Genomic DNA, 123,002 nt, shown 5'->3' on the forward strand with positions numbered 1-123,002 from the left:
AACTTTTTTTTTCTTTGTCTTGGGCACCCTTATTGACCCCTCTGCAACTTCTTCTCAAACACATGCTTGTGCCTACATGATCTAAAACATTGTTTGAGACCTCATCAATCAAAGTGCTTGTGTACTCAGATGTTTCCTCATCTGTCTTTGGATTTGGAAGCATTCTTGAACGATGAGTGACACGTCTTATTTCTCCACAGCTGTATACATGAGCGAATGGGAGCGCAGCAAACCGAAGCCCCTGCAACCTGCGGAGGAAGAGTCAGCGGAAGCTGCACCAGCAGAACCTAAAGTCCTGGAAGAGGACAAAGCAGGAGAGACAAGTGAAGGGACATCGAGCCACCAACCTCCCGCTTCGGCCGGCGTGACCTACGAGCTGTGCGCAGGATTGGTGGACAAACCCGACCTCTCTCTGGAAGAGATTGCCAGGCAGGAAGTGCTAGAAGAGTGTGGCTATGATGTACCAGTCACCAAGCTGAGAAAGATCACGTCATACAGGTGAGAACCCATATTAAAGAAGTCACATTTCTGATCTTATGGTAAGTTCATAAGAGTAATTCACACATAAAGTTATCGGCCCACATGATGCAGAGTCAATCTATTAGCATGTTGTAGCTGGTGGCATTGCATTAAGAAATGTAATCAAATTAGATTTCAGTAGGTTATTTCTTGTAAATTGTGTCAGATGTAATGTATTTTAGTGATGTCAGTGAGTATAAAACACTTGACAGCTTTTGCTAATAATGGATGTGGGAAAGTTGTTCTGGAAATATAGCAGCTTTCAAGTGTGAAAGTGGCTAATAATAACACAAGCAGTCTCATCAGTGATACACTGATAATGAAACAAATCATGAGGTTTATACAGGGTTATTTATTTTGTTTATTAGATTTATTAGTCTCTCTGGAATGCTTGATTCTGATTGGTAAATCAGCTTTCTGCAATTAGATATTTTTGTAGTGTCCCCTTTCATTATCGCAAAATAAACCCCTTCAGGACTTTATATTTATCATATTAAGAAGAAACTATATATTTATTTATACTGTATATACTACTGCTGTTACCATGTTATTTTTAATTTTTTTTAAAGAAATTAAAACTTTTCTTCCGCAAGGATGCATTAATACTGATCAGTCAGAAAGTGACAATAAATATATTTATATCTTAAAAATGTATTTCAAATAAATGCTGTTCTTTTGAATTTACAATTCATGAAATATTCTTGAAAAAAAAATCAATGTTTTCAACATTGACATTTTTTTTTTTTTAAATGTTTCTTGAGCAGCAAATCAGCATATCAGAGTATTTTTGAAGGATTATGTGACACTCAAGACTGAAGTAATGCCTGCTAAAAATCCAGCTTTGTCATAAGAGGAATAAAATACATTTGGTGAGCAAAAGAGACTTCTTTCAAAAGCATAAAAAATTGTACTCACCCCAAATTTTGGAACAGTAGATTAGAGAGTGTGTGTGTGAGAAAGTAATGTATAAATATCTGGTAAAATGTACTCTGTCATGGCTGACATACATTTTTTTTCTCAACTGATTTCTCTCTCCCTATTTAATATTTAACCTTCATCTCCATCATTACCAGCCCTAAACCCCTAGAGTAAAGAACCTCAGATAAAGTATTCAGGAGTTAAATGTGTGCCGATCTCATCTGTAAAAGAAGAAACAGTGCTGCATTATGCTCTTATCAGTCTTCATTGATGAGGCCGTCATAAACCCCTGCTGCCTCACACCTGCCAGAGTCACACACCTGTCTGTCTGTGTGTGTGTGAGCCTGCAACATTTGCCTGGTGCTGTTTGTTGTGACCTGTGCCTCAGAAATCTCTGATTGGCTAAAATACCACAAGTGTCGCAAAGGATCCTCCTCTCAAATGCATACTGGGCAAACACAGACAAGGTCAGACGCACCTGCCGACTGCACCATCATAAACACCTGTGGACCTCACGATGCATCTGCTGCTTTCATGGGCTAGGTAGGGACATGAAGGAATGCTGAGAGGATGACCTACTTATGTTTGATTGCGTTAAACAATGAAATTGTCTGTTTTTTTTCCTTTTCCACATTAACTAATTAGAAGTAAGAGGGAATAGGAAATGTTGTAGAGAAGAGGATGAGGAAATTACACATTGTCCATATGGGCATTTACACTAACCACTAGACCACAGCACCAGACTGCTTTATCAATATGTCAACTTGGTTAAAGCAGCCAAAATGAACTTTCTCTCTCCTTCTTCCTGACATTCATTATCATTTAATTCAATTCTTAACCTCACAGACTCTTGTAGTCACCAAGGCTGCATTTATTTGGTCAAAAATATGTTAAACACAGTAATGATGTGAAATATTATTACAGTTTATAAATGTTTTCTATTTTAAAATGCTATTTATTCCTGGCAAGGCTGAATTTTCAGCAGTCATTACTTCTAATATGCTGATTTAATGTTCAAGAAGCTTTTCTTACTATGAATTTGGAAAACATTGAGCTCTATAAGGTTTTAGTAGAAATGTGTAAGCACTGTGGCTCTATCAAAACATTGCATATGTCATTATTTTTGCTTTTTGGTGAGGCTCACAGAACTTAAAGGGGTCATGAACTTTTTAATTTTGTGCTGTTCTCATAATTCCATTTATATAATGTTATAAGATTTTTACATAAAAAACATCATCATTTATAAATAATAGGCTATTTTCTGTCCTGATTTTGACCCCCCCTCTTAAGAACATTCTGTTTGAATTGGCGTGGTGTATTGTAGACTCAGAAGTAAACGCCCACTGCTGTGTTTTAAAAATGCATAAATACTCGGTGCATATCAAACGATCTCTAATTACAGACAAAGCAATGGTGATAACGTAATGAAAACGCTTCGAAATATATATACTCGCACTTGTTTGGTGCGATATTGTCGTGTCCAATATAGTCAGCACAGCATTGTGTTTTAGTTTCAATCATTCTGAAAATCTTGCATTGAATTGTGCCTTGTTTGTAAACGAATCCACTATAAAATGAAGTGAGCAAAGGACGAAGTTCTTACTGATGCGGTCTGGATCTTCATTAAAAATAAAATTCATCCAATCTTTCCTAACATTGAGATCAGAAGGAAGGCAATGCAAAGACTGTTTTTCCACAACTTGGCACTGCATAGAATTCTGTTGTCTTCAGAGCCATCTTTATCGTTTGGTTTGCCTCTCTCCATTTACCTACTACATGCGCGCATTGGTGGGTGGGGCTAAACAAGCAGTGGAGGCGGTGCTTATCCACACTATTACATCATAGAGTGGTACATTCCATAAACTGTCGTTTTGGCAGACTGACTTTAATATAAGCTGTTAGATTAACAAGAAAGTTTTGAGTTGTGAATCGTACAGGATGTTTTTATAACTCGATGACCTCCTATTTGTCAAAAGAGCAAGATAATTTTTATTTCTCAGTTCATGACCCCTTTAAGCCAAGGTATTTTGGGTAGTACTGAAGGAACTCTGCTTTGAGTTTACAATTTGCAAAATTAGTGTCAGTATAATAGAGCTACACTAACATTTGTAGTGCTAAACTTTCTCTTAAAGAGAGGAGGATTCCATCTTCTGTGTTGAAAACATGATGAAACCAGAATTGTCCATAGATTTAATAGAAATACTGTAAAAGTACTGTACCATGTCTTCTGGCCCCTTTAGAGCTCCAGGAGGGTTTCAGAATAGTTAATTTGTCATATCTTGTCTCTGTTCTTCATGAGTGGGTGTCAGCATAGACCCCATTCTTCATTGGTGACAGACACAGTGGAGTCCTGCAGATTCTCTTAAGTCGTCCATGAAATGTAGAGTCATGTTTTGCAGTGCACCCATTGTGGTTAGTTTAAACTCATCCTAGAAACTGATTGCTGGGGCTTGTTCCATTTTTATCTCCTCAGGCCATCATACATCACTTCGATGGTGCACAGGCATCACGGCCTTGTAATTTTCTTCCATATTTCATGAGCTCATTTCAAAAAATCTGTTTCAGTCTACAAAATACTAGGAAAAGAAGAGACTTTTGGAAGCTTCCCATCTCTGTAATGCTCTGGGGTGTCAGGGAGATCACCATGGTGACGTCTCCATGACACAGTCTCAGGTGAGGTAACGCCTCAGTCACAGTGGCGCTTACCAGATGCTGCTGTGTTGTTGTCCATTAAGGTGTGAGAGGTCTTTCTCCATGCCTTCAGGTCTTCACAGTAGACCTCTATGTCTAGCCATTTCACAATATAGCCAGGGAGCTACTTGAGTGGTGTATATTTCCTCATTTGTAAATCCCTGATGTTTTTTTTTTTGTTTTAATCATGAGTTAATGGATGGGAGTTTTTTCCAACATTAAGTGCTTTTAATGGCAGTCAGTACTTTGACTGACCATCTGGATAACACCCCTGGGCAGCTAGTTTCTAGGTTGGTAATAAACATGCAAGTACAATACACTTCCTATCGAACTGAATGGGAAAGACAGAAATTTGTGGTTTGCTAAGATTACATTTCAATAACATTTCAAATCAGGAATACAATTTGACAACAACGGTACAGTATTTCACTTTTTTTTAGCAAAACTTTATTCTGCTTCGCTGAAATTATGAGCTGTTTGTCAAGGTTGCATTTCAAGTCAGAAAACAAGCTAATAACAGCATATTTAGCATTAGCAAACATTTAGCAAAAATGTGGCTTCTTTAGCTTAAATCATTAAGCTATTTAGTTGCATTTCAATACAAGTCAGGAATGCACTCTAACATCAACTGTATTTGACATTTAATATTTAACAAAAATTTAACATCTGTAGCTTAAATCATGCTAAAATGTGCTAAGCTATTTGTCAAGGTTACATTTTAAAGTCAGGAATAAAGTCTGACTGCACTTATATTTAGCATTAACATCCCTGCTGAAAAAAGCAGCTAAAACCAGCCTAAGATGGTTGGCTGGTCTTAGCTGGTTTAAGATGGAAGTAGCTGGTTTAAGCTGGTCTCTCAGCCTGGCCAAGCTTGTTTTAGCTTTTTGGCTAGTCTCAGCCTCAGACATCATACTCCTATGGACCGTTGAAAATCTGATGCATATGGCATCATGCTCTTATGATGTATATGGCATCATGCTCCTTATATGATATCATGCTCCTATGGACCGTTGAAAATCTGATGCATATAGCACATAAAAAATGGAAACACCTCCGGAGTCGAAGTCGTCATTGGATTGGTTTAATTCTACAGTATTTCCGGTAGACGTGTGTGTTGCATTTGTTAAAGTTCCGCCTGGAAACTAAGATGCCGTGATGCCAAACCCCCTCATGGATGAAAAAAATCTGTCATGTTTACAACTCTAATGATGAACACTTATGATGCAGCACAAAACGAAATGCGATTGGTTGCTTTACCTGTCAGTCAAATGGCCTCTTGGGTGGTCCAAGGCCATTCAAAGCGTCCAATGTTCCCAGAACTTCTGCCGTCACTCTGACGGTCTGGCGGCGCAAAACTACTGGTTGGCCAGCTGGTCTCCCAGCCTGGCCAGCTAAAGAAATGGTCAAAACCGCTCTAAAACCAGCCTGCTTACCAGCTATGACCAGGCTGGATGACCAGCTAAAACCAGCCAAACAGATTAGGCTGGTTTTTAGCAACAATTTGGATTCTTTAGCTCAAATCATGTTAAAAATGTACTACACTGTTTGTCAAAGTTGCAGTTCAGTAACATTCAAAATCAGAAATAAAATCTAACTGTTGTATTTAGCAGTAGCATTTATTTTACTCAAATGTTGCTTCTTTAGCTTAATCTTGCATAACATTCATAGTTCATAGCTGTATTGTCTTTTGAAGGCAAACTGAGGCATCTCAAGGTTTCAGTGTTCTCGTGTTGCTCCTTTTGGCTTGTCATTATTGAGTGTCCTGAGTCTCTTGTGCTTTCCTCCCCCACAGGTCAGGAGTCGGAGTGACCGGATCGAAGCAGACCATGTTCTACGTTGAGGTGTCTGATGAGAATTGCATTGGAGAGGGAGGAGGTAAACCCCAAGAGGGGGAATTGATCGAGGTGGTCAAAGTTCCCCTTCATGAAGCCATGACCTTCGCCTTCGATGAGAGCATCCCGAAAACGATGGGCGTTATTTTCAGCTTCATCTGGTTCCACAGCAACATGTCACCGAAGTACAAGATCTCCACCAATGTGTAACATAACGGTTCTAAGCCATCGAGAAATACAAGTCATTGCATACATTTTTATATATAGTAATCAAAATGGTCACTAACTGTTAATTATTTTGCTATTTCTTACACTTTTATCTGTTTGTTGTGGTTCTAGCTATTGTCTTATTTCAGACTGAAGCCACACTTGTGTGCCATCCGCTGAAAAGGTTCATTGTGAGTTTGTTTTGTGTAACTGAATGCTTTATTTTTAACATGCCAGGAATTTCAGCCAGCCATTTGAAATCACACCACAGCCCTTAAAGACTTTGTAATGGTGATCTATTCCACTCTAATTTGGGAGGGTAAGATCTGAAAAGACCGTGTTGATACCATCAGAGAGAGAATCACAGACCCGGATCAATCGTGATTGAAGCTGTACTTTGTGCTCAGAAAGTGAGACATCTAGCCATATTCCCACCAATTTTGCAGTCAAGCCGTTTAGTAGAATGACATTCATTTTTAAATATAAATAAGCAAGTAAATATTCACAATAATTTATGTGAATTATGTGACCAACACACAGGCAGCTACACAAAAGAGATAACTTGAGAGCCACTTCTTATAAAACAATCATTGACAAAGAAAAACAATTACGCTCTTGCATATATCTCAGGTCCAAAGCTGACTTTAGGACATTCAGGGTTAGTGATGATGCTGAAAAACACTGAGATGTTTTTTTATCACCGCTTAAATTTAAGTTGATATTCTGAGTGTGTGTTTTGCACAGAATTTGTTTATGAAATATCTACTACAATAACCTAAAGTGAGTACAGTGCTAGTGCTACAGGTTTAAAGCTGCTTTGTCATAATCATCATATGTATAACACTGTTCTGAATTCTTTCAGAACTTATGAAACAGAATATATGAGGGTGCATGAGCTTGCCTACTGAAGTTAAAAAATTAAATTAGAAATGAATATGTTCAAATACCATATAGTGTCAGAAGACCGGTACCTCCTAAAGTCACAGCAACAAAACAGTGACTTTTTGAATACGATACTTGAAAATCATTTGTTGCAGTTTACTGTATGAATATATAGAGTGATGACTATAAATGCTTGAATATAATCAATATGCCCTCGATTTTCTCCATGATACCTCCAAGATTTGAGAGGCTGCTTGCAAGGTGAGCTGAAGCTTTCTGAATCAGATTTTCGCTCTGGTGTAGTTCAGTTCAGATTGTCTTATGCACAAAGCATTCACTAGTTTAATTTCAATCGATCAATTAATCAGTCGATCATTTTTCCTATATCTCGTTGGCCTAATTATTTTGTGAATGATATTGAAGTGCACAAACATTTGTTAATACTATCTTTGTACTTGTCATCATGACAACGATCACTACAGTGTTGAATAATATTGTCAGCTGATTGGATCTTACTGTAAAGCATTTTCCTTTGTCCTATCACTGTACTCTGTACTGTAGTCTATATTCTATTGAGTGTTATAACTTTATCAATACATACAGTCAGTGTGCAAATTTACAAATTACCATGTTCATATAATCAGTCAAAACAAGTTTGGAAAAAGACAAACAAGGTTTGGTTTGGTCCGCAATAGGAGTGTTTTTAACTTCAAGCGCTCCTTTTAAAGTATGCAAATGAGACATTTAAGAATTATGCATTTGCTTTGGAAGCATTATTTCATATCACAATGCCTCATATCATTTTCTTAATTTCTTCTTATAAAAAAAACTTTGAACTTGTTTGAGTGTTTTGTACGTTTATCTCAGGATAGGGCTTGATTTCTTTTAAAAATTAATAAATTGTTGATTTATTGTCATGTCAACAGTGGCGTTATTAATGCTTGATTTTCAGATTCAGTATTTCAAGCGAGGTGTTCACTACATTTCTTCTTTTGAATCTCACAATATTTGTTTACTGATTGTTTTCATTTATGGCACCTCAAACGAATATATATATATTTCAAATACGTAATAAATATATATATATATATATATATATATATATATATATATATATATACAATTAAGTATCTTTTGACATTTGAAAATATATATATATATTTCGAAAATGAAATATTGCATGTGCACTCTGTATTACATTGATCTGCATTCGGTTTAAATGAATAAAAAGGTTGCTGCCTTAGGTCACGGAGTTTCTGTTTGTGTCAGTTTCAGTCGCTATCCATGCAAAATTATTATACAAATGCAAAATTGTAAAGTGGTGTAATGACTGATAAACAATATACCTTGCATTATATTTGCTCAATGAAATCCAGAACTTGTTTCTTACTAATTTTGGAGTGCCGATTCCAAAAGTAGTGCATGTTTTGCTCTACCACATCACACTTTTCCACAAAATATGTGCATTTTGAAGCATTTTTGTATTAAGTCATCAGCAAATCTGCCACAAAAACATAATTCCTAGGTTACAACTATTTGTTCAGTTCTCAGCCAATTTTCACGTGTATGAGTGATTTTGAAGACGTTATTTTAAACCTAATCCTGATTTCAAGGTTAGAATTATGGCCATCAACAAAACTTTGCATCATCAAATTAGGTAATATTAAGCCTTTGTTGCAAATAACATTTTTTTTTTTTGTATTCAAATGGTGAGATCCACTCCACTTGCCCTCATGTCACTCTCCTTTCTTCGGTCCCCCACATTACCACACCTTTTGGTTGCAATCTGGCTTTCATGTGCCAAACGAGATGTGATGTTTTCGTTCAAGCAGAGGGACAATTCGTCAAGTCCTCCTCATCCAGAACTCTCTAGGGGTCAGATAGAGCTCTTGGTTATGTAGAGCTTCGAGAAGAGTTGAGTTGTCAAGGTAATGTTTGTTTTAGTCTCTGCTCTTTTTATGCACATTGGTAATCATTAGACAGCCTTACTGACGGATGTCCGGGGCGAGGGATTGTGGAGGAGGGACAGGTGGTTGGGTGAGGGGGTCACAAATAATAGCATTAAGTAACTGAGTGCAACTACCACGACTTTACTATAGCAACCGCACGCTTCACAACAAGACACACAATGAGTGTGATCTGTGGGGCAAGAGAGAGGAGAAGACATGGCAAGGGCACTTAAGCATGTTTTCTATGCTTCTTGATTTACTGATAGCTTTGTTCAGATGACCCAGAAAGAGCTTGTGCACTGTACGCAGACTGAATACATTATCAATACAAAACAATTGTTCATTTGTCAGGCCCTAAACCCTTTTATTTGGCTTTTCTTGTTGTGCGTTTAATGTGATGAACTGGCAACCGCTCTAGAGCTTGTTAATAGAACTGAATGGTGGGGGCGGGGCAAATTTACATGAAGATTTTGCCTAGCTTGTTTCTTTCAGTGCATTTTTATCATTAATCCTGTGATGACTGACATGAAATATTACATATTTTAATTTGTTTGAAATTGTACAGTTTTTGGTCATTTTAGACAAAATATTAATTATTTTTTAAAAATGTAAAAAGGTTTCATGTGTGTTTTTGTTGACTATCATGTTTGACATATTGGTCTTTTATGGCATATAACAAAAAATAAAAGCCCCCAAATAAGCAAAAATATACAGTTTGATTCAGTAGCTGATATTTACAGTATTTGGTCAAAAGGGTGCAATTCTGAAATTCTGTAGCTTGTAATATCAATGAGATATTTATAACAGCATTGCAAACTATTTACATAAAAGCATATCAATTTAAATAAATAAATAAAAGCAGTTACTGTCACTCTATATCTCCCATGTGTCTTAGTATGGTCATTAAATGATTGAGAGACATAAGTAAATTCTCAAGAGCCTGATGTATCATGTTTGATACATTTTAACATGGCATTTTAACATTTTCTTTTTTTTTTTACTTACTGACATTTTTTCCCTTGAATATATAATCAAGTAAATTGCTTCAGTCCAGTTAGTGATTATCTTGAAATGTGAACCACAACCTGAAGGTGGACATTTTTATAACCTAAAAGCCCTTTTACTTGCTAAATTTTATTTTTAATAAATAAAAAAACAATCAGATGACACAAGGCATGTAGAATATTGCATACAACAGGTTTTTCATAATAGGTAATAATAGATAATTTAGTGACCTTAGAACTCTACATGATAGAGTATATGATATAATATGGTATATGATATATTTGATTATCATTCAAATATGATATAATGAAGCAGTGATTGAGATCACATGACCATTCAGTTTATCTAAGTGACCCTCTTAATATCAGAAACTGTCCATCAAACAATAATTAAACATGGTTATCTACATCTAGAGTATTTGTACCAATCATTCTTATTAAATTCCATGACTCATATTTCCTTCACTGAAGTCTCTTTTTCCCTTTTGAAGTATGTGATTACTTTGTTGGCTAAACATGACACCGAACAAGACATTTCATTCCCAGATGAACTAGGCATCTTGTTTTTTTTTTAAATATCTAATAATCATTTCCATACTTTGCAGTGGTTTTGACTGCTGTGTCTATGCAAGATGGTTTTAAAGACTAGTTTGCCTCACTCTCATATTGTATTACTGTATTTCTTCAAAATATTTTATTTTGTGTTCTGCAGAAGAAGAAAAAAAGATTCAGGTTTGGAACAACATGAGGGTGAATAAATGATGACAGAATTGACATTTTTGTCTAAATTATCCCTTTAACACCAGTATGGATTCTGAATATTCCAGATGTTGTCTTTGTGAAGCCTGGCATTGGTTTGATTTGCAGAGGGAGGCTCACTTTACAATCAAAATGATGTGTGGGAGGCATGTTTTGCACTGCTTTATGTTTTGTGCCGACTTCATTTTCTCTGCATATTCTTATCAAGCACAAAATATAATTGTGACTTTATACCTCAATTTATGCAATTATGTGACTTCTTTTTCCCATAATTGTTACTTTATTTCACAGTGTGACTCAAACTTTATTTCACAGTTACAGTACTTTTTAATCTACTGTGAGGCAGAAACAGGTTTCAGAATCCTGTGTTGTGAGCAAATGTCACTAACGGTTATCTTGAGGCTGCCAATTTCTTCAGTCAGTTATGCATTTTATAGTTTCACATAATTTGCATACATAATTTTGACTCTAGTCCACCTGAGCTTCCAGTAAAAGCATATGGAAATCTGGAGAGAAGCTCACTTATTTATATCGGGAAAGTGTGGGTTTTGTTTTCCATTGCAACCGGTCACATTTCCTAAAACCTTTCTATTATTCCATTTCTTAACTTACGGGCTGACTTGTAAGGAGTTGTTCACTCTCATTGTTATTCTTCACTGTCAGCGCTTTCATAAATCATCTACATGGAGGAAAATCAATGGATCAAAACAATGTTCTTGATGAGGAGGCGAGGTCAACATTTCAGCTCATGTTGAGCGGCAGCTTCTAAATTTCATGCAGGTTCCGATGTTTCCCTCCGCTGAAGGAAAGGCCTCTTCCATTTCCCTGAAGTCCTGATCTGTCATCACTCCCCCATCCTGCTCCGCACACCAAAAGCAGCTGATAAGATTCACTATAGATAATACAAGCTTAATGCATTAATGGTGCTGCTGAATGTTTATATGAACTTGCCCCATCTTGATGTCAACCGCTGGCTCCCTCTAATGTGCCGACTTTTCTTCTAGCAGTAGCTTACGGCAGGTAGGAGGGTGATTAATTAAGGCCTGTTGTTTTCTGTTTTAGGCTTTAAATGTGGAACGATAGCCCACATTATTACTTTTATGCAAGCCACAAATAGGCCTATGTCATATATTAACTTCCAGCCAGCTGAGTTGATTTGCAGAGCTGACATGATCTTTAGCTGCCTAATGTACCACTCATGTATCCCCTTTGAAAGCCACCATGGAACATTTATTGTGGGTAAGTATGTAAACTGAAACATTTCTAACATTTGGTGCGAATCTAGCAATCAATTTCAGTTCTGATACATTATCACTTTTGACAAGACATTATGTACCCATTTTTGCTCTCCTCAAAAAAAAAAAAAAAAAAAAAAAACATGCTATAGCAAACTTGTAAACCGCCTTCTTCAAAGTATGCTTTATTAATAACAAACATCACACAACAATTTCAAGAACAATTACAGGAAAATACCAATAAAAAAATTCCTTGGGCTGTTTGTTGTTTATAAATCAAATGGATTTTAGAAGGAGTCTAATTAATTTTTATTATAGGGTAAAGATGGAATACAACGTGAAAACGTATTCAGCATATATAATCTAAAATTTGATAACACTCCAGGGGTTTATTTTTGAAAATAGTGTGCATTGCGTCAGGTAGCCCCGCCCACACTGAAATCTCGTTGGACCGATTATCATCAAACATGGACGGGGTCATGTTGATTGATTATAGATGTTTAGAATGGGATTTTCTGTGACAAAATCTTAAAGATACAAAATTAATACTATTAATAGGCTACTATTAAAATCACTGCTAAATACATTGCGAAAATACAAGGTATGTGTTTTAATGTTTAACTTTAACGGTCTTGTTGTGAGTTTGAGAAAGCGCCAAACAGAGTGGAACTGTTCTGATTGGTTGTGTTATTGTGATTGATTGCGTCGCGCCACGCCCCATTCTCAAATTCGGCCAGGTGTCATTTTATCCTACTCGTCAGATTGTCCTACCAGGGCTTACTGTGCATGCGCACATCAATATTGCGTCCTTTTTCTCACGCTGAACAACAATAATTACTGTATTTGCATTAGCCTACTGTAAGGGGTAGGTTTAGGGTTGAGGTAGGCGTAGACAGTAATAAAACACAATCTAATAGGTAGAAAAATTAATTTATTGTTGGTTTCCAGCCGTAGCTGTATCCCTTCTAGCCATAACCCTGAACAACGCATAATTACTGTATTTGCATTGCTGTAAGGATAGGTTTAGGGTTGGGGTAAGTGTGATGGAAAAACTGTGGCCTATAATTTGACAGGCAGCATTTTTCGTTGTCGAATTGTACTACCTGTTTTAATGGGAGGTAGCAAAATCTGACAGGGTAGCAGCACAAATCGACAGAACTGCTTGCCGCTGGAGTCTCTTTGCGTTGCTCCTGTTAAGGAACATGCACGCTGTGATGATTGTAATGATTTTGTTTACATATATTATTGACTTAATGTGAATTTTATGCCATCAGCTCAGCATTTATTTATTTTTGCTTAATAGTTGCATAAAATGTCAATAAATGAGAGTAATGTTTCAATAAGGCTAATTGTATAGACGTGGATGCACAGATGACTCTAAAGCCAAGCTAAGCTGGCAGAACCAATACTTGTAATAAGTGCACATGAGACTGCAGGTGTCAACAAGGGATTGTCCTCCCTTCCTGTTATTTCCTCCCAAGTCTAACCACTCAAACATAGCCTGTGGCATGAAATCTTTAGGTATTCTTTTTATAGTTATAGTCACAACTTACCATCTGTCTGTGTCTAAAGAATTATTATCTAACCATATAATCATAGTATTTTGCAAATGTGCATCAAAAGCGCTCTTTTAATTCTTTAGCAGGCCTCTTTTGCATTTGAGCCTTTGGAATAATAATCATATTATCATAATAATAATTTCATGGCATCATCATGCTTTGACTGCTATGAAGTCTATGAAGTTATTTTTTCCAAAATTGTGCTGCTGAGACTGGTCCTGGTTTCCAGTAATTCCTGCTTTCACTTTCATTCTGCTTCCAGTGCCTCAGGGCAGGGCACTCAGAATCTGACATGTAAGTGATCATTTGTTTCCTCTTTCAAGCTACACCAGCTTCTGAGCATCTCATGATCAGCATGTGGGTTTGTGTTACAGATAAGGGCTTCTTTTTCCACCGCCCTTGGCTATGGATCACCCACACTGACGTGCTTGTGTACAGATCTTCCTTAAGTATTTTGAGTTTGCTCCACACTGTAAGCGAAGCTCCTTGGGGTGTATCTCATTGAAATGGATTCTGTGAGTTCCTGGATTGAGGTACAGTACATAACAGATGTTATCACTGCAGACCTGAAGGCTGAGTTTCTTGGAAGAGGTGGATTTTATGAATCGTGACTTGACTTCAATCCACCTACAACCTCAAAATTCTATAGTACAACCAGCGCTGCGTGAAAAACTTGTTGCCAGGGAACGAGATGGTAACAGGTCATGGAACACCCCCTCAGGGTTTTGTTCAATGAGATGCAAGTCTTCCTGTCGGTCTGTTTTGCTTCTTAGAGCATTCGCTAACCTTCAGTGTATCTTCTTAAGGGCTGTGGTAGTATTCTTTATTAACTGAACATCAGTTATTGCATTTTCCAAGCACATTTTTACTAATTTTGGCTTTATCAATGTACATCACGTCAATGGCATAATGCACATCTATTAACTTGTTCATCAATATGTTAAAAATGAAATGATGAGTGATGAGCATGTTTTTAATTTCTGAATTAAAATTGATTTTAATATTTTTCGGGGGCATAGAGTAAAAAATATCAGGGTAACACAACTGTCCTGACATTATATTGAAGCCTTATTTCCTTAAAAAAAAAAAAGTAAAGGTAAGAAAAAAAAATGTTGAGGAAAAAAAAAATAAATGTTTTACTGCTTATCAAAATTATATAACATTTCTGAACCAAAAATGTATGTATATACATTTATTTTTATATATATATATATATATATACATATATATATATATGTATATAAAATCACATAAAACTAATTATTGCAGTCACACTTTATTTTAAGGTTCAATTCTCGCTATTAAAAAAACAGTAATGACTAATAGTTAATAGTTAGGCTAGTAAGATAGTTGTTAGTTTAGGCATTAGGGATGTAGAATACGGTCATGCAGAATATGTGCTTTACAAGTATTAATAAACAGCTGATATCTTAATAATAGGCATGCTAATAAGCAACTAGTTAATAGTGAAGATTGGACCCTAACTAAATAGTTACCATTATTGCTTTATGGTTACACAACATGACACTGTCAAAGCCTTTTTTTCTTGAAAATGTTATAAAAGCTTTATATGGTATAAAACCATATGAAACCAACATGAATGCAAAAAGACATTTCAAATAACTTTTTAAACGTTTTGTCCTTTTTTATCATGAATACCCACACTGGCTCAAAATACTTGAAAAAACTAAGTATGTAAGCCTGTTTCTTGAAAAAAGTAAAATAAATAAATAATAGGATTCTTTTTCTTAGAATCCTGAGTTTATATCTCATAATTCTAGTATTATATCTCACAATTCTGCCTTTTTTTCCTATGAATTGTGAGATGAAAAGTTGCAATTGCTCTTTTTATTATTATTCCATGTGGAGCAAACAAGCTTCTGCAGTAAAGAGTGTGTTAGTTAGGGTAATGTAATGTTTGTAGGTAATGAGAAACCCTAGCATACACCACACAAGCCATCACAACATGAGGTTTCCACTGTCACTAGTGATGATGAAATAGTAATGAGCTCCTCTTACGCGTCATAGCTCCCAAATTCGTCCTGAGTTTTGCTGAGCACTTTCATATGTAACCCGACACATGGACCTCTTACAGCTCGCCCATTGTGCTTTAGCGTGAGAGGCCATCTGTGCAGCTGGCTATGGGTGCCTACTCCCTTTCTCAGAACACTCCCAGGTGTGACCAGCTCTTTGAAGAGCAGCGAGCATTGTGCCCACCTCTGGAGTTATGACTGGCAAACAAAGAGCAGGAGGACACACAATATGATTCCAACGCACTGTCCATCTGTATGCTAATGAGAAATGGTGTGCACACAGGGGCAGTGAAAGAGGATATGACTCCCCACTCTGTGTCCTGAGAGCCTTTTGGCTTGGAAATGGTGGTCACCAAACATGGCATGGTCAACAGGTGTCGAATTTTTGCTTCATTGTTGAAGCAGATCCCTGTGGAGGAATCTCATGGATGACGGCATCAGTAGTTTCCTTCATTTTTTATTAAATAATAATAATAAAATGTAAACAAATAAATGCTGTTCTTTCTATTCAATAAAATCATTAAAACAGTGCAGCTCAACTGTTTTCAGCCTTTATAATAATGATAAGCAAGTCAGCATATTAGAATGATTTCTGAAGGATCGTATGACACTGAAGAGTGGAGTAATAGAAGAAGAATTTTCCATCACAGGAATAAATAAATAGTTTAAAATATGAGTAAAAATATTTGATTAATAAATTAATTGACTAAATTCTGTAGCCTCAAAAGCATAAAATTTTCATTGTGTCATCATTTTGTAACTCAGCTACAGACATGTCCTGGTCATTGTTTGTGGAGGGGTCACTTCACTGATTGGGGTGACAGGAATGATGCATGTTTTGACTCGGAGTGAGACAGAGAACCGGCTGTGAGAACACAAGGTCCTCTCTGCTTATCATAGACATTGTAGATATTTATGAGGCTTCGCTGACTACACTTCCCTGCTGCTCTGTCTCCTACAAAGTCGGCTTCTTTCTGTCTTTCTCTCCCTTTCTGTGTGATAGGCAAGAAAGGAGTTCAGATTCCACTGTGTACTCTCAGACTCGGTGAACCCTCTTTGAACCAGTGGACGGATGTGGGGCTTGGAATGGAGCAGAATAAAAACAAGCAAACAGGGGAGTCACCATTCCGACTCTGCTGTATAGGATATCCTGGATGAGTGCATGTCGCTGCTGTTTTGGGGCAGCCAAAGCATGTAGAGTTCGATATGCTCTGCTCTCATGAGATTCAGAAGCCAGTGTGTGATGTCATAAACAGGACGGACATCCTTGACATTTCTTGTCCAAATATAACCATTCCACATATGGAAAAAAATTCCCTTCTCAAGTGGAGGTTGATACTGCTTTTTAGTACATAAGACTGAAACGACCCTGAAAAGATTAAGGCATGAGCTCCAGATGTGATTATAATAGCATAAATCTATTGTTTAGTATGCATACATAGCACAGCTGAAATATAGTAGATAAAAAATGAATAGAGGCAAGTCGAAAATATGAGTTGGGAATGAGATATTCAAAATACTTGAAAATGGGTGATGTGGGTAATAAACAGATATGTGTCCCCCTTGAATTAATTTGACAACAAAAGAATCCTCTGTGCAGATGTATTGTCTTTAATGACACAAATAGCATAGGAATGACCCTGCCCTCTGCCCTCTTCAGAGACCCACATGAAACGAGGGTAAAGAGTCTCTTGATTACACAAAACTCATCAACATTCTCAAGTGGGCTCTAATTATATATTGCTAGCATAATTTATCAGTTGCTGCTGGTCCTCACTAAACATATCCAGGGTGAATGCGAATTTGTTTTGAAACAAATGTGCAGCTACATTATGCACATTATTATGTACAAAATACATTAGAAGATTACTAATGTAAATTATGTATTTTGCTCTGTCTATTATTTGAGTACATTTTCAAAATACAAACTTATATGTAAATTTTTCTAGACGAATAAAATCTATCTATCTATCTATCTATCTATCTATCTATCTATCTATCTATCTATCTATCTATCTATCTATCTATCTATCTATCTATCTATAACCCGATTCCGGAAATGTTGGGACGTTTTTTTTTTTACTTAATATAATGAAAACTAAAAGAATTTCAAATCACACGAGCCCATATTTTATACATAGAGAACATAACAAATGTTTAAACTGAGAAATTTTACAATTTTATGCACAAAATGAGCTAATTTCAAATTTGATGCCTGCTACAGGTCTCAAAATAGTTGGGACGAGGGCATGTTTACAATGGTGTAGCATCTCCTCTTCTTTTCAAAACAGTTTGAAGACGTCAGGGCATTGAGGTTATGAGTTTCTGGAGTTTTGGTGTTGGAATTTGGTCCCATTTTTGCCTGATATAGGTTGTCTTTGACATATTTTTCGTTTAACAATACACAAAATGTTCTCTATAGGTGAAAGATCTGGACTGTAGGCAGACCAATTCAACACTCGGACTCTTCTACTACAAAGCCATGCTGTTGAAATAGCTGCAGTATGTGGTTTTGCATTGTCCTGCTGAAATACACAAGGTCATCCCTGAAATAGACATCATCTGAAGGGGAACATATTTTGCTCTAAAACTTTTATATACCTTTCAGCATTCATAGTGCCTTCCAAAACATACCGTATGCACTTATGCACTCCCATACCATCAGAGATGCTGGCTTTTGAACTGAACACTGATGACACGCTGGGAGGTCTCCCTCCTCTTTAGCCCAGAGGACACAGCGTCTGTGATTTCCAACAAGAATGTTAAATTTGGACTCATCTGACCATACTTTTCCACTTTGAAACAGTCCATTTTAAATGAGCCTTGGCCAACAGGACACGATGGCGCTTCTGGACCATGTTCACTTATGGCTTCCTTTTTGCATGATAGAGCTTTAGTTGGCATCTGCAGATGGCACGGCGGATTGTGTTTACCGACAGTGGTTTCTGGAAGTATTCCTGGGCCCATTTAGTTATGTCAATGACAGAATCATGCCAATGAGTGATGCAATGCCATCTGAGGGCCCAAAGACTATGGGCATCCAACAAAGGTCTTCTGCCTTTACCCTTACAAACAGATTTCTCCAGTTTCTCTTAATATTTTGATGATGTTATGCACTGTAGATGATGAGATTTGCAAAGCCTTTACAATTTGACGCTTTTCTAAATTTCTTGCTTTTTCAGCCCTTTGTTGCCCCCGTGCCAACTTTTTTAAGACCTGCAGCAGACATCAAATTTGAAATGAGCTTATTTAGTGGATAAAACTGTAAAATTTCTCCGTTTAAACATTTGTTATGTTCTCTATGTTCTATTGTGAATAAAATATTGGCTCATGTGATTTGAAAGTCTTTTAGTTTTCATTTTATTCAAATAAATAAATAAAAAAACGTCCCAATTCGGGTTGTATCTATCTATAGTGAAGTGTGGCCAAGTATGGTTACCCATACTCAGAATTTGTGCTCTGCATTTAACCCATCCAAAGTGCACACACACACACAGCAGTGAACACACACACACACACACACCGTGAACACACACCCAGAGCAGTGAGCAGCCATTTATGCTGTGGCGCCCGGGGAGCAGTTGGGGTCCGGTGCCTCGCTCAAGAGCACCTCAGTCGTGGTATTGAAGGTGGAGAGAGCGCTGTACATTCACTCCCTCCACCTACAATTCCTGCCGGACCTGTAGTATTGTAGTATTTGTATTGCAGATTGCAGTGAATCTGAGTTCTCTTTCCTTGTTACAGAGTGTCAAGGTTGATTGGGCTTATTGTATAAGGTCTAATTGTAAAGATTATTGAGCAGAGCAATCTGCACCTGCTCTGAAGGAGCGAATCAGTCGGGGGGTGTCAGTTCATTCTCAAGGGCAGACACGAGAAGCTTACACACTGCAACTTGTCATTACAGACAGCCCATTGTTCTGGATAACCTATTTGTTCAATCATCATGAGACATTTCTGAAGCATTGTTTTTGAATTAAACCTAATTTCAATTTGAGCACTGAACAGTGCATTAAATTCCCACTGCCTAATATGTACGTTTACATTTTTTACTAGGTTGTGTTTTACATACTTGTTACACAAGCACACATTGACTGAAGATGAGCTCTATCTGTCCTAAGATGTATCCCTTGTTTAGGTTAAAGTGCTAGAGGAAGTAATGTTTCCTTGGAGATAAGAAGACTAAGCAGGGATCAGTGATCAGGGTGTGGGAAGTCGCAGCTCTGTCAGGTGTCGGATGCCCTCATGTTATGCACCATTGCAAATATGCACATCACTTTTACCATGCAAGAGGTGACAGAGTGCTTGACAGGGATTTGACCCTTGAAAGGAAATATTTTTTTTACAATTGACCTTATACAATTCCCATCAATACATGTGATATATTTTTCTCAGTCAACATTATGATTCAGATGATGAATGTTAGTTACCAATAGCAAATGAGAAAAGTACTTTAAAACACATAACAAGGAGTCATTCAAGTTATGTAATGTGACATACTTCACTAGTTGTCTATGAGGATGAGGATTTGGTGTCCAACGGCTTACTAGGAGAATCGTTTTTTGAACGTGAAGAGTGAGATTCCATTGAGAACAACTGATGCCATTTCCTCATTCTTCTGTTTGTTCTTTTAAAGCTAAAGGAGGATAAGTAGTTTATTTCAGATTTTTTAAAGCCACATATAATATGTATTTTGTCCCTTGATACCTTTCTGCTGTAATGCCTCATTGAAACCCTTCTCTGAAAAAATACATTTTTGACACATTTGTTATTATGGACATTGGCTAAAAATTTTTTTAAACTCATTGACCATTGACTGACAGCCTCATGCAGGGTGTCACACCTCCACGGATGAAATTAATTAATGTCAGGGCAGGCAAGATTAGCCTTTTGCATGAAATTATATGTGAGTCATGCTTTGTAAGGTTTATGTTCAGATGAAAGTAAATTGCCTCAGATTATTGACCAGGTATGAACAAGGTGAAGCAAAAAATAGACGCAAAACCTGTACTTATTTTTTCCCACTTTTTTGTCTAAAGGTAAAGCAAATATAAAAATAGGGGTATAACCTGTACTGTTTTCCCTTAAATGTCAAGCAAAATGAAAGGCATAATCTGTTCTTTTTTCTCTTTTCCTTAACAGTAAAGTAAAAATTAGAGGCATAACCTGTACTTTTTATTTTACTTAAAGTATCAAAGTATTTGTTTGCCTATATATAAAATTGCAAATGCAATCAAATTCAAATGTACACATAATACTGGTCTCTGGACCTCTACCATTTACGAAATTCTCATGAAGCAATTATAATTCAGTTACTAAGTATCCTGCATTTACTTTACACATTTATATGGGAAAATACAAAATGACAAAAATTAACATTGTGTTTCTCTTAATCAGATCACGTAAATATTCTGCTATTCATCCCTATATTTTGACACATGATATTTGAATGGTTGACATTTTTTTTGCCTTACTTCATCAGTCCAATATATGTTAACAAAAGATGTTTTTAACCTCAAACTAAGACAAAAACTGGAGGGCATATCAAAAATATGTTATGAAGAGCATTTGTGAAAAAAGATAGTAACTTCTGTGTGACTTGATACGAAGATCCCAGTGTCTAGCGGCAATAAATCTGTGTGATTTTCCTATCAATAATTTCTCACCTTTGGGAAATCTACTTATATCACATTTAATTTCCTGTGCTTGCTTTACAGTAATATGGTAAGCCTATCGCTATGGAAACAAGCTTCAGTAATAAGGTCATGCATCAAATATAGGGATAAAAATTGAGCACAGCAATTCAAAAAGCAAATGGATCCCATTGATTTATAAGTTGTCAGCAAGTACAAATGTTGCTATTTGATGCCCTGTTTTTTTTGTTGTTTGTTTGTTTTGTTTCTGCATGGCTGAATGATGCTGTCACTTTAACATATGGTTTTGTCAGAATCGCAACAAGGGATTCATTATTTTCTGATATCCCAGCCGCAGCTGCCTTTTAGGAGGAAATGAGCAACTAACAATTGCGAAAGCCATTAAAGTGGGTCAAGGCCATGATTGGAGATAAAAGGGAATCAATGCACTGGCCATAGGTTTATATGCGAGGCCTCAAAGGAAAAGCCATGAAATATGGATGAGGGAGGCCACCAAAACACGCCTACCAGCACCAGCATCTCTGTCCGGCAGTCCAGCACTCCCCCTTCCCCCATCATCTCCACCACAAATCTGCTATTACCCACCCATACCTTCTTCCTCTTCCTCCATCCTCCCCCAGTGTTTAAGTAATCGTTGCATTTATTTACAGCATGCCTAGTGATACGGCAATTGCCAGGTGAGAGGGTGTTGGGTGGCGTAAGAAAACCAGAGCCTGTTAGGCCACACTGCCTGTCTGCGTTACTTCATGTGCTCACAAAAGCATGCAGCCTGCCTCTTAATACAAATCAGGATCAGAAATATTTAAAAGTGATGGAGAAGCTCAGTACTGCTCATTTGTATAACACCTTTATTTGACACACACAATTCAGGCCTCTCAGCCTTTATTAACAAGCTGAAGATATAAATCTGGTGTGATAAATAAGGGAGACATGCAAAATGTGGAGTGTTGAGGTATTATCCAGGACCAGCTGGTCTAGCTGGTCTGTCAGCCTGGCCAAGCTGGTGTTCAGCTGGTTGGCAAGGTGCCCAAAACTCCTCTAAAAACAGCCCACAAACCAGCTTAGGCTGATTTAAGATGTTTTTAGGCTTGGATTTAAAAGTAATAGTTTGTCCAAAAATGTAGTTTTTCTTCATCAGAACAGATTTGGAGAAATAGCATTACTTGTTCACCAATGGATTCTCTGGAGTGAATGGGTGCCGTCAGAATGAAAGCTGATAAAAACATCACAATAATCCACAAGTGATCCACATGACTCCAGTCCATCACACATCTTGTGACGTGAAAATCTGCATGAAGAAACAAATCCATTATTAAACATTTAAACTTTAAATCGTTCCTTCTGGCCATAAACCATAATAGTCCTTCCTCCTGTGATAAAGCAGTTTGGGCCCCCATTCTGATGGCACCCATTCATGGCAGAGGATCCTTTGGTGAGCAGGAAATGCAATGCTAAATTTCTCCAAATTTGTTCATATGAAGAAACAATCTTATCTATGTCTTGGGTGACCCGAGGCTGAGGGTCAGCAATCATTTTTGGGTGGACTATTCCTTTAAGATGTTGTATTCTTTTTTCTTTCCAGGATTGAAGATTGAGAACCACTGCCTTAGGCACTAAGGTAACTATAGCTATAGATTATACCGTTTTTTCGTTTCTGTAAATAGTTTAAATATAAAGGCTTTTCGATGTCTTCTGTCTACTTGGGGTCTCTCTTTTCAGGTTAACGCACATATACAGTAGAGGGCGCTCTCACCTGTGTCAAATCACACTAGCAGGCTGAGCACGCATCAGGACATGGAACTGCAGGGAGGATATACGGGACTACTTTACTCGGATTTGTGCTTTTCAATTGTGAATTTCAATAAGATTTTAAAGCACTTCATTGACTTGACTGTTTTACATATAATATTGCCAAAGCATCAGTACACACAATAATAGGCTACCAAATAAATAAAATAAAGTGCCAGTAATGTTGATAAAAATTATAATCACAATATAAAATGAATTAAAATCAAACACTAAGTTAATTTAGTACATGCCAATTTAAATGTTAGAATATACCACAGTATTTAAACGAATATGGTTGATGGCTAGATACATTTCCAGCCAACGGGATCATGTTTGAGTGCTTAAAATGCAAAATCTGTTACATTTGCTGTGTGATTGTCGCTGAATGTATTTAGTAATCATTCAAATAATATACAAATTCTGTTACAAAAATGCCAGAATTCTTGATGGAAAGAGACCACGCGTTTTATTGCTCGTTGTGAAACAGGGATAGACAGTAAGTTTTTTGACAATGCTCCGCCCTCGAGTGGCGGTTGGCTAAAAGAATCAGCAGGGGGGTTTGTGATTGGTTTAGCCAGCTGTCAATCACGCGAGATCTCCTCAGGCGTGTGGTAGCTGTGAACACATAATTTTGCCGTGAAGTGATCAGATCGAGGGAGAGATCAGCCCAGACATCACCGCGCAAACATACCACGCTTGTGAATCTTTGCATGTCAGGAGTGGAGGATCCTGTCGCCGGTCAACGGCCGTTTTCCATCTTGTATTCATAACGCATAAATCAGCGGCATGTGGAATTGTATCAGGATTAGGAATTGGCTCCCAATCGCGTGCCTGCTGTTAACGATATGGACGAAGGTGAGAGCGCTGATTGTTTCTAGTATTGCAGATCGATTTAATTGCCATAGCAGTGATCAGCAGGCAAAAGTTGATGGGTGTGGGCTGACGATTTTAATTAATTTTGCTCTAAGTAATCGACATTTGAATTACGCAGCCACATGTGCTCATGCATTTGGAAATGTCAGGAGATTGTAATAAATGATAACTTGCACCCCGTCAATTAAAATAGCTGTTTCCAGCCTCTGTACAGGTTCGCAAAATTATAGACCGATTCTCTGGAGACTTCAACGCACAAGCGCACGCAACACATTCCCTCAAATAATATTAGGCTACCTCCGTTTTGCAAACCCGATCTGCATTTCAATAATAAGCAACCAGTATTATGGCTACTCTGTTTATTTATTTTTTATGCAAATGTTATTTTTAGGTGTCCCAGTCCTCTGGCTATTTTGAGCTGCAGCTGATTGCTGTAGAAAATGTAAACGGCGAGTTGTTGGACGGGCAATGTTGCGACGGCACGCGCAACTCTCAAGACCAGCGCTGCGTACGGGACGAGTGCGATACTTACTTTAAAGTGTGTCTGAAGGAGTACCAGTCTGAAGTCACCACCACTGGGCCGTGCACCTTTGGCTCTGGATCTACTGACGTTCTCGGTGGAAATATTTTTTCTTTTAAGACTGCAAAGAACAACCCCAGCAAAACGAGCGATGTGGGAAAGATCCTCATTCCCTTTCACTTCGCCTGGCCGGTAAGTGCGCGTCTCTGCATGAGCTATAATAATAATAAAGCGCCGCTGTGAGCTGCCACTGCTCGGAAGTTGAGTGCACTATATTGTTACTGTGATGACAGGGTCTCTTTTTTTTTTTTTTTTTTTAATCATGGGCGTGTGAGGCTGCTGTGTCCTAACGATTTATGTGTCGAAAAAGGTTATAATGGCTAAGAATTGTTATCGAAGTACATTCACTTTGCTGTGCGTGTTTGAAACTGGCTGCTATAAAGTGCATTTAAGGTGACACACATTTCTTAAAGAGATAGTTCACTTATAAATCTAAATTCTGTCTTGTGGTCACCCTCATCGTGTTGCTTCAAACCTGTATGATTTATTCGCTTTCCTTGGAGCACAAAAGAGATGTTGAACGGAATGACAGTCACCATTCACTTGTAGTGTAAGTTAACGGGGACTGTCATTCTGCTAACGTAAGAAAGTCAGATTTGAAACAACATATCACGCGTATCTGGTTGTCTCTCATTTTTGGGCATCACAGGCGCGAGAATAAAGCTGACTAGGTTCTGACTTCTCCGTTGGCTTCGAGTGAAGCGAATCTTTCTCAGAGCTTCTAGTGTAGGCTACTTGATATTAAAATACGACGCGCAATCCAGCGGCAGCTGCATTTCCCATAATTGTGGTGTTATAATGTTTACAAAAATGTACCACGGCAACCAAAGTTTCAGCTAAAACTCCGTAGTTACTGCTCTAATTGTTAGGAGAAACATTGAGTGTTGTTTTAAGTAAAACGCGTTTCAACGTAGTTTCCTATCAAACTTTGATATTCCCAAATTACTATTTTTTTGCTTCAAATTACTTGAAACTATTATTAAAATAATCACAGATCCAGATGTGAAATAATACTTTTTTTTACTTCATTAAAAAAATTAAAATAAGTTTTAATCGGTAAAACTGACAACGTAGCCTAACAAATGCTCAACAACAAATAGCCAACACCTGTACAGCGTTAACAAATTATTTTAGAATAACCTTGAAACAATGAGAAGCTTCTAGATTTTTTTTTTTTTTTTTGATCAGTTTGTATATTTTGTCATTGGTGGCTAATATTGCACTTTTATATTAGTTGGTACACAATAACTAGTAACTGTGGAATTTTAGTGGAAATATAGTTGCCATGGCAATTTGTTGTAAGGGTAGCCTTGTACTACTTGCATCTCCCTTGTGTTGATATGTGAAAAACTTATCAAGTGTCTCTCCAGACACACAGGCACATTACTGATGCTGATATCAAGTAGCAAATCGCTGCAATGTTTTATGCAGTTCGGTGTCACACCCGCAAACAACAACAGCAACAACAACAAAAAAAGAGATGTCGTGTAGTATTGACTGTCAGCTTTGGACGGCAGCCCAGTTAGGCACACAGTCACCTGGCAGACCCCTAAACTAACCCCCACCCCACCCAACACACAAACACTCAACCGTTTAAGTTAATGTGTAACATGCTATCAAACTGACCCTTTCGGGCCGCCTTTGATGCTACACCTGCTTCTCTTCTGACCACCGCTTGAAATTTCACCTAGATATGTCCCTGTATAACTCTGATCACATGATGTGTGGTTGTAGATCCGTGTCTGAAAGCCTGTGATTGAGTATGAATTTCAAATGATGTGTGTTTGCAGTTTCTTAGTGTCTCATGGATGCTAATGAAATTGCCAGAGGAATGTGTTCTTGAGTGCCTGTGCATCCGGACATCTGTTTGATGTGCTCGGTGTAACCTCGTCTAGAGTGCATTGTATAAAGATATCTAGCGCCTCACCCAGAGGCTTGGAGATTGAGTCCGCCACCTGTCGGAGGTGCAGATTGTTTTCTTTTAGCCTATCTCTGGTTTGTTTGTCAAGATTTCAGAGATTGGTTTTGGTGAAGCTGTTGCCATGATAGTTTGCTTATTGGTATCATTACAGATTTCCCGATTTGATTTGATAAAAGCTTTGAATTTAATTTGATTCCTTTTGCTACTGCATGTGGAAATCTAGTACATTTTAAATGGCATTTCTTTCAATGTTTTGTGATAACAACGTGGGAATATATGCTTTTTAATATTTTCAGTCTTTATTCTTGTGTAAAATTATGAAATTACACTTAGACTTCTCTGAAAGAGTAAAATTAGTCTTTTCGAATGAGCCATTACAATGATCCACTCAAGAGTCATTTGTTTATGAATTTGGCTACACTAGTTGCATTCTTTGTTTTGATTCACTAAAAAGAACTAGTTCATGAGTCATTTTGTGAATCAGACAACACTGTTCACGTTGTGTATTATTGCATGCAGCCTTTGAGGAATGTGTTTTTGCTATTTTTTTGTTGTTGTTGTTTTTTGTCATATCAAATAAAATTTGGACTGCAAACTAGAGTAAAATATGGCTTTTTTTGCTTTTTATTTAGATTCAGTAATAGAAATGCAGGAAACACTTGCATGGAGTTAAAGATTGATCTTTTGTTTTTAAGAAGTGCATATCAAGATTGAAATGCACTATGTGCTACATAGGTCCACTGAGTTGATTTTATCGGTTAGGGTGTATTCACACCAGGAAAGTCCGCTAGTTTAATTGATTTGGTCCAGACCAAATACATTGCTGAAATTTTTTTATTTTTTTGGTGTGGTTCACTTTCACACTGCCCTTTTTGCAAGTGAACCAGAAATTGTAAGCAAAACCACACATGTGCTAAGGACATCCATTCATTGGTTCGTCCATTCAGCCATACCAGAGTTCGTTTGGAACTGGACTGAGACCACCTCTTCTGCTGGGACTCTGTACAGTTGTTTGGTCCACACCTGAGTGCGATTGCTGTATTCACACCTGCCTGAAATATCCGCACCAAGGGGGGAAACGAACTTGAGTCCGATTCAATCGAACCTTAACAAGACTTAGTATTATTGTTTCATTGGTTTTTTTTAATGCAGACTTTGAGCCAGTAGGTTAGTTCCTCATCTGTTAGTTCTAGTCCCTTGCAGTTGTGTAACATAGAGTTGAGTTACAGTGTTAGTGGATGTATAACTCCAGCGTAAGAGATCGAGAGACGTTAAAGAGCCTCTCTGGTGGCACAGTGAATGTTGTGAATGCAGCTGTATCCGTCCGTCAGAGTGGAGGACCACTACGCCTCAAGGCTAAACGGCAGCGTCAGCCACACCTGATTGGGAGCTTGCTTGCTGGGCAGTTGCTAGGAGACTGTTACATGGGCCTTTAGTAAACAATTAGCTGTTGCCCTCCGAGTTCCCTTCCCCCTTAACTGGTCTTTCAGCGAAGCCACTCATTCTCGTCTCACCTGGGAAAGAAGTGCTAGAGCCTCACAACTGATTACACTATTGACTGTGTAATTAGCCAGTCACAGCTGGCTGTGTCTCCGGTCAACAAAAAGCAGTAATTGTCCAGTTCAGCATCAGAGCAGGTGGCTGTTGATTGGGACTGATTATAGATCGCTGCTCCCCCAAGGCTTCAAAATGTCCAAGTAAGCAGGGTCCATCTTTTGTTTTTGTCTTTTATGGGGGTTGACTGGAAGCCATGGTAAAGTCATGGGTGGGACAGTGTCACATTTTGTTCAAAAATAAATAGACCAAATGGAAAAACACATTTTTAAAAGTTACTATCGTAAAACTTGACACAGCGTGTTAAAAAAAAAAAAAAAAAGTTTGTGGCAGGAGTCTTTAAAAAAACAGCACGAAAAGCTACGCAATAACCAAAGACATCTGTCTGATTGTGTATGGATGTTGAAGTGACACTTTAAAAACTTTAAATTTAGACATACAACTTTTACAAGAGACTTTTATAGTTACAAACTATCTAACAGCTAGCTATTAGCATGCTAATTAACACATCACTTTTAAAAATCTAGAAAGGCAACACTTTGCAATAAGGTTCTGTATGATAACTTAAGTGCGATCGCTAACATGAACAATTAACAAAACATTAATCTAATTAATACATTTTCTATAAATGGATACATTTTTAACATTCCTTAAAGTATATTTATAAATTAACATTAACCTAGATTTATAAATGCTGCTAAAACAGTTGTTCATCTTTAGTTTGTGATTCCTAATGCATTAACCATATTGTGTTACCAAAACGCTAGCTCCTCACTACTAGAGTAGTCAGTTATCGGATGTGACTAGTTGGCCTGTGACACAACTCTAGATCAGATAAACGAGTCAAGGCAGAGTAGCTTTCGTTTTAACTGGCTGCACCATTCGCAGTCATCTGCAGTGGTTTGAGATGTTACAGGAAGAGCCCGTATTGATTCCTGTCTCTCCATGGAGACCCGCTGTGGTGAATCACCAGGAAGTTTAAGATCATGAAGACATTCTCTCTTTCCCTTCCTGACCTTGAAATAGCTTTTTGTTCTGCCACCACAATAAACATTTTCTTTCTTGTGACCTGGGGCAGAGCACGGCTTTTTGTACCCATGTCTTCCCATTAAATGAAGGGAAAGGCTGCATTTTCCCTCTCCTGAATGCAGCAGTCATGGTAGAGGTATTTTTAGCAGCAGAGAGACCGGACCAATTAAGAGGCGATGTGCCTGAGGTCACTTTATGAAGCAACCTTTTATGATACAATGTGGGTTGAGAGAGGTTGTCTTCGTTTATGTTGCATTTTGTAAACACGGACAGTTTTCCCACCTAGTTTTGACCACATTTAATTGTAAAATAGCTATTTTACAGGGGGACGAGGATTTCGGAATAATGATATAAAGAGAGACCGTTTAGACTCTCCGTGAAGCGTATGAGCCAGGCACTTCCTACTCCATCACTCCCACGTGATGGACTCTTTAAACTCATGAAAACAGTCTATTTAGAAGGGCCTCTGCCAAAATGCTGTTAATCGATTAATGACTAAAATGCTTGAATTGAAAACCCACTTCTTGGTAACATGATTGCTGTGGTAGGGTTCTGACAAGTTTAAATGGATAGTTCACCTAAAAATGTAAATTCTGTCATTAATTACTCACCCTCCTGTCGTTCCAAACCTGTTAGTCCTTTGTTCATCTTTGGAATACAAATTGATGAAAACCGAGAGCTTTCTGATCCTGTTCAAGGCCCAGAAATGTAGTAAGGACATTGTTAAAATGGTCCATTTGACAGCATGCGTGTCACGGTACTCTCGTGAACACATGTCGAAGACTTACACGGAAGAGAAGAAATTGTTGATTCGAGTCTTTTTTTTTTTTTATTTTTTTTTTTCTTTGCACACAAAGTATTCTCATAGCTTCATAACATTACGGTTGAACCTCTGATGACACATGGAATATTTTAACAATGTCCTTACTACGTTTCTGGACCTTGATCGTATTGGGATCCTTGCTGTCTATGGAAGGGTCAGAGAGCTCTCGGAATTCATCAAAAATATCTTAATTTGTGTTCCGAAGATGAACGAAGGTCTTACAGGTTTGGAACGACATGAAGGTAAGTAATTAATGACAGAATTTTTAATTTTTAGGTGAACTATCTTTTTAAGGCCTGTATACACCAACTACGATAACTATAACCACAAAGTTTTAACAATCCTTCTAATTCTATAAGAACAGAAAAGTCCACACCACAGCTAATATGGTAATGCAAAGTCATAAAAATCACTTTTTTCCAGGCGATAAACTATAAAACATCAATAGCCAATCAGAATCCACTTGACTTCAAAGAGCTCAAGAATTTAAAATGGCAACAACTGCAGCTTGTGCTTATAATACACAAAATTTTATCATCACGATATATATCCTTATAGTTATTTTTCTTGGTGTGAATGAGCCTCTAGGCCTGGCATCAGGGAGAGCTGAAGAAAAAGCACTCTTCTTTTGTGTGGTACTTCAGCTGAGTATGTAAGAAAGCATGAAAGAATGCTTTTAGAGTATGTTGAGATCTTGAGTGTCGCCCTCATGAAGAGTGCAAGATAAACAGGTTCCCAACAGAAGAGCTTCCATTAGGTTGAATGTACCGAGCCACCAGTGGTGGACATCATTGTATTAGGCAGTGCAATTATAATGGACTTTCTGTCTCCCCGAGAAGGGTCATAGAAAACATGGAGTCCTTTCAGAAGTGCGAGTTAGCGAGCTTAACCCTGACGTCCCATCCCAATAACACTGGAAGCTAGTCTGTGTGTGTGTGTGTGAGAGAGAGAGAGAGAGAGAGAGAATCGTTTCTATTGTTAGCCCCTGGTGCTCAACTAATTGTTTTCAACTACCCATGATGCTCTACCTCCCTGGTACTAAGTTTCTCCTTTGCTTCAGCCCAGTTCACAAATGACAGTATGAATGATGATTGATTGTTTTTTTCTTTCCAGCTGTATTAATATGCTCAGGGGGAGCCTGATTGTTTTTGCTGTGTTGGTATACATGGATGTGGCGTGTGTGACTGTCTGACTAATGCATGTGCATCTTCCTGTGTGAGCTAGTAGGCTAATGAATTGTGAGCAGGTGTGCTGCAGTGATTAAAGTGCATTACCGCGCAGCAAGTTTAATTCCCGCTTGACCTCTGACCTTGTTCAAAATTATAATGATTGTAATGGAGTTGTAGCCCATGTGGCCATAACAGTACACTGTTAGCTTGCTATACTGTAACTAGGGCATTTCAGTGAGAAGTGAAGCTGCTTAGCAATGGCTCTGCCATTTTAACTAGATGCTGAAACCGGAGTAATCATCAGTACTGTAACTGGACAAGACCGACAGGGAGACAACTGGCTTGTCAGATGGTTTGATGATGAGCTAGCAGTGTAGGGTGTCAAATGGCCGCCTCACTGTAGTAACCGAGGGGCTGCACTGCTTGCCAAACGGGAGGTTGCCTATGAGCAGTTTATGGAATATTGTCATTCCATATTGGGGTTATAACACCAGTGTAGGAGCAGCTATCAGGTAGAAGAGTTTCACAGATGTGGTTGATGTGTTCACGTAATTTTTTTTGGAAGCCTACTTTAGATTTGTATGGCCAGAATAATGTGTAATACACGGTTTGGAAGGATTTAGAGCTGTGAGAATTGATCCAGGCCGACGTCTTTGGGAGATCTGTGAGCTGTGCCCACTGGGATATGGCAGCTTCCAACCTCACAGCCTGTTTCTGTTGCTGCCAAGCAGCCATGCTAGTCTCAGTTTCTACAAATGCTGCAGTTAAACCTTCTCTGAAATTGAGAAGATCTGAACGATCAATGTGTGTTCTGGTGATTGATTTGTAATTAGGCTTTTTTCATTACTATACTGAACTACAGGGGTTTTCAACCTTTTAGGACATGCGCCCCCCCCCAAGTTTGTCTAATTTCACTGAGATAACAACATGCCAATCCATGGTTGGATTTCTGACATGACTAACCGTAAATCATTTTACACCATTCTCACTGTCGCCTAACAGCGGGAGTCAGATTGCCCCCTAGCGGATGGCTGAAGATTTGAAAGCTCGTATTCATAAATCTTCAAGGCAATGTCTCTGAATTAGTTGATGCTCGCGCCCCCCTTGACAGGTGCTGGCACCCCCCTGGGGGGGCGCGCCCCACAGGTTGAAAACCCCTGCTGTACTATATTATACTGTACCTAAAATGAATATGTATTTTTATACTGTTTTTGGTGTCAAAGTATACAAGTACATTGTAATTCCAATGCTTAAGTCTTCTTATCCATAGTCTTAGGGCAAACATTATCAGGTTACATAATAGGCTTGATTTGGATAACATCAAAAAATTATTTTTCAAATATGATTATATAGATACTGTATCATAATTTGACTGATATTTAACTTGATTTTGTCCATGAAATGAGTGACTACATGGTGGGCATTGTATTGTACCTTTTAAACGGCTTGTTATTTGGACTTTTTTTTTTATCTACAAAACTTTGTCATATCAAGTCACCTTTTTATATATATATATATATATATATATATATATATATATATATATATATATATATATATATATATATATATATTTTTTTGTCAAAGCAACTGCACAATATCAAAAAAGGAAAATAGTGTGTCAATGTAAAATGAAAAGATTAAAAAAAGATTTTCAGTTAAAGGCATTTCGTTATTGAATTCAGTGATGTCATCATCCAGCTCAGTTCAGTTTAAATAGTGTCTTTGCAATCAGGTCGACGATATCGCTGGAAATGAAGTGTCCCCAACTAAGCAAGCCAGAGGCGACAGCGGCAAGGAACCAAAACTCCCTCGGTGACAGAATGGAGAAAAAAAACCTTGGGAGAAACCAGGCTCAGTCGTTTGGCCAGTTCTCCTCTGGCCAAACGAACCAGCAGTTCAATTCCAACTGCAGCAAAGTCAGATTGTAAGGGATCAACTGGTTCCAGTGGTCTTTCCCGATGGCTGACTAAGTGGCGGGGTCCTCACTGGGGATCTGTCTCTGGCGCTCATCTCGGTGTCCTGGTCTCCGCTGACGTTCAGGGCTGTAGAGGTCGTCCCTGGGTGCTGATCCACCATCTGATCTGGATACGCACTGGATCTGGTGACTGCAGTGACCATCTGGGCTGGATACGGACTGGATCGGGTGGCTACGGTGACTGGGGATATGTCCCTGGGCCTCATCCATCAAAATTTTCGATACCGATACCTTGAGTTCGATACCGGTTCCTGAACGATACTTTTTTCGATACCAGTTTTATGAAATCAGTTTTAATAAGATTACATCATCTCAAAAAACTATTTTTTAATGTTGATATTTATACAGACTCAAAGCCTCATCTCCAGAGCCACTGCACAAAGGAACAAAATATATCCAACACAATAAATAAATAAATAAATAATTTTAATAAAGTTCAAATTGTTTTCAGTTTACACATCTGTTAGGCTACGTTTACATTGGTGCGTGTTCATTAATTTTAAAACACATAGCTCAGACAGAATCATCATTTCTAGGTTGTTAAAGACTTCAAGAAATTTGAAATCTTCATCCACTTTCATAAGTGGGTGTTTTATTTTCTTTCACCATATGTTTTATTGTTATTAAATTCTGGTGTAGTATGCCTAATTATTTGAATGCATAAAAACAACTTAGTTTATTTAAATTTATTCTTAAAATAGCCTTATGAAATGTTTTATTTTTCCTCAGAAATTCTGTGTTCTGTATCTGGTTTTCAAATGAAGACCTAAAACATTAATTTAATTTCTTTTTTTTTTTTTATCTTTTTTTATCAGACGCTGAAATCACCGCGAGCGTCACGCGAGCTTCAGTCTGTGTATAATAAACAAACCGCGCGATATAGAGAGCAGACTGCTCCGTGCGCTTTCGAAACGCTCTCATGGAGGTCAAACACTGATCAATCTGCGCGTCTCCGTTTCTAGTCAAACACACCTAGTGCTGCAGGATTATTGGCTCACTGACGGTGATGAGATTAACCCCTTAGGTATTGAAATTTGGTACCGAACGACAAGACGTTTTTCGATACTCGGTGGTATCGAGGCAATTCGGTCGGTGCCTAAAAAGTATCGAACTCGATACCCAGCCCTACCCAGCGCCGATCCACCATCTGATCCGGACACGGACTGAGAAACAGAATAGAAACCGACAAATATCAGCTTAGATGCCATTCTTCTTATGATGTAACGAGTACATCATGTGTTATGGGGAGTGTTCCTGGTTCTGGTTGATCTAATTAATGCAGCCTAACAATCCTTTAACGGATTTAAATAATAGAAGTGTATTAGTGTGTTATGTGTAAACCAGGTTAAAGAAATGTGTCTTTTAATCTAGATTTAAACTGACAGAGTGTGTTTGCCTCCCGAACAGTATTAGGTAGATTGTTCTAGAGTTTGGACGCTAAATAGGAAAAGGATCTGCCGCCCGCAGTCGATTTTGATATTCTAGGTATTATCAAATGGCCAGAGTTTTGAGAACGCAGCAGACGTGGAGGACTATATTGTGATTAGAGCTCGCTCAAGTACTGAGGAGCTAAACCATTCAGGGCTTTATTTTTATTTTATTTTTTTTTTACGTTGAGAGCATAGGCCGCAATTTAGATATCTTTTTGAGATGGAAAAACACAGTTTTACAGATGCTAGAAACATGTCTTTCAAATGAAAGATTGCTATCAAACAGCACACCTAGATTCCTAACTGATGACGAAGAATTAACAGAGCAGCCGTCAAGTGTTAGTGTTCTAGGTTATTACATGTGGGGTTTTTAGGTCTGATAATTAACACCCCTGTTTTTTTCAGAATTTAGCAGTAAGAAGTTACTCGTCATCCAGTTTTTTTTTTATATCGACTATGCATTCCGTTAGTTTCTCAATTTGGTGAGAGCGAGATAAACTATACATGTGACATGAAGTGCAAACAACAATAGCAGGAGAAGACGTCATTACTCACCGTAACTGATGAATGATACCAACTTAACTTACCACTTATCACTGTTGTTTGATGAACTCGTGAAAAACGGAGCGAGAGAGAAATGAAATGGAGCGAGAAAACTGCCGTCCCTTCCTGCTTAATTAGCACCCAGAGGGGAGGAGTTTGTTGTATTGTCATTGCTAATGATCTTGTTGGCATAGCAGCGGAATATTAAATGGGCCGTGTGTGTACACACTCACCCAGAGCGTGCCCTTCGTTGGCCAAGTCTGTAGCAATAAGCACCACGCAAGCATAATTCTGCATCTCGCTTGGTGTTCCTACCTTTCAGACTCACCGGACTCTCGTCTGACTCGCTTTATTGATAATGGTGTCTCATGGGTATGCAAGGTTAACTAGACGCATTGTAGTCGATGATGGTGCTTTATTATTGTGTCTGTAGGAGCTTAACCCCCGTGTGGGAGTTTGCTGAAAGAGGGGAGGTTACCGAGCACAGAATATCATTTACTGGCTTCAGGGCCCAGAGTGCACATCGGGCTGCATCTTCCTGTCCTCCCAGGGCCATAATGCTGCTTAAACAAAGCTATTGTTGGCTTTTGTGCTCTGTAAGCCTGGCGGAAAATGACAATTGACTGATTCGAAACGAGTCGTGTCATATGGATTTGTTGTGTGGAGAGGTCACTGCTGCAGTGGATTTCTGGAATGGAATAGCCATGGATTGCTCATCCAAGGTTGGGTGGTTGATGAGGATGGATGGGAAAGACCTTTCATATTGGCCTCTAGAAGAGGGTCTAACAAAGCCACCTAGAAATCCCTTTTCAGCTAAACCGTTTCGGTTGGGCTGAAGGAAGGGTTTTCGACGAGGGTGGGAAAGACTTTCCACATTGTTCTCAGAATGAGAAACCATCAAAGCCACCCAGAATCCCTCTTGAGCTACAGGTTGGGTTAGGGTGTTCCTCCAGGTTCTTTCCTAGCAATTTTTGCCAGCCATTTTCTTTGATCCTGTCCCCTCCCCACCCAGCTCTCCTGTCATTACCCAGATCCAAAGAGCTGTTTCCTTTGGTTTAATTAGACTGCAAACTCAATGTTGTTTTTCCTTCAGAGAGTTGTTGTGGCTGGTCTTGTGAGAAAGCTGGATACTTGGGACAAAAAAATAGGGTTTTAGGTTTAGAATTTAAGATGGATGAGTTGATCGATATAGGGTTGACAGACAAGGAGAGGGGGCGAGAGAAAGAGCACAAATGTAACGACCTGGTCACCCCCTGTTGGCAGTGTGGCCGAGACCCCTGTGTATTGGTGATGGAGTAGGGGACTCCTTTCTCTTGTGAGTGATTGATTACAGAGCTGTCTTTTCAAGCTCCTCTTCCCACCACTGAGGGCGTGATGTGGACCCTGGGAGGTGACTGGACCTCTCTGACACCCCCAATCACTCCCCGACCAAGTCTAGACTTGTTTGACACGAACATGACCTTGTCATGCTGGGGTGGGTGACAGCCATCATCACATCGCTCATTGCCTGTTCTAGAAGGCCGGTGAGAACAAAGTGCCCTCATTTGTGATCAGATCTGTGCTGCAGGACCCTGGGGAGGAACACAGAGTCTGAATTTGCACCTGTTTGTTTGTCTTGATGAATTGATCTGTGCTGATTTCACTGTACATCCTAAAGGGGATGGGTGTTCTTGTTCTCTAATGTGCTGAATTTATCAAAGGGGTTTGGCTTTTTGATTTATGTCCACCAGTTTTCATATGCCATTGCTGAACACATTGTTTTAGAGTTTCGGCTTTAATGTCCTGCTTCTTCAATTGTATAATTTTACAATTGTTAAATTGTTGTAAATTGTATAGATGAACACAGAAATTATTGATAAAAGAACGAAATATCCATTCTGTTTGGTTTTCTCTAAATACATTACATATAAAACTAAAGATCATATTTAACAGGGTTTAGATTAACTCTGAATGAGCGTTAGATGATGCAATGATGATTTGAGTGCAAAAATATGGAAAACGAACATGCACAATTTAACTCACAGTATTTATAATATTGCTCGATATGGTGATATACTGTACATCACTAATCAATATTCTATTTGCTCATCTGCAGTTCAAAACTGCATACATTCGTTGCCTTATTGCTTAACAGGGATTAAATATTTTGACTGAAAATTGATTTCAGCATCATGTTGAGCTAATTCAATATAACAAACTGGAATGAGGATTTTCTTATTGCATCACAAAATCTTGAGGACATGCTCTGCTCCAAAACTACCCATGAGTTTTGGGAAACAGTCTCATCTTGTTCCAGGCTGACGATATAAAAAAAAAAGCCTTTCAGTGTCCTTTAATTGGCCTGGTGGTGTCTTACATTTTGTGGTAATTGATGGTTGCGGTCAGTGTTGTCCACTGCCTCTTCACCCTCAGTTTGGCCCAAATCTCTGTGTCAGTCAACAGTTCAGATAAAAAGATGGGATTGACATCCCAGATTAATGGAGATTATATGATGTGGTCACTTGCCATGGAATGAATAAATTACCTTGAGGACAATCAGTCAAAGTCTGGCACAAAACATGTGCAACTGGTGCTTAGACTTTGAGTGACAGGTTTAGTGTGTGTGTGTATGTGTGTGGATTTGTGTGTGTATGTGTGAGAACATATACTTGAAGATAGTGTATTAAACATAGTAAAATGTTGGTTTCAAAAATGACTAGGCATAGGTAGCCAGTTTCAGATTTACCTGACCTTGATCGCTTGCATTTCTCAAGAGGTGTTTACATAAGACAAGCATGCAAAAACAGATCCCAGCTTTTAAAAGCTTTTGGACTGTTGTTTCAACTGTTATGATGTGACGCTCAAAAAAAAAAAAAAGAGTGTGGGACAAAATGACATCCATCTAAATGTTTAAAAGCTTCTCAATCTAACAGCTAAAGCTAATTGCCACAAAAATCTCTGAACTAACAAAGTAGTTATCCATAGGTTATATATTTGGTTGTTGAACCGCTCTGACCCTAGTAATGTGTTGGTCTGCAGTAGGGTTGGGAATCGTTTGAATTTTATCAATTACGATTCTGCATATCGATTCCGATTCTTTTCGATTTACAGTTTTGATTACAGTGTGTTTAAATAATGATATAAAACATTTATCCTGTGTCTCTTTTTTTGCAAACCATTTAGTTGCAGCTCAATACCATGAACAAAAATCAGCAGGCTACACTCTAAAAAATGCTGGGTTAAAAACAATCCAACTTGATTTATTTGGCAACCCAGCGCTGGGTAAATATTGGATAGAACACATGCTGGATTATTTTGACCCAGCTGGTTGGGTTAAATGTTTTTACCCACCATGCTGGGTTGTTTAATTTGTTCAAAAATTATTATATTGCTGACTTAAAATGGGCTGGAAATTAAAAATTACACACACAATTACTATAGGCAACAGCAATAATCAAAAGATGAACATTTGTTATTTTATTTGGGTGAATACAGCGTAGTGTACAATATTGCATACATTCGTTTAATAAGCATTTTAGAAATAAAAAAGGCATATAGAAGTAGTATTTAAATTTAAGTGTATTCAACTGTTCTCTGTAATCGCTTTTTACCGAAATAGTGCTAATTCTCATGCCGGTATGTCGCCGAAATCCGAGACGGTGAAGGGCTGCTGTTCGGAGGAGAACTTCGAACTTTAGACTGCAGCCTCGCATTTCACTCGTAGCTGAGAAATGGCGTGACTGGCTCCAAAACCTGCCCAAAAACAAACAGTACTGAAATTAGATAACCTATTTTAACATCAAATTAAATTACTCTCAGTATTATAAAGAATAAAATCCATTTATGTTATGCAAGGCAAAGGTGTTTCCAGCATGAAACGACTGCAGCTGACTGACATCTCGTCCTTATGTTGCGTAAAATATCATTTACACCACATTAAAGACTTTATAAATAAAATAAAATGTATACAAACCTTTATTTCCCCGAAAGAGTGCACCAAATCGGCATTGGCGCTGAGAACCGCTTAAAAAGCCCATGCTCTCAGCTGTGTTGTTGAGAAGTTTCACCGGAGACAAGCTCAACCCAGCGGTTGGGTAGAAAAAAATAACCCAGCGTTAAAATGACCCAATGAACTGATCCAACAAGCTGAACCCAGCGTTTGGGTTAAAAAAAAAATGACCCAGCACCTGGGTAACAAATATTAAAAAATAACCTATGTAATAAAATGACTCCACAGGCTGAACCCAGCATTTGGGTTAAACAAATAACCCAACATTTTTTAGAGTGTACATAAAAAGTGGACTCTTTAAGAGCTGTTTGTGTGCAAAAAAGAACTGCATGATTCTGGATAAATTGAGCGTTTTTCCCAATGAAAGTTGTGGTTCTCTCATGATTCTGAAAAAAAACATTAGACAACTAAAAAAAATCACATGTAATTTATGAATGAATGATTCAATGACTCCACTCAAGATTTACTTGTTTCATTACTGGATGAATCAGCTTTCTTGAATTAATCTCTTGTATGATTCAAAACAAATACATTTTTAACAGACCCTTTTCGCCACCTACTGGCATAATCGACACATCTTCATTTGAAGTGTCAAATTACTTTTAAAAGGTGATTTACTCTATTTGAATCGCTACCGTCCACATCAGAGTATATATCTGAACTATAAACATTTATCTCAGTACTTCTGTAATTTGAATGTTTGTAATATAGAAGTAATACTACTGTGCGGTTGAAAAGACTGAAGCTGTTTCATTCATATACATGACAATCCTAGGCTGCAAAGTGGGTGGGGATGATATCTTCCTGCAAGGTCAGACAAGGGAAGTTTGTCTCTCTCTGCAGTTCCTTTTCCAAAAGCAGATGAGGAAATGAAGCACTCGTTTTCTCACGAGGTCACAGAGGAACGGAGACCTATTTTTGATTTTTTTTTTTTTTGCGGTTTCTGTGTTGATTTCTTTTGAACTCCTTCAGTGTCGCATGTCAGACCCATTTTTCTTTGTAGGGTATTGACATGGTGCTGAAGGCTTCACTACTTTAGATAAGGCGTGTGAAAGCTTTCAGACTGCCTCGCACTCCCTGTCAGCTGGACTTCACTTGTTTGTGACTGCCGGTGGAAAACACTTTGCCGCCTTAGCAAGAAGATCCCGACATCATCCTGTCATGTGATAATAGTTTGGTTAAGGTTAACATTGTTTAATCTAATAATCATATGGATTGCGCTGATTAGGGTCTTGTATGCGAATGCGTCAGAGCGTTGCAGCCGATTGCGTGTATGCGCCGCTGCCAATTGAAACTGCGGTGTGGGAGCCTTTTGAAGCTGATGAGAAGCCTGATGAAAGGTCTCCAGGGTCATTCTTAGCCTCTCTCACTTCAGCCCCCTCTAATTTCAGCCCTGCCCCTCTTTAAACTGCCCCATCCACTGACTGTGGGAACTTGCACCTGTGGCTCCTTCCACCCCACACACACACACACTTAGGGTGTTTGCAGGCTTAACGTCCCAACATGAGTGTATTCGATCGCCTGAAGGTTTGCTTGTGATGCATACCCTCCTAAGTACGTCCGAGCCAGGCAGACCGTGTTAGCTTGTTCACAGCCCACTATAAATATCCTTGCTATCAGCAAAAGTAGTCCACGATAAGGAGGGAAGAATTACTTGCAACATACATCTCCAAGGGAGTTTGTTTGGGTGCGTTTGTGTCGCCGTTGCATGTTGGGCCACTTCTAGGGGTCGGAGGGTGTGTGTGTGTGGCCGGAGGAATGTTCTCTGAGTGTCACGAGACTCAGGTTGATGGTGTCTTGCAGTGATGGGTTTTAGATGGAGGTCTTTGTTCATTGGTCACCTCCCCCACTAGTCTTTATCCGCATCTAGCCCTTTGGGCAGCTGTCACATAATCCAGCTAATCAGAGACCGAGTATGTGGGAACAGGACAGTCCCCATGCTACCGTGTCTCTCTCCCGCGCACACACCCTGACATTTTGACCTTTCTCCTCGGGTGCGCGCATGCCATGCTCCGCTACGCATGACCACATGTGCGCGGCCAACCGGATCAATCCAGCATATTAATTTACTGATGGAGCTTTGGACCAAATCCACATGTACAGATAAGCGTGTGCACACAAACACACGCATTCCGCATACACGCAGATGCTCGCTACCACGAGACCCCACTAATACGCTCTCTCACAGTGGCCGCCCCCCCGTGTTGGGGGATGGGAGGAGAGGTCAGAAACCCTGCACCATGTCGTGGGATGATCCACGTTCATGTCAAATAATCCATCTTTTTAAGACGCATCTGTTGTACGTCTGCATGGATATGTGGCCCTCCCACTCCAACCCATCCAGACAGACCTGGTGCTTTCGCTAATCCCTGACTGCATCCACCAGACCAGCCCACAGCCCCCAACCTCTCCAACCATGCCGTCTGACTCCGCCCCTCTCACTCCACCTCTGGAGGTGTGTGTGTGTGTGTGTGTGTGTGTAAATTGAACAGGTCAACTAGCTCGGTGTGTTTACATGCACTTTAAAGGTTTGATTTCAGTCGAACCAATGCAGTAATCAGTCTTTTTAAAATTATATAAATATGTTAGTCTGGTTAAGGTGTTCTGTTTTTTGTGAAGTAAGAGTAACAGACCTAGATGTTGTATTTATAGCATGAATACATTTGGCCTAATATTGGACTACTAGACCTATTTCAATATTTCAGTAGTTGGTGTTTTTTAACAACTTTGATGTTTAACGTGAGCATACAGCCAGCACTCATTTTTACAATGCATTCTGGAAATTTATTTTGAGCATATGTATACTGCGATGACATTTGACAGTGACTCGCTAAAGGGCCGTTCACACCAAAGATAATAACTAATGAAAGCTACAGTAATCATTCTAACTTTAGGAGACTTGGGGAAGTCCACACCATATCTATAACAAAAAACAGGTAACACTTTAGTATAGGGACTAGGGGTCAACCAATTATCGGCGCCGATATTAAGCATTTTTATGATTATCAGTATCGGTCATTTTCAAAACCGATGTGCCGATAAAATAATTTAATATTTGGCTCTGATGCAGCCTGTCTGAACTCACCACTCTGTGGCCTAGAGCAGTCTCCGCCCACCGTGCATCTGATTTGTTGGGAGTCATGAGTCCAACCAATCAACGTGGAAGACTAATGGCACTCACACCGAAAGCCCTAACTGGAGCTGCTTCAGTGATCACGCATCAGTTGTCTCTGAAAGGTAGCAGCAGACTTTGCTCAAGTTGCAATAAATCACAATCCACTACACTGAAGTTGCAAAACACCTCAATGTTATCCATTTATGGTTTCCGTGATGGGATAAACGCGGACGGAATCACGGAATCCAGTCGTCATAAATGGAATTTACTGTATAAGCCGGAGTCACGGAATTTGTCAAAGTTTGGATGAATTAAACAAAAGTAGGTTAGTACACTTAAATTGACTTGCGCTATGGACTAGTATTTGTAAACATTAAGCCGCAAAAAGACTCTTTAAATATGATTTCTGCATGTCTCTGTATATGTGAATGGCACAGACAGGCGGTTTTGATTTACCACACACACATACACACACACTGAAGTGCGCGACGCTCACTGTGTTTTCAGCATTTGCCTTCTCACTAAATGAGGACATAAATACACGAACAACATCCGCAGAACTGCTCTGAAAGTTAATTCATGAGCATTTGACCGTTTCATTTGAGTAAAATGATCGTCATATCATATACATATAGGCTACAGAAAATTAAGAGGTCCTCATGGCAACCCATCAAAATAAAAGTTTGGTTTATCTACTAATACTACTACAATTATTACAACTTTTGTTTAAAAGAATAATCACACAATACGCTATTTCTAATTTTAGTAGTAAACCCATTTGTTTGCCAAAAATAGTTTAACTCATTTGATTAAAAGATAAATGAAATTAATGTTTTATGCCTTCATTTGCACTGCACTGTACATTAAAACTAATGGAAATTACTGTCACATAGGCCAAGATTAAGATACTGTCACATAGGCAAAGATTAGGATGACAGAAATTGTGACATTTCAATAGGAACCAAGTGTGCCTATAATAGTCTATTAGTGTTATAGTTTCATTAAAATAGTTGCGGTCTTCTTCGCAACTTCTACAATGGAGCTATGAAGACAATTAAATTATTTACACTTATTATATTGTGCTTTTTAAGTTAATCAATTGATGTGCATTAGATGATGAACTGAATAGTCACCTCTTCTGGGTTATGATTTAGTCATCAGAAAAGAATTAAGAATTATGAGAGGTTATGCTATTACACATACATTTCTAACATGTAAATTTTTGAAGCCAAATACTTACATTTCCCCAAGCTGTTTAGCTGTAGTACAGTATTCATTGGCTTAATCATGAAGCAGACTCTCAGACTTTTAACTCTCTATTTATATTACCCTTATTGTAGATGGATGCATAGAGGAAGACGAGTTAGAAGTGCAACCAACACCAGGGAAGGCAGTTTTTGTCAGAGCCATTGTTATTCTTAATTTTGACATTCATTTTCATTTTTACACCCGCATATATATATGTATATATATGTATATATGTGTGTTCAAAATATTGGTTAACAGTCTACTTATGTAATAATCGGCACTAGCATCGACCCTGAAAAACACATCACATAACACATATAAACCCCTAATAGGGACCAATTCTCACTATTAACTAGTTGCTTATTAATATACCTATTATCAGCATATTGGCTTTTTATTAGTACATATAAAGCACATATTCTGCTTGACCATATTCTAAGTCCTTAATCCTACCCAATACCTAAACTTAACAACTGTCTTACAACTATTAATAAGCATCTGAAATCTGAGTTTATTAAGGCAAAAGTTGTAGTTATTGGTGAGAATTGGACATTAAAATAAAGTCTGAGCCAAAAGCAATAATTTTTCCAGTTAATGAACATTAAAAACAATGACAGCCAATCAGAATCCACCTGACTTTACAGAGCTTGATCAAATGACTACTGCAGTGTGTGCTTTATAATCAACACAATTTTATCATGTTTTTGTGTGGAGGCTAATATAGTTATTTTTATGGTTATTTGTCTTAGTGTGAAGAAGCATTAACACTTTCCACTAGCACACAGAAATGCATTTTAATTTAAAATCACAAACACTTTTCAGTCTGTACTCTCACAACTAAAAGTTTATGCCTGGTGATGTAAATCTAGCGGTTAGCACATGCAGTTAACACGTGCCTTTTTTTCTCCCCATAATTGGAGAGAGAAAAGATGTCTTTTCGGGAGGATTGGTGAAGTTATATAAAGTGCTAAAAGTGGTGTCATGTACCTGTCTAGTGTCAGGAGTAAGAAGATGGTGTGAATAAGCTCGTCTGTAAAGGACGAGTCATTTTCCTCATTTGAAGATGCCCTGCTTCAGTGGCCTGTTTTTGATTCCATGAAAGTTGATAATTTGATCTCTTCAGGTAGGGATTATGAGCAACATTTTAGTAGATGGACTCTCAGATATCAGACGAGCATCGAGAATGTTTCCAGATTTATTTTGAACATTCAAGGTGTGGCTGAAAATCCCTCCCTCCGTCCAGCTCATGTGTAACGTAACTCAACTCTTATAAATGCTGCCCGCTGTCATGAGAGAGGACTGTAATGGAGCCTTAGCATCGCTATCATTTCATTAGTGCTGTTCGCTAAGACAAACATCACTATTTCTGTTGCTCATACTTGAGGTTAGGGATTTGAATAAACCTCTTACGCTCTGCTCTGTATTACATTTACATTTAACATTTAGCAGACACTTTTAATCCAAAGCGCATTAAAACTGCATAAATTGTCTGGCACAATTTCTGGCACCTCAGGTTTTGTTTAGAGGAGGTGTGCTATTACTTTCTTGGTTTTTTGTTTTGTTTTCCACCTGAAAGATGATGAAACGGGTAATTTATATTTGGAAGATGGAATATATATATCTGTTTTTTGTTGTGTTTTCTTCAATAGCATTTTAATATTTCTTCTCACAATGACATTCTCTCTCTTTCTCCCTCAGCGATCCTACACACTCATCCTGGAAGCCTGGGACTGGGATAACTCCACTCAGAACAGTGAGTATTCCTCTTTTAACAGCTATATGATTTACTGCCACAGGCTGCTGTAGCCTTTCTGGTTTGGGTTTGATGCTCATAATGGCTGTTGAGCGTTGTTAGTCTATAGTTTTGTGCTTTAGAGAGTGACTTTGCATGTGGGGATACTTGAGGATGAGATGAAAGCATTAAAGCTGCCCCGCTGACGTGCTGTAACTTTAGCGTGGGGGAATTCGTTGGGGCGTGTCAGGGTTTTATTGGGCATGCATGGGGTTATTTAATGATTTTGTTGTGGGCATTGTGTAAAAGTTGTCCGTTTTCATGTAGGTACTGATATAGAGGGTTGGAGGTATGCATTGAGTTTGATATTTCTAACCGCACTAAGCAGGGACTCATCATTTTTGACAGAATTATTGAGATGATATGTTGCTTACCCAAGAATCATTACCTGAGCTTCCAAAAGCATTCCAGATCTGGGAACCTCACACAAATGTGTGGTTTAAGGCTCAAACGAGCACAGTCTTGTGTCTTCCACACCTTCTTCAGTAGTGCACACAATTCCACCAAGATTTCCCAATGAACCTGAGCATCTGAAGGCCTTTATGGATTGTAGCTGCTGGGTGAAATGTCCTGAGGATCTTGAATATGGAGTCATACTCATAAATTACAGATATGAGTTATTGCCACATAGTCAGCGAGTATGAAAATGTTGAATTGTTTGTATTACTGTGGTTTGTAAGACAGATTTGTTGATCATAAGCAAGCAGAACTGTAATTATTTTTAGTTCCTTCAGGCCCAAATGTGTTAAATGCATTCATATTTTTTTCATACTTGAGTGAAAATCTCAACTGAATATGAGCTCTTGGGCTGTAATCCCCTAACCCTGGTTCTTGGGGGGGCTTCCATCGTGTAAGGATCTTAGGGAAACAACATTGGCACCATAATTCCACAGCTGTATCCTGTTTTCTGCTGCCGCCTTTGTCTGGCTTGAGGAATTGTCGGTAGGAAAGGGTCAGGCGGAGGAATTTGATGTATGCAAAAGAAAGGTGAACGCTGGTAAAACGGGGGGACAGAGGGGGAGCCTGGCTTTGATTTGTGGATGTGATCTGTAGAATCACTGTATATCCTAGCGTCTGTAAAACTCCAAATGCAAACACACGCTGTCTGCTTGAAGTCATTACGTCCTGTTTTTCGTTTTCATCTTTGCATGCATTTCTGCCCCAAACAGTGGTCCAAAGGATGCTTGTTTGACTCACTGCAGTGAATCAAGCACCTTGTAGGCTTCTTCTCCATGGAGTTTGCTCATTAGGAGTATGTTGAGCGTGACTTTAGAGAAACACAATGCAGGTGTCTGGTTTTGTTTAATCAGTGTTTGAGCTATACTGACCACCAGACTGACTAAATTAGTTTTTTGGTAAAACTTTATTTTGATGGTCCCTTTTGACCATTCTGTTGACAAGAAGTAACTTTGCACCTACATGTCAACTAACTTTCATTAGAGTATTAGTAGACTCTCTGATTAATATCTGCTAAATCTTTGTGATGGTCTCCCAGCAGACATTCTACTGACTATAAGTAACTTTGTAAGTACATGTCAACTTATTCTAACCCTACCAGTCTACTAACACTGAGTTAGTAGACAAGTAGGTGCAACATTATTTAGTCAACAGAATGTGTTAAAGGGACCATAAAAATAAAGTGAAAACTGTTCATTTGTTTTGTTTGGTTTTCTGTTTTTTTATAATTATTTATTTTTTGTTATATGATAGTCACATAAAAACTTGGAAGCTTGCTTGCACCATTTTCTATTTAATGCTATTCAATTGTAAGTATAAATTTCAATCCTTAAAGGTGCACTAAGCGATTTTTGCCAAACGATGTTGATATTTGAAAGCACCAAAACAAACACGCCCATAGCCCAACAGGACCTTGCCCTTATTTTGATATCTCCGCTTCACACATACGTACACAACCCTGGCATAACGACGATCGCGGAAACAAGCAAAGATAACTCACAAGCATATTTACACAAAAGCCAACACATAAGTTGTGTGAAACAATGCAAAATCAACGTTACTCCCCTATCAAAAAGAAACAACGCAATCTCGGCGTCCAATTCAAGCCCTTCCCGCTCCTTGAGTTCTCTCCACCACTGGAAAGCTGCTCCGATATTTACGCGGGTCCTACCTCTTGCCTGATCGTAACCCTTCTTTTTAATGTTTTGTTCCTCTGATATTTTCCTATTTTTTTATGTTCCAGTTCTCTCTATCTATAGTCGATCTGCTAATATCTGTCCTGTACACTCAAATTGAGCGCTGTATCATTACAAGACACGCCCCCTAACTGCTGATTGGCTGCAAGTGTTTTGGGACATGGTCCGACACTGCGGTCAAAAGTGCTTTTCAAAAATTGCTTGGTGCACCTTTAACTATAAAAGCCCATCATAAAGATACACATTATTGCTTTAAAGCTAATCTGTGGCTTGATTTCTACCACCCCAAATGTTATAGTAATTGTTTACAACAGCAGTGTCAGCGAAGAGTTTGTGAAGAAAACTGAGAAATCAAGATAAATATCACTAGAGCACAGTCAGAATGTAATTTTATTAAATTATTGAAAACATTTGTAAAATTATTATTTATTTAGGATACAAAAAATGAGTTTAAAAATGACTCGAAGTTTTCACCAGACCATCTGTAAGCTCTAGTGACCATTGATTAGAAATGCTTGAAATTGACGAGCTCCCTTTGATGATCTGGAGCACTCTCAATGACTTGGCAGAGCTCTGTTTGAGACAGTGGCTTCATTTATCACACGAGCCCATAGTACAGAGGCGTGCCAGACATTAATGATCTTGTCATAGAGAGAGAACGCTGCCAAGGTCTGTCTGATGTGACTATCTGCAGTCTGTACTCACGCAAGGCTTGGCAACAAAAGCGCCAGTACATCCTCCTCTCTCCAATGCTGATTGATACTACTTGTTTAGTATGCAGTGTGAATGCTCAGAGCTGCCGCACCTCTTTTCTTAAACCGGACACGTCCCCATGCCTCCTTGTCTGTCTGTCAGAAACCCAAGGGCAAAAAATGTCTCTCACTCTTTCGCTGGGGCGAATAAAGTTTGGCCTGCCCAATCCGTCACGTCATCTTGGGATTGAACTGACAGAATTAGCCGACATGCATTTTTTTTTTTTATAGATGCTTTAAATAATTTTGTTACATCTGTCAGAATGGCTCGTATATGTACGTGTGCGTGGTAGGGCCATGCAGGCCGCAGGAAAAGTCCTGTAGCATTGTTTACTCTGCAGGAAGGGCTCTGGACTGCCCAGTGTTTAGACATTGGGCAGAACAGGCCGACAAGAGCTCGCTCCATTGTTCTTTATCTGGAAGCACCAGGGCTATTTCTGTTTTTGTTGCTTAATTCGGTCGACATTGTCAGGGGACGGAGAGGAAGGTATGTGTATGTGCAGCCCGCATGTGTGTTTGCAAGAGGAGAAAGACGCGGACGTGCTTTGCACTTCGGGACAGAGGAAATCGCAGGCCCCCCGTTTCCACCGTGATTGTTCGCCGTCTCCGATCCCACTGCGATAAAGATTGCTTTCTTTGCAGAGAGGCTAGGAAAGCTTGGGAAAATGGAGGTCTTAATGTGAACGCTAACCGCTCTCACTGTCATGTTGAGGTTCCGTGTCCTGGTGGATAGTGTGCTTGATTAAGACTAGGGTGGGATCCAGGTCCTTCAAGGACAGCTAGGGCTAAAAGCTGAACGTGTTCGGCTATGGAGACCAGTAGCTTCCTCTGCCTGCTGCTCTTGCCCAGATCTCCCTAGTAACAGCAGTCAAACTCGCACCCCTCCCTCTGGCCAGACATCAATGTTTTTATTAGAAGAACTAGATTTTGACTAGAACTCACTAGAAAGGCAAACGGTGCTTGCTTGTGCAAGTCACTGCTATGATGCTAAGGTGTTCAGAGTGATTTTAGGGTATTTCAGTGCTGTTGCTAGGGTGTTCTGGATGGTTGCTTGATGGTTACTGGTCTAACCCTTAGTCTGTGTAATATTCTTGTCTTTTTTGCCCATTTTATTGCCTGCTTACTGAAGATCATAAGTCTGGTCAATTATAAAAACAATACCACACCTCTCCTCACTCCTGATTTGAGGTATCATCATGTCCATTACAAATTTCACACTTAAGTTAACTATGAGCTGTAATAATTACTTGATTTCGGATGGTTAACCGAGAGCTGATTGAAAAGCCTTTGTTTTGTCAATGGTGTCATTCATGTGTGAGTGTCTTTGTTGTGCAGTGATTTTGTCTGAATGGATTTGTGCGGCAGGAAGTTGGCAAGGACAGGATAGTCACTAGCGAGTTTATAGCTTTAAATCAGGGTATGTCCTGTCTCTTGTCTTACAGCTGATCTACGCACCCATTTGTTATCACATTGTTTTGGTTGTGTAACTGTGTTTTAGCTCCGTCTTAGACATGTGAATTAATGGAGTGAGTAAGTTGCATTTTAGAAACTTTATTTCTTAATTTTTGACAAATGACACACTAAATCAATCACAGATTAAATATCAAACCTAGAATCTAATTAAATAGTTACTAGTTGGACTACAAGTTGACCATCTCTTATAAACATTTTGTTTCAAAATATAGTTTTTCATTTACACCATTAACAAAGTGCAAGATTTGTGTCTACTTCTCTTTTTTTTTTTTTTTTTTTTTCAGCCGACGAGGAGAATTTGATCGAGCGACACACTCGCGCCAGCATGGTGACTCCCGGAGACCACTGGCAGTCCATCCGGTACCCCGGCAACACGGCCCACATTGAGTACCGCATCCGGGTCAGATGTGATGAGAACTACTATGGGAGTAAGTGCAACAAACAGTGCCGGCCAAGAGACGACTACTTTGGCCATTACCGCTGCGATCCATCAGGGAATATTGTATGTCTAGACGGCTGGATGGGAGAGGACTGCCGGACAGGTGAGTGATGTTGACTATCTGTATTTTGTACTTGCCATTGCAGTTTAATGTTATAACTGAAAAATATATCTTTTAATGTTTTTATCTTTACCTTTTATTTTTTTACCTTTATTTACCTTTATATTTATTCCAGTTTTAGTCATTTTAATATTTGAGTACTTTTAGTAGTTATTTCAGTTCAGTTGAAACGACAGTATTTCTAAGTTTTAAGTTTAAGTTTATCTAATATAAAAATTTTATTTTATGCCAGTTTTATTTCAGAAAAACAAAAACAATTATAGTTGTCTTAGTTAACAATACTGCGCTAAAATCGTTTTTTTTTTTCATGTGAATTTAGGCATCATAGCATTATACAGAATGAAAAAATGAGATTAATTTTGAGATTACATTTAATGGTTTAATGGTAATGATTTATCTGGCGTCTTCAATATCTAGCTAAGTGTTATTAGCCACGTTGCCCTTCATGAAGGATGAACTAGGGCTGGCTAATGTCTTGAAGCGTATAAAAAGAAACCCTGTTAAATCTTGCCCTTTACCACCCTGTAAAGAGACCTGCTGCTATCAGTGTTTTCACAGGCCTGTGATATTTGCTCCTTTGCCTAGAGGTGAGATTGTTTTGTTAACGACACCTCTGCAGTCCTGGAGTCACACTTTCCATTAGCTCAATTAATCTGAGTGATGCTGGGGTTTTTGATGTCTTTACCTGACCACTGCAGGCAACCTAAACACCTCTGGTTTGATGCTGTGAGTGCGTATGTGTGTATATACCCCACTAAAGAAAAGCAGTAAATCACCAGCCACCATCCTAATGAGCAAGGGTACGAGTAGGTGGGCGTAACAGGGGTGGAAAGGGGCAAGTGTATATGTGTGTTCGGGCCATAAAGTTGTCTTCTGTCACAGCGAGCATGATGAATTTATCTTGTCGCTCTTGTAAGGCAACACAAACAAACAAGACTGACCTCTCCTCCCTCCCTCCCTCTCTCCCTCCCTCCCTCTCTCCCTCTCCTCTCCTCTCTCAGCAATCTGCAAGCAGGGCTGTAATCTGATTCACGGAGGTTGTACTGTGCCTGGAGAATGCACGTAAGTGTCTGAGCATCATTTCATGCTCGGTTGGCCGGGCTAATCTGGCTCCTTAATTTCAGCAGAGCCATATGTGCTCATGCTGATAAGGTCTTTTCATTTGTTTACCTTTCCATTAATTAATTAGTGCACTGAAGCCATTGTTTGTGCAAGCTGTTTTTGTTTGATATGCTCTTTTGATCACGCTATACTTTCTCTGGAGTGCTTAAGTTGTGATCGATTATCATTTGATGGGATGAAAAGCATTAAGGCATAACAATTACTGTTGCTCATACTTTAAGGGTTAGTTCACATAAAAATTAAAATTCTGTCATCAATTGCTCACCCTCATGTCGCCTTAAACCCATAAGACTTTTAATGATGTTCAAACCAGTGTGTTGTTCTTGAGTGTCACACAACTGCGGTTGAGCACGCTGTACATGTGTTGATTGATGTTTATGTATGAATAAAAGTCTAAATTAAATTTGTTCATGATATAAAGCAATCGAGTCTCTTCGGAAATTGATGAACAAAAGTCTTATGGGTTCAAAAGGGTGAGTAATTAATGAAACTGTAATTTTGGGGGAAATATCTCTATCCTAGCAGTGTGTAATTCCTGTTACACTAAGCAATCCAATGTATAGTTTTCCTCTGGCAGATGATAGAAGTGGCAAAAAATGGACTGAAGGGGAGTCCTGAATCATATCTAGGGTTCTTTGGATAAATCATCCCAAAACACTGTGCAGTCATATAGCAATGCTGTTAAAAACTTTCTGAAGACTTTAACCTCTCGTAACACTCTAGCCACTCACATGGCGTGTTTTGCAAAGGCTCTAAGTTTTCTTTATAAACTGTTAAAATCTAGTTTGAATTGGAATTTTGGAAAGTTGCCCAAAGCAGTGACCCAACATACCTTTTGGACATTATCATCATATGATAATTATGTCAAATGGTGGTAATTTTGCTCTTACTGTCACAGGAAATTCTGATGCTTCCTGTGTTTGAGCACAGCGTGAAATCCACCACACCATCCCACATCGCGTTCTCCTCTCTGTCTTTTCCTGTAGCTTAGCACTGCCTTCTTCCCTTGCCACAGGAAAAGCTCTTAGTGTTTGGCATGAGGAAAGCTTTTTGCTCATGCCACCTACAACCTCACTGTGTCTAAGGGCAGGGAATGAGTAGATCCAGAGGTGTCTAAACCAGGAAGTCACTCTAGACGATGATGGCATACTGGAATCTTTTAACAACAAATCATTCAGACACCTGCATTGTAAAAACATGCTTGAGGACATCATGTACCCAAGTTTCTCAATGGCTTGGAAGAAAGAGTTTCTGGAACCGTGGCTAGGAAGCAGAGGCCAATATGTTATTTCAGAGTTTAAATATTTGGGAAGTTCTGAGTATTTGGGAAGCCTCACTCCTCTGCAGGATGTGGTGACTCGCTTCCCTGCCGTCACTAACTTGATAGTCCTTGGAAGGAAGGAGGTGGAGACTAGAGGACTGAGGTTTCCACAGAAAATTAACCAGTAGATGTATTATTGGGCTGCAAAAAGTGTTGGTACGTTTTTGCCAAAAGTGTATCATATCAGTCTAGTCGACTTGTTTTATTTTTTGGATTTGTTTCGTTTGGGTTGTTGTTTTTCATATATCTTAAGAATTAAAAGTAAATGTAAAGGTCTAGCTTAATTCCTAGTTTACCACAAAAAAAGAAATTTACTCATTGAAGATTGTTTCAAACGTTTTCGTCTACACAGTTAAAGCCCAATATGTTTGGATCAGCATTTTTGCATAAACTACCCCTTTAAGTGCAATAATACTTTGTGGAGCCTTTACAAACCCATGCTGGGAATCAAATGTGAAAACAAAATGAAACACAAATGCACTTGTGAGTTAAGTTTAAGGTAGTAAAGGACATGTCCTGACACATTAAGTAAATGCAATGCAACTTTCTCCAAGTTAGTGAGCAAGCTTATGTTTGGCTTTCATACAATACTAGTAAGGTTGTTACTGGGCAGCGCGAGGCTGTGTGCGCTCTGGTGTAAGTAATCCAGCCTCTGGCCTGCCCCTTGGGCACAGATCTGGGGGGCTATTTCAGAGACCTCATTGGAGATGTTAAAAGTGGATTTGGATCAAGGCCTCCATGCAGAGAATGTGCCAGGTGTGTATGCAGTGGCCAAATCCACTTCTCCCACCTCCTCGAAGAGCACATTTGCCTTATTTAGTTAGTAAACACCATTGCTTTTCACCTTAAATGCTCTTGGAGTTGTGAGCTGGGCATTGTTGTCCTAATTTTTATTTTATTTTTTATGCATTGATATCACCTTTAGATAAATGGAGAAAAAAAATGTAAATGTGAAATGTAAGTGCATGTAATACTAGAATATTAAACTGATAAAAGAAGTATAATTATACTTTAATTTGATAACATTTAGTGTCATTAACAACAAGCAATACATTTATAGAATTTATAAATCTTGTAGTATTAATTTCTACATGTTAATGTTAATAATATTAATATTATTTTAATGTTAAATATTAACATTTTTGATATTCAAACTTGTGTATTGTTACATGTATTTTACAGCATTTATTAATGTTAATTACTAAATTATTATTATCCACTTTTAATTCATTTTAGTTTAGCATGTTAATTTAATTGAATGTGAATATTTAAAATGCATTATTATTTAACGTAGAAATTAACACTACCCAAGATTAATAAATGCTGTAAACGTTGTGTTAATTGTTAGTTCATGATACCTATTGCATTAACTGATGCTTAACTTTTGTAAAGTGTTACCCTTGTTTTTTTTAGGTATCATGAAAATATATGAACTTTAATATAAAAATAAACATGTTATTACTGGGCATACCATGCGAATCTCATGGTAAATTAATAAGATAATCATGCATTGCTGTAGTATTACCATGGTACCACCACAGTACTTATTTGTAAGGCTAGTAAGTGTTAGGTCTTTGCCGTTTCTCTCTCCAAGACAGTGAGGTCGAGATATGCAGACAATGTCTCTCCACTCGGCAGCTGGAGTTAGGCCATACCTCTTCTGCAGGAGAGCTGTCTTAAAATAGCCTGCTCAGAAATGACAAGACAGCTGGGTGAGGGGTGTGGTGGTGGATGGAGAGAGTGCACCACTGGCCTTGGAATAGCGGAGTGCTGCTATAAACCAATGATTAGTTAACCCCTCTCCAGCATTTCCCTCTGCACCCCCAGGCTGCGACCAAACCGCCCGAGGGGGGAGTGCGTGTCTGCGCGGTCATGAAAGTGTTCTTAACCTTTGTCACCCGGAATGTTGCCTTGTCTGAGATTAGGTGTCTGTGCAGCTGTATGTTTGTTCCTGTCTGTCATTAAGATGTCATGGTGGTTCGGTCCAAGTGTTTAACAACCTAATGTTGTTTTCAGGTGCAACTACGGCTGGCAGGGCCAGTTCTGTGATGAGTGTCTGCCATACCCCGGCTGCGTGCATGGGACCTGTGACATGCCCTGGCAGTGCACTTGCGAGAAGAACTGGGGTGGCCTCCTCTGCGATAAAGGTAAGGGTCTGAAACACGCTGATACTGAAGGTTTGACCTAGTTAGTTTTCGAAAAATCAAGGTCAACCTGGAATTGACCCATGAAATGGTCAGCAGTAGATCAGAATGAATACGTTAAGCCTGTGAACATCCAGCCACGGAGGTGCCAGGGCAGCAAATTCATATCAGGGTGTTAAATAGAATTACAGCATCTTACACTGAGCTGGTTTGTTGGCTGCAATGTTAGCACAGGCTGTGCATCATGTGACAACACACGCACAAACACACACTCTGGATATTGTGGTTGTGATTGGAGTGGCGCTCGGATATCTGATCTGTTGGTCAGCATGCGTCCTGGAAGGTGGTTAGGAATGAGAAGCAGCTGAGAGGTGCCTACAGTTCTCTTTATTTATTTACCAGCTTTTATGTGCACGGCCTCGCCTTACAAGGCCTGCTGGGAACCCAGCAATAGTTTCTGCCAACTGTTTTCATTTTAAAGAACAAATATTTGCAGGCTTAAAAAAAATCAGAATATAGTGTTAGTATTGCTTTCCCCATGGCCTTAAGTACCCCAGTTCATTATTTTATGTGTCTTTACAGATCTGAACTACTGTGGCACGCACCATCCATGTGTCAACGGCGGGACCTGCACGAACTCTGAGCCAGATGAACATAACTGTGCCTGTCCCGAAGGGTACTCGGGCAAGAACTGTGAAATAGGTAAGAGATGGATGGAGGACTCCGTAAATAAAAGATAATGGAACAGTTAATTATGTGATGTTGTACCGATGGATGGAGGAATAGAAAAACATAGATAACTGGAAAGATTGCTAAATAGATTTGATGATTAAATTTGATGGCTGGATTGATTGATTGATTTATGGATGGATTGATGAATAGAAAAATTATGGATATATGGAGGAATGAATAGAAAAAAATGATGGATGATGGATGGATGGGTGTATGAAAAGAAAAAAATATGGATGGATGTTGGGTTGAATGGGTGGTGTTGGGGTGGATGGATGGATTGATTGATTGATAAATGGAAGAATGGATATACCGATAAATGGGTGGATGAATTAATGTTGGGATTGATTGATGGATAGATGGATAATAAAAAGATAAATAGCTGGAAAGAAGGATGGATGGATGGATGTAAGAAATGTTAGATGGCCTGATAAATGGATCAACTAATGGATAATTGAATGCGAGGATTAATGGATGGATTGATAAATTGATAATTAGATGGAAAATTCTATGGATGGATGAATAGAGCAAAAAAAGTCAGGACATTTTATCAGTGTCTTTTCTGTCTGTATTTATGATGCATTGTTGTGTTTTGCAGCTGAACATGCATGTGTTTCCAACCCCTGTGCAAACGGAGGCACGTGTCATGAAGTCTCGAGCGGGTTTGAGTGCCAGTGTCCACCTGGCTGGGAGGGCCCCACTTGTGCTAAAGGTGGGTAAACCTTCCGTGCACCTTCCCGTCTGTCTTTTTCCGGGCTCAATCTGTTCTGTCTGGAGACCTAGTTACAGACCTAGACTAGAGCACAGACACCCGTCCCCTCCCCAACATGTGTCCAGATGCTGTTGCCAGTGTGCTGCTTGGCTGCTTGTCATGCTGGGATGTGTCAGGTATATGGCAGGGGAAGCCGGTCTTGGATCTTGGCAGCACAGCGGGGTCCCATCGCATGGCGAGCATAGCTTGAGCTCGTATGGGTCCCGGGTTAGAGTCTGGTGATACCCATCACCGAGACAGGGGGGATTTGCATAATCTGTCTTCACTTTGAACCAGCATTTGGCTTCACAAATTGAGAACGCAGTGTGTCATAGGCCGCCCTTCCTTCTCCACCCTTCCCGTTCTACAAAGCATTCCACTTAAATGCCACAGAGCTCCTATTTGATCGGTTGCAAATGTGTTTCTCATCTCCAGTATGCCCAGTGTTTTAATTTTTGGTATTTCTCACACTCTTCATCACTCCCTACACATCCTACCTCCTCGGTCTCATCCACCACACATATGGGGCTGTGTTTCCATCGTCATAGCAACAGCAGGGTCCCCTGCTGGAATTTGGACATTCGCCCCCCCACCATTTCGCCCATAAAGGTTTTTCCCCCCACCTCTTCCCTCTTCACTTGCCTGTCTGACCCTTTTACACACCCCGCTCCACCCCATTCACCACAATATATGTATAAGACTAAAGCGAGAAGAAAGGAGGGAGGAATTTCTCTTGGTTTTTGTTTCCTCCTATTTTATTCCAAATTTCAAATGGCTGCTGCTCAGTTCTTTGTGCCCGTATTAAAACTGTAATGATTTGTGCCTTAATAGCAGCTAATCTTGCGACCTGGATTATTTTAAACTCTAATCGTGTTACTGGCTTGCATAAAGAAAAGCCTTTGCTCTTTCTGATGAACACACACTCTCTCATCTATCTATCTATCTATCTATCTATCTATCTATCTATCTATCTATCTATCTATCTATCTATCTATCTATCTATCTATCTATCTATCTATCTATCTATCTATCTATCTATCTATCTATCTATCTATCTATCTATCTATCTATCTATCTATCTATCTATAATTGTTTTTAATGATGCAAAGATAAACACAGCTTCACATTACGTAAAGGAACAAGTTATTAAAAACAATGTAATGTGAAAATATGACTGGATATGTGTGAAGCCATTATGAAACATCCCTATACTTGCACTCGTGTGACTGTACATCATTTGAATTGTTTATTATTGCACCAGATTGGGACCTACCTTGCCGACACAGGAAGCAATTCATCATCTAAATTGTTCACATGTATTGTTTTCGGAGTGCATGCTTTATGATGGATTTTCATTTAAATTCTGGGAATATGCTGCAAAATATAAACAAAGCAGATATGTTGACGTTTCCACTGCACTGTATACATCATAATGGCTTGTATCATTTTTAATCAATGCAACTGATTATTTCTCTAGTATGTGCATCTGCAGTGTGTTTGTGTGTGTGTGTGTGGTGTGTGTGTGGTGGGCGGTGAATAGCCTGCACACACATGCTGGGTGTAAAATTGGCCAGTTTGAATGTTTATATGCATGAAACTGAAAACATCCCATAATATGTAACGCCTCTAATAGCTTTTTTTATGCAAACTGCCTCTCAGCATGTTATTTTAAAGCACAATTTCAGGTGTGTTTTTCATATCTGCAGAACGAAACATGATTTTGTGTTGATGTTGCAGACATAGATGAATGTGCCTCCAGCCCGTGTGCACAAGGTGGAACATGTATCGACCTGGAAAATGGCTTTGAGTGCGTCTGCCCTCCTCAGTGGTTTGGGAAGACCTGTCAAATCGGTAAGATTGAGATCCTACTGTATTGCAGTCATGTTTTGAACTGTAACATTTGAGTTTTTAATATACACACTGTTCATTGGACCATCCACTCATACCATATTTTTCATTTTTGCATTGCCATTTGTTGAAAAATATGATCCATTATGCATCCGGATAGTTGAATATGGTGCATTAGATTTAAATTGCATGCATTTGACATGCCTGCATGTGTTTTAGGCAAAGCAAGAGTTGAAACAAGTGATTTGATTTGATTAGACTGCATGAAGAACTTGTAATGGTGGCAACTGGCAACCTGATCCTTGTTGACTGTAAGACAGCCATATATGCATATGTAACAAGGAGGGCCAGCCTTAGACCTGGATCTAAGACTAGATCAGATAGCATTGCAGGCGCCACGGGAGTTTCCATCATCCTTTTGCTCACAATAGTGTGCAGCCCTCGTCAGGGGAAGTGATGAATGTGAAAGGAAGTGGATTGTGACCTGTAAACAAGTGTGGGGTGGGAACAGGAGTTGGGCAGCTCATCTTACGCTTCGAACCTTAGCCTCCAGCTTGGGTTTCACTCACAAGAGCCAGGCCTGAGCATGATGGAGAGTCGTGTTTCCTGGAGGACAGGTGTGCAGGGGAGCAGAGTACACCTCACTAGGGGCCTGATGAATAATTAAACACCTAATAAGCACTAGTTTTTTTTTTTTTCATGGCAAAGTCAAAAGAGTCATAGCCCCCTGAACTGGCTGGTCACCTTCTGTAGGCTAATAGAGGAGAGATGAGCAGAAGGAGGGCTGATTACGAGTGGACCCTTTGTTTACGATGCAAAAAATCAGTTTTTTTTTTCTTTTCAGTAAAAAACATTTTAGAAAATTATTTTTTTAATATATATATATATATAAATGTTATTTTCAGAATATTCTCCAAAGCATGCATACTTTTAGAGGTTTGGGGTCAGTAAGAGTTTTTATAGGGGTTCTTTTAAATTGGTCAAAAGTATTTTTTTATGCAAACTGTCTCTCAGCTTGTTATTTTAAAGCACAATTTCAGATGTGTACAAAATATTTATATTTTAAATAAACGCTGTTCTTTTGAACTTTCTATTTATTATAGAAGCTGTAAAAAATGTATCTTAGTTTGAAAATCAATGTATTCAACATAGATAAGAAATGTTTCTTGAGCAAATTAGAATGATTTCTGAAGGATCGTGAGAAGGTTGAGCCATCTTAAAAGTTTAAGGAATTTTTTCAACTTTTTGTTGTATAAACTAAAAACAAGAAGTTGAGAACTCAAAAATCTGCTGAAGCTGGGTTGCCTTAAACTTTTAAATTTGCCCAATTTCTTTTTTTTTTTTTTTTTTTTTTTACAGTGTAGAACAAGACAAATATACTGGTGAAGGTTGTGTTTTTTTTTTTTGCTGTGTAATGGTCATTGATCAGGAAGTCAAGCAAACTGGCATCATTGGGACTGTTAGAGTTTCAAGCCAGCAGTGTTTTCAATGGGCTTAATGGTGGTGGGGTTACACGAGATCTCAGATTTCTCTGCCCCTCTCCTGCTACTCTACACTTTCCATCTCCTTCCCTTCAATCTCCCAATCTACCAATTGTCTACAAAATCTCCCAACTCTTTCTTTCCCTCACTTTCACAGATGCAAATGAATGTATGGGGAAGCCTTGTGTAAATGCTCACACTTGCAAAAACATGATTGGTGGATATCACTGTGACTGCTTTCAAGGATGGGCCGGACAGAACTGTGACATCAGTCAGTATCTCCTCATGCTCCTCTCCTCTCCTTTCCTCCGTTTTTAACAGCATACACTATAGTGGCACTCAGGGTTTCCAATTTGAACACTTGATATCCTGCGGGGCTCTACACACTGTATATTTTGTCTTTGGCTTCACCTGCTGTTGCATGCTGGGTTATTGGTTGTACCTCACGTCTGTGCTGATTGTACTAACATTTCCATCTTCAGTGCACTCAACAAGCTCATCTAATTTGAGTTAATTGCACGTCTTCAGCTGCCCCTAACTGCTGTCCTGATTTCCCCCACTTAGCCATTGATTAATTGCTTCATTTACTTTGCCCATGACTTCAGATCTCAATGGCTGCCATGGACAGTGCCAGAATGGAGCAACATGCAAGGTATAGCCTTTACAATGCTTGGTTTACTATAGTGTATCAATTAATTGTGTTATTTATATTAAATGTAATTTTAATTGTGTCTGTGCAGGATCTGGTTCATGAAGGTTACCACTGTCAGTGTCCTCCAGGTTTTGTGGGTTTGCACTGTGAAGTCTCAAGGAACAAATGTGCCAGTGGTCCTTGTCAAAATGGCGGCCGCTGCCATGTCATTCTGGACAGCTTTGTTTGTGAATGCCCGCCAAACTATGCAGGGATGCTCTGTGAGGTGAGAATCTTTACTGTTTGTAGTGTTAAAGATATTGCTATAGTGCTTTTTTTTTGTCAGAATAGTTCAGTGTGATGGTTTGGCGTTTTTTTTTGTGCCCAGATGTTTTTTGTTTTGCTTTGTTGTTTTATCCCCAGATGTGTTTAATTTTGTTTTGTTTTATTTTAGTTTTTTTTTTTAGGTTTTTTGTTTTGTTTTGTGGTGCACAGATGTTTTCATTTTTGTTTTGTTTTATGCCCAGATGTTTTTTAATTTTGCTTTGTTTTATGCCCAGATGTTTTTTAATTTTGCTTTGTTTTATGCCCAGATGTTTTTATTGCATGGTTTGTTTTGTTGTGTTGTGTTGTTTTGTTTTTTGTTTAGTTTTGCTTTTTGTTTGTGCTCTGATGTAGTTATTTTGTCTTTGCCTTTTTATTTTACAAATAGTAGGTAAAGCACACAGGAAATGACAGTGATTCAGGTTGTCAGAATGCATCTGTTGGTTTATAAACATTTAATGGAAACAATGGGACTCAGTCTTGATTAGTTGATGACATTCAGTATTACAGATGGTCACTTCTCCATTCATGCTTTGCTCACAATCTCATTCGGCACGGCTAAATTGATCGGCACCCTTGCTGTTGCATGTATGCATGTTTAGAGCCTTGGTGTAAGGCAGATCAAGCCTGCTATTCTGCCACAGGTGCACCAGGGTAACTAGAGTAGGGTTTGGGTGGAGGCCTGAAGTATTTTTTCTTCATGTGGCCATTATTACTGGTCTGGAGCCAGTTTAAGTCTAGTGGCAAGCTAAAGATGGACTTCCATAGAGGTGCTGGAAGCTGGTCCTGAGCCAGTCTCATCTTACTGTGCAGACTAAAAATACGTTGTAGTGAATGAGGCAACTCCTCTCTTGCCCTCCTGGCCGCCTGCCCACAATCAGCCCGGGAAAGAGAAGGCCTTGATTTTCACGTTGTATTCATGCCTGGCGTGCCATGAGCTCACATTAAACCATACCGTCTGCAGTCTCTTGGAGAAGTCAGACTATACTAGGGAAGCTTTTGATCTGGTAGAGCTGTTTTCAGTGCAGGTGCACATGAGGCTACATATAAAGCTTTGGTCCAGTATTGACATCTAGCATGTTTTGATATGGGATCAGATCTGTTTAATTGAACTAAATCAACTTATTGACTAAATGTAAGTCATTACAATAAATCTGTGAAGGACTACTTCTAGATGCAGTGAAATTCTCAAACAACTATATAAAACCTTCTAAGATCTGTTTACTTCTGATAATAAGCTTCAGATTAATATTTTAAATTATATGTTGACCAGTTTTGACTACCAACATACAACATCCAACTTTGTTTTTGTTTTTTTCTTCGGATCCGGTACAGATGGCTGATTATCTCTTACATGTGTCTGTTCTAGCAGTTTAATGTATCTTGATACAGTCTGGTTTGCATCACTGACTGTGAATAAGTGCTGTGTGCAGGCGTTCGGCTTCAAGTATATACAATGTATATCCCTAATAAAATCAATTTAGCAGTCTTGGAGTTTGGGCGAAGAGCGTTATAGTACGAACTAACACCTTACATGGCAGCTGGTATGATGTGTAAGTTAGAGAAGTTGTTTACATTCCAACAAGGGTTCATCTCCCCAGAAATGCATTTGTGAGAAAAATGGGAAGTTGGAATATTGAGGGGGTTATAGCTGCAGAAACCTACATTAATCAGTAAACATGATTGGAACAGGTGTTTGTGGTGAGTTGTTGTTTTAATAATTTATTTAAAAAAAAAAACATTCAAACGTTTTGGGTTGGTAGGATTATGTTTTTGAAAGAAGTATCTTATGCTAACCAAGGCAGCATTTATTTGATCAAAAAAAAAAAGTAAAACAATAATATTGTGAAGTGTTAATTTAAAATAACTTTTTATTTTAAGTGTTCACTAAAAAAAAATTATATTGTATTTGGCTGTCAATTTAACACATTAATTTAGAAAAATTTATTATATAAAAAATTAATGCATAATAATACCCTTGACCCATAGAGAATTTGACACGGCATCCTAAAAATGTGGCATCCATGGCAAGAGACGTGATGCAATGGGTAAAGATGTCCGTCTGCTTGTGTCCTAGACCATAGTTAACAAATAGCGCATGTGAACAGAACATGTGAACGTGTCGTGTCCTAAGTCTACCTCAGACAGATTGGTAAACTCAGTTGCAAAATGATAGATTGCTGTGGACTGAAGTGGTCAGAAAAACTTCTTCTAAAACCACTTTTGTGTATAGTATAATATAATATGTGTGTTTTAATAGTTTTGTTATGCATAGTAATAATTATTGATTTAATACTTTTATAATTAAGCTTATATTAAATAATTACATGGCATATTTGAAAATTCATTGGACATAACAGGACCATTTAAAAAGAGATATATAATTAAATATAATATAATAATCATATAATATTTTATATATATATGTATGTATATATGTATATATATGTATATATGTATATATGTATATGTGTGTATATGTATGTGTGTGTGTGTGTATATATATATATATATATATATATATGTGTATGTTATATAATTATGTAAAGTTTATTTAATCTGTTAACATATTAAAAGAACATAGTAAGAGTCACGAGCTTCTGTCTGAATTAGAAATTAATTTCTAAGAATATTTACCAGAACAAGGCCAAGTCGAGGTAGAAGAACTAGATGTGCAAAAGTGTTCCTCGTCCCAGTTGAATATGCTCTGTAAGAGAGGAAGGATGTCTAAATTTAGCTGCACAGTTTGTTTTGATTGGTCTCTTGTGTGAGTATAATGGTGCTGTCTCCTTTAGCTGTAGGCTTATGGGAGCCTTCCACAACTTACCTGACTGTTTATCACTATAGTTTAAGAAGACTGGTCTAACTCAAGCTCCCGGTCTCATTTGAAGGTGGAGAGTCTGTTTCACTCAAACCCTTGTGAACCGAACCCCTGTCAGAACAAGGCTTCGTGCTACAGCCTGCCGGGTGACTTCTACTGCGCCTGTCCTGAAGACTACGAGGGCAAGACCTGTGAAAACCGCAAGGACCACTGCAAGACAACCCCTTGCCAAGGTACTGCCCTTCCTGTTCTGCTGCCAACCGAGATGCAATAGCCAAAGATGACCTGCTTTTGTACCACCTTAACAGCCATCTGGTCTTATTCCTGCTTGTCTTATTTTCTTATTCCCAGTGATTGACAGCTGTACGATTGCTGTGGCGAGTAACAACTCAGATGGGGTTGTGAGACACATCAACTCTAATGTGTGTGGTCCTCGTGGCCGCTGTATCAGCCAGCCGGGCGGCAACTTCACCTGCGCCTGCGAGCTTGGCTTTACAGGAACCTATTGCCACGAGAGTGAGTGATCCTTACTGTTGTACCATTTTTCCTTTATCATATTCTTGTGACGCCTATTCATCCTTGTTTGTTTGCTTGCTTTTCAATTAATTTTGTTTATCCTTGCATAATAGATGGATAATTGACATGACCGCAGATTCTTGTGCTGTACAACTATTTTGAGCCAAACCTTTCTAATTCTTTACAACTAGCATCCTCACTCAAAATTAAAAAAAATTAAGACAAATTTTAAAATAAATAACACTTGTTTTATTAGTAGTCATAATTACTGATTTAACAATTTTATAAATAAATAGTTAGTTGCATAGTATATTTGAAAATGTATTTGTCATAATTGCCCATAAAGCCAATTAAGCTGAACATTATATATATATATATATATATATATATATATATATATATATATATATATATATATATATATATATATATATATATATATATATATATATATATATATATATATATATATATATATATATATATATATATATATATATATATATATATATATATATATATATATATATATATATATATATATATATATATAAAAATCCAAATGGACGCAATAGCATCTCTACAAAGTTCACATGATCAGTCTGATTTGTGTGGTTTTTGAACCCCATTGTCTATGTACATTTTGTTCTAAAATCTTGATGTTCATGGAAATTTTTTATATCGACTATCCAGATGTAAACGACTGCGTGAGCAATCCGTGTCGAAATGGAGGCACCTGCATCGACGGGATCACTTCTTTCCAATGCTTCTGTCCGGATGGCTGGGAGGGTGACCTCTGCGACCTCAGTGAGTGTCTGTCTTCATCATCTTGATCCTCTTTTACATTTAGTATCATACCTTTTTCACTTGTGTTTCTGCACTCAGATGTGAACGAGTGCAGTCGGAGCCCCTGTAAGAATGGTGGCCACTGTGTGGACCTGGTCAATGACTTCTACTGTGAATGTGCCAATGGCTGGAAAGGAAAGACCTGTCATTCACGTGAGTTACCTCTCCTTGTTTTATGTCAAAGTACTTCCTCTTTTCCTATTATGTAGTTTAACTGCATAAGTCAACTGACTGGTAATATTTTAAATCGTTGTTTGTGTCTTTAGGTGAAAGTCAATGTGATGCCACCACATGCAGTAATGGGGGGACCTGCTATGACCATGTAGACACTTTCCGCTGTGCCTGCCCTCCTGGATGGGGAGGAAGTACATGCAACACAGGTGAGTAGACCTCTGTGAAAGTTCCGTTTTCATACTTTATTCACAGTCAGGTTTCAAAGACATTTTGAATAAAAAAACATAAGCTCAAACTATCACTTACATGAAGCATTACAAATTATATAAACAAATCGGTCCCTCTCAGTGAGTTTTGCAATCCTGCATTCTCAACGCTCATTATACATGCTGTATAGTCAGGTTTATATTGTATTGTGGTTGCTGATTTAATTTATATAAATGGTCCTTCATTCGGTAACATTTCATTTTAAGGTGTCCTAGTTACACGTTACATGTACTCACTTATATAATAACAATGTATGCATAATTATATGCAAGTAACCCTAACCCTAAACCGAACCCTAATCCTAACCCTAACCACATAGTAAGTACATGTATTTAATAAATATTACTCAATATTTAAATGTATAATTATACTGTAACAAGGACACCTTAAAATAAAGTGTAACTCATTCATTGTTATTTCATTATTTTTAGATGTATATATTTATATTATTATTGCTTCTTAATTTGGTTCAGAGATTGAAACCATTTAAAAAATTTTTTGAAAAAATTAAACTTTTTTTTTTTTTAAATACCTATACAGAAAATGAATCCAAAATATTTTTCCAAATAATTAAATTGCACATACATTTATAAATAGTATGCATACATAAAATGCATATATTAAGTGTGTGTGTATATGCATAAATATCAGTTCCTAAACACTTTTCTAATAAACATCTAATATAATTAGTAATATACTTATTTTCCGTTTTATATTATACCATGGTTGCTCTTTTGATTTAACACAATGTACATAAAAGTACACAGTCTGTCGTCTATCTTTTGTCTTTTTTGCTTCAAAACAAATATTGCTATTCATTTTGGAGCTGGTTCATTTGATTCAAGGCTTAAAACTGTTATTAAGAATGTAATTTTAGTTGAAAATGAAAATTGTTTTTGATTTAGTAACATTCTGACATTTTCTTCAGACCCCTTAGCATGGCCCTTGGAAGACCCTAATTTGTCATAGACTAGTCTACAGAATCATTTGCCCACTTACTGTAACTTTTCCATTTCATCTTTCTACTTCAGCAAAGAACAGCACTTGCGCATCCAGCCCCTGCCTGAATGGAGGAACATGCGTGGGTGGTGGTGACACGTTCACCTGCATCTGTAAAGATGGCTGGGAGGGGCCCATCTGCGCTCAGAGTGAGTGAATTCCACCATTCACAATTTAGCTGCCAGTGCATGTCTGCATACCACTGAAAGCAAGCATCAAGATCCACAAAAGTTTTATATTACATCCGATCGATGCGCAAATCTCTCGCATTGACGCCCTCTTCCTCTCTTTTGATTCCTTGCAGACATCAACGACTGCAACCCTCACCCCTGGTAAGAAAACCTGTGTGGCTCCTCAGTTGTCCTCCTTATTTACTCTATTCTGCCCCGGGACGCTGGTAGATCTGTTGTGCCCTCTGTTTGGGGCGACCCTCCCCTTCCCTGTTCAACATAGACAGCTAGGAATAACCCTTCTAATGTGGCTTTCTGCCCTATTCCACCCTGTTGTTCCTGCCCCGCTAACCCCCATTATCTGTGAGCGGATGCACCGAGGGGAGGGGTTTGAGGGGGACGCTGGTTGTAAAGACTGGAGAAGATGTCCCTAAATCACCCCTAAATCCGACAGCTCAGGAGACCCTGGGCTGGTTTTAATGGGGACCACAATAGAGCCGATGGCCCTAAAAGAGCACCCCCAGCGGTGAGGGGAGGAGGGGACGGACAGGCTCTTTTTTTCTCCCAGCCTGCTCTGTCCTCCTGCCTTTCTTCATCGCTGACCTGGGAGCAAGGGATTTGGGAGGTGGGGCGGGAGTAGGGGGTGGGGATCCCAGCAAGGAGCCACTGTGGGGATTTGCATCTGAAAGGTGCCGGTATCCCGCATCCCTCTTCGTCCATTTCTCTTTCACTCTTCTCGTCCCTTTTTCCTGCCTTTCCACTTCTATGCATGAATATTTGAAGTATTATGTCAATCACTGGGGCGAAGGTGTCTCTTTGGCCTGATAACCTCATTGTCCTCGCGTCTCCTTGCAGCTACAATGGAGGAATCTGCGTGGACGGGGTGAACTGGTTCCGCTGTGAATGCGCCCCTGGATTCGCTGGGCCTGACTGTCGTATCAGTGAGTATCTCGGGGAGAAAGGAATAGGGATGTATAGAAAGAGGGTGTTGGTGGATTACCGAGCATCCCGTGGCCTTTGACCTCCTCGGGGGTCAAAGGTTAGCCATGGCTCACAAATAGACAGAGGAAATAAATTATTCAACCAATGGAAAAATTCCTCTCCTTGTGTCTCTTGTGGCCATTGATGGATCTGACTTACTTTTTAAGGATTCCATGCATTTCCCCGGCTTCATTTTCTGAGGTGCAGCCATGGGAACACCATCAATCCTGACACTTTATGTATTGATTTCAAATCACAGTTTTAGCTTTCCTGACCATTTGGCATTTCTGCCCTGGGCTGTAGGCGTATTGATATGAATGCATGTTCTCTTTGCTTCACCAGACATTGATGAGTGCCAGTCATTACCCTGCGCATACGGTGCCACCTGTGTGGATGAGATCAATGGCTTCCGATGTGTCTGCCCACTCGGTCGCACCGGACCTCAATGCCAAGAGTGTAAGAGTTATTGTTTAATCATTAAAACAGTCAATCTCTTTTTATCTCTCAGTTTGCTGATATTGAGAAATGGAACATAAAGACCCCATAAAGTCATGTGCTTTACTTGATGAGAGCCTCGAAAGTAGCCTGAACGGTTTATTTACTTCACAGTCATGAACATTATTTCTGCATGTTAGTCAGAAGCAGGTGAGACATTCTCTCTAGTGCAGGATAAGTCATAAATATTTTTTGTATGTTTCCTGGAAAATAAACACTGTACATTTTAAATGCATATACTACTGTTCAAAAGTTCAGAGTTGGTAAGATTTTTCAAATGTTTTAAAAAGTCTTTTATGCTCACAAGTGCTGCACTTATTTGATAAAAAATACAGTAAAATATTTCTACAAATATAAAACAACTGTTTTCTATTTTAATATATTTTAAAATGTCATGTATTTTTGTGATGGCAAAGCTGAATTTTCAGCAGCCATTACTTCAATGTCACATGATCCTTCAGAAATCATAATAATATGGTGATTTGCCACACTAGAATATAGAAGAGCTAAAAGCTAATAGATGTGGATCTAAAGCCAATAAACAAGGAATATGGTTCCTAAAGAGTGAATGACATGAAAGGCAGACGGCATCGTTCGTAGGACCATTGACCTGGCATCATGTGACTTAAATCATTCCAGACAGGAAAGGGATCTGCTCCTAAATTAGAATTGGCCCCAGTCTTACGGTGTTTGTGTTTGTGTTGTGGTGCAGTCATTGGCATTGGGAAGACGTGTCACTATGCTGGACTTCAGTTCCCACATGGCAGCCACTGGGAGGAAGAATGCAACACTTGTCAATGTGTCAACGGCAAAGTGGAGTGCACCAAGGTAAATGTCTGAAGAAAAAATGTCAAAAACAAGTCTTTATTTTTCTCTTTTTATTTATAGAAATAAATGAATGCGTTTATGACACTTTCTCAGGTGGTGTGTGGCCGGCGGCCGTGCCTGTTGCCAGGAACACCAGGGCGAGAGCTTCACTCCTGTCCAGGAGGTCGTGAATGCCTGGAGCACAACTTCCTGACGTGCCTCTCTCCCCCTTGCCACCAGTGGGGGTTTTGTTCAAGCCCTGATGCCGCACCAACCATTCAAACTAAATGTGAGCCCAACTCAGTCTATCTGGACAAGAGCTGTGCTCGCATCACCCTTATATTCAACAGGGACAAATTACCCACAGTAAGTATTCACCTATAAGTTGGTGTTTTGTTTCATTACACAAAAACCCTGTGGTGGTACCATGGTACAGTGATGGTCTATAAGATGGCATTAAAAAATATGGTATTACAAGCTACCATGTCCTGAAAACATGGTAATAACACTTTGTTATCGCCATTGTCTGCATCCAATTCATGAGACACACTACAGACTACAGGCATGCAATAAATTGATTGAAAATGACGCGTTTATCAAAGAATTCTGAAAAGACACAGCAGTTTTTCCACAAAAGTATTTAGCAACACAACTGTTTCAACATTGATGATAATGTTTCTTGAGCACCAAGTCAGCATATTAGAATGATTTCTAAAGGATCAAGTGACACTGAAGACTGGAGTAATGATGCTGAAAATTCAGCTTTGTCATCAAATGAAAAAATGACATTAATATTTTATATTACAGTTTTTACTGTAGACTTGATCCAATAAATACATCCTTGGTGAGCATAAGAAAAGTTCAAAAACTTACAGACTTCTAATTTTGAAGGATATTGTGTCCAGAAAATCATGGTATTACCAGGGTAACATGATCACAAAGACATGGCAGTAACATTACTTTAATATTACCATAGCCTTATCTCAAGAAATGTTGATATATTTCTGAAAATATCATAATACCATTGTACTTTGGTATTGTAGTTGTCCAAAATATGTCTAAAAATTCCATAAAATATGATAGTACCAGGGTACCATGTCCACAAAGCAATGGTGTTAGTGTGGTACTTTCCAGTAATCTGTCTATGTCCAGATAAATGTATATTGCCAAGCCACAATGTCCAAAAAAACATGGTAGTGTTACAGGATATGGTACCGTACCTTTTTGATCCTTTTCCTAACGTAATTACATTATGATCCACAATAGTGTGTTTTTCTGAAATATTCCTCTAAGTACGCACTATGCCTTCTAGGGAACGACAGTGGAGAACGTCTGCTCAGAGCTGAGGTATATGCCTTCCACGCGGAGCCTGGCGAAAGATCACACTCTCTTGGTTCTTTGTGACCTCTCCTACAAAAACCAGGATGCAGTAGAGGTGGCCATCGTAAGTACATTTTAAAGACCCTAAGGAGGGCTTTCTGTGCTTGCATGTTTTATATTCATGAGTCCTTTGCACGCCTGTACCCTTCACACAGCAGAGTTGTGTGGGCCCCTAAGATCTATTCTCAGTGGAATAGAAAGTCAAAGCCATGGGGGTCCTGGATTCTCATCGCACAGATCTGTTAATGGATGCAAATTTTATTTCCTCACCGAGTCGAGCGCAGTTTCTCAAAATGCCCAAACGCCCAGAGCAATGCCAACCGGCCACCTCTTCAAACCAGCCCATTGTGTTGTAATGAGATTCAGTTGACTGACCAGCATCGGGCCGTACTGCATTGCAGCATTCCCTCCACCCACATGGAGAGCGCTGGAACTGGGCTTCAGCGCATCTCACACAGCCTTAGGATATACGCTTTTGTCTTTAGACAATGAAATGTTGCACAACCAAATAATCTTGAAGTAATCCTTGAAATAACATAAAAAGACATACTTGGGTAATGATATGAAAATTAATATCTTTGTGCTGCCAGGTGTAATATGAAGCCGCTTTTACTGCGTTCAATGAAACATTTTGCCTTGCGGAAGTAACTTTCAAATAGTGGTTACCTACAAATGCATCCTTTATCCTCGATCAGATTACACTAAATCCGTGCACTGTTGTAACAAGTCACTAACTGAAGGCCCGTGTTTAACTGGCCTGACTCATTAAAATGGAACCTGTAGGCAGGAACTTTGAACAGCTGCAGGTTTTTGCATGTTGAAAACCGAATAGAGTTGAAATGGAGTCTACTGCTATTTGGATAAAGACTGCTCTTGTTTTAGTTATTTTAGTGAGCGTATTGTCATAGATTGATTAGATTGAAGTCTCTTTTTGTTCTCGTATCAAAATGTTAGTTTTTGGGGTCTGTAGCACAATACTTGTACGATGTAAACAAATTTGAAACATTCGAGTTGTGGCGTGGTTTAACCATCCATTGCCCACTGGTTCCTCCACAACCAAATATTTTGGTTTACAAGACATAAACTTGGATGTAGAAGATCAACAAATAAAGGATAGTTAAGTGTCATCGCAGCAGTAAATAATTATACATTGTTCCTTTTGTAGGTGGTTTTTACTTGTAATCTTTGGAATGCAATCTAATATATTTTTAATCCCCGCTATTTCTCCTGCAGTCGTTCCAGCAGGACGAGCAGCCTAACCACAGTCAGATCCAGGAGGCAGCTAGTACCATAGTCAGCATGCTGTCAAAGCGGCACAACAGCACTGTCATGCTTGCCGTCATCGAGGTCAAAGTGGAGATGCCAGTCATGTCCCAGCCAGTGGGTGAGTAGAGCAGGGGCCAACTGGCCTCAAAGCTAATGCCTTCATCCCCCGACCGAGTATCAATTCCCCGTCTCCTCCAATTAGTGCATCTTAAATGTCTTTGTGAATCACAGGAGGAAGGGTAGGATCCAGCAGTTGTGGACAGGAGGCCATAAACCGGTGACATATACAGTGCCCTCCATAAGTATTGGAACAGTAAAGACAAAATTGCTCTGTTGGCTGTGGAGTCAAGACATTTACAAATATGATTAAAAGATGAATATGAGACAAAACTACAGAAAGTCACATTTTATTATTGGGTGATTCAACACATAGATGTTTTACCAGCTAAGACGTTCAGCACTTTTAGAGTTTCATCCCTCTATCTGATGTGAGCATAAGTATTGGAACAGTTTCCTCACAGGTCTTTCTTAGTGATCAGCTGTGTCCTGTTGCATTAATTCTTCAGATATTAAAAGCAGGGAATGTATCGTATCAGTTATATCCATTACTTCTGTATTCTGAATCGTGCATTCGATGATGACACACACAAACCAGGATGAAGATGAGGAAGCTGACTTTGAGAGAAAAGCAAGCAATTTGGATGCTCAAAGAAAAGAGGAAGTCAGTTAGAGCTATAGCAAAATGATCCCAAGCATACAGCCTCATCTGTAAAGCATGGAGGAGGTGGTGTCATGGCATGGGCATGCATGGCTGCCTCTGGAACAGCCCCTCTCAACTTTACTGATGACTTGATGTATGATGACAGTAGCAGAATGAATTTGGAATGGTGCAAAACCTTCTTGCCTACCAATATTCAAGAAAATGCCACCAGATTCATTGGGAAGTGCTTCATATTGCATCAGGACAATGACCCAAAACACCCTGCCAGTTCAGTCAAGGAATTTATAAGGGCAAAGAAATGGGAAGTCTTAGATTGCCCAAGTCAATCTCCAGATTTAAATTTGATTGAACATGAATTTCACGAGATGAAGAGGAGGGTTAAAGGCAGAAACTCCCCAAAACAAGCAACAACTGGAATTGGCTGCATTAAAGGCTTCTGTGTATTTCAAAGGATGAGAGCAAGAGTCTGGTGATGTCTATGTGTCACAGACTCACTGCTGTGATTGTGCGCAAGAGATCTGCAACTACATACTAGCTTTTAATCTTTTATATCTGCCTTATGTTCAACTGTCCCAATACTTATGCTCACATCAATGAGTGGGATGAACTCTAAAAGTGCTGTTCTTTTTATTTGGTAAAACATGCATGTGTTGAAACGGCTAATAATAAAATGTGATATTCTGTAGTTTTGTCTCATATTCATCTTAATTCATTTTAATCATATTTGGAAATGTCTTGACTCCACAGCCAACAGAGCAATTTTGTCTTTACTGTTCCAATACTTATGGAGGGAACTGTAACTCCTCCACAGTCATCAGTCACGCCACAGCGATACATTAACAAGAATGATGGGACGAACTTAATGATTTTTGTGGTTAAGACAATTATAAATGTGTTTTAAAAACATTAAATTTTTATATATATATAATATATATATAATATATAATTTTTATTTTTTTTATTTTTTTTTAAACCTATAGGAATTAAAGCAAAATATGTTGCTCTTTTTCTGCCTCATTTTGGTTCTGTAATGTCATTGTCAATATTAAAAAATATACTATTTCGTCCAATAAAAAAGAAATCTAAAATAAGTCTTATCAATAGTTAATGAATGTTTAAGTGGCTTCTGATCTTAAAAATAATTTCTAATTTAATTTATATAATTATTTTAGTGTTTATTTTATTCATTATTGTAAATACAAAATGATGTGTTTTATTATATTATTTTATTTTGCTTCAAATAACATTGAAAAATGTATTTGTCTACAACTAAATATCTAATGCTGGCCCATGGAAGTATCTATTTTTATTTAATTTTTTTCCTTTTTATTCGAAACATTCCCAAACGCATTAACTATATCATGAAATATCTCGATTGTCATCTTTATAGATTATGATGGTCAGAGTAGCCTAATAATGTGGTCTATTAACTATGCAGATATGGGTGTCATGCCATAACATTTTTTAATACGACTGAATTTATTTTTAATGTGAATATTAAAAACGTTGTAAGTTAGGCTACTTATCAGAATCAGAATGAGCTTTATTGGCCAAGTATGTTTACACATACGAGGAATTTGTTATAGTGACAGAAGCTCCACAGTGCAACAGAACAGGACATGGATAATAAAATAATAATATACAAATATCCAAATAGGCAATGTACAAAACAGCAAAAACACAATATATAATATAGACAATTATGTGTGTACAGGTCTGATATGTGCAATTTTGAAATGAAAAAAATAAAAATAAGCAAGTGTGGTGAATAAATAATGTATAACAGAGTTGTGCGTTCCGCGTTTTGTCAAGTGTTCAGGAGATGGATTGCCTGAGGGAAGAAACTGTTCCGGTGTCTGGTCGTTCTGGTGCTCAGAGCTCTGTAGCGTCGACCAGACGGTAACTGTTCAAAGAGGGAGTGTGCTGGATGTGAGGGGTCCAGAGTGAATTTGCCAGCCCTTTTGCTCACTCTGGATGAGTAAAGTTCTTGAAGAGTGGGGAGGGTTGTACCAATGATTCGCTCAGCAGTCCGAACTACCCTCCGTAGTCTTCTGAGGTCAGATTTGGTAGCTGAGTTGAACCAGACAGTTATTGAGGTGCAGAGGATGGATTCAATGATGGCAGAGTAGAACTGTTTCAGCAGCTCCTGTGGCTGGTTGAACTTCCTCAGCTGGCGAAGGAAGTACAACTTCTGCTGGGCCTTTTTGACAATAGAGTCAATGTGATTGTCCCACTTCAGGTCCTGAGAGATGGTGGTGCCCAGGAATCTGAATGACTCCACTGCAGTCACAGTGCTGTTCATGATGGTGAGTCGGAGGAGTGCAGGGGGGTTTCTCCTGAAGTCCACAATCATCTCCACAGTTTTGAGCGTGTTAAGCTCCAGGTTGTTAAGACTGCACCATACAACCAGCTCCTTAACCTCCTGTCTGTAAGTAGACTCGTCACCATCCTGAATGAGTGAAGTGACATTCAGCCAAGTATGGTGACCCATACTCTGAATTCGTGCTCTGCATTTAACCCATCCAACGTGCACACACACAGCAGTGAACACACACACACCGTGAACATACACCCGGAGCAGTGGGCAGCCAGTTGGGGGTTCGGTGCCTTGCTCAAGGGCACCTCAGTCGTGGTATTGAGGGTGGAGAGAGCGCTGGACATTCACTCCCCCCACCTACAATCCCTGCCGGCCCGAGTCTCGAACCCGCAACCTTTGGATTACGAGTCCGACTCTCTAACCATTAGGCCACGACTTCCCACGAGGCCGATCAGTGTGGTGTCATCTGCTAACTTCAGGAGCTTGACAGAGGGGTCTTTAGATGTGCAGTCGTTGGTGTACAGGGAGAAGAGCAGTGGGGAGAGAATGCAGCCCTGAGGAGCTCCAGCTCCTTTGCACAGCTCTTCACTAGTTGCTGCCTGTCTGTCAGACAATCCACTGATCCACTGACAGACAAAGGTGGGGAGGGAGAGCTGTGTCAGTTTATTCTGAAGGGTGTCAATGATAATGGTGTTAAAAGCGGAGCTGAAGTCCACAAACAGGATCCTCACATAAGTCCCTGGTCTGTCCAGATGCTGCAGGATGAAGTGCAGTCCCATATTGACTGCATCATCCACAGACCTGTTTGCTCTGTAGGCAAACTGCAGGGGGTCCAGTGATGTCCTTCAGATAAGCCAAAACCAGTCTTTAAAATGATTTCATGGCCACAGACGTTAGAGCCATAGGTCTATAGTCATTAAGTCCAGTAATTTTGGGTTTCTTTGGGACGGGGGTGATGGTGGAGCATTTTCAGCATGAGGGGACTTTGCACAGCTCCAGTGATCTGTTGAAGATCTGTGTGAAGATGGGGGCCAGCTGATCAGCACAGGTTTTTAGTTAGGCTGGTGACACCGTCTGGGCCTGGTGCGTTCCTCCTCTTGTTCTTTCTGAAGACCTGGCGCACCGCGTCTGACCTGGCGCACCTCATTTTCGCTGATCTGAATTGTAGGTGTGGGGGAGAGGGGGATTGCTGCAGGTATGAATGGTTGTGTGTAGAGGTGTACAGAGCGGGTGTGGGGTGATTTTTTTTTTTTTTTTTTTTTTCCTCAAACCTGCAATAAAACTCATTCAGGTCGTCTGCTAGTTGTTGATTCTCCAGAGTACTGGGGGATGGTGTCTTGTGACTGGTGATATCTTTCATACCTTTCCACACAGAAGCAGAATCACTGGAAGAGAATTTGTTCCTTAGCTTGTCAGAATAATTCCTCTTTGCCACTCTGATCTCCTTTTCCAGTGTGTATTTGGCCTGTTTGTACATGACTTTATCCCCCTTTCTGTAAGCATCTTCTTTGGCTTGACGGAGCTGTCTGAGTTTTGCAGTGAACCATGGTTTGTCATTGTTATAGGTTAAATGGGTCCTGGAAGGAATGCACATATCCTCACAGAAACTGATATATGAAGTTACAGTCTCTGTGAGCTCATCCAGATCGGTGGCAGCAGCTTCAAAAACAGTCCAATCAGTGAGAGAGAAACAGGCTTGTAAATCCCGCTCTGTTTCATTAGTCCATCTTTTAACAGTTCTTAATACAGATTTTGCAGATTTAAGTTTCTGCCTGTAGGTCGGAATAAGATGAACCAAACAGTGATCAGAGAGTCCTAAAGCTGCTCGTGGGACAGAATGATATACGTCCTTTATTGTTGTGTAACAGTGATCCAATATATTACTGTCTCTGGTGGGACATGTGATGTGCTGTCTGTATTTTGGCAGTTTGCAGGAGAGATTTGCTTTAGTAAAGTCCCCAAGAATGATTAAAACAGAGTCCGGGTGTTTTTGTTCTGTGTCTGTGATTTTGATCAGCGAGTTTCTGTAAAGCTGAGCTCACGTGCGCTTGCGGTGGAATGTAGACACTCACGAGAATGAACGAGCAGAACTCCTGCGGCGAATAGAACGGCTTGCAGTTAATGAAGAGCGTTTCTAGATCTGAACATCTTCTTTAACACAGTTACATCTGTACACCACCTCTCCTTGACGTAAAAGCACGTCCCGCCACTGCGCGATTTCCCCGTTGATTCTGCATCCCGATCTGCTCTGATCAGCAGGAAGTTAGCCAGATGTAGCACGCTGTCCGGTATGTCGCCATTCAGCCAGGTTTCCGTGAAACACAGAGCAGCAGAGTTAGAAAAATCCTTGTTTGTCCGAGAGAGCAGAAGGAGTTCATCAGTTTTGTTGGGTAGAAAGCGGAGATTCGCCAGATGGATGCTATGCAATGGCATTCGAAATCCGCACTGACAAAGCTTCACAAGTGCTCCAGCTCGCTTCCCCCATCTACACGTTCTGAAGCGTTTGACAAGAGCTACAGCTCCGCCAACTACAATGTCCAGCAAAACATCCGAATAGTCAAAATCCGGTAAAACATTTTGTGGTGTGTTCTGCCGAATGTTCAGCAGGTCATCCCTGGTAAAACTGATCGTATTTGAGTAACAAAAGACTGGAAAAACAAACAAAAATAGTACAAACACTGAAGAGCCAAGCACAGTAGCTGCCATCTGCGGCGCCATCTTAGATATTATCGTATCATAACACTTTCATTGAAAGTGAACAAAGAACATTTACATTATCAAAGAACATTTTCACTGACAGTCTAGAGTTCAAGCACTCTCAAAAACTCCCCTTAAAATCACTGAAGCTGTTTACACTGTGAAATTAATCTTACTTACAGATTCATACATACTTCTGCATGAGAGAATTCGCCAGGGTATTCAGTCAGCGAGCCAGTGAAGAAAACACCAGCATTTTAGCGATGACTCATCTGAACACCTCTGATTGGCCATTGTGTTCATAAGCTCAACGGAATCGTTTGGGATTGGTTATAATGCACCGCTAAACAAACGCATCTGTCTCTGGCTCAGCGCCAGCCAGCGAAAGCAGATTTGAATTTAGAAGCTGATGATATGACGCGCTGAACGATTTAATAACGCTGGTGTGATTGTATCAAATATAGCAAATATTATTTGGCTGGTTTTTTTGTCTTTTTGAAGCTGCATTCAAAATCCACTTGGCTCAAAAATTTGAGGGGGCACGTGCACTTTGAATGGGCATGACGCCTCTGTATTTTGTCTAATTAATAAAAACTTGTTAGTAGCTAATTAGTGACTGAAGTGATTTTTGATCTTAATTATAAAGTTATATAAATTGTATAAATAATTTTTTGTTTTAGAGCGTTTATTGCTATTTGAATTAAGCCCAATTTATACTTCTGCGTCGGACCTATGGCTTAGCCGCTGTGTCGGTTTTCAATTATACTTCTGCGTCGACATGCAGTACACATGCTGGTGTAACCCACAACCACGGCAAAAGCCGAAGTAGTGGTGTGGCTCGTCGGAGAAGCATTATAGCTGTGATGGCAGCAAAGAAATATCAAATCATTACGTTAAATCATAATTTAAAATTACAAAAAGGGGACAACAACGGAACAGGAGATGGCATTCTTTCAATCTCCACAAGGACGTGTACCACGGCAGATCAACATTGTCTGTCGCGGACAACTACTGTATAATGCTATGTACTATAATAAATAAGACACTTGTTCTTTGCTTTGTTTTATTTTAAATAAGAAGGTGTAACATTGAACTATATTACAGTGCTCATAAACACACACAAAACTCAAGTACATACGGAGGGAGGGGTTCTAGCAGACCAATCACAGCGCTTGCGGTCTGCATAGAATTGACGCGCTGTTTTAGAATTGACGCACGTCAGGTACGGTGTAGGTTACAGTGTAGGCCTGTGCGTCTCTACATAGGCTACGCCGTAGGTTCGACGCAAAAGTATAAATTGGTCATTAGACAATGTTTACATATTTATTAATTGTGCTGTTAAATGATTAATCGCACCCAAAATAAAAGTTTTTGTTACACACACATATTTTGAAAATATTTACATGTATATATTTATATTCATATAATTTATATAATAAATATATTTACTATATAAACGTAATTGTTTTAAAATGTATACATGCATGTGTTTGTATTTATATATACATAATAAATATACACTACACACATTATGTAAACAAAATCTTTTATTTTGGATGTGATTTAATCGTTTGACAGCACTAATATTTATGTCATATATACGCACCATTTTATGTTATTAATATATACACACTATTTTGTCTTGAATAATATAAAAAAAAATTGGTGGAATGAGCGTCCACAATTAAATATCAAATGTTGGCCAATCAAAATATCCACTAATGAGCTTTACTGATAAATTGACTTACATTGGGCAATAACCAATATAGTTTTTATGTCGTACATCCCTACTTTTTGTTCATTATTTTTGGCTGACTTGATTCTCTTTCCATACAGACTACCTGGTGCCCGTGTTGTGTGTCATCCTGTGCGTACTCTGGGTCTTCTGCGTCATTGTCTGCGTGTGGTGGACCCGTAAGCGGCGAAAAGAGCGCGAGAGGCGGGAGCGGGTGCCCATGGAGGAAAGTGTCAACAACCAGTGGGAACCGCTGAGGCCCGTGACGCGGCCACAGCACAAGGACAACCGAGACGTGCAGTACGAACGCACCAAGCTCATGGGCTCCCCGGATCGGACCTGCACAAGCGGGGAGGACGACGAGGAGATGGAGGAGGAAGGGCTGGAGCTGGTGGAAGAGGGGGGCAAGCGTCCCATCCAAAAGTACTCTAAACCTGCAACGCGGACCAAGAACGGGCTGATCTGCACCACGCGGAGCAGCGGCAGCAGCAGCAGCAGCCCTTCCCTCAAAGCACCCCACTGGACAGGCTTCAGCCCAAAGGACAACAACTGTAAAAATGTCAATAACGCCACCACCGGCCAAGAGCACAAAGAACACTGCGTATGAGCTCCGACGAGCAGGACAAGGAGACCGAGGCCATCTCAGAAAGACAGACTGTTGTTCCCCCATGTGTTATATTTTTATTTTTGATTTCTTTTGAGGCTGATAAAGTGGCAAATTTTTTCGTTCTTTTTTTATGTACAGAGGAAGCAAATTGTATTTCTTTAAAAAGCCTTGAGAAGCCTTGCTTTGTTTTCAGAGAAAAAAAAACTGCTGGATTAGGAGCAGGACTAAGGAACTCGTGAGAGAAACCGTATAAAGACTTTTACGTTGTTGTTTACAAATGGTTGTGCTTTTGATTTAGCTTCGAGTGGCCCAATTTCGGTGCAGACCACGTGCGGGGGGTGGGGGATGCTGGCTTCGAGGATCCCCCTTCAACTGTTCATCTGTTCTCCTTCCACGCCTGCCTTACCGAGCTCGTCGTCCATGAGGAGGGCTACAGTGCCTATAAAGTGGCCTTGTTTTTCTGTCCTTTCTGTCGTCTTGGCTGAACGCTCTTTAAAAAACGGATTGCAGTATTTTGAGTCGGTCGCAAGTGCCTTCGGACAAGCCCCTCGGTTTCAGGGTCTCCTGACCTGATAGATCACAACAAAGAGAGGCTGGTCTTAAGAGCAGCTCCCATATCACCATCAAGGTATTCAACAAAGACAAGAGATTTGTAAATATCTGTATATAATAAAGGACTCGCTGTGTATATTTGAATTTAGTAACTTAAGTCACTTTTTTTTATTATTATTATTATTATTATTACTATTATGATTTAAATATGATTATTGTTTTTTCTTTTTTTTACACCATTCCTTTTATTTATGCCAGTTGATATGGCAGGTTTTGTAAGATGTATACAGCGTCCCACAGTCAGAACAAAAATATAATCAGAGATCATCCTATTATGTTGTTGGTTTTGTTTTCACTAGACACATATACAATCGTGTGCTGTATTGTGGCGTGTGTTCACCTCCTTAAAGACCCCATTCCCTTTCCACACCTGTCCTTTCTTGCTGATCATAAAACCATGTTGCTTGTTTCTTGTAAAGATGCTGATATGTCAAAAAGATGTTTTCTCCTCCTTTTTTGTTTGTTTGTTTGGTTGGAACAAAACTTCATGAAGGGAACAATTATGTTGTACAGCATTTGTAGTCGAGGTACCAGCTCAAAGAAATGGATTACCTCAGAAATGGCTGGCTATGATTTGATTTCTTTCATCATGATGTTAAATCTAAGATTTAGTTTTTTGCTTTTGGGAAGATGAGAAACTTTCAAACGGTTCCTGAACAATTGGTTCAGTCAAATGCAAGTAAACAAGTATAAATAAGCAAGTTAAGCTCAATGTCCGTTATGGAAGGGAAGCGGGGTGGAGCTGGAGGAGAGTTTTTTTTTTTTTTTTTTTTTTTGCTTTGTTTTTAAACTGTAATTTTTAATTTTTTTTGTACAGAAGAATTGCTCTGAAAAAAAGTTATTTGGTTCATTTAGTGGAATTTATGTTTGTTCTTAGAAATAAATCAAACTATTTATTAAAGCATTTTATAACAATGTGCTCAAGAAAACCGCTGTCTGTTGGTATTTAGTACTAAAGGCGCTGGCCTGAGTTTGTGGTAAGTCTTTTCATCATATCGTATTACCGATACAACAAAATAATCCCCCTTCCTCTGGTAAAGGTGAGGACAACTCTGGATCGATACAGGAACTTGTGCTTCCAGTCGAGATGCTACTGACAGGAAGCAGCCAATGGTAACTGGTCTCCTGTTCTCGGCTGACTGCTGGCTGGCCAATGGACAGCGGGTTTCTCATGGCTTCATCTGGTGTGAATGTTTTATGAGGATGCTTATGATGATGCAGTGAGTTTGTTATGGTTTTGTTCCATAAGTAACAGGCACTAATGGGACAGAGGCCTGGAGTCGTGTTTCACATCACTCACAATATACCGTAGTGTTGGGTTTATGTGTCTCTGATGGTGTAATTGAACTGGGCTTGTAGAGGTACAGTGCTTTGAGAGATAAGGCAAACCCGATGAAGAAGAGGAGACCAGTGATGTTGGGAGCCAAAACTAATGATGGTTTGGTAAATGGCCATAAATGAAATAAACTAGCAACCTTGTTGCATCTCTTCTTAGATATTCTATGAAAAGGATTGCATCAACAGTGCTCTCATATGCCATAAACCTCTAGCATTTTTGTGTGAATGTTATGCCAGAAGAGAAAAAAACAGTGCAAAATCTCAATTTCTCAAATCTCAGGTCACTTGACCTGATTATGTAAAGTTTTACTGCTGTTTTTAATATATGATACATTAAAACATTTCTTGTGATCATTACATGTGATTTCTTTGATCACAATTATGTGAATTTTAAATTATTTAACCCATTTGAATTGACTATATATATATATATATATAGCATTTTTCTTAATTTCATTTTGATATGTATATGATATATTTTAACTGCTAATAAATTTATAGTTACCTCATATGTTCATTCTGTTAGCCTTTTGTAATTGATATCTACCAATTGATTGCAAAAATAAAACCGCACTGTAAATGCAAACAACAAATTGAAAAAGAAAGAACATTTACAGATTTTACAGTACGGTCAAACTCATTAAGAATTTAAATCTTAAGAAATATGTCCTTGTTAACGATACATTTGCAGTGCAAAAAAAAGAAATGAAAAGCAAGTTCATTAGCATTGTTACTTCCAGGAAAAAGAATAAAAAATATGTAATTAATATTTTATTAAAGGAGATAGATATCAATTTAAATTCTACCAAAGGCAGTGATTGCATTGATACAATAAAATAAGCAATACATTACGTTTCTTCCTCAAAAAGTTGGAAATATCAGCAAAAGTATACATTTGGGAGCCAGTATATATTATGCAGAATCCTAAGATGTACTGATCATATTTCGTTAGAAGTGCAGTATTTTTCAGGGAGTAACTATGCTAGTAGTAGCCCCTTAACTACAAAAGCCAATTCCCTAATGACATCATACTCCAGGAAGTAACACCACTTTGGACAGAAAACAGCATAAACACAAGTATTAGCAGTGAATCTGTCTTATGTTTTGTGTTGGAACATTCAATCCTGTTACAATTTGCAGAAAACTCTATGATAATATCAACATTTTGAAACATGTTTAAAATATAAAAACTAGCTTCAGTTCAAGCTCCTCACTAAAGCTAATCCTCAATAACCCCACCCCCTCAAAAAAGTTAGCGTTAACTGTTGCCCCAGTTAACTAGCTTTTTATTATTATTTCTATCCTCATCGGAATTCTGACTACTGTTAATGTACACAACAAAGTTACAGCATTCAAAGGGTACTGTATGACAGGAATGAGACGAATTAATAGTCACACGGATTTCCTTAAAGTCTTTATTATGCATGCGCTTCAAATATTATGCATGAGCTTTATTTGTACGTATCTTGTATTTGTATCTTGATTTTGTTGAATGTCAAATAAAGTGTCAAGATAACTTTCAGGGTTTGTTATAAAATGTAGTCTCTTGCTTAAAAATGTCTCATTAGTGAAACACACTTTAACATCTGGTATATCATTCTACCGCAGTATAACCTTCTTGTTCATATAAAGCAGAGGTCTTCAACCCTGTTCCTGGGGACCCACTATCCTGAAGAGTTTAGCTACAACCCTAATCAAACCAATCAGGCTCCTCAAGACTGCTTGAAAATTGCAGACAGGTGTGCTGAAGCCGATTGGAAATAAACTTTCCGGGAGAGTGGGTCCCCAGAAGCAGGGTTGAAGACCGCTGATATAAAGCACCTTTAAACGGATGTTGTTGTTGTTTTTTTGACTGTTTATTTATTGTAGAACAAAGCCAGCATACATGGCTTACAATAACTATATAAGCCAGGGTTTGCATAAAAAAAAAACACTCTTGGGGTGACAAGCCACATTTATACCCATCTGAAATACCAACTTTTTATCTTTCACTATATTTTAATCTATCTAGTTATCATATAAGAGAGTTTAAACTGATGTGTTTTTCACAGGCATGAGTGACCTACATGTGTGATGGAGTCTATAAAGTTGCCCCACGTCTCCCCGTAAAGGACGGCTGCATGTGGCTGAAAGCTGATCCCAGATTCCTGAAGGGTTTCTCAGCGGTAAAGGACGTCTGACCTGCACACATTTATAAACATTTTGTGCCTGTCATGACCTAAACGAAAGGTACAGTATGTCTGTCTCATTCAGCCATTAGTCTGCTGCATTCAAGAGAAACTCCTACCATTCTTCTTGCATTTGAGCAAGCTATCCAAAAACGGCCTATTTGAATAATTAAAGTGCATCTCATCTATGGCAATATGACAGCATCCTATAAGAACTTTTTTTTTCTAAACGTGCCGAATCAAGAAACTGAGAAAGTCAAAACCGTATGGGTTGACTCATGGTTTTGTTGAGCCTTTAAGGAGATGACAGAGTTTATCTGAAACTGAAACATTTGGCTTTACAGAATTAAAGGAATAGTACGGTGGCCAATTTAAAGCCTATGCCTTCAGTAATAATTCCTCTTGGCTTTTCATATCTCCCCTTTAGAAGAAAAAGAGGTTGTAATTGGTAACACTTGACAAATGCCAACATAGACTATTTACTTTTGCGACTGCCAACTCTTAGGCGCCCCACTGGAGATGGAGGATTATTCCTGTCTGGATTTCAAATGGTTCAGTTGTTAGTATCCAGTCTAATAATTTATGCAGGTGGATTTGATTTAAACATTTCTTTTGTTCTTTGCTCACTTCCTAGAGGATCCACATTTCAACTGTCAGTCAACTGTGTTGGATATAGTTTTTTTATATGAATATTGTACACTTTAGAGAGTGAACAGTTGTGTTTCATAAGTAAAAATCTCGTTTAAAGTTGTTAATTGATGGTATATGCTTCAGTTTTTTTCATCTTTGTTTCCTGAAAATTGAATTTAGCAGTGCAATTTTGTATCAGACTGCACTACTTTTGATCCTGAAGAGATTGATTAGACCTATTAGAAAACAGAAGCAAACAAATCATGCCAATGACGCACCGCAATCAAGTAATCAGTGTTATTTTACTATTATTGATATAATAATTTGAATTACCTTTTATTTTATTATAATATTTTAATTTCATTTTAAAAGTTTTAGTAATTATGTTGTGTTTTTGTGATTTTTTTTATGATATTTTTAAATATGTTTTTAGCATTATTTTAGTTAGTTTAGTAATTTTAGTACTTAAACTTATGTCATTTAGTTGACAGGCCAATATTTCTTTTTATTTAGTTTAAGGTTTTCATCAAATATTTGTATTTTTATTACACTCCAGCTGCATTTCATTTACTGAAAATGATTTCAAATAGTTTTATAGTTAGTTAACAATGACAGTTACAGAATATAAGCAAGTCTACTTATTTTGTATACTACATATACAGTATATGTACATTTTGTTTCTATGCTTTCAATCATCAACATCTTTAGTTCAATCATTGTTTTTCCTTCATTTTTAATTATATTACATCTTTCACAATGCTTCATTGATTGTAGTTCATTCCCCTGTTGAAGATGTGTGCAGTTTTGTCTAATTTTCAGATACTTTTTGAAATACTTTCTTTAGTTTGTAAACTTGGCAGTTTAGTTCATGTCTATACAACTTTTTAATATATATATATTTATCCTTATGGGTATAAAGCATGAGAAAAATACTGCCAATACTGATAAATACTGAACCCACAATTGGCAGTCACTGTTGCTTAATATCCAGCTGTCATCGTCACCCACTGATGGACAGAATCATGTGCTTGTTTTCTGTCTGGTGGGTCAGATCATTATAATTTGATCAAAGGTTGTCACTCATCCAGCTACTGCTCTGGCCTTTAGAAGAATGAGATTGGGATGTCAAAGCAGTGAGGTCATTCCAACAAATCCCAGGGGAGCAGAAAATGCTTATCACACGGGTGTACGGATTCAGATCTCGTACACCATTCCCACCAGCGATAGAACCTCTCCTTATAGCCTTGCACATGCAGGACATGAGGAATACTCGTGCATTTGTTGGTGGGACGAAATTTGGCAGAATTGTATAACATGCTGTATATATTTTTTAGCGAATTCCTCATAGCGTTTGTGACCTGTCGCAGAACTGGTGGGGCTCAACACACAAGCGCACGTGTTCTGGCCTGAAGCCAGTGGTGGCGATTAACCAAACAGGAGTAAATGGGGGTTTGGTTGTGCACCAAGATGCTGTTTGCACCTCTTTTGGATATGAACAGTAATGTTGCAATGGTGCTTTTAAGTAAGTAGTGTTGATTGACACCAAATTGCATATGCACTTCTTGTGGAAGTTCTTGTGATTTTGAATAAACCAAATCACTGGCATTATTAGATATTTTATATCATTTATTGGTGTGCATATTCCACATTACCTCCATCTAGATATGGGATGGAGCAGATGAACTCCACCCAGGGGCCTTTATTCCAGAAATGAGGCATGGATTATGCGGCAAGGTCTCATGGGTAAGGCTTTGGCAGCACGATAAAGGTCATGAGCCCCCATGCAAGCATCGCCCCCTCCATACAAGATCAAGAATTACTCCCATGGTAGGAACTGTCAACATGCGTCTATGTTCGGATTCATCTAGTGCAGCTCAAGATGGCTGCACAGTGTACCTTGTTTTTCTGCTCCAATCCATACGTTCACTTGATAAGACACATCACTGGCCTAGTTTGCTCGTGTCCCACAGTGTTAGAGGCTACTGGGAAATTAATCATGTTGCCAAGGACCGGCTGAAATGTTATTGTTGCAGAAGAAGGTGAATTTAAAAAGGAAGAAGAGTGCAGGCCGAATGCCCTATCCTTGAGAACATGCTGAGTTGATCTGTTGATTTTGGGGTCGGATTTGCTTCCTCCAACTCAAAGCCAGATCTTCCTATTTTCATAGTCAGCTGACATTCAAATAATGCTTTTCTCAGCTTGGATGGAATAACTGTTGACCACTGTCTCGGTGACCTAGAAACCAAAAAATTCCCACTGACATCAAAGAGAGGGCCTTCCAAAATATACACATTCAAACAGATTCACCTCTCAAATATCCACAGGCCCTTGCTGCTCATGGACATCAAACAGACTTGAAAGAGACTTCCTGACCCTGATGGGACTTATTCATTGTTCAAGTTCCCGTTCCTGATTCCTTTTTCTTCAGTTTTGTGCCTCTTTGCCTGCATTGTCAGTATCCTCACCGTGTAGACTTCAGTAATATAACCTTAGTTAACTAATGTATAGCTAACTAATGTTAATACAAGGAACTCTATTGTAAAGTGGTACCAATATTTTTAATGCACCCATTTTTTAATCAGTCTGTAATTTTGTCAAATAATTCAACAAACATGAGAAAAAAATGATTTAGGATACATAAATTGCCATTGCCCAAGATAATAAAATATAGGATACACTCTCAGAAACAAAGGTATGAAAGCTGTCACTGGGGTGGAACCTTTTCAAAAGGTAAACATTTGTACTTAAAGAGCCCATATTGGTACCATCCCATATTTGTACCTTTTTTTCTGAGTGTGTACATAAAACATAAACAATGAAATTGACCTTAGCAAACAAAGGAGTTGGCCATTTTATTCCTTGATTTCCCCCACCATAATTTCCAAAGAATGAAATTAAACACTACATCAAAACTACAAAGAAACAACAAGTGAACTAGTGAGAGTTTTTTCTCCAAAGCATCAAATGTGCTCATAGTTGAAGAAACACCCTTATGGGCCTATACATTTTCCTATCTCCCTCTGGATCTTGTATTTTTGTAATATTTTCCTGCCTTATGTAGTTCAATGAACATGTCTGATAGAATCATTTTGTAATATTACATTCCAATGTCAGTTCAGGCTTGTCTTGAGCACCCTCAACTTTAGTGTAACGTTACTTTCAAAAGAATGATTTCACATACTTGACACAGCGCTGAATAGCAAAAGGTATGAAAACTACCAGGGGCATCGAATAAAATGTTGACCAGTGAGTACAGAGATATCGTGTCGCAGTGCAATAACTGTCATAATCATAATCCGGCTCTCTCTCACACCTTATTGTGTCGTGTCCAGTAGAGAGGGCAGAACTCAGGCATTATGTGCGTGGGATGAACTAAGCCCAAGGTGTTGGTCACATGCCGCAGTAGGGTTGGGTCCTGTTGCTGCTCTGGACTGCAGATGTTGTGTTTTCCAACAGTTGCTTCTACAAAAGCTTGGGGAGTGGTGGCCTTCATTTGAGTTGTATCTGAAAAGGAACTTAGATCCACCAAACATTACTTTAGCCAATTTTTCCACAAGCCCAAACAGGAAACGGGCACTAATTCCTCATGTGCGTTAGTTAAAAAGACTTGCTGGGGTTGTAATGTAATTGAGATTTTTGGAATAAGGGAGAGGAGGGACCTCCCCATGAAGCTGCAGCTTGTTATGCAAAAGGTCAGGTTTGAACATGATAGACGTGGGCATGGCAGGAACAACTGGGGTTGGCAGGTCACTGTGTGTGCTGGCACGCTGCCCTGCTGGCTCGGATGCTGCTCTTTGATCGTTTGCACAACATGTGGAGCTGATGGTACCCAGAATTCCCCTAGGAATGATGTCTGCTGGTGGAAATATGGGTAGTATCTGATTTTTGAATTCTGCACCTTATCTTTGTCTCTTCCCATGATGTCTGAGCGCTGTATTTCTTTTATTAGCTTTTATTACATGTGTTTTATCTTAAATTATGGATGCAATATGTAACAATGTTTCAATCTCCTGCAATGCTGCAAACCTGCAACTTTAAAGTGTATATACAATTCATAAAATATGTCACGCTGTGACTTTTGGTCAGTCTCTTCATGTGATTCACAGGCTAGAATTCACAAAACTTATTTGCATGAGCTTGCATTGCCGGTCTATAACATTTGCATGCATGTGAATGGAAGTCAATGGAACGAAAAGTAGCGTGACCGTCCCTTTACCTTACATTTATCGTCTCTTCGTTGACGTAGGCCTACTGTGTATTTACAAACTCTCAGTTACTCTGTCCAACTGGGTCAATGAGATGTGAGTAGTTTCGAAAGGGCTGTATTACTACCTCAAAGAGGCCAGCGCGAGGCACTGACCAGCACTGCCAATGATAATGCAAAAATAGGTAGCAGGGAATACATGGTGACACTACAGAGAGAGAGAAGACCTGTAAATTCGTTAAGTGGCTTTGTTTTTAAAACAGACATGCACAATGAGCATAGGATCCCCATCGCTTTTGGGGTTACTGCGGTAGTCGAGGTCATGAGAAATGCTTCTTTCATCCTGTATGGCTGGAAGAGGTATCGACTATGAAGTCAGCAGTCTTCCTTCCTGTGTCTTCCAGTCGTCTGGCACTCAGTGCCACACTCAAACATAGGCTGATAGCGCTCTCTTGACAAGGTGTCTGATTTGATACCTCGAGCCCTTAACTTATCACAGGCACTACGATATGACCCAGGCAAACACTCTGGGCTGTACGGATGTCATTCTGTGTGTCAAAGGACAGCATGGTCATAGACGCCAATAAGTTGATTGTAATATTGACAGTTGTTGAGACACAGACCCTCCCCTAGAATCTCTGTTGTTAAAATATCTTTACGTGCGCAATGATTGCACGTTATAATACTGTAAGTGTTAGGATATTGGACTTTAGTTTTGTCTGTTTCTCCTTATTTGGTTTTGTTCCTGTTCAGTTTAGAATTAATTTGCTCATTAGTCTTGATTAGTTCACTCCCATCACCTGTTCATCCCTCGTCAGCTGAACTAGTTAAGTCATCCTTTCTGTTCAGTTTGTGTCCGTGATTGTATATGTTACACCCTTCTATGTCTTCGTAAGTAAAGCCACTTGTTTTGATATTCCTGCCTGCCTGCCTTGTCTTGTCTTGTCTTCCCACCTGGATTATACGTAACAGTAAGATTTGAATTTATTCACATGTATGAGTACTAGTCTTCAAGATTAACTAAAAAGTACTATTTTTATTAGTAATATTTTGGTCAGTTAAGTTTTATTCGTACTGTCTGACCTACACAATTATGTCACAGTTTCTTTTAACATTTTTTTTTCCGAGTTAATTTTTAGTGTTAAAGTTAGTTAATTTTAACATAAAAATAAAATGTATTATAACTGAAATAAAATGCCACTTAAGTGTACTTAAAGAGAGTAATTAAGTGTTCTTAAAAAAAGACTTTCATGACTGCTTCTTATCACGCTTAAGCACACTTAAAAGCGCACTTAAATAATGTAAAATTAAAAGGTTAACTTAAAATTTTATTTTAAATTCGGTAACCCTTTATTTTAGGGTCTCTTAACTAGTTGTTTATTAGCATGCATATTACTAGAATGTTAGCCATTTATTAGTAGTAATTAAGCACAGATTAATGCCTTATTCTACATCCCTAAACCTACCCAATACCTAAACTTAAAAACTACCTTACTATTTATAAGCAGCAAATTAGGAATTTATTGAGGGAAATAAATAAGTGAATAAGTGTTCCCTATTCTAAAGCGTTACCTTAAATTCTTATTGTGCTTTACAATTATTTTGATAAGTTGACTGACATACTAAAAGCATGTGTAAAGTAATTTTTGTTATTTGATATTACATTTAAAGTAATTTATAAAATGTAATTACAAATATATTTAATTGCATGACATCTGAGTTTGAATAGAAATGACATCATACATTATATATAAAAATACTTAAGTACTACTTGAGTGGGTCAAAAAGGCAGTGTAAAGTTCAGTTAATTGCATTTTGATTTAAATTAACACTTTTTCATTTTCATCACACATTTGCAATTAAGTGACTAAAAATTCTACATTTCAAGTATATTCTTCTTTTAAATGTTATATCCATAATAAGTACACTCTATGAAATTATGCTCAAGTGTACTACAAGGGGGGGCTTCTGTGTGTTGAACTGGCTGAACTCTTGTTCTGTATTTGGAGGCAATCGATCAGTTCTAAAGATAAATCTATTTCAGGGGCATTGTGTGGAGCTCTTCACGTCAACATCTCTCCCTGTGTCTCTCTGCTCACTTCCAGCTGCGGTGCTGCACTGCCTCCCATTGCCAGCCTATACTTCCAGTACTAAGACAGCTTGTCGTTCTAAGTGTACCAATGTTGACAGCTATTTTATAGTGGTGTTCAGACTGTGAAGAGCATTTTTACTCCTCTCCATATCTTCCTTTAGGACTCCCCTCCATCCAGGTGCATTTAGAACAGCAAATAACCATCCTGTTCCCTGCACCTCTACAGTCTGAGGATGAACAGTCTGAGGATGTTTCTGATGTATCGAATATCAGACAGAGATCAAGTCGAGCCAGACCGCATCTTCGCTCTGACTGCAGAGTTAAGGGAGGAGCTGTGCAGAGAAGAAGAGCTGCAGCATCCCTCAATGTGACCTCTGTGAAAGACACTGTGAGATCAGACCGAGTGGAACATTAGCCCAGGTTAGCTTAGGCCAAGGTTGGTTTATCTCAGGGTAACTGAATGATGTGTTTCTGAGCATTATGAAAAATAGCTTTAACTATTGTTCTCATAGCTGATTCCAGACCCTCTTTTATTAGTCTACAGCCCCCGTTATAATCTGAAATCAAACTGGATTGCAAGTGGTTTTTGAAAAAGAGGCAGGTTTTGGGCTCTAATATAAAAGTGTTGAAATCGTGCCATTAGTCTTACACTAAATAAAATATTTAGACTAGTGGATTGATTTTGTTTGTTTGTTGACACCCCACTTTTGAAAAATGTTGCACCCCCTAAAACATAATGTTGGAGATCTTAAAAATATAAAATAATAATTTATTTAAATGTATTAATTAAAAGGTGATGCATACATGTGGGAAGAAAATGGAATATTAGCAGTTATGTGTTTATTGAAAAATACTGACAATAGTGAACATTTTCTGTATGTTCATTCAGACTTATTTATTTGTTAATGCTATTTGTTTAAACATGCAATGGAAACTCTACATTGTATATTATTTCAGTTTACATTGTTTTGTTGAATAATGAAACGCATAAATTCTATAAAAGTTGTCCATGTGCTTAATTCCAACATTTCTTCCAAGATTAATTTTGGTTATAAAAAAATTTCACTCAAAATCTCCATGTTCAAAAGTTGGGAGTTTCTTTTTACATAAATTGTTTTGGCTTTTGTCTAATTATATAGTGTTTGCTTGATTGAGTTAGGGTTCTACTACACAAGGCATTTGAGTAGAGTTCACAGTTTAATTTCGAGGGTTGAGAACCAGAAGGGCGTAAGTGACATTTTTGGTGAAATGGAGATATATATATATACATCAAATGAAAGCTCTTAATGAGCTCTTTCTACTGGCAAAAGTACTGTCATCCATGAGTGTACAAATTTGTATTATAAACAATTGAAATCAGTACACAAAGTCAGATCAAACTATGGTACATTTTTTGTTTTGGCTCTCCTGTAAAGTTGGTGAAATGTCACTTATGCCCTTCTGGATCTCAACCCTCGATTTAATGTTAAGAAAACCCATTTCCATTGTCCACAACTGAATAGAAGTTAAACTAAATAATTTGTCTTCAGTGCACTGTAGGTGTAATGAGATATTCTCTTCTCATTGCTTTAAGAATGACTTGTGAACCAGCAAAAGTAAAAACCAGCTGACCTGTTTAGTCCCGTTTGTCAATGCTGACAAGCCTATCTTGCCTATAAAATCCACTTGTTCTGACTCAACCTAATTACATCAAGACAAGCAAAGGAAATGCATGGAGAAAATACTTGCGGGGAGGAATGCGAAGTTCTCTGTTTGCATGCGAATGGAAGTAATTACACAGTTGATGTACCATCGCACCTGATAGGGAAATGTGATACATGGGTTATGAGACTTAGCAGAGCTTAAGCTGTCATAAAAGGCCTCAGTAACCAGATTAATGTTCTGACAAGACTGTCTGATTGTCGCCAGAAGGCTAATGATTAAAGGAAAGAGGATGCTGTGTGCTGTCACTAAGACCGTTCTTGTTTTGAATCTCAACCTCGAGTACTAGCTCAACTTATGCCTCTTTTGTCCTGCCGAACATAAATAGTAGACGTTTCTGTGGGTCTACGTGATGCATTGAACTACAGACTGTTATTAATTTCATAAAAGGCTGTTAAATGGTCTGTTTGTTGGTACAATATAACTGGTCAGTATGATGGATTTTGGATTACATTAGAGTGGGTAACCATTCAGAGTTTCCTGCTACAAGTTATATCCTGTCAAATCCATTGTTCAGGAATCTTTCTTTGGTTTGTGAAGTACACTCATTCCTTCTCTGTTTGAGCACATGAAACGGCTCCCAGCCCCAGTGCCGTATCTACCATTGAGGACACCGAGGTCATGTCCTCGGTATTTTTTCCCGAAATTTCAAATTAGTCAATCCAGCAGTGATGATCAATGCCAAACACAGAACCCGGTAGAAAAAATGACCTCGGTATTTGAAAAATCCTGGCTATGGCCCTGCCCAGCCCCTCAGTCCCCAGAGCTGATTACAGAAAGCCCCTTAATGTGTATTGTAGGAGTCAAACAATGACATTTCCATAGTAGGAACTGTGACTTCCTGTTGATAAGCAGCACGCTATTCCAAGCCAACTAGTGTTTATGTGTGTTTATGCACCGGGTGAATACAATATCTCCTCGTTGGAGGAGAACAAGTGTTGGTGTAAAAATAGCGATGCATGGTTAAGCATCAAAGGCCAGAAAATTCCTTCCAATAAACAATGTTTTACGAGAACTTCACACAAACAATTCAATCCTACACATTTATTTCTAACTCAATTGAAATCTGTCTTGGAAGGATTTGTGTTGGGAGTATGAATAATGCTCCTCGTTCATAGTTTTCCATAATGCAAACTACAGCACTCTGCAACTTAGTTGTAGTTATATAACTGCAATTTTACTGATTTGCCTTCATTGTGAGCACTCAATACAGAAAATCAAGCATTATTTCTACTGGAAGATCAAAGGTTGTTAATCTTGAAGATTAAAAGACCAACAAAACATCTTCACTTAAAGCATACACCTAAAACAAAACATCATCTTCACAATATGTTTTCCTTTTTTTGTTTGGTTCAATAAATGAAAAAAAAATGAAAGAGAAATACTCGTTTGGTTTTGTTCGATTTGTTTTACTTTCATTTTGTTTCTGTACTTTTGTTTTTAATTTATTTTGTTTATCTAACAAAAAGTAGAAAAAATATCAAAACATATTTGAAGATGATAGCTGTGCAAACGAGAACTGATATATGTTTTGATGCTTAGCTGCGATTTGCAGAATAATTAAATACAATTTAGTTAAATGCCTGTATTGATTTCATGATTTGTGACCTTTGGCCCTGACTTTTTACTCCAGACAGTATTTAAAACATAAACCACAAGGCGTAGTGAAACATAATCGCTATTTGATGTGTCACTATGTGCTACAGCGTGGCAACAGCAGCTGTCTTGTGCTACAGAAGACGGGAAGAAGTTAGTAGCTTACGAGCAGCTCTTTGATCTTGATGCAGTGATTTAACTGTTGGCACTATTGAAATACACCCTGTTATCCTGTTCCTGCCTGTCCTTTGCTAAAGTGCATTTACTAAACATATGTGTGGTAATAGAAGAAGATACTTAAAGGCAAAGGCTATGTTGCTATAACTGCACCCTATATAGGTTAAGTAATGTTGAATTCGTTGGGCATTTTAATATGTTTCCTTAACTCTTTATTTTCACAATAGTAATTCTATCTTGGTCACCAGGTGACCGTAGCTTAATGTCCTTCAGGAACTTGAAAGCCAGTGTTCCCTGAGGAGCATGTTCTAGAATGTGTTCCATGTTGACACTCTAAAAATAGAGCCTATTCCCGTCTAGTCGCTCACAGCACCCCCTCATCACTTTATCAAATAACCTGTGAGACGGGGTTCTGAAGGAGACGGTGGGGGTTCTGCTGTAGACCTCCTCCAGCTGGGTTGTCCAAAAGAAGAGCAGGGTAATTTAAGAGTTGACAGTTTGTGTATTCACAGCGCTGGTGTTTGGTTTCAGCACAACAGAAGCTCACAGAGGAGGGTGGGAGGGCGCACTTGTGAATTCATAGAAAACTTCTGCAAGCTTTCTTGTTTACCCGAAGCCAATCAACCTGGGTAAACGTAATCTTGGGCTATCAGCTTTCAAGATTTCACACTATATATTATAAACCATGGGTTAACATTCTTATTACAGAATTATGGGGGCTATAAAGCTAATTGGACTCTCAAAATATAAATAATATTTGAACTCATTTAACATTTAATTTCAATATTAAAACAATAATTAAGTAATCTTTTCTTTCGTCCAGTTAGAGTGATTGAAGCTTATAAATAATTGAATGAAGTAAGCATTTAGGAAGTACATATTGGTTTTCTGTTGCTAAACAACTCTGTAACATTTTAGCATCACATTGTTTTACACTTTAGACCAAATTGCAATGCAATTTTTCAACTAATATTTATATTTTCTTTCAGTTCAAATACTGAAAATGATTTTTTGTTTTAGCGAATGATAACAACTGAAAAACATGAAAATGCTGTACCCAGCGTTTGAAAAGGTGTTTATGTGCCTTTTTGTGTTTTAACCACTGAAAAGCACAGAAGAAGAATAGATGAGTGTGCTGTCTCAGCAATGGAGCATGATTAGTCCTGCCAGCTGAAATACTCTACAGTGTGAAGCGTTGAAGAGTGTGTGTGTGTGTACTGTAGCTACACATCTCTCAGTGACTGATGAGCTGATGTGGAGGCTTCAGGTTTCTCGGTTTGGCTGCTGATTGACTGAAGACTCGCTGCTCTTGCAGTCGGATTTTTTTTATCAAATGTTCTAATGAGTTAATGCACACCCAAGGCAGGATGTGGCCCCCAGACCCCAGCAGCACAGGAGGAGCTTTCTCTTTCATTTTGATGCATGCTTAGTGTTGATTTCAGTGGTCACAAGTTCCAAGCTATGGAGCAATCATGTGTGAGCCAGTCAGGTATCTGATAGCTGTTAAGTAGCTGGTACTTTCTGCTTATATTTCTAGATAATACATACATTCACTGCTCATACATTCACTCACTCATCCATTCATACACTCATACATTCACTCACTCATCCTTTCATACACTCACACATTCACTCATTCATTCATGCACTCATGCTTTCACTCATTCATTCATGCACTCACACATTCACTCATTCATTCATGCACTCATGCTTTCACTCATTCATTTTTCTACTCATGCATTCATTCATGCACTCATGCTTTCACTCATTCATTCATGCACTCACACATTCACTCATTCATTCATGCACTCATGCTTTCACTCATTCATTCATGCACTCATGCTTTCACTCATTCATTCATGCACTCACGGATTCACTCATTTATTCATGCACTCACACATTCACTCATTCATTCATGCACTCATGCTTTCACTCATTCATTCATGCACTCATGCTTTCACTCATTCATTCATGCACTCATGCTTTCACTCATTCATTCACACACTCACGGATTCACTAATTTATTCATGCACTCACACATTCACTCATTTATTCATGCACTCATGCTTTCACTCATTCATTCATGCACTCACTCGCAGATTTACTCATTCATCATACACTCATTCTTTCATTCATTCATACACTCATAGTCACTCATTTATTTATGCATTCATTCATTCATGCGCTCATGCATTCACTCATTTATTCATACACATGCATACATTCACTCATTCATGCAATCATTTACTTATGCTCTCATACATTCACTCATTCATCATGCACTAATTTTTCTACTCATGCATTCATTCATGCAGTCACTCATTCACTTATGCATTCATGCACTCATACATTCACTCATTTATTCATGCACTCATGCTTTCACTCATTTATTCATGCACTCATACATTCACTCATTTATTCATGCACTCATGCTTTCACTCATTTATTCATGCACTCATACATTCACTCATTTATTCATACACTCACATTTCACACATTCATTCATGCGCTAATGCATTCACTCACTAATTCATGCACTCATTTACTTACAGTATGCACTCATACATTCAATCGTTCATCATGCACTCATGCTTTTACTTACTCATTCATCCATGCACTTATGCAGTCACTCTAAACAGTAAACCAAAAAGTAGACTATTATAAATGAACCTTCAACAAAACAAGTGAATGACTCGTTTTTTAAATAACATTAAGAGTGTTATTAAATGTTTTCAAAGAAATGTGGGTGATATTGAATAAAATACATTTTACAGACAAAAATGTGTATTAGTTTTATTCCAGTAATGTCATCTTCTTTCCTCCCATAAAATGAATAGCTTCGTATGTCTTGTGATGCTGAGAAGACATGTCATTAAACATCTAAACAAAAAATTTAATAAACAATGCATGGTTAGATATTTTTTTAGATATATTAGTCATTCTCAAGTAATTTTGTTGATGTCATTTGTTTGGTTTGAATGTGTCATCAGTTACTGTATTCATAACCATTTAATCTTACAGCTGAACTTTTGACTTAAGGCTAGTTCACACTGCAGGATTTTAAGCCTGATTTGCAAGTGGGAGAACACAGCAGTGTGTGTACGTGAGTGTTACAGTCATGAGACTACTGTAAAATATAAGCATGTCATTGGAGATGTGGAACTCTTCTCAGGGCATCCTTTCTAGAACACCCTTTATTCACATCATTGTTCTGTTTAGCTTTCACTCCTCTACACACCTGACCCTCCTCGTTTTTTTTCTTTTTTGACACGAATGACTCCTAGAGATTCAATTACACCTAATTTCTTAATCAACTAATGTAACTCTCCTTCTTATCAGCCTCTCATCACATTTGATTCTGATTATCTGCAATGGATTTGATGCACTTGAACTTTTTATGACTCATCCTTATGATACCTTTTAAACATCTTCAGACCAGTTTTGAAAACTGAAAACATTATAGTGGTGTTCTTTACTCCTTTTGAATCTGAATCATTTAGCAGTCCTGACTTGAAACATGACCAACTATTTATTGTAGTTTATTTATGTTACCAATTAAAATGTTGTGTTTCATATACAAATATTTATGGTATTTCTTTACTAGGGTCAGGAGAAAAAAATTATATTTAAGTATAAGTTTTGAGATATTTTACCTCACAATATTGATATTCTCCAAGTTTTTCTCCATCATTTACTCATCCTCAAGTTGTTCTAAACCTGCAATTTTAAGTTTAATTCTGCTGAAGGTTACTTACTTACTTTACTTACTTACTTTTGTCATTTAGCAGACGCTTTTGTCCAAAGCGACTTACAAATAAGAAAAAGTAACTAAAACTAAAAAGTTACAACTCTATAAATACTATCTACCCACATATTTAAGAAAAGAAAGAAATTAAATAAAATTAACATGCATATAACAACAACATTTCAATAATAAACATATCAATGAAAAAATTAAATAAAAAGCTACTACTATCCCTTGCCGGTGTCCCTGCCCGGTGGAGTCGCACGGTAGAGTCGATGGTCTTTACACTCTTTGGTCTTCACACTAAGAGGGCTTCACACGACGACTGCCGCGGTATAATAACCTTTATTATACCAATCTAACAAATGATCATTTCAATTCAGCTGGACCCACTTTCCTGTTTATCAACTACAAATGGCCAAGCAAGTGCACACACAATAATAATAATAATTTTGAGGAATGTGTGTAACCAAACAGTTGCTGCTTACCATTGACTTCCATTCTATGGAAAAAAACAAAAAACAAAAACAAAATGGAAATAGCAACCAACATTCTTCAAGATATCTTCTTTGGTGTTCAGCAGAAGAAACAAGTACACGTTTGAAACAACTTGAGGGTGAGTAAATGATCTTTTTTGGTGAACTATTCCTCCATGAATGAGCTAAGTCCAAGTGATTGAAAAAGGTATATAGCACTATTGCAAATAATTATACGTTAACTATATGGTGTTATTATATGATAGCAGTATTCAATGCTCAGTGTCCAGCTCAGTTATAAGAGAGATCCATCTGACCATAAACATCGGCACCCCCACCTCCAGTCTGGCTCACAGTCTAATGTTCTTCCTGGCTGGATATCAGTGGCTAATTGCCAGTGATGTTTAGTAATTCTGTGCATGAGACAACGAGTCTGATATCCAGTGAACAAGCTTTTTATCAGTCTCTTTGCCCCTGATTCACTTTGCGTCTAAGTAATCATGACCAACCCCTAGACTCTCTTTCATGTGAGTTTTCCCACGCTGGTCCTGGCCGTGATCACCAGTACTGCAAGTCAGGACGCTATAAATGTGTGTGGCTTCAAATCATGCCCCTGTAATTGGCGTTTCAGACATGAAAGGCATTGTGGGATTAGTCGGTTGCATGGGCTCCCTCTGTGGCTGAGATGAATTAGAGTATATTAGAGCATTAAAGGTCATGCACGGATAACACAGCATTGCTTTACTTCCAAGTGAGGTTGAGTCACGTGAGGAAGTCTGCAATGGTCACGTCCGATGTGTTGTAAAGGCAGATTTCTCCCAAATATGAGAATTTATTGAACAATTTCTGATGATTGCTGTTTTATAATTATAATGAATGGGTATTGAGCTTCAAAAAGTCCATTAAAATGTCATGAAGTGGTCCATATAAGTTATATTTTAGTCTTCTGAAGTCATACGATACCTTCATACAGACCAACATTCACTGGTAATCCCTTCTAGTGAGCTGTTAACCACCAAGAATCACTGAGACAATGAGTTGAACTCAAGATTAGTCAGTTTTGTGAAGGCTGGTTCTATGTACTTGTACACTGATTCATTGAAAAGATCATTCTCAAAAGAGTGATTCATTCACAAATAAGCACTACTTTCAAAATTTCTGATGTGCCTAGGGGATCTAGGGTTGGATATCAAGGTTTTCAGTGAGTAACGATTTCTATTTTGGTCTGTTCCTCACAAATCTGTTGTATGACTTGAGAAGACTTTGAATATAGCGAACAAGAACTTCAAAAATGACTTCAATATTTTTGGGTTAACGATCCCTTCAATGATGTGTAGAAAATTAGAATTACATTAAAATGATAACTTAGGTACACTTTTAAAATTGCACTTTAAACCAATGTCAGATTAAAGGTTTTACTTTAAAGTAAATTTTAAATTATTTTGTCTTAATCTTTTGTTCTTTAAAAAAGTACAGCTATTTTGATGTTGACTTGCATACTAAAGCACATGTAAAGTACTTAATTAAAATTTTTAATTAGCAACACTTTAGAATATCGCTTAATCGTTAATAAAATAACTGGAACACAAGTAACGCAATATTAGCACTCTAGTAACAACTAGAAACCCTGATTAGGAATGAATTAGTAAGTTTTTTTTTTTTTTTGTAGCCTACTTCCCACAGAACTACTAAGAATTAATACATACAGGTTTTTAATTAATATGAATAATGCAAAATGTGTAATTAATTCTAAATGGAAGATTAGCAACGACTCTAGTATTGCTACCCATTCAAACCGAAGCATGGTCAAGCGCCTTTAGCTCACTGTGAAGAAGCCAAAGGTGCCTCTCGGCGTCGCTATATCGACGAACTCGGACCTGCATTAATTTCAATTGGAAGCTTTTAGCATCAATACACAGATGCGAAGGGCATGAGATGTTTCTCGCTATGATATCTCATTCAAGAAGTCTCATTCAGCACACATCGCGATATTTGGCATCAGTTTACGTGTACAGCACGCTGGTGAGTCCTAAATGTTTGTTATAAAATCTATTCTGTTTTTTGATTAATCAGAGGGCCTTATTATTCACTGTATTATATCTGTCATCCGAGGCTGATTGTGCGTTTCATTGCTAACTAAATGAACACCTGCTAATAGGGTGATTAAACGCTATCTGTCTCGTGACGTGATCTTTGATCAGTTAATTATTCATATCAGGTTCAAAGATGTAAGTTGTATTTGTACTAAAATCATGGTAACCACAGTAACTGTGGTTTTACTGTGATATTTGAAGTTAAAACACAAACACGACACTTTACCATGCTATTTACCACAGTAACTGTGGTTTTACTGTGATATTTGAAGTTAAAACAAAAACACGACACTTTACCATGCTATTACTACAGTAACAGTGGTTTTACTGTGATATTTGAAGTTAAAGCACATTACAGGACACCTACCATGCTATTTACCACAGTAACTGTGGTTTTACTGTGATATTTGAAGTTAAAACAAAATCACGACACTTTACCATGCTATTTACCACAGTAAATGTGGTTTTACTGTGATATTTGAAGTTAAAACACAAACATGACACACTTTACAATGCTTTTACCATGGTAACTGTGGTTTTGCTGTGGTAGTTTTGGTGAAAAGCACAATAATTACAACACTTATTGTGTTTTTACTGCCATAACTTTAGTTTTACTGTGATACCTATAGTAGTAGCTCAATAACCAGCAAACTTACTATGATTTTAACACTATAATGGTAGTTTTGATGTGCTTTTACAACAAATATCAAAGTAATCACAACACTTATGCTTTTAATACATTTTTAATGTAAAATCCAAAAACCATAATTTAAATCAGTATTTTTTTCTATCTTGCAGTTCATTCATACCGTTTTATATCTTAAATATTTTGCTCACATATATTTTTTTAACATTCTCAATATAATGCTATTTTATTTTCTATCCTCTTTCTTTTATTATTATTAATATTTTTATTTTTTTGTCGCTGAGAAGACGTAAAGAACCCAGTCAACCCAGTCTTGTTTGTGGAGAGGTATTCATTTAGAAAAAGAGAAGACAGAAAGAAGACATTTGCAGTGGTAGATCAGTGTTAGATTTACCCTTTTATCAAACATTCCTGCTTATAATTTGCACAGCATTTGTTGTTTCTTAAACTTTGTCTTAAAAACTCCCCAATAGCCCCATTAGTAAGAAGAACTGTAAACAAAGTCTCGCATCAGAGTATTAATCTCAAAACTCTGGCCATTTGATAATACCTAGAATATCAAAATCAACTGCGGGCGGGAGATCCTTTTCCTATTTAGCGCCCAAACTCAGACACACTCTGTCAATTTAAATCTAAATTAAAGAGCCAACTCTTTAACCTGGCTTACACATAATACACTATCACATTTCTATAATTCAAATCCGTTAAAGGATTGTTAGGCTGCATTAATTAGGTCAACCGGAACCAGGAACACTTCCCAAAACACCCAATGTACTTGTTACATCATTAGAAGAGTGGCATCTATGCTAATATTAGTCTGTTTCTTTCTTATTGCGAGGTCACTGCAGCCACCCGGATCCAGTCCGTATCCAGATCAGATGGTGGGTCAGCACCTAGAGATGACCTCTACAGCCCTGAACGTCAGCGGAGACCAGGACAAAGTATATTCGCCCTAGAGACTGATCCCCAGTGAAGACCCTGTCTCCTAGACAGCCATCGGGACAAGACCACAGGAACCAGATGAGTCCTTTGCACAATCTGACTCTTGCTTTAGCCTAGATTTAAACTGCTTATTTTGTCTGGCCAGAGGAGAATGACACTATTTCAACTCACTATTTCTCCGTCTAAATACTGTAAAGCTGATGTAAAGCCACCCAGCTTTATATCAAGCTGATGTAAAGCTTCTTTGACACAATTTGCATTGTTAAAAGAGCTATACAAATAATAGTGACTTGACTATTAATAATTCAGTATTTAAATTTAACACTTGTGTGATATTGTACAAGTGTACTTGTAGACAATCCTGCGATGTTTACTCTACTGCTGTCGTTAGTCATTGCCTCAGCCACTTTAAAATGCTATGGAGAAAGTCGAACATTATCTAAAAAAAGGCACAAACTAAAAGAGGAGAAGACATAATATTGCACCAGCACTAACATAATATTAAAATATTTTAAACTTCTCATGACCACCTTTACTATAATTTATCACGTTTTATTGTAGGCTTGTTTAGTGTGGTAAATTTTGTCTAAGTTGTAGAATTTATAATAGGTAATCTGTTAAGGGAATAGATTTTTCCCTAAAGATTTATATTACAACTGTGGCATCTTGTAGCTATTGTTTCTAAAGGTTGTTGTTTCTCATAACAAATGTAATATAGATTAATAAAAAAAAGTCATTATTGGCCTGGTAATGATTAATAGGCTAGCCTTATTATAACAAATGCTACAGTTAAGAACTATGGTACTTTTTCATAAGAGCAAGTACAAGTCAGAATTGAGAGTCAATGGGTTCTAATGATGAGTGATGGAGAAACCTTCAGATATTCCAATGATGTCACAGATTAAATCATTAAGAGCCTGATGAACTGTTAAGGAGTAAGAAATAATATCAATATAAGAAAATGTTAAAATGACTTCCCATATCGAAGTCCCGTATTGAATTAGAACATTCTATCAAACTATAGCCTAAGTGTCTACATAATATAAAATACATTATATCCTATGTAATATTTTTTTACTGCAGTTACGCAATCAACCAAATTTGCATGTGTGGTGGATAGCACAAAAGACCATTTTACAAAAATAAACATTTAATCAAACCAACAAATAAATAAACCTTAAGAGGTAGCATTCAAATGCCTCAGATGGAATTCCTTATTATTTGGATCAGTATTCTAAAGTGAAATGCATGATAACTTTCTAATGACTGAAATCAATTTAGGCTTTTGAAGGTTTTGTAAAGTACTGTACTGGAGAGTAATGACTCAGAGGTTACATCTTTCTAATGAAATGACTAATTATTAAGATCAGTATTCTGAAGTAAAGATCATGATAACTCCCTAGTAATGACTGACATTTCTGGCCAGTAATTCCTTCTGATGGATTTGGTCACTCTTGAGTCATTACTAATGGGATACCATGATCCATAATTAGTCATTCTTTCAGAAGGATGTAGTAGTAAGATAGATACTATTACTATCCAAAACCTTACATATACCTTAAAAGCTGATCCATATACTGAGTAATTCACTGAATAAAAAACATGGATCCAAATAATTAATAATTCCTTTTGAACGACTTGGTAATAGTCATGATCTTCAATTTAGAATTAATTACACATTTTGCATTATTAACATTAATATTGTATATAGAAATTCTTAGTTCTAAATTATGAATGAGCTTAATTTGCATATTTAAGTGGGTCAAAAAAGCCAACTAATTGCATTTAATATAAATTTAAACTATAATTTTAATTTAACAGTAAATAGAGTAAGTGTCTGAAAACATTGCATTCTGTTTGCACTGTAATATATTCTTTTAAAATATTATTTCCTTAAAAAGTACTCCTGGAAGTAAGCCTGAGAATTAATCACAATCAATATCTGCAACGTTTATGACATAATCTTGTGTTAAGTACAGCTGAAAATTGAAAAAATATGCAAGAGTTTTGTTCCCACTGCATCAGATACTGTAACTCTTGCCAGTTGTCTTTTCTGGCAATGCTTTCAGTGGTGTCTGGTTGTGGTCAGGGTAGACCAGCGTCCTCCAGCTTCTGTTTGTCCTGTGACTGCAGCTGTTCCTGCACCCCGCACCCCACCTTACCACAAGAAGTGGTGTTGCTCCAGCAGGAGCAGCTAGTCTGAAACACCCAGAGGGGATGCAGAGGGCTCAGGGTAGTTGATGTGTGTGGAACTGAGACACCTATCACTGCCTGTCTGGAAAGAATGAATGATTAGCCCTCTGCATCTCCTTTTGTGTCAGATGGCAGCTTCTCAACTCACACTTGATAAAGGGGTGTGCAGTGCTTGTCAGGAATATAGTTGCACAGGGCCCGACGTGCTTCACAGCGGCACCTATACGGTGAAGGACCTGAGTGGCAGAATAGGGGATATTTCTACACCACGAGACACTGGCTGTCAGAGCTAATGAACCTGTTCCAGTCCCTATTTGACAGTAAAATGTCCCCTAAATAAAATATATGCTTAGTCGAGTATATTGGGTCCATGCTCTTAATGCACATCTTCCAGTGTTGACTGCTTCTGTCAGAGCAGAAGATGTACTTTACTGTACATGACAAGCAAACACACAATGGATGATGCTTTATCAGGTGTCAAAAAGGGCTCATTTCATTCTTACTTTAAATGAAGCATGCAATCAGAAAGTATGTGTAAATGAATATGATTTTTCTAAAATTACTTCTTTTCTACAGTATATTAAATTTCTACATAAATACAGTATATAGATACATTTATGTGTATGAAATATACACACACAAGCAAAAAGTATATGTATCTTTTGTAATATATGTATTATTATACTGTTGTTCACAACTTTGGGGTCAGTGGGAGTTTTTATTTTTTAATTAATAAAATATTTTTATTCCGCATGTACACATTAAATTGATGAGCGCGAAAGAGAAAATGACAGTAAAAAATGTATTGAGCACCAGATTAAGCATATTAGAATGATTTATGAAGTATCATGTGACACTGAAGACTGGAGTAATGATGCTGCAAATTCAGCTTTGCTTTCACAGGAATAAATTACATTTTAAAATATATTCAACCAGAAATCCGGTATTTTAAATTGTAATAATATGTCACAATAGTACTGTTTTACTGTATTTTTCTCTTATTCTTTGTGAGAATGAGAGAATTCAAAAACATTTGAAAAAGATCCACAAACGTTTGAACGGTAGTATATATAATAATTATTGTTTTTGTAATATAAAACAGTCATAAGATCTGAACATCCTTTTTCAGATTCTGTTTTACATCCATATTTGTTGTATTTATAAAGGTACAGATAACATTTTTATACCTATCAGAATGATTTCTCACTTTAGTGTGCCATCATCTTTTATTTACACAAAATGTGCTCTTTCTACATTGGATGTCTGCAAATAGTTGAATCAAAGCCTTAGTATATCGTATTTTTTTTCCACACGTTTAAACTAGTATAACTGTCCTAATCACAAAATCTGACAAGGCACATTCTGGCTTTATATATTCAACTATTACACACCAAAGGGCCACCATTCATCTTTATGACAGAGCCACAAGCATAGGCCAAGTTGGATTTGAGTCATTGGCATGAGGGCAAAGTTTTGTCTGGCAGGGGTCTGGCTCCGCTGAAGAAAGAGGATATCGTGTACCCGCTTCAGTTGCTCAGAAGAATTAATAAGGTGATGCAGCCAAGACGGAGGCCGGAAGCATCCCTAAATAAATAACAGGGTAAATAAGGGGTTGATCCCATAAAAGGTGGGAAAAACTCTTCTGGTCCCAGGGCTGGGCTGAGCAAGAAAGGAATTGGCACCGCAGCAGCAGGATTGCCAGGAAGTTAAGAGTGGGTATTTCATCCTGAACAGTCATTGGAAAGGCTTCTCCAAAACTGGTGACTAGGTTGTGGGGTGACTAGATTTCTGAGCAAGACGAGAATAGGAAGTAGACCTCTTTAATTTCACCATCCAAGAGCATGGAGGAAGACGCAACAGCCAAATGCAGGAGAAAGTGCCAACATTGGAGGCTGCAGTTGGCTCTAGTGTGCATCAAGTAGACAGTAGATTTAGTAGAAGCAGCTGTAGGAAAAACATTATGCTTTCCACTCTCAGAAAAAAGGTACAAAAGCTGTCACTGGGGCGGTACAGTTTCAAAAGATATTAAATTGCACAATTTAGGTGCTAAAATGTACCATTTAGGTAATATGCACCCTTTAGGCATAAATAAGGTACAAAGGTGTACCTTATAAAAGGCAACCACCACAGTGACAGCTTTTGTACCTTTTTCTGAGAGTTGTCTACCATCTATTTTAGAATACGCTATAAATGATTAACAATAACAATATAGTAATTATAAGTTATTAGCCATTCCAGTAGCATTTAAAATAGCGTTGTTTTCATTGAGGGCCAGTGTTTTTTTTTAAAGAGCGGTTGTCCCATTTATGAGGGTGTTTATACATATATGACCCTGGACCACAAAACCAGTCTTAAGTGTAAATTTTTCGAGATTAGATTTCTACATCAACCGAATATATAAGCTTTCCATTGATGTATGGTTTGTTAGGATAGGACAAAATTTGGCTGAGATACAACTATTTAAAAATCTGGAATCTGAGGGTGCAAAAAAATCAAAATATGGAGAAAATTGCCTTTAAAGTTGTCCAAATGAAGTTCTTAGCAATGCATATTACTAATCAAAAATTAAGTTTTCATATATTTATGGTAGGAAATTTACAAAATATCTTTATGGAACATGATCTTTACTTAATATCCTAGTGATTTTTGGCATAAAAGAAAAATTTATCATTTTGACCCATACAATGTTATTGGCTATTGCTACAAATATACCCCAGCGACTTAAGACTGGTTTTGTGCTCCAGGGTCACATATAAGTAAAATATAAGAAAACAATATACATTTATTTCAGATGCTTAAAATGAATTTCAATTAAAAATAATAACATTTCAATTAATATATGTAAAGTTTTTGTTGTTTCAAAAATTGTTGGATGATATAAAATACAAAGTAGCTTTAAATAATTCACAGATAGCAAAAAAACATTCTGCTAGAGTAGTTTTTCCTTCAAAATCAGTAATGTCAAATGTTGTTATGCAGCTTTGTTGTTAATTGTCGTTTTGTTCATCACATTTCATTTCATTTTAATGTATTTTATTTTATTTTTTCGAAAAGCACTTTCACATTTTCATATTAAACAGATACTTGACCACAAGGTCAATACAGTGTTTGCAGAGGCACTAAAAAATTTAAAACATAGGCCTATTCAAATAATATGCAATGTAGTCTACTGCAGGGGCATTTTTGTCTCCATATTTTAAATATCTGCTACATTCTTACCCCCGAATTTTTGATCATTTCTAGCCTTGGTAGAAAATTGAAAAGATTTTACTGCTGATTTTTGATGTTTCATACCATTCTGGACTTCTTTCAAAGAAACACTGAGAAGCCAGAAGACAGTCTGTCTCTAATTGTTATAGCCATGCCAGTCCAGGCAACACCAGCAGAAACCCTGATGAGGGTGTAGATGTGGATGAAGCAGAAGGTTTTACTGCCCTGAAGCTGCATCATTATGTGAAACCGAGTTTGAGTGTGTCGGCAGTGTGGAACAGAGCCAGTCGTTTGAATGTGTGTGTGTGTGTGTGTGTGTGTGTGTGTGCTGTATGTTTGAGAGTGTGTACAGTGGTATTGGGTATCATGCGTGTCAATTGTGTAATGCTGGTTGAATCTTGTCAAACCCAAATTGCCTCCTGCTGCCCCCTGCCGGCCTGTGTCACATGTTCAGAGAAACAGACACAGCTACATTTTATCTGTAATCTTAAGCTAAAGGGGAATCTTCCAGTAACAATTTATGACTAGGACTAGACAGTATTAACAAGTTGTGGTCATGGAATAATATGTGAGGCATCGGGAAAGTACTCCAAAAAGCCTGAATAGAATTAGGTTTCTTCAAATAATGCTTAGACATGCATAGCTTGAGGCTGGCAATCAAAGTTAGTCAGAAACATCTGTCACGTTGCCAGTAGTGGAAGCATATTCATGCTCAGGCAATATTTCAGCCAGCCGGTGACATTGACTAAGCTGAAGCGCTGTTACTCTTCAGTTTAGCAGGAGGTGGGCCGTAGTTTAATCATTACCCATCCGACTATGCAAATACACAGAGCAGGCCAATTAATGGGGTGTCATACATTTAGACCCGTATTGTTTGTACACAAAGAATCCCTTTCTGAGGCAGTGTTATAAATCAGTCGGTGATGTCATCCAGTGACAATGCAGGACAATGTGGCTGTGTGACTGTCCCTCTGTGGACAGCACAGGGAGGTGGTCCCTGGCCCTCTGTGCCCTGTGGGACTGGCACTAGTATGGGTCCCCTATCAAAGTTGAGCTAACAAGCTATCAGTGCAGCAATGCTAACTAAAATTTGATGCTCTCCAGTCACGATTTCTGGAGAATTTGTGTAAATATTGCAGTAGTGGATTATTTTGATGTACCTGTAAGTTCAACAACAAAGCTAAAAATATAAGGGAAGCACATAGTCTCTTAAATTTTGGAAGGTTTTATGTCTAAGGGGTTAAATTGATTGAAATTAACAGATTTCAGATTTTTTTATTTATTTTTTACGTAATTTTTATTTTGTGTGTGTGTGTGGGGGGGTGGGGTATTAAATTTGAACATCGCATTAAATAAACTTTTTATAATGCCTTAAATTTATGAATGCCTTAAAAATGGTCATTATTAATAAAATCATTTAATTCATAAATATAGTAATTATTAAAAAATGAAAAGATTATTCCCCACAAAATAGGAATTACGATGTTGAAAGCTATGGTAATCAAAACAACAAATAGTCAAATAAATATGGGGCCATTTTAATATTTAATTTATATATATATATATATTTTTTTTTTACATACAGTACATTTTTTAAAAAGTATGACTCCTCCACAGCTGAGGTATCATTTCCACAACACCAGTGAAGAGCTAAAATCTGAGATGTGGGGTGGGGGGGATCAAAGAAAAAAAAGGGTAAATATGCTTTTCCAATCAAGCTTTGATAAAATTAAATAATAATAATCATAATTCTTCTTCTTATTATTATTATTGTATTTAGGATACATAAATGCTGGCTATGAAAGAAGCCTTAGTAAGGCAAGAATCAACCATTTTATTTTTAAAAAGGTCAGCACAAAATAACAAATCCCATAAGTGGACAAATTAAGTAAAGTAGTAAGAGACTTTATTTAAAGTGCCCCTATTATGGATTTTTGAAAATGACCTTTCATGCAGTGCGTTTGTGTCTTTTCCCCATCGGTGATGTACGTTAAATAAAACGAAGAAAGAAGACTGTTTCTCGTGAGTGCGGATCATAATTTCTTATACAAAGTAATTTAACAGATTGACGCACCAAAATAAAAAGATCAAGTAACGAAGGAGTGCGGTGCAAACGATGTTGTAAATCTGATGTATAAAGTTATTGTCTCTCAAAAGAAAGAGTCGACTCTGAATCATTGAAACGAATCGTTTTTAAAATGAATCCCAAGCCATTTCATGTTGACGTCAATATGAAACATTAGCATATTGCCCGCCCACTTGATTGGCGTTTTGCATTGGTCTGAATGAAAATGCAAATACATATATGTATATAGGTGCCGCTTTTGGAGCTGTTAAAATAGCGGTTTCTACGGTGACCGAGAGAACTCAACGCGCTGCAACTTCAGAAAACACATGCAAATAGAAAAAGCACCAGCAAATCAAGAAAACATCTTCATCAGTTTGACAGCAGGTGGTGCAAATGCTCACAACATGTGTGTGTTGTCAAATTGGCGGAAGTTGTTTTCTTAATTTGCAGGCGTTTTTTTTTCTATTTGTAGTGCGTTTCTTTGTTTGGTTGTGTTGTGAGCATTTGCAGGTGTGCGTTGTAAAATTGAGCATGGGGTGCTCACCCTGCGGTCTGGGTGGGTCCTAGTGGCCCAGTATAGTGATGGGGACACTATACTGTAAAAAGCACCATCCTTTGGATGAGACGTTAAGCCGAGGTCCTGACTCTCTGTGGTAATAAAAAAATCCCAGGATGTCTTTCAAAAAAGAGTAGGGTGTAACCCCGGCATCCTGGCCAAATTTGCCCATTGACCTCTGACCATCATGGCCTCCTAACAATCCCCAAACACTGATTAGCTTTATCACTCTGTCTCCTCTCCACCAGTAAGTTGGTGTGTGGTGGGCGTTCTGGCGAACTATGGCTGCCGTCGCATCATCCAGGTGGATGACGCACACTGGTGGTGGACGAGGAGATACCCCCCTTACTATGCAAAGTGCTTTGAGTGCGTAGAAAAGCGCTATATAAATGTAACTTATTATTATTATTATTATTATTATAAGACAAAAAAAGTGTTTTTTGAGCTTGCATGCATGTCAATTTGTTTTTGGGGTCTCCCAAAACTAAAATATGAACATTTCATTACCCATAATAGGGGCACTTTAAAAAATAAATAAATAAAAGTCACCCAAGAAGTCACCTTCTTGATTCACAGTCACACCATTAAGAAAAATCTAAATAATTGTTTAAAATCTGTTTAATACCCCTTTCTTTCTTGCAAGTTTCATTTTACAGTTCTTGTGTTGATTGTGTGAAGTATCTTAAGCTGCGATTGCTTGTTAGCCCTTGCAAGGTCCTTTTTTATGTCTTAGTACCTTGAACAGGCATGGCGCTCTCTTATGCGGGTAGGCTAATAGTTGGAGGATGGTCATAGTAGTAGTCATCTTTAAAATATCATTTGGAAATACAAGAAGGTAAGAACCCCTGAACCTTTTTTCATTCCCTGTCAATCTTCTCCACACTCTAAGCACCTCTCCTTTCCATTGTTCAGTCTTTTCTTTTCTCTCTATTTTTTCTCTGGGTGTCTGTACCGGCACAGGATGGGACTGGGGAGCAGGGATGGGTGCTGATGTGTGCTTAATCGCTCCTCCCCACCTCTGTGGATCAGCGTTCCACATGACTAATGCCTGACCTCCTCATGGTCCACGGCTCACTCCTTTATCAGTCCTCACAATACCTGACATCTCGCCTTTATCCCATCAATATTGCCTTCAAATCCACATTGCCCTCAACTCTATTCCTTAAAATTGCCTCAACTACCTATTAGTGTTGTCAAAAATATCGATATTTCGATAAATATCGATACTGAAATATCTGAACGGTACCAATATTAATTTCCCGAAGTATCCATACACCGATACTAGCCGAGCTGTCACTTTCACTTCTCTCCAAAGGCGCGTGGACAAGCACCACACGTGACCGCACTCGTCTCCTTCGCTCTGGTTAAATATCAAAAGTGAAGTGAATAGAAAGATGACTGCTCTGGTTGTTAAAGAACACAGCAGGAGCGCTATCTGTAGGGATCTATGATCTCCGCGATGCAGAGAACGCGCACGGAATCCAGTCATAAAAACGGAATTTACAGTTTAACGCGGAATGTCACGGAATTTGTCAAAGTTTGGATGAATTCATCAAAAGTAGGTCATTACACTTAAATCAAATCGCGATATGGACTAGTATCTGTAAATATTAAGCTGCAAAAGTCGATTTAAATATGAATCCTGCATGTTCTGCGCGTCTCTGTGTGAATGTGCTGCACCTGCGGTTTTGTTTACTAATGTGGCGCTCGCGGTGATTTCAGCAACTGCCGTCTTAATGAGGACATAAATACATCAACAATATCTCCAGAACTGATCTGAAAGGCACTTGACGAGCATTTTACCATTTAATTTGAGTAAAACTAGCGTCATATCATACACACACAGAACTTTAAAGGTATTCACGGCAACCCGTCAAAATAAAAGTTCGGTTTAACTTAGCCTATTAAAGACCGTGTGCCAGAAATAGGCTATATTACTATTATTTAGTAGAATGTACATAATACTACTACTTACTACTGCTGTTAATTTTTTTTTAAAGAAATAATCACAAAATATTAAAATTTTATTAGTAAATCCCCTTCGTTTGCCAAAAATGTAAATGTTTAATTTTCATTAATTCAAATATAAATTAATTAAAATGGTTTTATGCCTTCATCTGATATCCAGTAAAATTTAAATACACAACACAATTTCTGAGGGGGAAAACACATTTCATAAGGCTACTGTAAGAATAAATAAAAATTGTTTGCATTCAAATAATAGACATGCTAAAACACAGAATTTGGTAACAATAAAACATAAGGTGAGAAAAAAATAAAACATTTCATACGGCCCTAAATGTGTCATTTTTGTTACACTTTTAATAAATTAAATGTTAAATTGTATAATTTTTATGATTTTAATGAATTAGACATGCTTTTAGATTAATAGCATTTAATTTGACCATTAAAAAAAAAAAAAAAGAGTCCAGAAAAATTAAAACGGAAAAAAACGGAATCCAGAAAAATTTAAATGGAAAAAATTGAATGTAGAAAAAAATAAAACGGAATTTGGGGAAAAATAAAAGGGATTTAATAGGGCCCTATATCTGGAAATATTTTGGTTATGAAGCAAATGAGAATATCAACAAATAGAACTTTGGATTTTAATTAGTACATGTATTAGTAAACGTTAGTTTCAATTAACATTTAACTAAGATTAATAAAAGATTAATAAATAAATCAACAAATGCAGTACCTCAAGACATTTTTTTGTTCATGTAAAATATACCGCATGTTCTCGACTTGTTACATTTATCTTTAAATTAAAAAAATTACCCCCTTAATATTGTGGCAGTTTTTTTCTCCGTGGTATCGAAAATGGTATCGAGTATCGATATTTTTCAAGGTATCGTATCGAAGTTAGAAATTCCAGTATCGTGACAACACTACTACCTATCGGATTAGCCCACAAGAGCTGAGGATGGGGCTGATGTGACATGGGTCTTCAGTGATTAAATGACACAGATTTTGACAATCTAAGCACTAGGTCTGATCTTTAGACTTTAAAGTGATCCACAAACCTTCTAACAGTTACTTTTAGATGTTAAAGTAAAAAGAAAATTCTTAAAAGAATGTTGAGTATGATGCTGCTGATCACATCTGTCATACGTTGATGGCTTGTTTTCGGTGGGATTTGCTTTGGTGTGGAGTTCTCCGCTAGCTCACTGCGTCATGTTGGGATTGCTAATCTCTTTTTCCTGATAATGGTTTCCTGTGGGATTATGGCCTACACACAGACCCTTTCCTCCGTCCGGGCCTCTCCTGCATCCAGCCGCTGGGAAAACAAAACATGGGAGATCCGGGGCTCCAATCAGCTCCAGCTTTGGCTTTTTGACAAGCATTGACATAATGCCTTCGGGAGGTTGTAGGGATGACTCACAGTTGCCCCATCATAATGACACCTGTTATACTTTCAGATGGATCCAAAGAGCAAATACTTGTGTGTACTTGTTCATGGTGTCAGAAAATTCTAGAAAAAAAAGGTTTGCTTTGGTTTTATGATATATATTGGCTCCATCCATCCATCCATCCATCCATCCATCCACAGTATATTCATTTTAATTACATATATTAATTATTTATTTGTTTCTGTCTAGTTTTACTATTTCAAAGTGATAGTAATGGATGATGAAAATTTAACCCTTTAGGAGCACGTCACACTAAGTTGTCATGTGCATGTAAAAATAGTTTTTATTGCTGTGTAATTCATATCTTTTAACCACGTTGACATAAAAAATATTAAAATATGAATACAATTTTAAAACTACTGTATAATGTTCAAACTATAATGTTCAGAATTAACATTTGCTCTCAGTAAACATTAAATATTTGATTCCAATAAGATTTTTTTAATGTTTTGAAAGAAGTCTCTAATGCTCACCAAGGCTGCATTTATTTGATTAGAAAAACAGTAATATTGTAAAATATTAATTCAATTTAAAATGACTTTTTTTTCTCATTTGATTTATTTTAAAATGTAATTTATTCCTGTGATGGCAAAGCTTAATTTTTCAGCAGTCTCCAGTTTTCAGTGTCACATGATCCTTCAGAAATCATTCTAATATGCTGATTTCCTGCTCAATTATTATTATTATTATTATTATTATTAACAATGTTGAAAACAGTTATGCTGCTTAATATTTTTGTTGTTTTTGTTGAAACAGTCTTTTTTATTCTTTAAATAATAGAAAATGTAAAAGAACAGAATTTTTTAAAATATAGATATTTTGTAACATTTATAAATTGCTTTCCTGCCTCTTTTGATCAATTCAATGTGTCCCTGCTAAATAAAAGGTTAAGTTTCTTTAAAAACATTTCACTGACCCTAATTACTTGAATGTTTGTGTCTGAAGTGTTTAAATAATTATAGATTATATCATTCATGTTTATAGCCATAACATGAAAATACTTAACATTATCCAGTGGGACCTTAATCTAAACAACTGCATTGTGTTTAAAGGGATAGTTCACCTTCAGTGGCTGGTCCCCATTGATTTCCATAGTATGAAAAAAAAAAAACACCATGCAAGTCAATGGGGACAAGCAACTGAAGATGAACTATCCCTTTAACACATAACTGTTTTGCATCACATTGATTGATTTCTACGTGTTCTTTTGAGCAGGACAGGTGGGAGACAAGCCCATATTGACCTTGAGCCATGTTGTCTAAGACACACTAATACAGGACTAGTCACAACTTTATAAAAGGCAGGGAATGTGTGTGTATGGCCCACGCTGTCTCACAGTGACCTCATGGGGGGACATGTGACCTCTCCCGCTGCACATATCTTCTGAGAGGCACCGTTGAAGTGTAACGGCGCAGAGAGTCCAGCTTGAACTTTGACCCCTGGCTCCCCAGGAGCCTCGGCTCTGTCGGAGCCGATTGAGCTCACACAACTCGAGGGACTGTGGCTATCAATCAAACGTGGGGACGGGAACAGAACCGATGCACATCAAGAAGCCATTTTAACTTGGCAGGTTGTAGGCCAGGACAGGCATATGGCCCATTTAATCCTGATGATGGACATGGAACACATCTGTTTGTTCAAGACAGCAAGACACGTCCCATAAAATCTGACAGGAGGGTGGAAGTCTTGAATAAGCCCAAGCCAACGCCTCAAGGGACAGGTTTCTTAACTGGGGGAAGGGGTGATTCTGTTCAGCCTTATAAAGCTTTCATGAAAACCCCTAAGAACAGAGGGTCACGATATTGATTGAACCTATAAGAGAAAGCAGTTGTGATCTATAATTCTTAGTGAAGACAAGAGCTGAGGACGGCGAGAGGGATGACACCAAGCTGAAAGGGTACATGTATACGCTGTTGACTTCCCTGTGAAATAGATGGGCAGCTGGGATAGCAGAGACGAAATGGTGATCCTCACATCACGTCTGGGACGGTTGGAATGTTTTCAAAATGGAGTTGTATTTGTCCATCTTGGTCTATTTCAATCCGTTGCGTGTGTTTAACTGCATGCACGCATGCTTTAAAGTCTCCGAATGCTCTCTCTGACAGTTAATTTTGACGTCAGATTCTTGAACTCTTCCTGTAATGTCAGTCACTAAACGTATCAGTGCACTTTGTGTGGGTATAGCTTTACACATTAATCAGTGAGTGTAAAAAAAATGTGTTTGAAAGCGTTTTGAAAAATAAAAGTCATAAAAGTGGTTTTTACAACTCCTGTGTCATACACTACAGTTCAAATGTTTGTGGTCAGTAAGATCACATTTTGTTTTTTTAAATGTACACGTTTTTTATATTTCTGAACAAAGTCTTGTATGTTCACCAAGGCTACATTTATTTGATCAAAAATACAGTAATATAAATATAAATATAATTACAATATAAAATAACTCTTTAATATATTTTACAATGTATACAATGTTTACCTGTGATGCAAAGCTGAATTTTCAGCAGCCATTACTCCAGTCTGTAGTGTCACAAGATTTTTCTAATATGGTGCAACATTTCTTGTTATCATGAATGTTGAACATGGTTGTGCTGCTTAATATAAAAACCACGATCCATTGTTCAAAGATCAGCATTTAAAAGTGAAATCACTGTATAACATTATAAATGTCTTGTATTGTCACTTTACTTTTTATCATTTAATGCATTATTATTATTATTATTATTATTAAAAAAAATCTTACTGACCCAAACTTTTGAACAGTACACTCTTAAAAATAAAGATTCTTTATTGGCATCAGTGGTTCCACAAAGAACCTTTACCATCCATGGAACCTTTTTATTCCACAAAAAGGTTATTTAGATTAAAATGGTCTTCATACTAAGAACTGAAAGGTTCTTTGGGGAACCAAAACTGGTTCTTCTAGTCACTAGTGCATCGCTGTGAAAACCCCCTTTTGGAACCTTTATTATTAAGAGTGTAGTATATTTATAAGTTTTACCATAAGAGAGATTTTTGTAAGAAACAGACCAAAATGTAAGTAGTTATTTTCATTTTGTGGTAAACTACTCTAGCCTAATGACAACTACATTCTATTGACATACTGTGGTATACATACTATGTCTATACCAAAGTCAGTTAAATGGGATAAGATTAGACTGATAATTAAATTCACAATAAAAAGGTATAGCACACATGGAGTGAAAGAATAGAGAGGACAGATGCAGAAAAGCCTTCTGATGGTGTACTCAGTCAGAAAACTGATCTTATTGTCTTCAGTGAGCTCTGTATAGAGGTCAGAAGCTGCTTTCACGGATGTCCTGCCCTTTAACCTCTACTGGACTCATGGTTGGAGCTTTCCTGAAAAGCTGTTGTTAGTGGTGACTGGGAGTCACCTTCGCCACAGTACTTAACCTGCAACAGCTAGTAAAATTTATACCCACTTTAACTGGTCGTATAATCACTCATGGTGGCTTTTTAGCAGTGACCCCTACTCAGCTCAGTTTCCAATTTTACAAATTGCTTTTACTTAGGAAAACCTAACCAATTAAGTAACCATGAAATTTAACACTTGTTTCATTATGCGGTTGTAAGTGATTAATGCAGTGAATATATTTTTTGCCCATGTTAACCACTGAGAATGTTCATATCAGAAGCGTGAGTGTCAAGCCTCTTAACATGACTTTTACGCAGAACTTCAATAAACAGGGTGGTCACTTGTGTTTTAGACTCAACATTTGTCCACCAAAAATTTTTTCAAACAAAACCAGCTTTATTTATTTGAGCTGCAATACCTCCAAGCAACACACAATAGGTGGAGTTTCTTTTTTGAATGAATCAGTGTTTCGAATTGGTTGAGTGAACAATTCAATGACTTAGTCATAAATATCATGGCTATATAGTAGGTTACTATGTAGTATAGGTTAAAAACATGAGAAGAGTAGTATGTCTGAATTCATAGTATTTATAAAAACAAGTGTCTAAAAGTACTTGGATGACCTACTGCTTCCACTGAGTTTCTGAGGTGGACTAGTGGACACATTACTGTCTAATGGCCACAGGAGAGGAATAGCATGCAAATAGCAGTGAAGCAATGCAAACGGAACTGCATGACAATTACAATACAACAAATGTAGTATGTTCAGATTACATTCATATTACAAACATTCATATTATATAGAAGATACTTTTTAATGGTCACAAAACAAATACTCATTCAAAAGAGAGTATGCGATTTCAGATGCAACTCCTCATGTGTGTCGTTCCTGAATGAATCGTAATTTTAAGAGAATCAAAAATGACTCGCTCATTAAGACGGTCACTGGTCGCCACCTACAATGTAACCTGCAGAAAGAGTCCTTGCAAAATGCTCACCACAGTCTAGAAAACGATTCAATCAGCGAAAAGTTCCATATATGATATATTGCTCAATATAAAATAGCCATTTATAATTCGCATACATTCAATTCAAGGACTCCATTCTTTGACTGATGTTGTCCACACAGTGTGGGCTGTGATAGACAGGAAGATGTTCACACCTTCTTGATAAATGGCTATGTCTGCACAGACTTGCCAGCACAGAGATCTGATAGCGTTACTGCTGTGAAATACAGAGCTTGTGCAGGACTCTAAACTAATTTTACATGCTTCCTACTGACAAGCCCAATACCGCCATTTGCCATGCAATCAATCAAAAGAGTACAAAGGATACAAACCTTGTATTTTTCTTGCTTATAAGATTATAGTTGTCTTGATTTGTGGAGGAGTCTTATTTTGATTCAATAAGACTTCAGCAAAGTGTGAACCTTACTAAGTGTCAATGTGATAAGGACACAAACCACAATGATTGTTCTATAGCTGGAACAGATGAAATTGGTGTGTAGTGCTGGCGATGTTGTTTAGACAGCAGCATACTGTGTGTTTGACAGAATCTGACAAGCAATACGCATCATTTATCATTTCACACATCCGAGCAGTTTCGTTTTCGGCTGTTGGGTTGCTAAGAGCTTCTTGCTTGCATTAGCAATATTATAGCTCCATTCAAAGCAGTGTTTCTTATTATCGCAACAATTCTATTTTTACTGCATTCAGCCAGACAGACATTCTTGGTGAGGCATTATACACAATGGACTCGTATAGACCATGAGAGCATGTGAAATCACTCTCACTCTCTTGAGTTTTATGGCAACTTGAGTGTGAAGCCAAAGCTCTTGACAGTGGTGTTTGCGTGTTGAGGTTAAGACATTCTGAGTATGGATGGAGACACTCTTATTTCCTTTCTTTAAAGGGATATTTCACCTAAACATGAAATTTCTGTTATCATTTACTCACCCTCATGTTCTTCCAGACTTGCATGACTTGCATTCTTCTGTGGAACATGGGGGAAAAAATGAAGAATGTATGAAGTGTTTTTTTTTCCCATGCAGTAAGTCAGTGTTGTTTTCGACCACATTGACTTTCATTGTAATGAACAAAAACAATTGCAATACACTTCACGTTTTCTTCTTTGTGTTCTGCATTAGAAAGGTATAAAAAATAAAATACAGGTCATGAGGGTAAGTAAATAAAGACAGAATCTTAATTTTTGCGATCTTGATGGATGAATTATGTGGGGATTATAATCTCGATTAATTATAACTTGAACTATGTCTTTCAGTTTGCCAGTTAGCCTTTGAGCATTCATCTAACTCAAGTAGATGGTCTTGCTTGGCTTATATTGGAAATGTGTGTGGGATGCTTGATTATGCAGACTCACTCGGAGAGCCTCAAGAGATTTAACCAGACATCCTCAAAAACACAGGTTTTAACTCGGCAAAGGAGTGCCACTTTCAGACTAAGAAACATTGCATGCATATTTGTATAATTGCATTTGATACTGAAGGGATTGTGAACAAGTGACTCCCGATCTCAAGCATACCAATATCCAAGGAAATAGTTTACTTTGAGCAATAATCGTCACCTACAAATTTTAGGCAAGTCGTGGAATAATATTTATTGATTTCCGTGACGACTCTTTAAAGAATGCATTCAAAGAAAATGAAGTGAAAGTTAGACGGCTATTGCCTTTGAGGGTTGAGTGTCATGTACCATTTATGATAATTCAGGGTTGAGTTCACTCTTTTACGTGAACTGGATCATAAACGCTTGAATGAAACCTTGAAACCATTATTATGAGCTCATTATTCAGCTGGCATGGTGATTGCTGGCAGTTAAAGTGACATGGAGATCTATAGACTCTTATGTAAGTGTTTGTTAAACTCCCACAAGTGTGACAGAAATCAGCTTTCACTTTTAGAGTCAATCAGTGTGAGGTAAGAGGACTCTGGGTGTTTACATGTTTGTTGGGCAACACCTTGGCACTCAGAAGCTACTCCAGGTAGGGTGTAGGTCTCTATTTGACTTAATCACAGCTCGTAAGCCCTTAATTTATACAGCTTTCACTTGGCATTCATATCTAAATAATAAAAAAAGTATGAATGCCTATGTTCTATGTTGTTCAAGTTTGAATAAGGCTTTTTTTTTTTTTTAGTTGTGAGACGGCTTTTTTACACAGATGGATTGTCTAGACCTGTATTTGCATGTGTACTCATGTCATTTTATGAGTCAGTAATAATAAGGATGTCCGGGATGATAAAATCCTATAGAATCTAGTTTAAAAATAATGCATGTGGAAATATTTGATCGAATTATGCAAAAATGTTAAGTGTTGTAATTATCAAAAACAATTATGCAATTATGTATTTTTATATAATATGAAATATTCTAAACTCCGAGTCGTTATACAAATTGTTGTGCCGTTTCCAGGAACATTGCACCTGTGACTTTAAGCCCTACAAAAATTATTAAAATGAATTTTAATTAAAAAATAATAAGCACAAGTTCATTGTATCCCTTGTGAAAAATAAGTGCTCTAATTGTATTACGTAAATGTGCACATGTAGTGTACTTCAAATCTTAAATGTATATTACTATATTGTATTTACAGATAATATAACATTTAAGACCACTTGAGTAGCGGATTGCATTTAATATCTATTTGAACTATGTTTTTTTATTATTTAATAGCAATTAACAATTAAATGTCTAAAAAAGCATGCTAAAATAGATTTGTTTTTCACAAGGGATTAATTGCATTTTTAAAATTATTTTATAAATTGATACACGGAGACGAAACAGATGAGCTTCTCATGTCTACATTATCTTTAAAACCCAGTTACATTACCTGCTTTCTCTCTCCACCCGCTTTTTCTCTGCATTTACATCTGAACATACAATATAGCTGTGCTGGTGAGGTACGGACTGGGGCATGAAGCTACTGAATCATTTATCCCTGCCATTGCAGTTTACCACAACCATTTAGCAGATGCTTTCATCCAAAACGACTTACTGTACAGTTTGCAGATTGCAGGAACAGTCCCTCAAGAGCTCCTTGCTTAAGGGCACATTCGTAAGAGAGGAGGATTGGGATCTCAACAACTCTCCAGTTACAGGGTCACCTCTCCTTGGGACACCATCTAAGACCCTTAACCAGCTCCCCCATAGAGCGAAAGCATTAAATCATTCATGCCCCAGATTGTGCTGTATCGTGGCCCATTGAATTCCATGAATTTTGAAGTTGTTGAAAAACACAGAGCTTATGCAACAAACTGAAGTTTGATTTTTGTCCCTCGGAGGCAATATAATTCCTCTCGGGTGGAGTATTGTAGAAATGCTGATGGTGAAATCATGCAACGGCATGCCTGGCCTGTAAAGAGAGTTATGCCAGCATATGAGCAATGATTAGGAAAGAGAGTAACGATAGAATTCGCTGACTCCTTTACTAGACTTGCTCTTATCATTTGATTTTACAGCAGATAAGACCTCTGATTACACACTTAGGCATTAGACGTTATTAATCATGAAGTGAATCTTCAAACCTTTTATGTAGCCCGTGTTTAAGTCACTCATCCATCAAGAGCTCTCTTCAAGTAGGACAAGGCTCTTTGAAAACCCTTACTGTATGCTCATAACCATAACATACAAAACACTGATCGTAAAGGGGTAGTTCACCCAAAAGTGAAAATTCGGTCATTATTTACTCACCCTCATGTAGTTCAAACCTTCTGTGGTGCACAAAAGGAGGTGTCAGCTGTTTTTGCCCATATTATTAAAGTCAATGGGACCCAAAACTCACTACACTTATGTTTTTAGTGGATTTTGGAAGTTTTGGATCCCATTGACTTTAATAATATCAGCAAAACAGCTGAAACGTTCATTAAAATAACTTATTTAGTGCTCCACAGAAGATTAGGAACTACATGAGGGTGAGTAAATTATTAAATGTATGAAAAATATAATTACATTCAATTAATCTCTTGTGAAAGAGAAATTCACTTACCCTACCTTTAAAAATAGTAGTAGAAGTATTTAAAAAAGCTTAATACACCAAGACAAAACAAAAATGAGTATTAATGAATTTGTGAAATATACTTTCTCCACAAAGTATTTTAAAATGTTATTTGTTTAGAATATCCTCTTTTGGGGTATTTCAGAAGAAATAGTCGTACAACTTTGAAATGACAATGGGGTGAGTGCTTTTTTTTATTTTGGGTGATCTATCCCTTTAAGTTTCATGAAGTTTTATAGTGCTGATGGAGCCAGGCTACAGTGCCAATGACTGCCATACTACTGTATATAAATAGATAGATAGTCAAACCACAGTAAAAGAAGCATTAAACTTTCAGTTTATTTCCAGATTTACCAGCACATGCTTCTTATTAAGCCTCAGAAACTGTGGTGCCACTCAATTAAAAACACAGCCAATTGTGTTTTCTTTTTTTCTAGTATGTGTTAGTCATGTTAAGGTATACAGTACATTGTAAAGTGATCAGATGAGGATCAGATGGCAAGCCGGAGCCCCAAGGGCTGTGGTTTTGTGTATGACGGCAAGTGTGGGTGCAGTGCGGGCGCAGCGGCTGCGGCGGAGGCTGACGCGTGCCGGCCCTGTGCAGGGTGTGTAGGCATTGTGCTGGCACACCCTCTCTCTCGCGTCAGCCCGGCCTGTCTCTACAGGCGCAAGATAACAGCCTATGGCTGAAATCAAGCCTCCTTTCACTCAGATAGCTACAGCGCAGTCCTGTATCCCCTCAGGTAGACAACAGCTTGTTTCCCTGTCTTTGCTTAACTAATAACCTTCTGTCTCGTGCTGGCAGTCAGATGCAGAGGTGTAGATATGTGGAGTTGTCTCGTATGAACTTAGCACAATAGTTTCATATAATTAGCATACTATTTTACTGTTTAGTGTGAAGAGGTGGGGCTGTTATAATGACTGGTTTCTCATCAAACGTATTTGCTAAAAGCTGTTTGTGAAGTTACTCTCTAAGGAAGCATGTCCCAGATTTGAAACTTGTTAGAAGAGAGACACTACAAAACATCTGCTGGTGAATTCAGCTGTTTGTTGTGTGCTGATGCCCTCTTCAGTTAAAGCAGAGATTGCAGTTCAACACTATGTGTGCCACACAACAGCATGTAGATGGCAACCACAGAAAACAAAAAAAAGTTAAACTGGTTTTGATTGGTAATTGATTTTTCCCAAACACGATTTACAAAGGCAGATTGTGCTTTTACCCCCCCCCCCCCCCCCCCCAAAAAAGTGGTTTTGCAGCGATGTACTATAAGTATTACAGTTTTAAAGTACTATTTTCTATTGTAATATATTTAATACAACAATTCATTCCTGTGATTACCAGTGTCACATGATCCTTCAGAAATCATTCTGATTAGCTGCTCAGGAAACATTTCTCACTGTTTCATGTTAGGCTGATACAGTTTTTTTGGAGTTTTTTTGTGGTGAATAAGATTAAGATAAAAAGAAGAAAGACAGAAATGAATACTTTTATGAAGCAATGACATTAAATTGATCAAACAAGTGACAGTAAATACATATATTTATATTGTCCATTGTCTATAATGTTCAAATTATAATATACATATTATAATGTTCTAAAA

General features: G+C 38.1%; 2 protein-coding genes across 3 annotated transcripts in view; both read left to right on the top strand.

The window, feature by feature from the left end:
- LOC306844393 (uridine diphosphate glucose pyrophosphatase NUDT14-like) overlaps nt 1-7,970 on the top strand; it is a 32,073-nt gene extending 24,103 nt beyond the window's left edge. Inside the window, exons 4-5 of the mRNA XM_079376488.1 lie at nt 201-498; nt 5,921-7,970. Of these exons, the coding sequence (XP_079232614.1) occupies nt 201-498; nt 5,921-6,170 (548 nt within the window). The 3' untranslated portion in view covers nt 6,171-7,970. The remainder of the gene's footprint in view (nt 1-200; nt 499-5,920) is intronic.
- Nucleotides 7,971-23,660: 15,690 nt separating this feature from the next.
- LOC306844319 (protein jagged-2-like) lies at nt 23,661-79,852 on the top strand. 2 transcript variants are annotated; one of them, XM_079376346.1, is made up of 26 exons: nt 23,661-23,882; nt 24,292-24,612; nt 44,977-45,031; nt 49,733-49,990; nt 51,010-51,070; nt 54,468-54,598; nt 55,178-55,297; nt 55,923-56,036; nt 57,813-57,926; nt 59,562-59,675; nt 60,010-60,056; nt 60,145-60,321; nt 63,251-63,413; nt 63,532-63,696; nt 64,390-64,503; nt 64,582-64,695; nt 64,809-64,922; nt 66,015-66,131; nt 66,287-66,314; nt 67,008-67,093; nt 67,476-67,589; nt 68,341-68,456; nt 68,550-68,801; nt 69,748-69,879; nt 71,049-71,199; nt 78,653-79,852. In XM_079376346.1, exons 1-26 carry the CDS (start codon nt 23,814-23,816, stop codon nt 79,156-79,158), a joined length of 3,753 nt encoding a protein of 1,250 aa, XP_079232472.1. In that variant the 5' UTR covers nt 23,661-23,813; the 3' UTR covers nt 79,159-79,852. The 2 variants fall into 2 exon arrangements, with proteins under 2 accessions (XP_079232472.1, XP_079232473.1); XM_079376347.1 differs by lacking the exon at nt 59,562-59,675.
- The last annotated feature ends 43,150 nt before the right edge of the window (nt 79,853-123,002 follow it).

The sequence above is a fragment of the Barbus barbus genome, assembly GCF_936440315.1.
Source record: "Barbus barbus genome assembly, chromosome: 24".
Taxonomy (NCBI): domain Eukaryota; kingdom Metazoa; phylum Chordata; class Actinopteri; order Cypriniformes; family Cyprinidae; genus Barbus; species Barbus barbus.

Excerpts from the sequence above, each read along its gene's own strand:
- LOC306844319 (XM_079376346.1), top strand. The coding sequence starts at position 23,814 with ATGTGGAATTGTATCAGGATTAGGAATTGGCTCCCAATCGCGTGCCTG. Across the intron at positions 66,315-67,007 it reads GACTGCAACCCTCACCCCTG|CTACAATGGAGGAATCTGCG; the intron begins GTAAGAAAACCT and ends GTCTCCTTGCAG. Across the intron at positions 69,880-71,048 it reads ATGCAGTAGAGGTGGCCATC|TCGTTCCAGCAGGACGAGCA; the intron begins GTAAGTACATTT and ends TTTCTCCTGCAG.